Source organism: Neoarius graeffei, chromosome 15 (assembly GCF_027579695.1).
Source record: "Neoarius graeffei isolate fNeoGra1 chromosome 15, fNeoGra1.pri, whole genome shotgun sequence".
Taxonomy (NCBI): Eukaryota; Metazoa; Chordata; class Actinopteri; order Siluriformes; family Ariidae; genus Neoarius; species Neoarius graeffei.
Window position 1 is genome coordinate 71,601,085 of NC_083583.1, and position 138,394 is coordinate 71,739,478.

At 43.1% G+C, this 138,394-nt stretch overlaps 1 protein-coding gene and 1 long non-coding RNA gene across 4 annotated transcripts; one reads left to right on the forward strand and one right to left on the reverse strand.

The window, feature by feature from the left end:
• Nucleotides 1-27,114: 27,114 nt before the first annotated feature.
• On the forward strand, nt 27,115-28,378 carry LOC132898965 (uncharacterized). The gene is made up of 2 exons (XR_009656609.1): nt 27,115-27,295; nt 28,078-28,378. It is a non-coding gene; the product is annotated as an uncharacterized LOC132898965 (long non-coding RNA).
• Nucleotides 28,379-49,013: 20,635 nt separating this feature from the next.
• ccdc50a (coiled-coil domain containing 50a) lies at nt 49,014-121,637 on the reverse strand. 3 transcript variants are annotated; one of them, XM_060941825.1, is made up of 12 exons: nt 121,488-121,637; nt 91,736-91,798; nt 81,796-81,925; nt 80,943-81,033; nt 73,603-73,705; nt 67,183-68,010; nt 66,643-66,767; nt 66,518-66,562; nt 63,919-64,014; nt 57,376-57,455; nt 53,758-53,861; nt 49,014-50,399 (listed from the first exon to the last, which is right to left on the reverse strand). In XM_060941825.1, exons 1-12 carry the CDS (start codon nt 121,534-121,536, stop codon nt 50,380-50,382), a joined length of 1,734 nt encoding a protein of 577 aa, XP_060797808.1. In that variant the 5' UTR covers nt 121,537-121,637; the 3' UTR covers nt 49,014-50,379. The 3 variants fall into 3 exon arrangements, with proteins under 3 accessions (XP_060797808.1, XP_060797810.1, XP_060797809.1); XM_060941827.1 differs by lacking the exon at nt 67,183-68,010; XM_060941826.1 differs by lacking the exon at nt 63,919-64,014.
• Nucleotides 121,638-138,394: the final 16,757 nt, after the last annotated feature.

Sequence of the window (138,394 nt, forward strand, 5' to 3'; positions counted from 1 at the left end):
GCAATAGAATGTTTCTTTTTCATCTTACTTTCATATTTCGTAGTGTTTGCGTATTTTTGGCCAATACTTTGCAACCATGGTCAATTTAGCTCGAACTTTAGATAGAATCTACGGCCAGTCATTTTGCCCTGCCCCCGCTTTACGCTCTGTCCGGTGCGGTAGTGATGTCCCATTGCTTGCGTGCCACAGCAGAGACCCGCGTGACCTTCAGCAGGTAGAATCACTGTTCTTTTACCACTGCCTTTATTCTCATCTTTCGGGTGTGTTCTTGATTTTTCCATTGTGTCCTATTTTGCCATATCAAATAACCAAAATGTATCATATTATTCATATTTAAGTGAATAATCAATTCAGTCATCATAACTTGGCATTTTTAACCCAAACAATCAAAAAGAGGAAATTTATTCAATATTTTCACTCATCTGTGAAAGAGGGGCTTTAATTCTTCATGATGTAGTTATTTTATATGTAAATCAATTTTACAAAAGCATTTGAATTGTAATAAAAAAAAAATTCCACAGTGGAGGCCAGATAAAGCAAGATGCTATCTTTATTCTTATTAAACATGACAAAAGAAACATTGAGTGTTAGGTAAATGCAAAAAAAAGTAAAATTAGAAAATGTATTTTTTGACCATAATGTCCCAAATGAGAGACCAGTTTCTGAGACGGACCCATATATATATATATATATATATATATATATATATATATATATATATATATATATATATATATATATATATACACACACACACACACAGTGGGGCAAAAAAAGTATTTAGTCAGCCACCAATTGTGCAAGTTCTCTGTTAAGACTATGGATTTAGTATTTTAGCCTCTTAGATCCTATTCCTGTATAATTTCCTGTAAAGTTACTCTGTGGCCTTCCTCCAGTGGAGAAGACACACACTTCTTTGCTAGACTAGACATAAACATGTCTTTGTTTAAAATTGTCGTAAAAAACATCTGGCGCTTTGACGTGTGTAAATGCTGAGTTGTTAAAAAACATCCATTAATATGAAATACTGTATATTGCTTATGATTGATCTAAGGTTTCACTCACACACACACATATAAAATCCCTTGTATACTCTCATCTCATGGGGGACTTGTGAATAAAGACTGTGAACTCATGGGGTTCCTGTCTTTCTTTCGCGACTCACCCCCAGACGTCTGGGTGACACGGGGGGACTGATCTCGAGATGGTGAGGGCCAGAGGTGAAGAAAACCTTTCATTCTCCCACTTAAAAAGATGAGAGAGGCCTGTAATTTTCATCATAGGTACACTTCAACTATGAGAGACAGAATGGGGGGAAAGAATCCAGGAAATCACATTGTAGGATTTTTAATGAATTAATTGGTAAATTCCTCTGTAAAGTATTTGGTCACCTACAAACAAGCAAGACTTCTGGCTCTCACAGACCTGTAACAACTTCTTTAAGAGGCTCCTCTGTCCTCCACTCGTTACCTGTATTAATGGCACCTGTTTGAACTCATTATCAGTATAAAAGACACCTGTCCACAACCTCAAACAGTCACACTCCAAACTCCACTATGGCCAAGACCAAAGAGCTGTCAAAGGACACCAGAAACAAAATTGTACTCAGGGTTCGTACGGTCATGAAAAACCTGGAAAAGTTTTGGAATTTTAAAATTAAATTTCCAGGCCCTGGAAAAGTTATGGAAAAAAGTATTTTGTTCAGAAGTTTTGGAAAAGTCATGGAAATCTATCTAGTGTTTCATCGATTATCTTTATAAAATTGATGTGCCGTAATAAAATGTAAATCTCCACAAGTTGTCTTGGAAATGTTGTCTAGCGCAGTCTGCGTAGCCTACTGGCTATGCCTGTTGACTGACACACCCAGTGTTGCCAGATTGGGCAGTTTTCAAATTAGGCAGGTTTTAGTGCCTCCAGGCGGTTTTTGAGCATTTTTTGGGCTGGAAATCATCAGTCACATCTGGCAACCCTGGCAACACCCTCCTCGTAATGTGCGATGTGCTAGTAGTTGTAGCATGCTAGGCGTGGTGCGTTGTGACTATAATGGACGATGTGACAGAATGCCGGGCAAGTGTAACTTCAACAATGCATGGCTTTCAAAAGAAAGCTACCGACAATGGCTGGCAAGGGACGACAACCAAAGGCGTGCCCAGTGCAAGTTTTGTAAGAAAAGTTTTGATGTTTCCAATATGGGCGAAGTGGCACTTGTTAGCCACCTGAAGGGCAAGAAGCATCAGGCTGTAGCCTCAGCTACTAACAGCTTAGCAATAGCGGATTTCATGACAGCAGTCTCTACAGAGAGGCCATCCAGCAGTAACACCTCGGTTTCTTCAGCAACAAAGCAAACAATGATCAGCTCTGATTCAAAAAACAAAGTCCTGAAGGCCGAAATACTGTGGGCCCTAAAAATAATGAATTCGCACTACTCCTTCAAGTCTTCCGAAGACATGAGCAAGCTTTTCGCGGCAATGTTCCTCGATAGCGAGATTGCTAAGAGATTCGCCTGTGGAGAGAGCAAGTGCGCTTATGTGTATACGTTTGGGATCGCTCCTCATTTCAAACGACTTTTACTGTCAGAGGTGTCAAAACAGACGAAATATGTCGTGCTCTTTGATGAAAGTTTAAACCAGCATTTACAGTCAAAACAGATGGATCTACACGTGAGGCTGTGGGACGGAGCAGAGGTGAAGACGAAATATATTGGCTCGGAATTCTTGGGGCATTCCACTGCAATGGATCTCGTCGAAAAGATTAGCAATGCGCTGTCCGAGATGGGAGTTAAAAACCTCATCCAGCTGTCTATGGACGGCCCTCACGTCAACTGGAAAGCGTTTGCACTTCTACAGAAAGAGATGCAAAAGCAAGTGGACAAGTCACTGCTCAACATCGGTTCCTGCGGTTTGCAGATAATGCACAACGCCTTCAGAGAGGGATGCAAGGCTACTGGCTGGGACATCGAGCATACCCTGTCATGTCTCTACTGGCTATTCCATGATTGTCCGGCCCGCCACCAGGATTTCATCACGGCCACTGGATGCAGCACTGCGATGCTGAAATTCTGCAAGCATCGCTGGCTTGAAAATGTCACCGTGACTGACCGAGCTCTGAAGCTTTGGCCCTACGTGCAGATCTACATAGAAAGAGTGATTCGAGGTGATCTTCCAGATCCCAAGACTAAGTCTTTTGAGGCTGTGAAGAACAGTACCAAGGATTTTCTCATCTCATCTCATTATCTCTAGCCGCTTTATCCTTCTACAGGGTCACAGGCAAGCTGGAGCCTATCCCAGCTGACTATGGGCGAAAGGCGAGGTACACCCTGGACAAGTCGCCAGGTCATCACAGGGCTGACCCATAGACACAGACAACCATTCACACTCACACCTACGGTCAATTTAGAGTCACCAGTTAACCTAACCTGCATGTCTTTGGACTGTGGGGGAAACCGGAGCACCCGGAGGAAACCCACGCGGACACGGGGAGAACATGCAAACTCCGCACAGAAAGGCCCTCGCCGGCCCCGGGGCTCGAACCCAGGACCTTCTTGCTGTGAGGCGACAGCGCTAACCACTACACCACCGTGCCGCCCCCAAGGATTTTCTGTTCATCCCAAAAGTGATGATCTTCAACAGCATCGTGAGAGAGATCACCCCCTTCCTTACACTCTACCAGACGGATAAGCCAATGCTCCCCTTCCTCAGCGAGGATTTGCTTCAGCTGATGAAAGGTAGGAATCTTAATTTAATATTATACACGTGTGTGTGTGTGTGTGTGTGTGTATCCTGTCAGAAGATATAGCGATCTATCTGTTTTTGTAGTTTTGATGATGGCTCAAAGTAATTCAGATGGACCAGTGGGTTTACTCGTTAACACTCATGGTTAAGGGTGTGTTTGTAAATTAAACCTGGCGCTCTGAAAATATAATACCCTCGAACGAGCGTTCTGCCATAAGATTCTTCAGCAGCTTCACTCTGAACAAATAAGAGAAACAACAGTGACACCTAGCGGCTATTCTGAATTGAGTTCTGTTTGGTGTGTGGATTTTAATCCAGGCCTTGATCATTGCTATGTTTTAATGTGATTAGGCTATTTACATCAAGTTTGCATGCATTATGTTGCTGCATAGTGTCATACAAACTTGCTGATGGCAATTCCACTTCATAAACAAAGTTTCTAGAAAAAAGTCTGCATCCCAATGGAACAGTAAATATGTAGCTTACTTAATAATTTTGATCAGTGCAAATGTGCATAATCTGTGTTACTGTTTTGACCTTTATGTATAAAGTAAGGTTTGAAATGATCAATAATTTTATTACTCAAGGCAATAGATTATTATTATTATTATTATTATTATTATTATTATTATGGGGCGGCACGGTGGTGTAGTGGTTAGCGCTGTCGCCTCACAGCAAGAAGGTCCGGGTTCGAGCCCCGTGGCCGGCGAGGGCCTTTCTGTGTGGAGTTTGCATGTTCTCCCTGTGTCCGCGTGGGTTTCCTCCGGGTGCTCCGGTTTCCCCCACAGTCCAAAGACATGCAGGTTAGGTTAACTGGTGACTCTAAATTGACCGTAGGTGTGAGTGTGAATGGTTGTCTGTGTCTATGTGTCAGCCCTGTGATGACCTGGCGACTTGTCCAGGGTGTGCCCCGCCTTTCGCCCGTAGTCAGCTGGGATAGGCTCCAGCTTGCCTGCGACCCTGTAAAAGGATAAAGCGGCTAGAGATAATGAGATGAGATTATTATTATTATTATTATTTATTCAGTTCTGTGCATTTTAAGTTTTCTTGATACCAAATGTAATTTGATGTAGCGTAAATAATCGTTCACTGTCTTTGTGTAATATTAGGTATATTTACTTATATGTATATTTATTTATACATTTATTATTCACAGGACTTATGGGGCGATTCTGCAATGAAAAACCTCTGAAGGATGCTACGTCAGTCCTGAAGCTTCTGCATATCCCTCTCCAGGACAGCAGCCTGCATAAGGATGCCAGTAAAACCAACCTGGGATTCTCAGCGGAAACCTGTCTTAACCAGCTGAGATCAGCCAACAAGATATCAGAGAGACAAGCACTGGAGCTGAAGAAAGACTGTAAAACATTCTTGATTACCATACTCTTGAAGCTCCAGAGCAAGGCTCCTGTGAATCACCAGCTGGTGAGGAGCATGCAGTGCCTAGACCCCAGGTGCATGGCGTCATCAAAAGAGGTGTGCCTGGTGCAAATGAAAAGAATGCTCCACCACCTTGTCGAGGCCAACCACATTGAGGAGTTAATGTGTGATGACGTTCTCCGTGAATTTGCAGACTTTTGTGACTTTGCGGCCCTTCAAGCAACTTTCAGAGAATTCGACCCCAAGACAGACAGAGTGGACACTCAGCTGTATGAGACAATGGGAACCGGCAAATCCTTTGCCAGTGTGTGGCATGTGGTCAAGATGCTGCTTGTCCTATCTCACGGGCAGGCCAGCGTTGAGAGAGGCTTCTCAGTCAACAAAGAGCTCATAGCTGAAAACCAGAAGGAGGCCTCTTTGATTGCTCAGAGACTGATCGTTGGCCATGTCCGATCTGTCGGTGGTGTAACAAATGTGGCCATCACCAAAGAGCTTTTGATTTCTGTTTCTGGAGCCAGACAGAGATACCACAGCTACCTGGATGACCAGAAGAGAGTCAATGAGAAGGAAAGGATCGTGCAAAAAAGAAAGGCTCTTGGAGATGAGCTGGATGAACTCAAGAAGAAGAGGAACAGAGTAAAGGAGGACATTGGTGCACTGGAAAAGTCAGCTGATGATTTCGCTGACAAAGCTGAACCCACTGGCAATCTGGCATTTATTGCCAAATCGAACAGTTTGCGGCGCACTGCGAAGGACAAGAAGGCATCCCTTGAAGAAATTGAAAAGAAAATCGACCAAAAGGTTGCTGAGATGAAGGAATAATAGTACTGTGCATTGTATCCTTAAAGAAGTTCTCATTTGATGTTTGATGTTTTTTTTTGCGTGTACAGATGGTAAATAAGATATTGGATTGGATAATATCCTCAGTTTTATGACTCTTGAGAGTTTTGCGTTTTAAAGGATAAAAAGACTTAATTTGTAATAGGTGAAGCCATATTAGCCTAGCCATTTCTTAATCTTGTGTATTCTCTGAATTTGGATGTCGCAATTGATTTTATTTTGCTTAAATTTATAGGAAAGGGATGGAAATAGACATTCCACTTTTTCAGATTTTCACCCTCTATTTTCATTTTTTTATGATGCCATTTAGGCGATGTTTAATATTCAGTGTAGGGCCCTGAGGACCTTGCTGGATTTGGATGTAAATGTTGTTGATTAAACTGATTCAACACAGAAATAAATAGACATTCAATGTTGTCTTCAAATTGTAACTCTTCATTTCCACATTTATGATATCATTTAGGCAATGGTTAAATTACAATATAGGCCTATTGTGAAAGCACCTGTAAATTTCAGTAGTCTGCCTGTGTGTATATGTGTGTATGTGTGTGTGTGTGTGTGGGGGGGGGGTCATAGTGCCAAAATACCAAAATGCTTGTAATGCACAAATTACAAAGTTATGGGGTTGGGCACCAACTTGTCGTGTTTGGAGGAGAAAGAATGCTGACTTGCATCCAAAGAACACCATACCTACTGTGAAGCATGCAGGTGGAAACATCATGCTTTGGGGCTGTTTTTCTGCAAAGGGACCAGGACGACTGATCCGTGTAAAGGAAAGAATGAATGGGGCCATGTATCATGAGATTTTGAGTGAAAACCTCCTTCCATCAGCAAGGGCATTGAAGATGAAATGTGGCTAGGTCTTTCAGCATGACAATGATCCCAAACACACCGCTCAGGCAACGAAGGAGTGGCTTCGTAAGAAGCATTTCAAGGTCCTGGAGTGGCCTAGCCAGTCTCCAGATCTCAACCCCATAGAAAATCTTTGGAGGGAGCTGAAAGTCCGTGTTGCCCAGTGACAGCCCCAAAACATCACTGCTCTAGAGGAGATCTGCATGAAGGAATGGGCCAAAATACCAGCAACAGTGTGTGAAAACCTTGTGAAGACTTACAGAAAATGTTTGACCTCTGTTATTGGCAACAAAGGGTATATAACAAAGTATTGAGGTGAACTTTTGTTATTGACGAAATACTTATTTTCCACCATAATTTGCAAATAAATTCTTTAAAAATCAGACAATGTGATTTTCTGGATTTTTTTTCGCATTTTGTCTCTCATAGTTGAGGTATACCTATGATGAAAATTACAGGCCTCCCTCATCTTTTTAAGTGGGAGAACTTGCACAATTGGTGACTGACTAAATACTTTTTTGCCCCACTGTGTATATATATATATATATATATATATATATACCTCATCTATCTCCTAAATCTCTCACGTGCTGGTTCCAAGCACCACACCATGGTAAACCACTTCAGCTGGCGGGCTAAACCATGTGAGGGGGTGATGCTGACACAGCATCACTGGGCGGAAGAACTTCTTCGGGAAGTCAACGGCCAGGGCGGAAGGACTCCTATGTGAGCTCCAATGGCTATGTGTCCAGGGCCAGGGCGAGCCATCAAGTTAAAAGGGGAACTCGTCTGTGGCTAACGGCTTGGAAAGAAGATGGGCACCACCAAGCCCTCTTGCCCAAGAGACACCATCATGAAGACAACCAAAACGAACCCCATACCGGATTGGTCGTCGCCCAGGTCAACAAGGATCGCACTTTCTGCCACACACCAGGACAGAGGTGTTAAGTGTGCTACTGGTGCATCAAAAACCAAGCTCCGTGGCAGAGACAACATCATTATCAGAACTTGGAATGTCAGGTCACTAAATCAGGTTGGGAAAATTGTAGAGCTAGTTCATGAAATGAATAGGTACCAATGGAACCTCCTGGGCATATGTGAAATGCGATGGAAGAACACAGGAGAAATAACAACAGAAGATGGCCACAATATGTACTATCGTGGGAAATAAGACACACATGAAGGAGGTGTGGGCTTCCTCGTTCAAAAAGATATAAAAAACTTGGTAATGGGATGCCGGCCAGATTCCAGTAGAATCATCACCATCCACTTAAAAGCAGCCCCTTTTAACATCACAGTTATCCAAACTTATGCACCAACAACCACACATAGTGAGGAAAAGGTAGAAGACTTCTACAACCAACTTCAAGGAGTCATGGACGAAACACCTAAGAAAGACCACCATAGTACAATAGTACAAGGTGATTGGAATGCCAAAGTCAGAGTAGATTCTCAGAGACATTGGATAGGCAATTGTGGACCCTACTGTAATCCTCTGACAAATGATAGAGGCCTCTGGCTCCTAGAGTTTGCTGCCACTAACAACATGGTCTTGGCAAACACACTTGGCACCCACAAACCATCAAGAAGATGGACATGGCATACTCCAGATGGTCAGCATTGGAATCAGATTAATTATATTCTAGTTCCAAAATGCTTCCGTTCAGGAGTGAACACTGCATGAACCCACAGCTTTCCCGGGGCAGACATTGGAAGTGATCATAACCTGGTGTTGATGACCATCAAAACACACTTGAAGAAGATCATCAAGCCAAAGTTTACTCAACTGAGATTTAACCTGGGCAAGCTAAAAGACCCCAGAGTGAGGGAGGAGTTCCAAACAAGGATTGGAGGGAGGATCGCTTCACTGACAATTCTTGACGAGAACAACTTGGAGATAGAATCAGCAGTCTTTTATTTTTTTATTTATTTTATTTTTATTTATTTTATTTTTTATTTATTTTATTTATTTCGAGCATGTATAAAAATGTATGTAACTATCTGTACATACAAAAGAAAGAAAACGAGAAATTAAAAAAAATAAATCTCATCTCATTATCTCTAGCCGCTTTATCCTTCTACAGGGTCACAGGCAAGCTGGAGCCTATCCCAGCTGACTATGGGCGAAAGGCGGGGTACACCCTGGACAAGTCGCCAGGTCATCACAGGGCTGACACATAGACACAGACAACCATTCACACTCACACCTACGGTCAATTTAGAGTCACCAGTTAACCTAACCTGCATGTCTTTGGACTGTGGGGGAAACCGGAGCACCCGGAGGAAACCCACGCGGACACGGGGAGAACATGCAAACTCCACACAGAACTCCTCGCCGGCCCCGGGGCTCGAACCCAGGACCTTCTTGCTGTGAGGCGACAGCGCTAACCACTACACCACCGTGCCACCCCACTTCATGAATATCTATATAAATATATAATTACAAAAATAAATATATACTACATACCATATATACACTTCATAAATATCTATATAAATATATAATTACAAAAAATATATATACTACATACCATATATACACTTCATAAATATCTATGTAAATATATAATTACAAAAATAAATATATACTACATACCATATATACACTTCATAAATATCTATATAAATATATAATTAAAAAATAAATATCTACTACATACCTATCCCTGTAAATATAAATATATAAACTATCCCCATAAATAAATATATACCATATACTAAGTTAGTTCTAATATAACAATCAACCCTATTCTATTTATAGATTTATCCCTCATCATCCTCCGTTAACATACTTCCTCTTCCATATACTTGTTTAAAAATATTTTTTGTACCTTTTTTAAACAGATTTATATTTGCACTTTGTTTTATTTCTGTCTCCAGTCTGTTCCATAAAGTCACCCCACAGCTCGATACGCACATGCTTTTCATATTTTTCATATCAGTCAGTGAGATAAACTCAGCAATGGTTGAAGCAGCTGAAGAAATCTTGGGTAGACATCAGCGCCCTAAAAAACCATGGACCACAGCCCAAGCACTAGAGCTATGTGATCAAAGAAGAGAGCTTAAGAAGACCAATTTGCCCCAGGAGAAGTTCAGCTGTCCAGGGAAGCCAGCAACAAAGTGAGGAAAGAGCTAAAGAAAGCCAAAGAAGCCTGGATTGAAAAACAATGCGCTGAAATTGATGTAAACTTGGAGAAGAATAACACCAAAAAAGCCTACCAAGTGGTAAAAGATCTTACCACTAAGAGACAAGAAAGACCAACAAGCATCCTGAACAAGGCAGGGAATTGCTTACATGAAGAGAGAGAAATTCTGGTTAGATGGACAGAGTATTGCTCTGAGCTTTACAATCATCAGTTCAATGTTGAAGTGCTAGACTGCCTAGAAGCAAACTCAGATAATCATTCACATCTCATCCTACGTGATGAAGTCAAAGTGGCAGTAAAGGAACTAAAACGAGGGAAGTCAGCAGGAGTTGATAATATACCTGCTGAATTGGTCCAAGCAGGAAGAGCGACTATGATCACCACTCTTACCACCATTTGCAACAAGATCTGGAGCACCAGGATATGGCCAACCCCCTGGACCCAATCACTCATCATCACACTTCCCAAGAAAGGCAACCAACAACAATGCCAGAACTACCGCACCATCAGCCTGATAAGCCACCTAAGTAAAGTTATGTTGAAAATCATACTAAACAGACTAAAAGCTGCAGCAGAGACCATCATCGCCGAAGAACAAGCAGGTTTCAGAGCCGGATGAAGCACCACTGAACAAATATTTAATTTAAGAATAATATGTGAGAACTATCTCCAACATCAACAAGACCTGTATTATGTTTTTGTGGACTTCAAGAAGGCCTTTGACAGGGTGTGGCAAACAGCCCTATGGACAACTATGAGGAAATATAACATCAATGCCAACCTTGGCAGAGTGATCGAACAACTTTACAACAAGGCTACAAGTGCAGTTCTCATGAATGGCAGCATAGGCAAATGGTTCTAAACTACTGTGGGAGTACGCCAAGGTTGCCTCCTGTCACCCACCCTCTTCAGTATCTTCCTAGAGAGGATCTTGGAAGATGCCCTGGAAGATCATGAAGGCACAGTTTCCATCGGGGGTAGAACCATCACCAACTTAAGGTTCGCGGACAACATAGATGGCCTTGCGGGAACTGAGGATGAATTGGCTAACCTGGTGGAACATCTCAACCAAGCAGCATCTACATATGGCATGGCGATCAATGCTGAAAAGACTAAACTCATGACCAACAACACCCAAGGCATCAATTCAGAAATCAGAGTCAATGGAACAGTCCTAGAAACTGTTGAATCAAAACCTGAGATTCTGGCAAGGATTGCCCAAACATCAGCAGTGATAGCAAGACTCCAAACCATCTGGAGAGATAACAACATCAAACTGCGCTTTAAGGTACAGTTAACGTGCTCTCTTGCTTTATCAGTCTTCCTTTATGCCTGTGAAACATGAACTCTTACAGCAGAGCTACAAAGAAGGATTCAGGCAACAGAAATGAGATGATATAGAAAGATCCTAGGCATCCATTACACAGATCATGTAACAAACCAAGAAGTCTGCAGATTGATACAACAAGCAATAGGACCTCATAATGACCTCCTCACAATCGTTAAGAAGAGGAAGCTGAAATGGTATGGCCATGTCTCCCACTCATCAGGCCTTACAAAAATCATCCTGCAGGAGACAGTGAGGGGCAGCCACAGATGAGGAAGACAACATAAGAGGTGGGAAGACAACATCAAAAAGTGGACGGGAATGAGCTTTGCGGAGTCCCAGGGGGAAGTGGAGGATAGAGACAGATGGAGGAGAGTGGTGGTTACGTCTTCAGTGGTGCCCCAATGACATCAGCAAGATGTCACGGGATAGGTGAAGGTGAAGAAGATATATATATATTCCTTTTCTATATCACCAGAGACACCTACTGCCAGATCCAAATTCCGTGTGTGTGTGTGTGTGTGTGTGTGTGTGAACATACTTGGCCGATAGGCCTTATTATTATTATTATTATAAAAGGGCGGCATGGTGGTGTAGTGGTTAGCGCTGTCGCCTCACAGCAAGAAGGTCCGGGTTCGAGCCCCGTGGCCGGCAAGGGCCTTTCTGTGTGGAGTTTGCATGTTCTCCCTGTGTCCGCGTGGGTTTCCTCCGGGTCCTCCAGTTTCCCCCACAGTCCAAAGACATGCAGGTTAGGTTAACTGGTGACTCTAAATTGACCGTAGGTGTGAATGTGAGTGTGAATGGTTGTCTGTGTCTATGTGTCAGCCCTGTGATGACCTGGCGACTTGTCCAGGGTGTACCCTGCCTCTCGCCCGTAGTCAGCTGGGATAGGCTCCAGCTTGCCTGCGACCCTGTAGAACAGGATAAAGCGGCTACAGATAATGAGATGAGATGAGATGAGAATATTATTATAAACATAAGCGTGCTTGTTTTTAAGTCATTCCATTTGTGAGAGTTTGTCTCCCTCTTGAGGCAACATTGAATGCATGCTCAAATAATATAAATATAACAAAATAAAATATTTTCATGGTTTTGTGTTCTGTCACATTAAATCATACTTGGTAACAGGATAATATTCAACATTTTGTAGTCTGTCCATTTATACAATAAAGTATATATGAATATTAAGTCATGAATAAGAATCCTTCTGATGTTGTAAAGGAGAAATCGGCGTATGTCAGTTTAGCAACGTGAGAGAAGGACAGTAGGTGGTCTATCCAAACAATCTGCCTTGGACACAGATGTGGTGAGAACAGTGATGTGGATCTTATACTGGCAATAAGAACTCGAATCATGCTGGCTAGTGCTGCAGTAGGTCCTTAAGAGTCTCCCAATCTCTTGTTTGACCTGACCATTGGACTAGGGATGGCAACCTGAGGACAGAATAATATTAATGTTCAGTTGCTGAGAAAATGATTTACAAACCCTTGAAATGAACCTGACTCTGTCTGACACAATGTCTTCCAGTAACCTGTAGTGTCTGAAGAATTCACTAAAGATGATCTCAGCTGTTTACAAATATATAGAGAGCTCACATGGAATGGGCAAAGGTTTCATCAAGCCTGTGGGTTGATGTCTCAAAGCATGAAATTGCACAGACCCGAATGGCTTTGACATACTGAGTTACATGTTGAGACAATCAGCCCTGCGATAACTTGGCGACTTGTCCAGGGTATTGAGGTATTTCACCTGACGTCACAGGGTCACGTGACGCCCCGGTGTCCACCATTTTGGACGGCAAGCTAGCTAATGTCAACAACAGTAGCTGGTATGTTACTGTAGCAATGTTTACGTTCAGTCATTTGGATGACTGTTAAAACCTTTCAGTCTCAAGTTTTTCCTTTACTGGATTTACTAGTTTACTGAGCCAGCCGGCCCGGAGCGCTAGCTAGCCGGCCAGCCAGCCAGCCCCGGAGCGCTAGCTAGCCAGCCAGCCAGCCGGCTCTGGAGCGCTAGCCATCCAGCCGGCTCCGGAGCGCTAGCCATCCAGCCGGCTCCGGAGCGCTAGCTAGCCAGCCAGCCGGCCCCGGAGCGCTAGCTAGCCAGCCAGCCCGCCCGCCCCGGAGCGCTAGCCAGCCAGCCAGCCGGCCCCGGAGCACTAGCTAGCTAGCCAGCCAGCCGGCCCTGGAGCGCTAGCTAGCCATCCAGCCGGCCCCGGAGCGCTAGCTAGCCATCCAGCCGGCCCCGGAGCGCTAGCTAGCCATCCAGCCGGCCCCGGAGCGCTAGCCAGCCAGCCAGCCGGCCCCGGAGCGCTAGCCAGCCAGCCAGCCGGCCCCGGAGCGCTAGCTAGCTAGCCATCCAGCCGGCCCCGGAGCGCTAGCTAGCCAGCCAGCCGGCCCCGGAGCGCTAGCTAGCCATCCAGCCGGCCCTGGAGCGCTAGCTAGCTAGCCAGCCAGCCGGCCCCGAAGCGCTAGCTAGCCAGCCAGCCGGCCCCGGAGCGCTAGCTAGCCATCCAGCCGGCCCCGGAGCGCTAGCTAGCTAGCCAGCCAGCCGGCCCCGGAGCGCTAGCTAGCTAGCCATCCAGCCGGCCCCGGAGCGCTAGCTAGCTAGCCATCCAGCCGGCCCCGGAGCGCTAGCTAGCCAGCCAGCCAGCCCCGGAGCGCTAGCTAGCCAGCCAGCCGGCCCCGGAGCGCTAGCTAGCTAGCCATCCAGCCGGCCCCGGAGCGCTAGCTAGCCAGCCAGCCGGCCCCGGAGCGCTAGCTAGCCAGCCAGCCGGCCCCGGAGCGCTAGCTAGCCAGCCAGCCGGCCCCGGATCGCTAGCTAACCAGCCAGCCCGCCCGCCCCGGAGCGCTAGCTAGCTAGCCAGCCAGCCGGCCCCGGAGCGCTAGCTAGCCATCCAGCCGGCCCCGGAGCGCTAGCTAGCCAGCCAGCCGGCCCCGGAGCGCTAGCTAGCTAGCCAGCCAGCCGGCCCCGGAGCGCTAGCTAGCCAGCCAGCCGGCCCCGGAGCGCTAGCTAGCCAGCCAGCCGGCCCCGGAGCGCTAGCTAACCAGCCAGCCCGCCCGCCCCGGAGCGCTAGCTAGCTAGCCAGCCAGCCGGCCCCGGAGCGCTAGCTAGCTAGCCAGCCGGCCCCGGAGCGCTAGCTAGCTAGCCAGCCGGCCCCGGAGCGCTAGCTAGCCAGCCAGCCGGCCCCGGAGCGCTAGCTAGCAGCCATCCAGCCGGCCCCGGAGCGCTAGCTAGCCAGCCAGCCCGCCCGCCCCGGAGCGCTAGCCAGCCAGCCAGCCCGCCCGCCCCGGAGCGCTAGCCAGCCAGCCAGCCCGCCCGCCCCGGAGCGCTAGCCAGCCAGCCAGCCGGCCCCGGAGCGCTAGCTAGCTAGCCAGCCAGCCGGCCGGCCCCGGAGCGCTAGCTAGCTAGCCAGCCAGCCGGCCCCGGAGCGCTAGCTAGCTAGCCAGCCAGCCGGCCCCGGAGCGCTAGCTAGCTAGCCAGCCAGCCGGCCCCGGAGCGCTAGCTAGCTAGCCAGCCAGCCGGCCCCGGAGCGCTAGCTAGCTAGCCAGCCAGCCGGCCCCGGAGCGCTAGCTAGCTAGCCAGCCAGTCGGCCCCGGAGCGCTAGCTAGCCATCCAGCCGGCCCCGGAGCGCTAGCTAGCTAGCCAGCCAGCCGGCCCCGGAGCGCTAGCTAGCCATCCAGCCGGCCCCGGAGCGCTAGCTAGCTAGCCAGCCAGCCGGCCCCGGAGCGCTAGCTAGCCATCCAGCCGGCCCCGGAGCGCTAGCTAGCTAGCCATCCAGCCGGCCCCGGAGCGCTAGCTAGCCAGCCAGCCGGCCCCGGAGCGCTAGCTAGCCAGCCAGCCGGCCCCGGAGCGCTAGCTAGCCAGCCAGCCGGCCCCGGAGCGCTAGCTAGCTAGCCAGCCAGCCGGCCCCGGAGCGCTAGCTAGCCATCCAGCCGGCCCCGGAGCGCTAGCTAGCTAGCCAGCCAGCCGGCCCCGGAGCGCTAGCTAGCCATCCAGCCGGCCCCGGAGCGCTAGCTAGCTAGCCAGCCAGCCGGCCCCGGAGCACTAGCTAGCTAGCCAGCCAGCCGGCCCCGGAGCGCTAGCTAGCCATCCAGCCGGCCCCGGAGCGCTAGCTAGCTAGCCATCCAGCCGGCCCCGGAGCGCTAGCTAGCTAGCCAGCCAGCCGGCCCCGGAGCGCTAGCTAGCCAGCCAGCCCGCCCGCCCCGGAGCGCTAGCCAGCTAGCCAGCTAGCCAGCCGGCCCTGGAGCGCTAGCTAGCTAGCCATCCAGCCGGCCCCGGAGCGCTAGCTAGCTAGCCAGCCAGCCGGCCCCGGAGCGCTAGCTAGCTAGCCAGCCAGCCGGCCCCGGAGCGCTAGCTAGCCAGCCAGCCAGCCGGCCCCGGAGCGCTAGCTAGCTAGCCAGCCAGCCGGCCCCGGAGCGCTAGTTAGCCAGCCAGTCAGCCGGCCCCGGAGCGCTAGCTAGCTAGCCAGCCAGCCGGCCCCGGAGCGCTAGCTAGCCAGCCAGCCCGCCCGCCCCAGAGCGCTAGCCAGCCGGCCCCGGAGCGCTAGCTAGCTAGCCAGCCAGCCGGCCCCGGAGCGCTAGCTAGCCATCCAGCCGGCCCCGGAGCGCTAGCTAGCTAGCCAGCCAGCCGGCCCCGGAGCGCTAGCTAGCCATCCAGCCGGCCCCGGAGCGCTAGCTAGCTAGCCATCCAGCCGGCCCGGAGCGCTAGCTAGCCAGCCAGCCGGCCCCGGAGCGCTAGCTAGCCAGCCAGCCGGCCCCGGAGCGCTAGCTAGCTAGCCAGCCAGCCGGCCCCGGAGCGCTAGCTAGCTAGCCAGCCAGCCGGCCCCGGAGCGCTAGCTAGCTAGCCAGCCAGCCGGCCCCGGAGCGCTAGCTAGCTAGCCAGCCAGCCGGCCCCGGAGCGCTAGCTAGCCTGCCAGCCGGCCCCGGAGCGCTAGCTAGCCAGCCAGCCGGCCCCGGAGCGCTAGCCAGCCAGCCAGCCGGCCCCGGAGCGCTAGCTAGCCAGCCAGCCGGCTCCGAAGCGCTAGCCAGCCGGCCCCGGAGCGCTAGCCAGCCGGCCCTGGAGCCCTAGCTAGCCCCGGAGCGCTAGCTAGCCAGCCAGCCAGCCCACCCCGGAGCGCGCTCAGTAAACTAGTAAATACAGTAAAAGAAAAACTTATAACGGGCCATGTCTCAACAGACTAAGAAGTTATTTCAATGACATTTAATAACATTTTGTTTATCCTGAGGACCGAAAGTAAATGAAAATGTGAACAAATCTTAGCTGTCAGTGAACAATCCTGGTGGAAGCAGGTAAACGTTGTTCTCTAAGCCTGCTAACCTCAATTTTTGCAAATACCTCTCCCTCTGCTCGCCCTGTAAATGCCCTACGTCGCTGGATAGTGAAGGTGTTTTCTGCATCTCGCTCCTTTTTCTTTTATGTTTTTCGTTTGTCGCCTTCCTCGCATTCAAACTGATTCGAGCCGTGCCGTCCAAAATGGCAGTGTCACATGACTTGGTCACGTGAGTGAAATACCTCAATACCCCGCCTCTCACCCATAGTCAACTGGGATAGGCTCCAGCTTGCCTGTAGAACAGGGTAAGTGGCTACAGATAATGGATGGATGGATGGATGGATGTTGAGACAAAAAGGCCACCAGAACATGATATCCACCAGCTTTATGAATCATGGGGTTCCCTGATTGTGTAAACCCACTGCATGAGTCTCATAGTCTGAGGAACAAATATTTTTCCAAAGGGTCATTCTGGTGGTGTGGGTTCCTCCTGTTGTGCTTTGCAGATGTTCTCCATGTTCTCCCATCTCAGTGAAATTACAATACAAGATTGATATACCTGTCAACCCATTTCTGAGTCCAGACTTATAAGCCCTCACAAAAACCCTTACTGAAGACAAAAAATCCTTACAAACTAAAACTGAGATAACTATATGTTGTTTTTGAGGCATAATATGTTGGAAAACAAACAAGGAAAAACTTCAATAGCACTTTTTCCACATCATAATTTGTTATATGAAGTTCATGATCAGGGCGGCACAGTGGTGTAGTGGTTAGCACTGTCACCTCACAGCAAGTAGGTCCTGGGTTTGAGCCCAGCGGCTGGCAAGGGCCTTTCTGTGTGGAGTTTGCATGCTCTCCCTGTGTCCACGTGGGTTTCCTCCGGGTGCTCAGGTTTTCCCCACAGTCCAAAGACATGCAGGTTAGGCGAATTGGTGGCTCTAAATTGACCGTAGGTGTGAATGTGAGCGTGAATGGTTGTCTGTGTCTATGTGTTAGCTCTGCGATGACCTGGCAACTTGTCCAGGGTGCACCCTACCTCTCACCCATAGTCTGCTGGGATAGGCTCCAGCTTGCCTGTGACCCTGTAGGACAGGATAAGCAGCTACAGATGGATGGATGGAAGTTCATGATCATGTCCATCCCATAATTCGCTTCATGAAGTTAAAGTTCAACAATCTGTTCTTTAAATAGATCAACTCATTCAGGAAGAAACCTCCCGCTGTGCCTCATTCTTTTCACCAGGGTTCCCATTGCTTCTCTCTCTTTGTTGAATACTCTTTCAAAACTGCTCAATTTGTAAAAACAGAATGGCTCCGGGCCCTTTTATTCAGCTAACGATGGCACAAAATGTTATTTGGTTTCATGCTGATGCTTGACTTTCAAGTATGATATTGAAGTCTGAGCTTTCAAGCGCCTAGAAAACCTGGTTGCAGGATGATGATAGCTGAGATGTTGTGAATGAGACCCTCTGCCTGTGTTGTAATACAGTGGTTTCCGGTTCAATTGTCTATTGCAGGGGTGTCAAACTCAAATACACAGTGGGCCAAAATTTAAAACTTGAACAAAGTCACGGGCCAACATTGAACAAATGAACCTTTTAATATGGACCCAAACAAGTTTTGCTTTAACATTGAATATGGAACAAGCAACGCTTATTACTATACAATATATAACAATAGCGCAGACATGCTAAATCGAATTTCAAATAAAAAAAACACATGAATGGCATTAATTTATTAAATGAAATTTAAATAAAAATTGTATGCCTCTTTTCTATTTGCAGCCTTCTGATTTAAATATCAAAATAAACTTTTTCCACAGGCTAATAATTTTAAAAATAAAACAACAATAATAAATCAATCAACCATTCAAGCCCATGCCTTGGAGTAGCAAGAAAAAGTGCATAAAAAAAAGGTTAATTATTGCTCAGTTTGTTACACACTGATCTAATCTGATGTGCCCAAGCCAGATACCTGGCATCTCTTCTTGGATGCTAGTTCATCAATGTCTGGGCTCAGGCTCTGAGCTGAGGAAATCCTCAGTATCGAGCGAAGGTATTCTTCCTCCCACCTGTCCAGAAAGCTCCGGTTTTCTGCCTTTCTTTTCGCCATTTTTGGGAAGGGGTAGCACGGTGAAAGTTGTAGCGTGAAGTCGCTATGGCAACTGTCCGTTTGTTGTTGAACGTTTGGACGTCCTACTGCGTTTCTGGGTCCTGTCCTGATTGGCGCGCCAAAACAACAGCAGAGCATTATGGGATTTGTAGTATTAGCGGTGAATGCGCTGTATACACAAATCCGACGAGTAGTCATTTGGGATTGCCTCGCGGGCCAAATATAATTACACTGCGGGCCAAATTTGGCCCACGGGCCAGAGTTTGACACCCATGGTCTATTGCTTGTTTCATGCATAATGCGTACTGTGACCACACAGAAGAAATACATGCAGAATAAAAAATGTTTCGGCAAAAAACTAGGAATCCGTAAGACTATTAGAATATGCCCATAAGCCTGAGAAAAATCGAACAATCTGTAAGATTTCATGGCTATTGCTTATGGGTTGACAGGTATGGACTGAGGAAAAATGGTTTTGTCTGATTTTAGAGCTGTGCTTGTCTTGTGGACTTTCATATAACTTGGATAGAGCTTCTGCTTTCAGTAGATCCTGGTCAGTATGTCAGCATAAACTTGAACCAGGTGAACACCAAGCAATCAAAGGTTTTATCTTTTAGCATATAGAGCTCCTGCTAAGGCGGCACGGTGGTGTAGTGGTTAGCGCTGTTGCCTCACAGCAAGAAGGTCCTGGGTTCCAGGGCCAGCGAGGGCCTTTCTGTGTGGAGTTTGCATGTTCTCCGCGTGGGTTTCCTCCGGGTCCTCCGGTTTCCCCCACAGTCCAAAGACATGCAGGTTAGGTTAACTGGTGGCTCTAAATTGACCGTAGGTGTGAATGTGAGTGTGAATGGTTGTCTGTGTCTATGTGTCAGTCCTGTGATGACCTGGCGACTTGTCCAGGGTGTACCCTGCCTTTCGCCCGTAGTCAGCTGGGATAGGCTCCAGCTTGCCTGCGACCCTGTAGAAGGATAAAGCAGCTAGAGATAATGAGATGAGATGAATGAGCTCCTGCTAATAAATGCTCTCATTCCTTTTGTGTTCAGGTGGGGTTAACATTCTATAGTGGAATGCAGAGTGATTCAGCTTGGGAGGAATTCCTTGACATCAAGAAAGCTCTGCTCCTAATCCACTCTCAAAAGTACCAGGTACCAGGTACGATCCACAACTGTGGCCCAGTGGCAGTGTTGTAGTCGAATCCGAGTCCAGTCTCGAGTCCCCAGTATTCAAGTCTGAGTCAAGTCCAAATCATGAAAGAAAATTTCAAGTCGAGTCCACTACTGATCTGAGTCGAGTCCAAGAACAAGACTCAAACCGCACCATTTGATGGTAGCTGTTGCTGCCTTTATGTGAAACCATTTATTGCATGCATGTGAGAGTCTGTTTGGCGCGCGGGCTGTCCAGAGCATGCCCGAGAGTCTGTCTGATGCATGTGCCAAAGTGCACAGGTGTGATACTCTTGCGTGAAATTTGTACAAAAATTAACGTGGATATAAATATCTTATGCCAAATTATTATGGCACATTACAAAAAATAAAGAAAAAATCAGAGTCTTCATCTCCAATTTACAAGTCCGAATACAGTTAATGTACGAGTCCTGGTCCAAGTTCGAGTCATCAGTGCTCAACTCCAAGTCAAGTCACGAGTCCTTAAAATTAGGGCACGAGTCAGACTCGAGTCTGAGTCTTGGACTTGAGTACTACAAGCCTGCCCAGTGGAAAACCAAAAAAAGGCAAGTCTGTCGACTTGAGTCGAATTGAGCTGGTACCATGCAGTGGAACAGGGCTATCATATACATCTAGTTCCATAATGAAAAGCAATGATGGATCAGGGTGAAAATGACCTTTGAGCATTTTAAAGGCTTTTACTGCTGCTTCATTGCACTGAAGAATGAATTTTACCTTTTAGGAGGAAGGGTAGCAGAATTCCCCCATAAATACACATGGCTGACATGTTCCCCTTATGAGGAAAAGATCAAGATGTCATCTATATACACAATTCCAAATTGAGTAAGGAATTCTCTAAGAACCTCATTAATAAACACTTGGAAAACTGAGGGTGCTTTTTCCTCCCCAAAGAAAACCCCAGCAATGGCAGGTGATGTTAGTGGTACACCAACTTCAGAGCTTCTTTGACATACTTGAAATCAAACTGCAGCTAAGGCCAAGAGTTCTTCAGGTAAGTGAATCACTGAAGGGACTTCTATGCCATATAATTTTAAACACGTGTCTTGCAAAGATTTTCATGCCTCAAAGAAAGTATATTTTATTTCATTTTATTCTATGGCTATGAAAAGAAATAATGTTATGTCAAAGGTAAAAGTTAAAATGTATTTTAAAGAGTTGATGAGAGGAATAAGATTATTTGGCCATTGAATGCAGGCTACTGAAGCATTTCATGAGGGTTTTTGGGGCATTTGACCGCTATCTATCTCAATCCCCCTCCTTAAACATACCTTTAACATTGCCACAGCACCACTACTTAATTGAACCCCCCAGTCCCCAATCTCTTATATGCCATGGGCACCCATCTGCCACCATGACAAAAAAAAAAAATTGTGGTCACCCTTAAGTTTATTGAAATGAGACAAGACTGAGCAGGTTAAACAAGTGGCACTGATGAGAACAGGACAAAACTACATTTTAAACAAACTAGGAAACCTACAAAAAGGATCATCTGATCATCAACACAATGGTTAGAAGGGAAGACAAGGGCAATACACACAGTTATACAAGGAACACCTGTGACTACATTCTAAGTAAATAATGACAAAAGCAGAGGCGGTGCATTAACCAAAACAGGAAGTAACTGTAAATATTTATTCTATCTCATAAGCAGTAACTATTGTACTAACATGAAGAATGAACAAAGCCTACCAGGAGTTGACGTCACACTCATTGAACTAAAATCAACTGAAGGGAGTAGACGTGATTTTTGGAGAGCTGAATGAGCTGAACTGCGATTTGGCCAAATTTTGGTCTAACTTGACGTTTTTGTGTGCCTGTTTGGGTAAGTATAATCTGCAAGAATATATACAAATGGTGACATGAGCTCTATACGAGTCACATTTCATTTTATTCTCCTAGAATGTCCTCGCAAAGACATTCACTGAGAATGAAATGGCGGCAGCCATTTTGAAAGTCCAACTTTTGATTACAGTTCTTTGTTAATTTGACTTTCATTTTATGTATCCTGGTAGGTCATGTCAAAGGCCAGTGACTCAAGTGAGAGCACGTCTGAGCCATAAGGTCTGCCTGAGAGCGGCCTTACGTAATCAACATTACTTGAGCAAAGTTCAGTGAATCAGGCGATTTTAGAAGGTCTTGAATGACTGAACCAGAATTTTGCTAGCTTCAGTGGATATCAACAGCTAGAATATGATGATACACATCAGTAAGTCAATTATTTTGGAGAGGGTGGTGATGGGGAGACTTCTTCAATAAATATCCAACAATATCTGGATAACATTGCCAATCCTGTTAATGACTCAACTGAAACACCTCAGGACAAACTTAAGGGCAATGAATGTGATATTGTGGATTATGGCAGTCAGCTTGAGTTTAATACAGATATTAAGGGATGTAAGATCAATGAAAAACTGGCTAGAGTGGTTACAAATTACAAACTCTACAAGGCATGCAGCCTCAGCAGCTGCTTATCAAGCTGCCATTCCTTTAGATGAGATTCTTCAAAGGGCAGGTTGGAGTAATGCTAATACCGCTAAAAGATTATATTACAAACAGGTGATGGATTAGTAGGTTGTTGTTTTTTGTTCTGTAGGGGCCATGAGAAGTTTGTATTAAAATTATTTATTCAATTTGAGAGTTATTTATTGCTAAATCTCTTGCCCAGTTAATGTAGTTAACTTTGAATTGTTGGAGCTGCGAATAAAATTGTAATTGGGAAGCATCAAAAATTTGCTTTTGTTTATGCTGTTCTTTCATTTGTTGACTGTTGGGGATACTCAAAGTGTCCTCACGTGCTTTGAAGACTTTATGTCAGTATGATGGTTATGCTTTATGAGATAGACTTATTCATTTAAATGAGACTTACCTGTAAGTTGAAGTTTGACTTCAATTCTATCTCATAAAGAGTAGTAATGGAGGACTGACATATCCACCCTCCACCTCCCTGTGTGATCTTCAGTCACCTTGGTTACTAACTTTTCTTTACCTTTATGATATGTCTTTATGCTGCATTTTGTCCACTATGAGTAGGATTTGGAGAAATGGGTGTGATGTCAACTCCTGTTAAGCTTTCCTCATGCTTCATGTCAGTCCTCAATTACTACTCTTTAGGAGATAGAATTGAAGTCAAACTTCAACTTCCACATATGTCTTGTTTAACTAAATAATTCTACACTGATATAGAAAGCTCACACAGTAATATCACACAAATATTTATTCTGTTTTATTTTTATTTTATTTGTATAGTATTTTTAACAATAGATATTGTCACAAAGCAGCTTTACAAAAAAAAAAAGACTATAAAACATATGAACTAATAAATGTATCCCTAATAAATTTATCCTGAATGAGCAAGCCTGAGGCAATGGTGGCAAGGAAAGACTCCTTGAGACAACATGAGGAAGAAACCTAGAGAGGAACCAGACTGAAAAGAGAACCCATCCTCATTAGGGTGATAACAGATAGTGTGATTATAAATAGCTCACTTCTATAAGTTTGTCCTATATGGTCAAAAAGTGCTGCTGTGTAACCAGGAAAATTTATTATAATTTTAACATGAAGTCAATTTTTTTGAAGTTATCCAAAAAAAGTGTTCATTGATGGAGACTTGAGTGCAAAACTGTTCATAACAACTGCAGTCCTAAAGTTATCGTGGCAATTCTAGGCCTAACCCATTGTAGCAGAACTGTAAGTGTCCAGAACCATCTTCTAAATGTATCTTTAGACTGTCCATATGCGGCCGTCCTCTACAGGAGTGAAGCAATGACAGAATACATAATCTACATGCTTTTTAGGAGTAATGATGTGTTCATTCTAGTGAGCAGTAAAGCAAAAGGTGACCGTTCATGCCTTGTTCATTAGCACGTGTTCAGGGCGAGCCACAGACAGTGCTAAGTACAGGTGTAGACTGACTCAATAAATGTGTGTGACACCCTTCCTCCAGCAAAACTTATGCATGATCATAAGACCCATTCAAACTGGAAGGGGTGTTGTGTTTATCAGCTATTCATTTTGGTTGTCCACTTCTGCTCAGATTGGCAGCATAGTGTTGTAGTGGTTAGCACTGTTGCCTCACAGCCAGCATGTTCTGGGTTCGAGCCCCGTGGCCGGCGAGGGCCTTTCTGTGTAGAGTTTGCATGTTCTCCCCGTGTCTGCGTAGGTTTCCTCCGGGTGCTCCGGTTTCCCCCACAGTCCAAAGACATGCAGGTTAGGCTAATTGGTGGCTCTAAATTGACCATGAATGTGAATGCGAATTGTTGTGTGTCTCTATGTGTCAGCCCTGTGATGACCTTGTCCAGGGTGTACCCTAGCCTGGGCCCGCCCATCCTAAGTGTGACGCAACACGAGGGCCTGTTGTGAGCTTAGTCTGGCAAGGCAAGCTATCTCCAGCTCTTCCAAGCTCCCGAAAAATCGGGAGCCAGCCAACTTTGAGCATCTCCAACGGCCCTGGGTAGAGGCGTGTTCAAGGCAGTGACGTAGTAGAACTGCGACCGGAAGCCATAGATTGTTTACAGAATCTATGCCGTAAGCACTTCATTCACTAGAAACATTACGAACATGGAGCAGCGGCAAGCCCTTGACACAGCAGTAGATGCTGTATTGAAAGCATTCAACGGGAAGTTCTCATTGAAAATGGAGCAAAGAGCAGCCCTGGAGGTATTTATCTTCTTCCTGTTACTCAAGCAGTTTCTGTCGTGTCACATATGTCAGAGGAAAGAGTGATGTGATTGGTTTAAGCTTCATCACAGCCTTTACTGGCAAACTGAGGCATTTCAGGGAGGCGGGTCAACCACGCCTTTGGGAAACGGTTGGGCTTAATATCTTTGCCAGACCAAATGCTCGCAGAGCTTTGAAGTCGCATTAGCCAGACTAGGTGTACCCTGCCTCTTGCCCATAGTCAGCTGGGATAGGCTCCAGCTTGCCTGTGACCCTGAACAGGATAAGTGGCTATGGATAATGGGTGGATGGACTTCTGATCAGATCACTTGAGATTTAAGACCAGGTGTGAACAGGACCTCATTTTCTATGAATGTGTGACCTTTCAATCCTTCCTGTTACTCATTTGCATACCTCAAATACCCTTAAAATATACTTCAAACAGGAAGTGAGGTATTGAAGAAAAACTATTTTAGACATTTGACCTTGATGTGACCTTGACAAGCCTACTTTTAAACACTTGTTCTTGATATATTACACTTATAAGTATCTTGGATGGATGTTTAGATGAATGGACGGATGGATCACCTCACACTCAGCTCATCATTTAGTGGCAAAGGCATAAAATGGAAAGAAGCACAACCATGATTCCTAGAGGAGGTCTCATCTCATCTCATTATCTCAAGCCGCTTTATCCTTCTACAGGGTCGCAGGCAAGCTGGAGCCTATCCCAGCTGACTACGGGCGAAAGGCGGGGTACACCCTGGACAAGTCGCCAGGTCATCACAGGGCTGACACATAGACACAGACAGCCATTCACACTCACATTCACACCTACGGTCAATTTAGAGTCACCAGTTAACCTAACCTGCATGTCTTTGGACTGTGGGGGAAACCGGAGCACCCGGAGGAAACCCACGCGGACACGGGGAGAACATGCAAACTCCACACAGAAAGGCCCTCGCCGGCCCCGGGGCTCGAACCCAGGACCTTCTTGCTGTGAGGCGACAGCGCTAACCACTACACCACCGTGCCGCCCCCCTAGAGGAGGTCATCCATCAAAATTCAGTGACTGGGTAAGGAGGACATTACTCAGAAAAGAAACCAAGAGTAACTCTGAAGGACCCAGAGCTCAGCTTAGATTGGAGAAGCTGTTCACAGGACAACCACAGTGCAGGCCTCCACAAGGCTAGGCTTTATTGAAGAGTGCAGAGCCATATTTGGAGTTTGCCAGAAGGCATGTTGGAGACTCAGCAAACATGGGAACAATTCTGGTCTGATGAAACTAAAATGTAACCTTTTTGGCCTACATTTGGTGGAAACCCAACCCTGTTCATTAAAGCATTGTGATAGTAGCATAATGTTGTCAGATTGTTTTTCATCAGTTGAGACTGGTCAGGGTTGAAGGCAAGATGGATGGAGCCAAATACAGGTCCATCCTAGAAGAAATCCCTAAATTTCCCTACTGTTCCAGTCTGCAAGAGATATCAAAAGTTCACCTTCCAACAGGACAGCCATCCTAAGCATGCTGCCAAAGCTACAATGGAGTACCTCAAAACCAAGAACCTGAATGCTCAGTTAAACTACAGACTTCAACCTGATAGAGAATCTGTGTCATGACTTGAAAATTGCTGTTCACTGTCTCAACCCTGTGACAAATCTTGAGAGATTTTGCCTAGAAGAATTGGACAAAAATATCAGGATACCAATGTCCTTGCACTCAAATGTGGTTCTACCAAGCATTGACCCAGGGGGGTGAATGCAACCAACATCAGAGCCGAAGTGGAATTATGTATTTCACACTACATTATTTAATAGTGTATATATTGCACATGCTTCAATTTCATGGTAAGAAAAAGCAGACACTTTAAAAGTTCATATAGAGAAAAGAGCAAAGGAGGTCAATTTAAAGGTCAATACACAGGCCTTGTCCTCATGTGACACAACTAAGTGTTTTAATTTTACACTGTCTGTTGCTGCTTGACTACTAGGCAGGGTTTTACTCTCAGTCCGTGCATGTAAGAATTGTGCCTGTCACTCTCAAACCTGTTTGATATCATTCCTAGTTGAGGAAAAGAGCCTGGGGCCCAACGGCCTGCCTTTTTATTTTTTAAAATTTTTTTTACACTCCTCTATATGGGAGTGCTGTGTGTGTTTAAACAAACTGCCTATGTTCATTAATTTAAGTCTGAAAGTAAGTTTTCTTGATAATAAAAAGTAAAATGCCACCTTATGAGTTATAAATTAATGGACTTTCAGTGGAAATGCAGAGATGGTTATGGAATAGAATGAAAAGAAGGATGAGAAATAATGCATTTTTATGCATGGAGTAGCTACTTTACAGAGCCAAAGAAAAAACTAGTCACATTATTTCATGGGCATTATCTTCAGTAGTGTCAGTAATTGTATATGTTTTGTCAAAGATTGCACTGTAAATTTTAGTTACTTAGTATTTATAATAAGTTTTTTTTTCACACACACACCCACGTCCCAACCTTTTAAGAAGTTTTATGAACTTAGTCGACACACCCTGGTGAGCACCTCTACCGGTTTTTCCTGAAGATGTGCCCAAGGCTGATGTGGGGAAAAAAAGTCAGTCGCTTGAATTAAAGTGAAGTTTAGAGGTTGACTGAACAGAAGGTGTGTTCTGATTCTTCACCACTGCTGTTCTGACACACTTTTCAGTGTTTTTACTTTCTAAAAGTTTGCGAAAATACCAGAATTTTAAATGATTTTCTTGGGATCGCCATGCTTCATCATGAAGTTTATGATCTTCAACACAGCATATAATCTCAGGTAAGCAATGTGGGGGATCTTACAGGCTCACAGTGTAGTCTTGTGTAATTTTTTCCCCCCTGCAGCCTGTTGTTTTTAAAATTATTATTCATGTAGATGCATTGCTGTCTAATAGAGTAGCCAATCAATTAACCTTTTCATGCATAGTGTCCACATTGATGTCTAGCAATGACAAGATGTAAATCCCCTTCAGATCACTTGAAACCATTACTGTAATTTCACATAAAACATTCTGATTTCTGTTGCTCATTTCACTCCAGCATGTGTCTTGTATAGCTGTCCAAACATTCTACACAAAATTCTAAGGATAAAAAAGTAATAATAATAATAATAATAATAATAATGTTGTCGCCTTTTAAACTTAATTTCCAAAATTAGCCACTTGATGTAACAGGTCAGGTCCAAACTTGCATATAATTTTTTTCCTGGTGTCTGTGATGCACTGTATTTCTACACAGGGACAGTCCATTTAATATTTAATTATCTGAAGAAAAAAAATTAAAATTTATGTTACATGCAATTTTGCATAATAAAAATCTGGTGGGTTTTTTTTTTATTATGCATGAAAGGGTTAAGCAAATGTCTCTTAGCTGTTGTGCAGAGCCTCTAGCATTTCAGACGTACTGTGTAAAATGCTCATGTTTCCATTCTTCTTGTCACATTTCTCTAAATCAAAGAATTAAACTGTACAAGACCTGTGACCCAGGCCTGAACACTTCTCTTTATACCTAAAATTAAGATTCAAAACACACTTAAGCCAATATAAAGTGTTGTGCTTTCAGGTGGTGTGACAGCGCCTTTTCCCATCACACTGCTACACACTCCGCTGGGAACCGTGGCTGAAATGAACACAAGAAATTTCAGTCATTGTTTCTAGTCGTGGGTGCAGCAGACATTCGGCTTCAACAGCAATTTCCCTTTGCGGAAATAACGCCACACCATCATCATGTCTTGTTTGTGAAAGGATTAAAAGGCACCATGTGTTGATTATGTATTATTGTTATTGTTATTATGATTATTGTTAAAGTATTATTTTTATTATTCAATTACAGCTACATATATTGAATAAATTTTAAAAGCGAATCATACTGTGTCTCCTTTATAGGAGGTTTATTTCCTGATTTTAATAAAATTCAAAGTGTATATGATACAAAATGTTGCAAATCTTTCAACAAGTTGTAACGGGTTTGTAATCTGAGATTCTTAAATTCAGAAATTGAAAGTTATATTAAATAAATAAGCCTAAATGGCAATTCACTCAGAAACCAGAGAACACTGAGGAAATATCCATCCATCCATCCGTCATCTATACCACTATATCCATCAAGGTCATGCAAGAAGCTGGAGCCAATTTCAGCTGACTTTGGGCAAGAGGCAGGGTACACCCTAGGCAGGTTGACAATATATCACAGGGCTAACACAGTGACAGATAGCCATTCACACTCACTTTCACATTTATGAACAATTCAGAGTAGCCAGTTGGCCCCAGTTGGCCCCGTTCAAACCCAGAACTGCGTTACTGTAAAGTAACAATTCCACTTCACCTCTGTCCTGCCCTGGAAATATACACTGATCAGCCATAACATTATGATCACTGACAGGTGAAGTGAGTAACATTATCTCATTACAGTACTATCTGTCAAGGGGTAGGATATATTAGGCATCAAGAGAACAGTCAGTTCTTGAAGTTGATGTGTTGGAAGCAGGAAAAATGGGCAAGCGTAAGAATCTGAGCGACTTTGACAAGGGCCAAACTGTGATGGCTAGGTGACTGGGTCTGAGCATCTCCAAAATGGCACATCTTGCGGGCTGTTCCTGGTATGCAGTGGTTAGCACCTACCAAAAGTTGTCCAAGGAAGGACAATTGGTGAACCAGTGACAGGGTCATGGGTGTCAAAGGCTCATTGATTCGCATGGGACATGAAAGCTAGTCCATATTGCCCAATTCCACAGAAGAGCTACTGTGGCAAAAACTGCTGAAAAAGTTAATGCAGACACCTTTCTATTTTAGCCAGCATTAACATTTTCAGCAGTTTGTGCTACAGTAATTCTTCTGTGGGATTGGACCATATGGGCTAGCCTTTGTGTCCCATGCGAGTCAATGAGCCTTCAACACCCATGACCCTGTTGCTGGTTCACCGATTATCCTTCCTTGGACCACTTTAGTAGGTTCTAACCACTGCATTGACTATTTTCACATTACCCATAATGCTTTGCTCCTGGGGGGTAACCAAAAATTTTAACAAACGAAAACAACATGGCGTCGCATGCTGACAGTCTCATCTCATCTCATTATCTCTAGCTGCTTTATCCTGTTCTGCAGGGTTGCAGGCAAGCTGGAGCCTATCCCAGCTGACTACGGGTGAAAGGCGGGGTACACCCTGGACAAGTCGCCAGGTCATCACAGGGCTGACACATAGACACAGACAACCATTCACACTCACATTCACACCTACGGTCAATTTAGAGTCACCAGTTAACCTAACCTGCATGTCTTTGGACTGTGGGGGAAACCAGAGCACCTGGAGGAAACCCACACGGACACGGGGAGAACATGCAAACTCCACACAGAAAGGCCCTCGTTGGCCACGGGGCTCAAACCCGGACCTTCTTGCTGTGAGGCGACAGCGCTAACCACTACACCACCGTGCTGCCCCCATACTGATAGTAATCTTTTGAATTTAAATCTCCCTAAAACCTTCAGAAAAGTGTCAAAAATATCTAAACCAAAGCTTAAAGAAATCAATTGGCAAAAAAAGTGCTTGTAAATATTGTATCAAACGCTTTGAACTTTTCTACTTCGGGTGACAGTCAGCAGCCTTCTCCATCTGTCAGCATGGGGATTCCAACAATTACTTACATGCAGAAGGTAAAAGATTGGAAGAAGAGCTGAGAAAGATCAACACTGATCATAGAAGAATCCACAGTGAAATGGTTTTTGCTGGATGCTGGTTACAACAAGAAAGCCGTAAGAAAAAAAATGCTTCATACACTGGAACACAAGCAAGGAATTCACTCAGTCAGGTACGGTAAGTACTGTAAACACAGCAGAACTGTCAGATTTATTTTTTAAGTTGAAGTTGATTTTGATTTCCTTCACTCTGATTTGAGCTCATATGCTATCAGATTACAACAATCTTTGGGCTGTTAGAGGAAGCTGTTAGGACTACAGGGTCAAATACTACATTCAATCTACAGTACCTACAAAAATACTAAAAGGGGAAGTACATGAAAGCTTATTTACACGGCATCGTTTGCACTTTGTTTTGGGAGTTGATCCTTCAATAAAGAGTCCTTTTTGACTCGTCTTTGTTTTTTGGTTTTTGCACTTTTTATGACTAAACACAAAGACAGACGGGTTGTAGGCTTCGTGACTTGGATCATCAGACTTTACTCCACCACTGAAGTGTGCAGAACACAGTCATGTGTTGTCTTGTCGGTGTAAATTTGACGGCAAATTCTGTCTAACCATGCTTTTCAACACTTAGCCTCTTTAGGTATTGTATAACTCTTTAAATCAGGAAAAGTCATTTTTCCTCATGTGAATTCAAAGAAATGGCTGAGGTTATCTGACTTAGTAAACAAATATAGCACCTGGTTACCCCCCAAGGCACAAAGCATTATGGGTATGTGAAAGTAGAGTTAAAGTTAAGTTAAAGTCCTTCCCACGCCCAGTACCTGGTATTCCTAGGCAGTCTCCCACTCAAGTACTAACCAGGCCCAACTCTGATAGTGGCACATCGGGCGGCGCCGATCTCCGTTTCCGTAGCCCTCGGCCTCTCGCCTATTACATAGCTAGGGTTACAGTGGGGGGCTAGTCCTCTGGTAACCACGAGAGTTTAACTCCCCATGCACATCTGTATTGCAGCGTGCCTTGCCAGATGGTAGTGGGTACCATTTTTATGATGGTCTTTGGTATGACCCGACCGTGAATAGAACTCACGATCTCCCGATCGAGAGGCGGAATGTGAAAGTAGAGAATACCAGGAACACCCCACAAGATGTGCCATTTTGGAGATGCTTAGACCCAGTCATCTAGCCATCACAATTTGGCCCAAATTGTCAGTTGCTTAGATCCTTATGCTTGCCTACTTTTTTCCTGCTTCCAACACATTAACTTCAAGAACTGACTGTTCTCTTGTTGCCTAATATATCCCACTCCTTGACAGGTGCCATTGTAATGAGATGAGCAATGTTATTCACTTCACATGTCAGTGATCATAATATGATGGCTAATCTGGCTACATACACAGAAATATACAGTGATATACACAGAGGCAGCTGATATCAAATCAGCTAACGGGGTTACTCCCCTTATCTTTAAAAAAAACAAACAGGTTTCATTTTAAGCCCCCATATAAGACTGTTTGCTGTTAAATAGACTATTGTGGACTTTTGTGGACCTAATCACAAGAGAACCACAAACAGTTATAAGAAAAACACACAGGACAATATAAAGTGACATTGTGGGCTCATTTATTTGTCAGCCAGACTGTAGAGTCACAGAGCCTATTGAGACAGCCATGTCAGGTGATTACACAGAGTGGAATGCCTCCCAGGAGTGCGTGCACATTGGGGTTTATATTTTTTCAGTGACACATCCATAACACGTCACCAGCAATCACGTTAGTGACTCAGTTTTGGGTGTAATGAATATGAACGAGATGGACTATTATGTTGGCTTGATCAAATCAAAGTCCTTCCCATGCTATGTGACGCATAGGGCAGCGCCGATCTCCATTTCCATAGCCCTCGGCCTCTAGGGTTACAGTGGGGGGCTAGTCCTCTGGTAACCGCGAGGGTTTGACTCCCCCCTCGCATCTGTATTGCAGCATGCTTTGCCAGATGGCAGTAGGTACCATTTTTACAATGGTCTTTGGTATGACCTGATCGTGAGTATTGATCTCCCGATTGAGAGGCGGAGACGCTAACCACTAGCCAGTATGTGTGTGCATATATATATATATATATATATATATATATATATATATATGTGTGTGTGTGTGTATGCATGTATGTAGTGGCGCTGCCCTATGCGTCACATGGCATGGGAAGGACTTTGATTTTATATATATATATATACACACACACATACACGAGGGTAAGTCAAAAAGTTCTAAGACAGATGTTATAATTTCAAAAGGTGTGAATGACATCCCCCAGAATTCTACAAAGATGGAATTCTCTGATGGAAACACTGCTTGCAGAAGTGTTTAGACTTAAATGGAGAATATGTAGAGAAATAGCTTTGTTATTTTCATAAATAAAGATTTTTTCAATTTGACTTAGAGCTTTTTGACTTACCCTTTTTTTATCTTTGTGTGGGTGGGGAGCAGGGCATGGCATGGTGGTGTAGTGGTTTGCACTGTTGCCTCACAGCAAGAAGGTCCTGGGTTTGAGCCAAGAGGCTGTCGAGGGCCTTTCTGTGTGGAGTTTGCATGTTCTCCCCGTGTCTGCATGGGTTTCCTCTGGGTGCTCCGGTTTTCCTCACAGTCCAAAGACATGCAAGTTAGGTTAATTGATGGATCTAAATTGATTGTAGGTGTGAGTGTGAATGGTTGTTTGTCCCTGGGTTAGCACTGTGATGACCTGGCGACTTGTCCAGGGTGAACCCTGCCTCTCGCCCATAGTCAGCTGGGATAGGCTCCAGCTTGCGTGCGACCCTGTAGAACAGGATAAGCGGCTATAGATAATGGATGGATATATGCATTTGTCTGTTTTATCTGTAACGGCTTATCCTGTGTGGGGTCACATATATCTTCCTATTATTATTATATTCAAAAAAATTTTAAACATAGAATCACTAAATTCAGTACAATTATAGATCCTATATGGGAGTAGTGTGCTTATACTTTTGAGAAAGATAAAAATTATGGTTTTCATGTAGCAACTCCCCAAATTGTGTTATTTTTTCCATTGGGAACACATAGGCATCCTTTTAGTTTTAATTGGAAGATCCTCTAGACCAGGGGTTTTCAAAGTGTGGGACAGTCAGCCCCCCCCTCAGAGAGCAAATAAATAACAGCGCCCCCCCCCCCCCCCCCCCCCTTACAATTTTTGTTGTCCATTCGTATTTAAAAAAAAACTGGTTGTTGTACACATTTTTATTTTTTTCTTTTACACATTTTAAACATTTGTGCTTTTTGAAAAATCTTTTTTTACACATTTAAAACATATGAGCTTTATTAAAACATCTTTTTTTTTTACACATTTTAAACATTTGTGCTTTTTTAAAACCTATTTTTTACACATTTTAAACATCTGTGCTTTTTAAAACATATTTTTTACATATTTTAAACATCTGTGCTTTTTAAAACATATTTTTTAACACATTTTAAACATCTGTGCTTTTTTAAAACATCTTTTTTTTTTTTTTACACATTTTAAACATCTGTGCTATTTTAAAACTTTTTTTTACACATTTTAAACACCTGTGCTTTTTTTTAAACATCTTGTTTTACACATTTTAAACATCTCATAGCCTCGTTAGCTAGCACCTCTTGGCAGCACACTATGGCAGTGGAGCATCTTCAGATCCAGTCCATCTAAAATCCAAACTTTAAATAATCGTGGTCATACTTCCTTCTTTTGTTGCTTGGCCCAGACTCTGTCTCCTCACTCACTGTAGCTTTAGGTTCTAAAAATTGATCCATTTTGTCTCTGGCAAAGGCTAGCTGAAGTTCGCTAAATGTCCGCAATAGTAACTTATTCTGGTTTATTTTTCCTCATGTTGCACCCCCCCGAAGAACTCTGGCGCCCCCTAGGGGAGGCGCGCCCCACACTTTGAAAAGCCCTGCTCTAGACCAAATCGTCAGGGTGCTACAAACATGAAATCAATCATTAAGTCGTAATCTATCATTCAAAAAAGAGAGATGAGACCAATCAGCCTGGTGGTGGTGGCAAAACTTACTTTTGGGAACTAATCCTACGATTTTTGTCCTTGGCACAATATGGCCGCCACCTGCCAATCAATTCTAATGGGGCGGAGCATAGTCAAGTCAAGTTTATTTTCATAGTGCTTTTAACAATAGACATCGTCGTAAAGCAGCTTTACAGAATTTTAGTGACTTTTAACATGAGCTAATTTTATCCTTAATCTATCCCCAATGAGCAAGCCTGTGGCGACGGTGGCAAGGAAAAACTCCCTCAGATGACATGAAGAAGAAACCTCGAGAGGAACCAGACTCAAAACAGAACCCATCCTCATTTGGGTGATAACAGATAACAGTGTAGCTCACTTCATCAGCTGTAACTCATGATTATTTACATGGACTTGAACGAACCTTGAAATTCCCCTTCAGGACAAGGTTCTGAGGGCATGGGTTGACTTTTGGGTGTCGTCATGGACAGGGGGCAGAATTTTGTATTCTGCATCTTTATACTAATTTGTAAGCATTTTGATAATGTTGTCAAATATTGTGATGCAAAATTACTCACAAGAATTTGTCCTTCAATGAATTAAAAAAAAAATCTTGGGCTTTTTAAAAGAATTTGGCTGTTGCATGCCAATCAGTCAATCATTACAAGGTGGAGCTTAATTTACTCAAACAGCTATAGCACATGAAATATTTGTTGGAATCAAACAATACTTTAAACCTATATTAAGGGCTAGATTCTGAGACTATCTGGTAATATTGGATTGTGGACATCCTTGTGAGCAACCACTACATAATTAATGTTCAAAAACACAGATTTTTAAATGCACATAAATTACATTTTCATACTGTGTGGATTCCTCCCATGAATCCTTCCCACTGCGACTGCCCTTGCCTTACAATTTTAGATTATGACACTGATTCCATTGTAATCAAAATTGGTATTTTTCACTGAACCATATCTATGAAGTCTATATTCAAACCCCAAGTGGCAGTAACACATTAACATGTGTACAGAGCCATAATGATCTAAAGGCATGCAAATGAGCCAGCTTTGACTGAGGCATTGCTGACTTCAAACATTCCTCATTCTTTACAGAATTATGGTTTTGCTCAAAGCAAATCATAGTACAGCCTGCAGCACATTCAGATCTCTTATACAGACCTTCCCTTCATTTGAGTTTCTCTTCCATCTCACTGTTGAATACAGATTTTTTTTTTATTATGTACATTTACACAACTTTCTTGATTACAAACTTTTGTTTCATTACATTCTTCAAGAAGCACCAGTTTAACACATAAGGGAAGATTTAAAGAAATGGCACTTTCAAGGTTCATCTGACATTGTCAAAAATAACAGTTATTGGTTTTCAGTTCAATACAATTCAGTTTGTGTAGGGCTTTTAACAATGGACATTGTCATAAAGCAGCTTTACAGAAATCTATCTATCTATCTATCTATCTATCTATCTATCTATCTATCTATCTATCTATCTATCTATCTATCTATCTATGAGAGAGAGGATATTAAACAGTGGCACGAAGATATGACATTTATCTTTGAGTGGTGAATATATTTCATAAGTGCGCAAAGCACTCATATGTTTGCACCACCGTATAATAGTCTTTTTATAATATAGACATCCACAAAAAAAAGCAAGTTAATCAAAAGAATTTTAATTTTGACCTGGTCCGCCACTTTGACAACACACGTCAAGTCAGCAGGAAAACATTGGGAGTGATGTCATTGGAGTGAAACACTGTGTAAAATGTAAATACAAACAGAATGCAATTATTTGCAAATCTCATAAACCCAGACATTTTTCACCATAGAACATAGACAACATATCAAGGGATAGATTAGGGATAAAATTAGCTCATGTTTTAAGTCGTTCAAATTCTGTAAAGCTGCTTTGTGACAATGTTTATTGTTAAAAGCGCTATACAAATAAACTTGATCTGATCTGATCTGATCAAGCGTTTAAACTGAGAAAATGTACCATTTTAAGAAAAAAATAAGGTAATTTTGAATTTGATGGGAGCAATACGTCTCCAAAAAGCTGGGACAAGGCCATATTTACCACTGTGTAGCATCCCCTCTTCTTTTAACAACAGTCTGTAAACATCTGGGAACTGAGCAGATCAGTTGCTGGAGTGTTGGGAGATGAATGTTCTCCCATTCTTGCCTGATATAGGATTCGAGCTGCTCAACAGTCCTGGGTCTTCTTTGTGATATTTTTCATGTCATGATGCTCCAAATGTTTTCAATTGGTAAAAGGTTGGACTGCAGGCAGGCCAGTTCAGCACCTGTACTCTTCTACTACGAAGCCATGCTGTTGTAATAGATGCGGTATAACATTGTCTTGCTGAAATATGCACGGCCTTCCTGGAAAAAGACATCGTCTGGATGGGAGCATAGGTTGCTCTAAAATTTGTATGTACATTTTAGCATTGATGGTGCCTTTCCAGATGTGCCAGCTGCCCATGCCATGGGCACTAATGCACCCCCATACCATCAGAGATGTAGGCTTTTGAACTGCTGATAACAAGGAAGATAGTCCCTCTCCTCTTTAGTCCGGTGGACATGGCGTCCAAAAAGAATTTCAATTTTTGATTCGTCTGACCACAGAACAGTTTTCCACTTTGCCTCAGTACATTTTAAATGAGCTTTGGCCCAGAGAAGATGGCAGCATTTCTGGATCATGTTCACATATGGCTTCTTCTTTGTGTGATAGAGCTTGAACCCGCATTTGTGCATGGCACGGCAAACTGTGTTCACAGACAATGATTTCTGGAAGTGTTCCTGAGCCCATGCAATGATTTCCATTACAGAATCATGCCTGCTTTTAATGCAGTGCTGCCTGAGGACCTGAAGATCACAGGCAGCCAATATTGATTTTCAGTCTTGTCCCTTGCACACAGAGATTTCTTCAGATTCTCGGAATCTTTTGATTATATTATGCACTGTAGATGATGAGATTCAAAGTCTTTGCAATTTTACATTGGGGAACATTATTCTGAAATTGTTCCGCAATTTGTAGACGCAGCTTTTTCGCAAAGTGGTGAACCTCTGTCCATCTTTACTTTTGAAAGACTCTGCCTCTCTAAGATTCTCTTTTTATACCCAATCATGTGACTAACCTGTTGCCAATGAACCTAATTAGTTGCAAACTGTTCCTCCAGCTGTTTCCTTTGAGTACCACTTTTCCAGCCTTTTGTTGCCCCTGTTCCAACTTTTTTGAGATGTGCTGCTGCCATCAAATTCAAAACGAGCTAATATTTTTCATGAAATCGTAAAATGTCTCAGTTTAAACATTTGATACGTTGTCCATGTTCTGTTGATATGGGTTTATGAGATTTGTAAACGGTGGCATGATGGTGTAGTGGTTAGCACTGTCGCCTCACAGCAAGAAGGTTCTGGGTTTGAGCCCAGTGGCTGACAGGGGCATTTCTGTGTGGAGTTTGCATGTTCTCCCCGTGTCTACGTGGGTTTCCTCCGGTTTCTCCCCACAGTCCTAAGACATGCAGGTTAGGCTAATTAGTGGCTCTAAATTGACTGTAGCTGTGAATGGTTGTTTGTCTCTATGTGTCAGCCCTGCGATGACCTAGCAACTTGTCCAGGGTGTACCCTGCCTCTTGCCCATAGTCAGCTGGGATAGGCTCCAGCTTGCCCACGACCCTGCACAAGATAAGTGGTTACAGATAATGGATGGATGGAGATTTGCAAATCATTGCATTGTTTTTATTTATATTTTACACAGCATCCCAACTTTTTTGGAATTGGGGTTGTAGGTCACTCAGATCCGCAGTGTATTTTATATGAAAAATGCGAATATTTCAACACGAGAAGATAAACTTAATATCTTCAAGCCAACATGTGATTTTCTTTTTATTATATATACACATTCCCAAACAAAAAGTACAAGTTAATCAAAACAATTCATCGATATACTCATGAGTGAGGATATTGTAAAATATGTCAATGTCCCAGATGTAGTTTGTACGAAAAATACGAGTGCCATATTTCCCAGTAAAATACTATCCATATACGCACGCACACACACACACACACACACACAATTATCCCTTATGAGCAAAAGTCTGATGCATTACTGTTTGAGCTGTCCAAGCCCTATAAAGTTGCCCAGACAGCTGATAGCGTGATCATAAATAACTCACTTCTACAATTGTGTGCTATATGGTCAAAAAGTTAAATGTACAGCCATTCAACCAGGAAATTCCACAGGAAACAGGAAATTTTTCCAAGTAATACTTGCTTGTCAATTAACACATTACTTCACACATTGTTTTCACAACAGACTTAATGTCATGTTCTGTGACATTTTAAATATTGCATTTAAATAGAATATTTTTCTGGGAGATTCTGAAAAGTTTGACTATTTAAGCTCTTTGAATGTATCTACTTTCAAATTATAATCCAAATTATAGTTATAGAGTTGATTCAATTTGCCTTTGACAATTCTGTTTTTCCAGTGCAGGAAGATGATGTGAAATGTATTCATAATGTATGAATATACAGTACATGATATACAGTGGTGCTTGAAAGTTTGTGAACCCTTTAGAATTTTCTATACTGTATTTCTGCATAGGGTGGCACGGTGGTGTAGTGGTTAGCGCTGTTGCCTCACAACAAGAAGGTCCTGGATTCGAGCCCAGTAGCTGACGAGGGCCTTTCTGTGTGGAGTTTGCATGTTCTCCCCATGTCTGCATGAGTTTCCTCCGGGTGCTCCGGTTTCCCCCACAGTCCAAAGACATGCAGGTTAGGCTAATTGATGGCTCTACATTGACCGGAGGTGTGAATGTGAGTGTGAATGGTTGTTTGTCTCTGTGTCAGCCCTGCGATAACCTGGTGACTTGTCCAGGGTGAACCCTGCCTCTTGCCCATAGTCAGCTGGGATAGGCTCCAGCTTGCCTGTGACCCTGTAGAACAGGATAAGCGGCTGCAGATAACGGATGGAAGGATATTTCTGCATAAATGACCTAAAACATCATCAGATTTTCACACAAGTCCTAAAAGTAGATAAAGAGAAGCCAGTTAAACAAATGAGACAAAAATATTATACTCGGTCATTTATTTACAGAGGAAAATGATCCAATACTACACATCTGTGATTGGCAAAAGTATGTGAACCTCTAGGAAAAGCAGTTAATTTGAAGATGAAATTAGAGTCTGGTGTTTTCAGTCAGTGGGATGAGACTACGCACTTCCCGGTTTCCGAGTTATTTGCGACGAGTCTTTTTTCCACGAGTGTTGGCGTTAATCACTAATCTTTTTTATTTTTTTCTACAAATAATTTTCCAGTATCCTCTTCATTTTTTATTGTACTTTCGCTTTCCTTTTTGTACTTTCCATTTTTGCTTTCCTTTTTCCATTTTTTTTCGGAAGAATGCCAAGACCGGAAGCTTTCTTTTTTCTCCTCCTGCGTAAAGACCACAAGCGGAGGCCATCCACATCGGATCTGCTTTAATATCAACAGATCTTCGACTAAGGTACATGAATCTTTTCATCATGGCACACCTTCAGCCTGCTCAGTGTGCTGAGTGCAGGATGTTTAGTCATTCTTCCTCTGTTGCTAGTGATAGCTTTATTTGTGATAAGTGCAGATTAGTTAGCTCTCTGACGGACAAGATTGCAGTTCTAGAAGCACGTATCCAGGCTTTAGAGAAGGTTAGTGAGAATGAGAACAGTGTAGTTTCTGTAGGGGAAAGTCTGGATGCCCTAGGTGGAGTTAGTAATCCCCCAAATCTGGCATTAGAGCCCTCACAGCGGGGCGAATGGGTGACGACTCGACTGCATAAGTGTAGAACCAAAGTAGCTTTGGTTCTACACTTATGCAGTCGAGTCGTCACCCATTCGCCCCGCTGTGAGGGCTCTAATGCCAGATTTGGGGGATTACTAACTCCACCTAGGGCATCCAGACTTTGAGACAAAGTCTGAGACAAAGTCATTTATTTACAGAGGAAAATGATCCAATACTACACATCTGTGATTGGCAAAAGTATGTGAACCTCTAGGAAAAGCAGTTAATTTGAAGATGAAATTAGAGTCTGGTGTTTTCAGTCAGTGGGATGACACTACGCACAGTGGGATGACACTGAGGCTCGCCCACGGGAGCACCACTCCTGTCCACTTCACGTGTCGAACAGGTTTGCTCTCCTTAGTGATGCACCCACTGAGAAACCTGAAAGAGCTCTGGTTATAGGGGACTCTATCATACGGCATGTGAAATCAGCTCAGCCTTTAGGGGCACCAGCAGCTTTAGTCAGGTGTATACCGGGAGCCAGGCATAGCAGGTAATCTTAGGGTCCTAGGCAAGCACAGGTTCTCAAAGATAGTTATCCATGTAGGAGCTAATGATATATGCCTTCGTCAGTCTGAGGTTATGAAGAGTAAATTTGTAGAGGTGTTTAAATTAGTGAAGGTGATGTCTGATGCTGTAGTATGCTCTGGCCCCATCCCAATGCGGCGTGGCGATGTAGCTTACAGCAGGTTATGGTCGCTGAACTGCTGGTTGTCCAGGTGGTGCTCTGAAAACAGTGTGGGCTTTATAGATAATTGGGGTAATTTTGAGGGCACTGCTGGCCTGTTAGAGCGGGACGGTATCCATCCCACTTGGGAAGGTGCTGCTCTCATTTCTTGCAGCATAGGTCATAGTGTCAGAACAGGCCTACTTAATTTCTGACAATCCAGAGCCAAGGCCAGGGAGCAGACGAACAGGCTAAACCGACTGTCTGCTATCTGCATAGAGTCGTCACTCAGGGTTCACTACATCGAGACTGTGTCTGTTCCCCGAGCTCAACAAAAAAGCAGAAATACTCAGAGGGTTTGTTCCAGTAACCTAATCCATATAAAATTAGATCATACTGACTGTACAGCTGCTGCCAGCACCTTTGATCTGAAGGTGGGGCTATTAAATATTAGATCTCTTACATCTAAAGCAGTAATGGTTAATGAACTCATTACTGATCAGGAGTTTAATGTACTGTGTTTAACAGAAACATGGATTAAACTAAATGAATATATAGCATTAAATGAAGCTAGTCCTCCTGGATACAGTTACATACACCAGCCTCGTCTAACTGGCAGAGGAGGAGGCGTTGCGATTATTTATAATGATTATCTAGGTGTAACACAAAAACCTGGTTATAAATTTAATAAATTTGATGTTCTTCATACTCATATAATGTATGTAGCCTCGAAAAATAGATCTACCCAGTTAATTCCATTGCTTGTTGTTTACAGGCCCCCGGGGCCATATTCTAAGTTTCTTTCTGAATTTGCAGATTTTATCTCCGACCTGGTTATTTCCTTAGACAAACTTTAGTTGTCCGAGACTTTAATATTCACTTCGATAACCCAGAAGACCCTTTGAAAACAGTGTTTGTGTCCATTTTAGATTCAGTAGGGGTTAATCAGAGTGCCATAGGACCGACCCATAATGGTGGTCACACCCTCGATCTAATACTAACATTTGGGTTAAACGTAGAAAATATAGTCATACTTCCACAGTTTGAAGTCATCTCAGATCATTATCTCATCTCATTCAAAATATGTCTGAGTAATAATATATGCACCTCACCATGCTACTGTATCAAATGTACGTAAACAACTACTGCACAGAGCTTTATAAATGATCTCCCAGAGTTATCAACTTTGATTGGGTCACTGTCAGCCCCTGCAGAACTTGATCAGGCAACTGAATGCTTAGAGTCAACGGTCCGCTATACTTTAGATAATGTAGCTCCTCTTAAAAGGAAAATCAGAGACAAAAAATTAGCACCCTGGTATAATGATGACACTCGCACTTTAAAACAGACCACTTGAAAATTGGAACGTAAATGCCGTCAAACAAAATTGGTAGCATTCAAATTAGCATGGAAGGAGAGCTTCCTGATGTACAGAAAAGCTCTTAGTACTGCGAGATCAACATATCTCTCCTCCCTAATAGAAAATAACAAAAATAATCCAATATTCCTATTTAATACTGTAGCAGAATTAACCAGGAATAAGTCCACTATAGACACATGCACACCTGCAGTATGTAGTAGCAACAACTTGATGAATTTTTTTAATGACAACATTGAAAAAAATTGACAAAAAATTCAAACTACTAATTTAAGGTCAGACAATGTAAGTGACCCTGTAGTTAACAAAATACCTGTATCAGATCAGCAATTAATGTTTTACTCCCCTTAGAGAAATTGAATTACTTTCATTAATCTCCACATCAAAATTGTAGTGTGGTGCTGTGGAAGATGGCTGCCTCTCCAGTAGCTCTGTAGTTTTTAGCTCTTTGAACCTCTTTTTTCCACCTTTTTTACTTTTCTGCTCTTCTTACGAATACATAGTGTGTTTTTCTTCATATCACATGGATATTTTTAACTTATCACGCAACCAGGAGCCAGTTTTCTTGCTTATTCGAGAGAGGAGCTGCTGGCCCTGAAAACAGTGGGACGAGCTGGGATATGACACCCCATCCTGGCGGAGCTGAGGAGGAGACCCAGAGGCTGCAAAGCCGGGGCTAAGCTAAAGGCTAGGCTAGCGGACAACTGGCGGCACTGCAAACCATCCATTCCCTTCGTTAGCATGGGGAATGCGAACTCGCTGCCGAACAAGGTCAACGAGCAGAGGCGATTTTTCTCACCAGGCAAGCCAATCAGCTGCTTGGGGCCCCCACCAGGTGGTGACAGAGAGTCGAAATTTGCACAGCAGTTGATAGAGAAATTTGCGAGTCGAGAGTGAAGAAGAATCGAAATTTGCGTTTTGAAAAGTCATTCGCTGAGTCTGACTCTCACGGGTTTCCCGTTTACAATAAGCTGTTGGGAGGAACAAAATGCTAAGCAGCCAATTGTGTGACCACATTTTTGAGTGACAAAAGTCTTCAAGCAATCAGCGCTTGCAGTCTGCAGAGGGATCCCTTCCTGCGCGTGCAACCACATGTTTGCACAAATCGGAAACCCTGTAGGCTATTAACGTGCACATATTGCGTGTTGGTAGACCTCCATGGCTAAATTATTATGAAGAGAAACTATCCATCCGGGAGTGAAAAAAGAAAGAAGAAAAAAGAAGACGAGGGGAGAAGAAAGCAAGATGGTGGTAAGTCAGTAGCAATAATAATGAACAGAGACAATAGTATTTTTCCCTATCGTTGATAATGAATGATGTAGTGCAAATGGTGCTAGTCTTGTTTCACTCGCGCTAGCATGACCATACTTTATTTATGTTGTTTTTTTTTTTAACGTCAAAAGCTATTGCTATGTTATTAAGTAGCCTAGTCCCTACTTTTAATAAAAAGCCTGTTAAGGTAATACAGGATTACACATAGAATGTTGTGGCTTTACGATTGCCATTTAGAACCAATAATATCTTCGAACCAGAAAATGTAGGCCCTAATTATTGTTTTTAAATGTGGCATATATTAGACACAGTAGTTGTTTGGAAAGGTGAAAGCTGTCATCAGCCAATCTGTGACACTGAGGCCTAGTCTGGGGGTCACTGGTCCATTTTATTTTTTAGTACTAAGCAGAGCATTAGCAGCGGTCAAGGGGGCGTTGGGAGGCTTATGGTGAGGTTCAGGGGGCGTTTGTTTAAAAAAAAAAAAAGGTTGAGAACCGCTGCCTTACACAAAGGTTAAAAGCTAAAAGTTAAAAGGCTTTTCGTTTGTTTATTTGTTTTAATATAATATTGAAATAATACATTTAATATAATATTATATTTAATATTGCACTCTCTGTTAAAATAAACAGAAACTTCACAATGTTCATGTTTGTTTATGTAATATTTCTAACTTGTGAAATAAAACAAAACTATACTTGCTACAATTTGTTGGTTATTTATTAAAATTACAAAGGTCCAGAGTTTGTCCTAGTGAAATTCTGTTGTGTGTGTGCGTGTGTGGTGGTGGTCGGGCGGGCGGTGGTGGGGCCCCCCAATGAATTTCTGATTGGGGCCCCACTAGACCCTAGAATCGCCACTGTCAACGAGCTATCTGCACAGAACAACCAGTGGATTTACTGTGAGAGCAGCTTGTTTATCTTTACGGAGACATGGCTAACACACCTTGTACTGGATGCTAACGTGGACCTGCGGGGATTCACTGCTGTGAGAGCCGACAGAGACACTAAAGCATGCGGGAAAGGCAAAGGTGGGGGACTCATAATCTACGTAAACAACCGCTGGTGTAACCTGGGACATATCTCTGTAAAGACAGTCTTATGTTGCCCGGACTTGGAGCTGTTAGCCTGTGGCCATATTATCTGCCGAGGGAGTTCAGCCACATGATCACCATCTGTGTGTACATCCCTCCGAGGGCAGACGCAGCCGCTGCATGTGAGGATTCACTCTGTCACAGCAAGGCTGCAGACATAGCACCCTGAGGCATTTATGATCATTTCTGGGGACTTTAATCACGCTGCTTTGGACTCTACTTTGGCTGCTTTTTACCAGGTTGTGGACTGTCCAACAAGGAACAACAGGACAATTGTAAAGTATGCTAATGTGAGGGATGCATACAGAGTCACACCCCTCCCCCCACTAGGGAAGTCTGATCACAACCTGGTATACAGTGCAAAATGTATACTGTTCCTACTTATTCAGGTGATATTGGGCATACCAAACAACCTGTTTTCTCTCCCCACCCCCATCTGTCCCTCTGATACCCCTTTTCCACCAAATCAGTTCCAGGGCTGGTTCGGGGCCAGTGCTGGTGCTGGTTCACAACTTGTTCAATTTGCGAGCCAGCTGAGAACCAGTTTGCTTTTCCATAGCTCGCGGTGCTAAGTGGAGCCACGTCATTACACGTCAGGGGCGTTGCACCAAATTCTGGGCCCTATGCACAAGCAGTGGCCATGGGCCCCCCCCCCAAAAAAAGCTCACCAGTTAACAATGCTGAAAGTATCTAACAAGGGCGTACTACCAGTCCAGTCAGTTATGTAGCCACACATTAATCTAACAACTCTTAAATGAATAAAAAACCCTAATCACACAATACGTCACTGAATCTTTGTTTTATTTGCAGAATGATTAAAAGTTATAACAGTAAATGCCACCAAAGGTCACCAAACATAATAGGCCTGCATGAAAATTGAGCACCTTTGCATTGGGCTGAAGAGAACAGATTTTTATCAAGTAGCTTATTTATTACATAAAAGAAATGCCATTTCCAGATTTCTACATTAACAAAATACTTCCTTTAGAATGAAAGGTAAACAAAACTTGACTCTCTTGTCATTTTTCATTTTAAAAAGGGCAAAAAGAAAACAGGCTTCCACAAAGTGCTAAACACTGGAATTTATATCCCAGCTATTAGCCTAATTATGTTATGGCCCAATATAATTTAATTTTCGATTAGTATACTATTGCAATGCAGAGAAAAAAGGCATCATGTTATTTCTAATTTTGTGCTGTGCAGTTTTTAGCACTGACAATCGCAGTGGTATTGAAGCATTTATAACCACAGGGGGTCGTTTAATGTAGGCTATTTGCTTTCACACTTGGGCTCACCTTTCTTGGGAAAGAAGTTTTGAGCAGTTGCTTTCCCTCATTTCTTTTCTTGTCTCTTTCCTGCCTCTCTTTTCATTTCTAAAAACCGGATTTTGTTTTCTTGTGCATCATCTTCCATAGCACAGATAGCCTACAACGCGCAGTGCTGCTTCAGCAGAATGAACGTGTTAAATGCGCTTAGTTAAAAAAGCCCGGTGAAAGCGGACTAAACCACTTCGTGCAAAGGGTGGGCTGGGGGGGCCTGTCCCCGGACACTATATGTAGGCTAGGACACACAATTCAATCCATTAATCAAACAATTTATTTACCCAAAACATTACATTTACATTAGTTAGCAACATATATTGTGATCTTTAAATGGTATTGATATTCAAAAGAAAAGAAAATTACAGACTCCTCAAGGGCCCTCCCCCCACTTGGGGCCCTGGTAACTCAGTCCCCCTTTTCCCCCCACTACGACGCCCCTGTTACACGTCGCTGTATACGTCAGTTACGGCGCTACGTTTACTTAAACCTTGGCGCAAATATCAAAGCAAAAACAACACGGAAGAAGCAGCAGCAGCAACAACAACAATAATAATGGATGACTTCGCGTTTGTACAGCTGCTGCTTCTCGTCGCTTAAAAACGGCGATCTTTCGCGGCCTTGTTATTGTTGTTGGTCTTAACAACTCCGCCCCGCCCCGCTGACGTAAGCGGTTCTTTCCTCTGGCCCAGCAGAGAGTTGGTGCTAGCCTGGAACCGGTTTTTCTGGCCCCAGAGCCAGTTCTTTGTCAGTGGAAAAGAGAAAACCCGGTTCCAAACTAAGCACTGGCCCCGAACCAGCCCTGGAACTGCTTTGGTGGAAAAGGGGCATGAGTTACATGTCAATCCTGACCTCTTCTGCTACTCGGACCTGCCTGATCCATCCTGATGCCCTATGCCTGGTTGGAGTCTCATCACATCGCTCCTGTGGAGTACAGCCCCATATGGACAGTTGAAAGTCATACTTGGAAGACGCTCTGGACACTTACAGTAATGCTGAGGACTACAGTTGACTTGCTAACTTTAGGACTGCAGTTGTCAAACAGTTTTGCACTCAAGTTTCCATCAATGAAGAGATATAACATCAACGAAACTGACTTCATGTTAAAACTATTAATGTTATAGTCATGTTGTCTGTTGTTGCCCAAATGAGGATGCATTTCCTTTTGAGTCTGGTTCCTCTCGAAGTTTCTTCCTCATGTCGTCTGAGGGAGTTTTTCCTTGCCACCGTCACCACAGGCTTGCTCATTGAGGGCAGATTAGGGATAAAATTAGCTCGTGTTTTAAGTCATTCAAATTCTGTAAAAGCTGCTTTGCAACAATGTTTATTATTGTTAAAAGCGCTATACAAATAAACTTGACAATCAGGTATGAGTGGGCACACTGTTTTATTTAAAGAACAGGGATCTATCAAGGATCTTCACAACACGTTTGTGGAAGTGCATCATGGCATGGACAAAAGAGATTTCTGAGGACCTCAGAAAAAGTGTTGTTGATGCACATCAGGCTGAAAAAGGTTACAAAACCATCTCTAAAGAGTTTTGACTCCACCAATCCACAGTCAGACAGATTGTGTACAAATGGAGGAAATTCAAGACCATTGTTACCCTCCCCAAGAGTGGTCGACCAACAAAGATCACTCCAAGAGCAAGGCGTGTAATAGTCAGCAAGGTCACAAAGGACCCCAGGGTAACTTTTAAGAAACTGAAGGTCTCTCTCACATTGGCTAATGTTAATGTTCATGAGCCCACCATCAGGAGAACACTGAACAACAATGGTGTGCATGGCAGAGTTGCAAGGAGAAAGCCACTGCTCTCCAAAAAGAACATTGCTGCTCGTCTGCAGTCTGCTAAAGATCATGTGGACAAGCCAGAAGGAAAAATGTTTTGTGGATGGATGAGACCAAAATAGAACTTTTTGGTTTAAATGAGAAGCGTTATGTTTGGAGAAAGAAAAACACTGCATTCCAGCATAAGAACCTTATCCCATCTGTGAAACATGGTTTGGGCCTGTTTTGCTGCATCTGGGCCAGCACGGCTTGCCATCATTGAAGGAACAATGAATTCTGAATTATACCAGCGAATTCTAAAGGAAAATGTCAGGAAACCTGTCCATGAACCGAATCTCAAGAGAAGGTGGGTCATGCAGCAAGACAACGACCCTAAGCCCACAAGTTGTTCTACCAAAGAATGGTTAAAGAAGAATAAAGTTAATGTTTTGGAATGGCCAAGTCAAAGTCCTGACCTTAAGCCAATCAAAATGTTGTGGAAGGACCTGAAGCGAGCAGTTCATGTGAGAAAACCCACCAACATCCCAGAGTTGAAGCTGTTCTGTATGGAGGAACGGGCTAAAATTCCTCCAAGCTGGTGTGCAGGACTGAGCAACAGTTGCCGGAAACGTTTAGTTGCAGTTATTGCTGCACAAGGGGGTCACACCAGATACTGAAAGCAAAGGTTCACATACTTTTGCCACTCACAGATATGTAATATTGGATCATTTTCCTCAATAGGTAAACGACCAAGTATAATATTTTTGTCTCATTTGTTTAACTGGGCTCTCTCTATCTACTTTTAGGACTTGTGTGAAAATCTGATGTTGTTTTAGGTCATATTTATGCAGAAATATAGAAAATTCTAAAGGGTTCTCAAACTTTCAAGCACCACTGTATTTATGTAGGATTTATGGAGAGATGCATAATATTTTATTTTACTTTTAAAAATACAGATGATGAGATAGAAAGGCGTAATATTTTTAGAATTAATCAAACATTTTCTCAACAGATGCTTTTTACTGACCATGAAAGGACTGATTTGCAACATATTACAATGAACATTCTTGCTGCTGAAATCCTCTGAGAAGAAAGATTCCTCTCAAATTTTCTCCACAATTTGACCAATTCTAACCCATCAGCCAGCTTTCCCCTGTAATATTATCGCTAATCACCGGGCTTACACGTGCTTCCTCCAGGACAGATGAAGCCAGACAACTGCTGCTCATGCTGTTTCACAGATCAGCATAACACATTCAGAGGAAAGCACTATCTGTCCTCTTCTGCTTACATGAGATCAGACAATTGCAAGTGTCTCCGTGATTGATGGGGGAAGAGAGAGTATGCCCCTCCCACCCAGATAGCACTCGCAATCTCTGATCATCTGACAGTAAAGCGAGCACTTTTTGGCATCCAAAAATGGGATGTTTTTAAATCAGTTGAGAGCTTTACCAATAATACACACAAGAACACATCTTAAAAGTTAACTAAATTTTAGATTAACAAACAAACCAACCCTCAAAAAATCTTATGTAAAATCCATTTATTCCTTATTTAAATCATACTTGGCCAGTGTTACTTATGAAATAAATGTGCAAGATACAAACATTCATGGTAGATCACAAGACATACAGCATTTGATTTTAGAATAGTTCTACTCGTGGCCTTTTTTGAGCATGAATTTCATCACTGAATAACAAATGGATGATTTTTTTTTTATTGCCTCTTAAAATATTGATATATAAATCTGATTCCTTGCTCTTCAAAATATGAGCTGATGACAGTAGTTAAAGCAAAGTCACTTTACAGTAAGCACTTCATTATATTCCAGAAATGATCATCTACAAACAAACAGCTAATCATTTTCAACATTCAGTGCAAAACATGAATGCAAGACTGTTTATTTCTGGCAGATAAAGAGCAAGCGAGGCATCTCCACTAGTCCTTGGACTACTTTATGTATGTATGTAATAGAATCATCACGAAAATATACATACTGGTAATTAAAACCGCTGAACAAGGAAAAACGGTTGAATAATACTTTACTTCAGCATAGTAACTTGTTCAATTCTTCAATGACAGATAAATGATGACTTCATGTTTATGAATACAAGATATAGTACTGGCAACTGAACACTAGTATAAGTAGAGGCACTAATACTGTACCAAAGGAATTTAACTTTTGTTTGGCTTTCATTTCTATACAGGGAGATATAATTATGTCGAACATTTCCCTGAACAAATGCAGATGTATAACGGAGATCATTTTAGACTGAAAACAATCCGACATGGCATGATGAGCAGTAAATACTCACTCCTGTTCTGCATTTATTGTTACAGTTGTCTTTGCAGACATAACTGCCATGCCCAATTGAAGGCAAAATTGTGAACAAACAAACAAACAAACAAACAAAAACAAACAAACAAACAAACCAACCCAACACGCAGGACACACCTGCTGATATGAAAAGGAAGTATACATCAGTTCTCAGTGTACTGGCATGGCTAATGTGTGCATGTGGCAGTAAATACATTTACTCATTACAACACTGATATCACAATAATGTAATATCTAGAAAAGTAAGTTATAGGATTTTCATATCACTTTTTTTTTTTTTTACAAAACATAAATTAAAAATAAATAAAAATCTGTCATTGTTGTCAGAAAATTTTCAAACATGCACAAGAAATGGGTGCTTAATCATCGTGCAGAGCTATGACAATACATGTGTGTATTCAAAAGTCTGGACTTGGTGGTTTATATTCGATCAGCGCAAAAACAGACCCCACACCCTCCTGCTAGTAGTATACAGCAATCTTCAAAAAGTGAAGAAAAGAAAAAAAAAAAAACAGCAGTACAGCACAAATCATGACATGAGAGCAAGGGCCTCAAGTCACTGTCTGTAGTAGGCACCTGTTGGACAAAGACATATGCAAGACATGAATATACTATATTATATACATTTTAAAATATGTTCTTCCCTTTAAAACACTGGAACGTTTTTCATTTTAACATTCTGATTTTTTAAATCCATCTATAATAATTAATAACTATTTAAATACAAGAAAATATTTCTTCAAAATATTAATATGCAGCACTGCAATCAAGTAATATTCGTACTACTACTACTATAGAACTCTTAACTAGGCTTAATTCAATAATAATTGCAACACAACACTACTGACATTAAATCAGATGATAATATTAACATGTTTATTTCAAACAAATGAGATGCCCAAACTATCACAAGGTCACAGTGTTCTGTACATTTTTTACTGGTTCTTCACTCTTTTTTTTTTCCTTTTGACTATATATCTTATCTGCATTTCAAACCCCGATTTCTTCAATTCTGACCAGACAAATTCAAAATAAAGGCAGAATAAATATCCTCTGGTTGTCTCACGAACAAAAACACTCTGATGCTAAATTCACTTGACTTGCTGCATGTGTGCGCGAAGTGAATCATTCCCCCCCCAAAAGCTTAGGGATTAACTCTTCGTTTGAAACGCCTAGAATCTGTGAATCAACACTTGGTTCTTGACACGAGTCTAATGATTCATTCAAGACAATGTTCAATTTGAACTCATTATCATACAACATACCAACCTTCTGACCAAAGTACAACCCCGATTCCAAAAAAGTTGGAACAAAGTACAAATTGTAAATAAAAACAGAATGCAATAATTTACAAATCTCAAAAACTGATATTGTATTCACAATAGAACATAGACAACATATCAAATGTCGAAAGTGAGACATTTTGAAATTTCATGCCAAATATTGGCTCATTTGAAATATCATGACAGCAACACATCTCAAAAAAGTTGGGACAGGGGCAATAAGAGGCTGGAAAAGTTAAAGGTACAAAAAAGGAACAGCTGGAGGACCAAATTGCAACTCATTAGGTCAATTGGCAATAGGTCATTAACATGACTGGGTATAAAAAGAGCATCTTGGAGTGGCAGCGGCTCTCAGAAGTAAAGATGGGAAGAGGATCACCAATCCCCTTAATTCTGCACCGACAAATAGTGGAGCAATATCAGAAAGGAGTTCGGCAGTGTAAAATTGCAAAGAGTTTGAACATATCATCATCTACAGTGCATAATATCATCAAAAGATTCAGAGAATCTGGAAGAATCTCTGTGCGTAAGGGTCACGGATGGAAAACCATACTGGGTGCCCATGATCTTCGGGCCCTTAAGGCCTCTGCATGCTTGTGCGACAAGGCTTTCGCAGATAGCTTTTCGCAGACAGTTGTAATTTATTGTTGAGCGGGGGAATAGGCGTGCGCGATGTTATTCACCGGCACAACGCAAGGGGGCGAGAAGTCGCTAGGAGTAGTTGGTGGGTGTGGTTAATGGAGTGTTTATCCTCCGGTTACTTATAATGACTAGAACTTTTTTATAATGACTAGAACTGGAGTCGTATAGATGTCCGTACTACTTCACTTCCTCAATCAACTGCTCTTCATGCTGCTCCATCTTCGCTCGTGTTTTTAAAAATGCCGGTCGTGAAAACAAAACAAACCGGGAAAGTAGGGAAGCGGAAGTGCGTGTACAGCGGATGTAGAGTGGACCAATCAGAGCCCTCTTGTCTGCGAGGCTTCTGCGGTGGTCACAATTTTTGGGAGGTGCGCGCAGAGCGTCTGCGAAGGTGGGGGGGCTACGCAGACACTGTCTGCGACACCGTCTGCGAGGACTGGGTTGTCAGCATAAATTGGCCTTTAGACGGCACTGCATCACATACAGGCATGCTTCTGTATTGGAAATCACAAAATGGGCTCAGGAATATTTCCAGAGAACATTATCTGTGAACACAATTCACCATGACATCCGCCGTTGCCAGCTAAAACTCTATAGTTCAAAGAAGAAGCCGTATCTAAACATGATCCAGAAGCGCAGACGTCTTCTCTGGGCCAAGGCTCATTTAAAATGGACTGTGGCAAAGTGGAAAACTCTTCTGTGGTCAGACGAATCAAAATTTGAAGTTCTTTATGGAAATCAGGGACGCCGTGTCATTCGGACTAAAGAGGAGAAGGACGACCCAAGTTATCATCAGCGCTCAGTTCAGAAGCCTGCATCTCTGATGGTATGGGGTTGCATTAGTGTGTGTGGCATGGGCAGCTTACACATCTGGAAAGACACCATCAATGCTGAAAGGTATATCCAGGTTCTAGAGCAACATATGCTCCCATCCAGACGACGACTCTTTCAGGGAAGACCTTGCATTTTCCAACATGACAATGCCAAACCACATACTGCATCAATTACAGCATCATGGCTGTGTAGAAGAAGGGTCCGGGTACTGAACTGGCCAGCCTGCAGTCCAGATCTTTCACCCATAGAAAACATTTGGCGCATCATAAAATGGAAGATATGACAAAAAAAGAGACCTAAGACAGTTGAGTAACTAGAATCCTACATTAGACAAGAATGGGTTAACATTCCTATCCCTAAACTTGAGCAACTTGTCTCCTCAGTCCCCAGACGTTTACAGACTGTTGTAAAGAGAAAAGGGGATGTCTCACAGTGGTAAACATGGCCTTGTCCCAACTTTTTTGAGATGTGTTGTTGTCATGAAATTTAAAAATCACCTAATTTTTCTCTTTAAATGATACATTTTCTCAGTTTAAACATTTGGTATGTCATCTATGTTCTATTCTGAATAAAATATGGAATTTTGAAACTTCCACATCATTGCATTCCGTTTTGATTTACAATTTGTACTTTGTCCCAACTTTTGGAATCGGGGTTGTAGCGCAAGAGAATGCTTTCTAATTGGGCAGGAACAATAGATTAAAAAAAATTACCATAAATGTGTGATAAAGATAGAAAAATAGATAAGCTTGGACATCTCAATACAAAATAGTTAATAAGCAGAATTTAACAGGGGCAATGCACATCCACTGTTCCTCATCATATTCTTAGAAACTAATGAAAAATGAAAAAAAAAAAAAACCAACAACTTTAAAATCACATCAAAATATTGTATTATAGTTTCACATGTGTGTGCATTTAAACAAAGATCTTAAAATTATGTGTTATTTTTCCAGAAGGTCATTATTCCAATTGACCAATTATTCACTGCAGCCCTACCATCAACTTAAGTTTTGTTCACAGACCACACCTGAATCTTCCTCCCAACTAAAACAAAGAGATAGGACCCAACACTGCCCTAGTACTCCTGGTCAGTCCTTCCACAATTACTTCATACTACTTCCACCCAAAAGGGGGGAGTCTACATGCAAAAGAGCCAAAGTATACATACAAACCTTTGTAAGCAGCCTCAGGTCTGGAAGGTGGGCGAGGGGAGTAGTTATCTGAATAAGTGTAACTGGAGTCAACATTCACGTAGTTATGGATATGTGGTGGAGGTCTGAAAATGAGGACAGACAAAGAAAGACATGAATAAAGAGAATGAAAAGATGAACAAGAGTGCTCTGAGAGCACAATATCCCCCGCTAGCAACTAGGCTGTAACTCTGGTAAAATGTGACTGAACTGAACGAAATTGCAATACGCGCATTACCGACATATAACAAAGAATCCTGTCAAGTTTCGTGAAATTCCTCCAAATATTGTGAGAGGAGTTGATTTCAGAAGGCGAGTACCCTTCCCGGGACGGACACTGCCACAACACAATCCCCCTTCGGGCCTTTCGGCCAGCGGGGGATAATAATTCAGATTCCTCCTCCATATACTGTATATTGACTATTTAAAAAACACAAAGACTAACCAAGAATCAACTGAAGATCCATATGTACACCAGGTCCAGCCTGGTCTACTATAAAGTTCTAAAAGCCTAAGAGCACTAACATTTTAGGGATGGTAAAAATTGTGAGGGAAGTTGATTTCAGAAAGCAAGCACACCTTGATGAAATTGCCAAGGTACAAGTTTGTTAATAATCAAGGGCATAACTCTGGTAAAATCTGCCCAAATTAAACAAAATTTCAATATGTGCATTACTGACATATAACAAAGAATCCTGCCAAGTTTCGTGAACTTCCTCCACAAATTGTGAGAGGAGTTGATTTCAGAAGAACCATATAAATAAATTTTTATATATATATATATATATATATATATATATATATATATATATATATATATACACACACACACACACACACAGTGGGGCAAAAAAGTATTTAGTCAGCCACCAATTGTGCAATTTCTCCCACTTAAAAAGATGAGAGAGGCCTGTAATTTTCATCATAGGTACACTTCAACTATGAGAGACAGAATGGGGGGAAAGAATCCAGGAAATCACATTGTAGGATTTTTAATGAATTAATTGGTAAATTCCTCAGTAAAATAAGTATTTGGTCATCTACAAACAAGCAAGATTTCTGGCTCTCACAGACCTGTAACTTCTTTAAGAGGCTTCTCGGTCCTCCACTCGTTACCTGTATTAATGGCACCTGTTTGAACTCATTATCAGTCTAAAAGACACCTGTCCAAAACCTCAAATAGTCACACTCCAAACTCCACTATGGCCAAGACCAAAGAGCTGTCAAAGGACACCAGAAACAAAATTGTAGACCTGCACCAGGCTGGGAAGACTGAATCTGCAATAGGTAAGCAGCTTGGTGTGAAGAAATCAACTGTGGGAGCAATTATTAGAAAATGGAAGACATACAAGACCACTGATAATCTCCCTCGATCTGGGGCTCCACACAAGATCTCACCCCGTGGGGTCAAAATGATCACAAGAACGGTGAGCAAAAATCCCAGAACCACACGGGGGACCTAGTGAATGACCTGCAGAGAGCTGGGACCAAAGTAACAAAGACTACCATCAGTAACACACTACGCCGCCAGGGACTCAAATCCTGCAGTGCCAGACGTGTCCCCCACTTAAGGCAGTACATATCCAGGCCCGTCTGAAGTTTGCTAGAGAGCATTTGGATGTTCCAGAAGAGGATTGGGAGAATGTCGTATGGTCAGATGAAACCAAAATAGAACTTTTTGGTAAAAACTCAACTTGTTGTATTTGGAGGAGAAAGAATGCTGAGTTGCATCCAAAGAACACCATACCTACTGTGAAGCATGGGGGTGGAAACATCATGCTTTGGGGTTGTTTTTCTGCAAAGGGACCAGGACGACTGATCCGTGTAAAGGAAAGAATGAATGGGGCCATGTATCATGAGATTTTGAGTGAAAACCTCCTTCCATCAGCAAGGGCATGGAAGATGAAACGTGGCTGGGTCTTTCAGCATGACAATGATCCCAAACACACTGCCCGGGCAACGAAGGAGTGGCTTCGTAAGAAGCATTTCAAGGTCCTGGACTGGCCTAGCCAGTCTCCAGATCTCAACCCCATAGAAAATCTCTGGAGAGAGTTGAAAGTCCGTGTTGCCCAGCGACAGCCCCAAAACATCACTGCTCTAGAGGAGATCTGCATGGAGGAATGGGCCAAAATACTAGCAACAGTGTGTGAAAACCTTGTGAAGACTTACAGAAAACGTTTGACCTCTGTCATTGCCAACAAAGGGTATATAACAAAGTACTGAGATGAACTTTTGCTACTGACTTATTTTCCATCATAATTTGCAAATAAATTCTTTAAAAATCAGACAATGTGATTTTCTGGATTTTTCTCATTTTGTCTCTCATAGTTGAGGTATACCTATGATGAAAATTACAGGCCTCTCTCATCTTTTTAAGTGGGAGAACTTGCACAATTGGTGACTGACTTAATACTTTTTTGCCCCACTGTGTGTGTGTGTGTATATAATATATATGTATATGTGTGTGTATATTTTTATATATATATATATATATATTACACACAGTGTGTGTGTGTGTATGTGTGTGTGTGTGTGTGTGTATATATATATATATATATATAAAAAAAAAAAAGAAAAACCACACATTTCTGTCTCCATATCTCGTGAAATTCTCAAAGTACAAGTTATTTAATCGAGGGTCAAAAACTCTGGTAAAATTTTCACAAACGAAATGAAATCGCAATATGAGTATTACTGTTATATAACAAAGAATCCTGCCAAGTTTTGTGAAATTCCTCCACAAATTTTGAGAGGAGCCAATTTCAGAATGTGAGCAACCTCAGGGATGAGAATGAAAAATAGTAAAGTCTGAAAAAATACGGGGGTTCAGGGGCCGCAGGCACCCAGCGGGCGAAACTGTCATTATTTTTTACCCTTATTAGACAGGGATATCCTTTTGTGTAATCTGAGGTGAAGTGGGTTTTGTATTTTCGTTTTTTGGGGCGCGCGCTCTCTCTCTGCCATGACGATCCTGTAAGCTGCACTGACTCAACTGAAAACTTCGGTCCTCGAGAAAAGAGATAAAAGCCCGCCCACACTGAAAGCTGATTGGGTTACTCAGCAAAATAGGCCAATCAGGATGCTCTTTGTCTAGCATGCGCTACATGAACAGGCACACATGCAGTCTCTCTCACTCTCCCTCGCTCACGCAGTCATATGCGCACATTCTAAGATGCGCGATGCAGACATTAATGTTTCGTGTGCACGCTCTTGCTCGCTTGCGCTACATTCCGGGAGATATTCTCCAATTTGCGGGCATCAGGGAGCCACTATCAATATGCGGGAGACTCCTGGAACTTCTGGGAGACTTGGGATGTCTGCGTTATAAGGTGACCACAGATTGTTAACCATACACCCCCCGAAAATTTCTCAACGGATTTACATCGATCTCAAAAACAATCATTTTGGTCTGAAAAAGTCGGAAATCTGCCGATCGGCGGAAAATTCTCATCCCTGCAACCTTCTCAGGACGGACGGATGGAAATTGCCACGACATAATCCCCCTTCGGGCCTTTCAGCCAGTGGGGGATAAAAACTGGAGTGCAACAGTGTGGGTTTCAACACTAACATTATTATGAATTCCATACACATGTCTACTACCTGGATGATTTTGGATTCCGAGCTTTTTGGTGGTCATACTCCTCTCGTGTTCGTGGTCGGGCCATTTCCTCCTCTGTGAGCTATAGAAAACAAAATAGGCGGTGACGTGGCAAAACCTCAATTATACATCTACAGGCCACTTTAACAGGAACAGCTATATACCTGTATCATTCATGCAGTTACCTAGTCAGCCAATCATGTAGAATTATCCAAATACAGTTCATGCAATTATGCATGAATGTGCAGGTGTGCAGACATTTCTATTAGAATGGCCAATGAAAATACGAACAGTGCCACCCACAATTATTGGCACCCCAACCTTTAATTGAAATAAATTCATTCAGAGAAAAACAAATCCCTCATCAAGAAATAATAATAAGCCACAAGTATTAGTATCCTTGGAAATTATAGTCAACACAATGTAACTGAGGCATGTTTCCCATTTAAATTGTACAGTATTTCAGAGTTGATTGGAGTGTGTAGGAACTTTCAAGCTGTAACCCATGACTTCCTGATTAACCAGGGAACAAAAATGAGGGTGACAGAGGCCAAATTCCCTTAGGCATCCATCAACATGAGAAAGATAAGAGGCACACAAACCAAATGAGGGAGAAGTGTATTGACCTTCATAAGTCAGGGAATGGTTATTAAAAATAGCTACTCACCTGAAAATGTCCATTTCTACTGTTAGTAAAAATAAAAAAAGGGGACAACAACTGGAACTGTTACAAACTTGTCTGGAAGAGGACCCAGGTTTATTTTGCCCCATGTACAGTGAGGAGGATGATAAGAGATGTGCTAACTAAATAAATAAATAATAAATATTCCCCAAGGAGGGCGGCACGGTGGTGTAGTGGTTAGCGCTGTCGCCTCACAGCAAGAAGGTCCGGGTTCGATCCCTGTGGCCGGCGAGGGCCTTTCTGTGCGGAGTTTGCATGTTCTCCCCGTGTCCGCGTGGGTTTCCTCCGGGTGCTCTGGTTTCCCCCACAGTCCAAAGACATGCAGGTTAGGTTAACCGGTGACTCTAAATTAACCGTAGGTGTGAATGTGAGTGTGAATGGTTGTCTGTGTCTATGTGTCAGCCCTGTGATGACCTGGCGACTTGTCCAGGGTGTACCCCGCCTTTCGCCCGTAGTCAGCTGGGATAGGCTCCAGCTTGCCTGCGACCCTGTAGAACAGGATAAAGCGGCTAGAGATAATGAGATGAGATGAGAGATATTCCCCAAGGAATATTTCTGTTGGTGAATTACAAGAAAAAGTAAAATCCTGGGGTTCCCACGTCTCCAAAACCACCATCAGACTCCACCTCCATGTCAACAGATTATTTGGAAGGCACTCCAAAAAAAAAAAAAAGCCTTTGTCAGTTAACCACAATTGTACAGCTTTGACTGGAACTGTGTTTTATGCTCTGATGTAACAAATGGAGCTTTTTGGTAATAAACACTCAAAGTGGGTTTGGTGTAAAAAGAAGAATGGCTATAATGAAAAGAACCCGATCCCAACTGTAAAATATGGTGAAAGTTCTGTGATGTTTTGGGGCTGTTTTTTTCCTCCAAAGGCCCTGGAAACCTTGTTAGGGTACATGGCATCATGGACTCCAGGAAATATCAGGACAAAATCTGGCTGCCTCTGTCAGGAAACTAAAACTGGGCTGTCACTGGATCCTCCAGCAGGACAGTGATCCGAAGCATATGTCCAAATCAACACAAGACTCGCAGACTACAGAATCAAGCTTCTGTCGTGGCCATCTCAGTCCCCTGAGCTGAACCCTACTGAAAACCTGTGAGGTGAGCTGAAGAGGAGAGAGCACAAGAGAGGCCCGAGGACCCTGGATGATCTGGAGAGATTGTGTAAAGAGGAATGGTCTCAGATGCCATACTCTGTATCTCCAACCTTATAAAATGTTATAGAAGACACTGTGCTGTTTTACTGGCAAAAGGAGGTTATAGAAAAGTATTAAATGCAGGGGTGCCAATGATTGTAGTGTGTGTGTGTGTGTGTGTGTGTGTGTGTGTGTGTGTGTGAGAGAGAGAGAGAGAGAGAGAGAGAGAGAGAGAGTGAGAGACTGGGAGAGTGTGAGTGTATGACGCTGAAAAGCAGAAAATAAAGAGCGAGTGTGAACACTGATTCCCGCCTGCCGTGCTTCTGTATTCCACCCTCATCAAGGAACTGAAAGTGGTGCTGAAACCCAGGATGTACAGAAGGGACCCACCATATGAAGTCCTCCCCATTCCAAGAGCTCATCCTTGCCCTCACTACCTCCCAGCAGAACCAGCATCAAGTGTTGATCGCCCTCGGGAAGGAGCAGGAGCAACGCTTCGAAGCTTTGATGCTGGCCCAGCAGAAAGATCGCCAGACATTCCGGCATCTGCTCGCGTCAGCAGGGGCTTTGACCAACACCACAGCGGACCCTCATGAAGATGGGCCTGCAGGATGATCCGGAAACTTTCCTCGCTCTTTTCGAGCAAGCAGCCGAAACAGGAGGGTGGCTGTTTGAGCAGCGTGCAGCGAGCCTCCTCCCGCTTCTGACTGGCAAGGCGCAGCTCACGGCACTGCAGCTCCCTGCTGACAGCCAGCTTAGGTGTGCTGACCTGAAGAGAGCCATTCTGCAGCGTGTCGGCTGCTCCCCGGAACAACACCGCCAGTGCTTCCGGACGCTGAAGGAGGTCGGCTGGCCGTTCGTTTGCACTCGGCCAGCAACTCTGGGATGCCTGCCAGCGGTGGCGGAAGACCGCGATGCCGAACCATCTGGAGGCGGTTTGGACGGCAGCCAGATGAGGAGCCTCTCCTTATGTTCTTTCTCTCTCTCCTTCTCCCCCCCTCTCTCTCTCCCTCCCTCTCACCCTGTTCCCCTACTGCGTAAGTGGCGGCCGGCTCCTCCCTAGCCGGCCCATCACACCCGTGGAGTCCTCCCATCTCCCTCTTCCGTGTCTGTGTCTTCTCCCCCTCAGGTGAGTGACGCCCATAATGCCAGTGCAGATGGAAAGCCTGGGCAGGTGTGCCAGCATGGTGGGGAGCCGGAGCATCTCTCAAACCCGGGCTCCACAACAGAGATGGGAGCTGTGATCCGCATCCCTGACACCAGAGCCTGCCCCCGATCGGGCGGGAACGTATCTCATACTGGTAAGCGTTCAAGGGGATACATATCACGCATTGGTGGATTCTGGTTGTAATCAGACCTCAATCCACCAGAGCCTGGTGCAAGGTGAGGCATTGGGGAGAGCACAAGCGGTGAAGGTGTTGTGTGTGCACGAGGATGTTCACAACTACCCTCTAGTGTCTGTCCATATTCTATTTTGGGGCCAAAAGCATATAGAGTTAAGGTGGCAGTTAATCCCCGTCTCGCCCACTCACTGATTTTGGGAACAGATTGGCCAGGGTTTCGAACGTTATTGGAACACATAGTAGGGAGTGGGTCCTGCCATAAAATGCCGGGGGGGGGGGGGGGGGGGGGGGGATCACGGTTTGGCATTGACTGGAGAAGCTGTCACAGAGATGTCCACGTCATCACTGCATCAGGACGATACGAGAGTGAGGAGCAGCCCTCCCCTCCTCGGGGATTCCCTCGAGGATTTCCCTTTAGAGCAGTCATGTGATGAGACTCTGCGGCATGCGTTTGACCAAGTAAGAGTAATTGATGATCAAACTCTCCAGCCAAATGCGGTACCTGTCTTCCAGTACTTCGCAATTATTAAAGATAGACTGTATCGAGTGATGCTGGACACTCAAATCGGTGAACAAATAACCCAGTTGTTAATCCCTAAGAGCCGCAGGGAACTCGTCTTCCATGCAGCTCACTTTATTCCCATGGCTGGACACTTAGGGCAGGATAAAACACTAGCCCAAATAATGTCCCGATTCTATTGGCCAGGGATTCACGAAGACGTTCGTTGGTGGTGTGCGGTGTGCCGTGAATGCCAATTAATAAATCCCGCAGCCACTCCAAAAGCATCTTTGCGCCCTCTCCCTCTAATCAAGACCCCCTTTGAAAGAGTTGGTATGGATCTCGTCGGGCCATTAGATCAGTCAGCATGAGGATATCGCTTTATTTTAGTTCTGGTGGACTATGCAACGCGATATCCGAAAGCGGTGCCTCTCTGCAATATCTCAGCATACAGTATTGCGGAAGCGCTCTTCCATGTTATCACCCAGGTCGGGATTCCGAAAGAAATCCTGACAGACCAAGGCACTTTGTTTATGTCACGCACACTGCGCGAGCTGTATGGGTTATTGGGGATTAAATCCATCCGCACCAGCGTTTATTACCCACAAATGGATGGTTTAGTAGAGAGGTCTCGCAAGCCTCCATGGGATTTTCTCCGTTTTAATTGTTATATGGGTGAAAGCCATGTGGCATCTTGGATATGCTACAGGAAAATTGGGAGGAGGGACCTTCACCAATTAAAAATGAAATTCAATATGTTCTCAACCTGTATGCCGAACTCCACACTCTCACGCACTTAACCCAGGAGAATTTGCAGCAGGCACAAGAACGTCAAGCCTAGCTGCATGACAGGGGCACGTGCCTTAGAGAGTTCACTCCAGGAATGAAAGTACTCATATTATTGCCCACGTCGAGTTCCAAATTAGTCGCCAAGTGGCAAGGGCCCTTCGAGGTCACACGGCGAGTTGGGGATGTTGACTACAAGGTGAGGCGAATGAATAGGGACGGGGCTCTATAAATATACCACCTCAACCTATTAAAGCATTGGAATGAGGGGGTCCCTGTGGCGTTGGCGTCGGTAGTTCCGGAGAAGGTGGAGCTAGGGCCGGAGGTAAAAATAACCAAAACCACAAATCCCTTGTGGAGACCACGTCTCACTGACCCAACTCACAGAGGTAGCCCAGTTGCAGGAGGAATTTTCTGACGCTCCCAGGGGTGGTGGTGCATAGCCGCCCGTACCGCTTACCTGAGCACAAAAAAAGGTGGTTCGGGACAAACTCAAGGCCATGCTCGATATGGGCACATAATCGAGGAGTCACACAGTGAATGGAGCAGCCCGGTGGTCCTGGTACCCAAGGCCGACGGGTTGATCTGGTTCTGTGTGGACTATCAAAGTCAACGCGGTGTCTAAATTCGACGCATACCCAATGCCTCACATTGATGAGTTGCTTGATCGCTCGGCTCACTTTTATTCGACACTGGATATTGGCAGATTCCCTTGACTCCTCTATCCTGAGAGAAAATGACTTTTTCCACACCATTTGGATTTACACCGGTTTGTCACACTTCCTTTTGGGTTGTTTGGGGCTCCTGCTATGTTCCAGTGGCTCATGGACAAGATCCTCCACCCCCATGCCACCTATGCAGCAGCCTATTTAAATGACAATTATATACAGCAGTGACTGGCCACAGCACATAGAACACCTTAGGGCCATCCTAGAGTCTCTGAGGCAGGCAGGTCTCACAGCCAACCCAAAAAAGTGTGCAATTGGGCGGGTGGAAGTACGGTATCTGGGTTTCCACTTGGGTCATGGGCAGGTGCGTCCCCAAATTGACAAGACAGCAGTGATTGCGGCCTGCCCAAGGCCAAAGACCAAAAAGGGGGTGAGACAGTTCCTGGGGCTGGCTGGCTACTATTGTAGGTGCGTACCTAATTATTCGGATGTCACCAGCCCGCTGACTGATCTCACTAAAAAGGGAACACCAGATCTGGTCCAGTGGAAGGAGCAGTGTCAACAGGCTTTCACCAGGGAAAAGGCTGCACTGTGTGTGGGGCCACTCTTACACTCCCCTGACTTCTCTCTCCCCTTTATTTTGCAGACGGACGCATCGGACAGAGGGCTGGGGGCCGTTTTGTCCCAGGAGGTGGAGGGCGAGGAGCACCCCGTGCTGTACATCAGCCGCAAACTCTCGATGCGCGAGAGTAAGTACAGCACCATCGAGAAAGAGTGCTTGGCCATCAAGTGGGCAGTCCTCACCCTCCGATACTACCTGCTGGGGTGCCCTTTCACCCTCTGTTCGGACTACGCGCCCCTCCAGTGGTTCCACCACATGAAATACGCCAATGTGCGGATCGCCTGTTGGGATTTAGCCCTCCAGCCATTTAAATTCGAGGTGGTCCACAGGCCGGGGGCGCAGATGGAAGTGGTGGACTTCCTGTCCCATCGGGGGGGGGGGGGGGGGGGGTCCACGGTTCCCCGGCCTGAGTTGGGCAGTGGGGGTATGTGGCAGTGTGCGCGCGCGCGTGTGTGTGTGTGTGTGTGTGAGTGAGTGAGTGAGAGAGAGACACTGGGAGAATGCGAGTGTGTGACGCTGAAAAGCAGAAAATAAAGAAAATGGAGTGTGAGTGAACATCAATTCCCGCCTGCCGTGCTTCTGTACTCCACCCTCATCAAGGAACTGTTACAATGCGTATTTGTTGAAAATAATTATTTCTTGATGAGGGATTGATTTATTGTTCTCATTTGTTTTCTATTTTTCTCAGTGTGAAATGAAGCTACTTCACCAAAAGTTTCTTTGGATTTTTTTCCCCTAATCTTTATAAAGGGTGCCAATAATTGTGGAGGGCACAGTATCTAGTACTGTGCCACAGGGATTACCCTGGAATCTCGCTCGGCTCGTCTCTGCTGTCTCTCTTTCTCTCTAGACTTCTTGTACTCCCTTTCCTCTTCCTCCATGAATCGTCGTGCTAGTTCCTTTTAGAGAAATCAGTGTATTATTTACACAAGGCGTGACACTTAAAGGAGAACTGAAGGAAATTTTTTTTTATCATCAAAATTCTATTTCTCACATTTTAGTAAATACAGGAATGCATTTATGATAGCTATTTTGTCACTGCTATGGCAAGTTATGAGTGTTTTGAAATATGCCATGTAATATATACAGTGGGGCAAAAAAAGTATTTAGTCAGCCACCAATTGTGCAAGTTCTCCCACTTAAAAAGATGAGAGAGGCCTGTAATTTTCATCATAGGTACACTTCAACTATGAGAGACAGAATGGGGGGAAGAATCCAGGAAATCACATTGTAGGATTTTTAATGAATTAATTGATAAATTCCTTGGTAAAATAAGTATTTGGTCACCTACAAACAAGCAAGATTTCTGGCTCTCACAGACCTGTAACAACTTCTTTAAGAGGCTCCTCTGTCCTCCACTCGTTACCTGTATTAATGGCACCTGTTTGAACTCATTATCAGTATAAAAGACACCTGTCCACAACCTCAAACAGTCACACTCCAAACTCCACTATGGCCAAGACCAAAGAGCTGTCAAAGGACACCAGAAACAAAATTGTAGACCTGCACCAGGCTGGGAAGACTGAATCTGCAATAGGTAAGCAGCTTGGTGTGAAGAAATCAACTGTGGGAGCAATTATTAAAAAATGGAAGACATACAAGACCACTGATAATCTCCCTCGATCTGGGGCTCCACACAAGATCTCACCCCGTGGGGTCAAAATGATCACAAGAACGGTGAGCAAAAATCCCAGAACCACATGGGGGGACCTAGTGAATGACCTGCAGACAGCTGGGACCAAAGTAACAAAGGCTACCATCAGTAACACACTACGCTGCCAGGGACTCAAATCCTGCAGTGCCAGACTTGTCCCCCTGCTTAAGCCAGTACATGTCCAGGCCCATCTGAAGTTTGCTAGAGAGCATTTGGATGATCCAGAAGAGGATTGGGAGAATGTCATATGGTCAGATGAAACCAAAATAGAACTTTTTGGTAAAAACTCAACTTGTCGTGTTTGGAGGAGAAAGAATGCTGAATTGCATCCAAAGAACACCATACCTACTGTGAAGCATGGGGGTGGAAACATCATGCTTTGTGGCTGGTTTTCTGCAAAGGGACCAGGACGACTGATCCGTGTAAAGGAAAGAATGAATGGGGCTATGTATCGTGAGATTTTGAGTGAAAACCTCCTTCCATCAGCAAGGGCATTGAAGATGAAACGTGGCTGGGTCTTTCAGCATGACAATGATCCCAAACACACCACCCGGGCAACGAAGGAGTAGCTTCGTAAGAAGCATTTCAAGGTCCTGGAGTGGCCTAGCCAGTCTCCAGATCTCAACCCCATAGAAAATCTTTGGAGGGAGTTGAAAGTCCGTGTTGCCCAGCGACAGCCCCAAAACATCACTGCTCTAGAGGAGATCTGCATGGAGGAATGGGCCAAAATACCAGCAACAGTGTGTGAAAACCTTGTGAAGACTTACAGAAAACATTTGACCTCTGTCATTGCCAACAAAGGGTATATAACAAAGTATTGAGATGAACTTTTGTTATTGACCAAATACTTATTTTCCACCATAATTTGCAAATAAATTCTTTAAAAATCAGACAATGTGATTTTCTGGATTTTTTTTTTCTCATTTTGTCTCTCATAGTTGAGGTATACCTATGATGAAAATTACAGGCCTCTCTCATCTTTTTAAGTGGGAGAACTTGCACAATTGGTGACTGACTAAATACTTTTTTGCCCCACTGTGTGTGTGTGTGTATATATATATATATATATATATATATATATATATATATATATATATATATATCAGTCTATATGTCAAAGAAATGGCTGTAAACAAGATTCGTCGAGACCTGTGCGAAACATCGTAGGACAGAAGTAAAACGTACAGCGGAAATGAAAGTGACCAACATCTGCCAAAGTTGTCAAACGACACGCGCCCTCTTTCGAATGCTGATGTAATCAAGCCGGAAGTTTTATTTGTTTTGATAGCAATCAGGAAAGTTTGAAAAAAGTAGGCAGTAATCATCATTTAAACTCATTTTTGTGCAATATTTTGTTTGGAAAGCAGTTTTCAAAATGGCAGCACTGACACTTCACGTTTCAAAGTCTCGCACAGGTCTTGTGAAGATCATGCAGATAAGTGACGCATGCCGTGGACCAAACGAACTAAATTCAACATGGCTAAAAAACAAATAGGCCAATAAGTATAATATTTAATTGCAATCAGCTGCCAATATGAGTCACGATATAAGGTTACTAAAACCGAAAACATAATTGAATAACATGTTAATTAAGAAATAAAGCAAGTTTAAAAATGACTTCAGTTCCCCTTTAAAATGAACTAGGGTTAGTCAAATCATCTTTCGGTGGTAAATGTTCAATTTGATTCATGCAAGTCTTAATATATTCAAACAGATGGCTTTAAGAACAAGTGCTAACACCTACTAACCTCATCTTGTGCAACTTGAGCAGCTCGTTTGTCAAGTTTATTCGCCTACATAATAAAGAAATACATTAATGAATGAGAATAGTGGAAATCAAATTTTTCCATTGATATAAAAGTGGTGTGGGTACCATGAGCTCCTCTTCCTGTAGTCTGCGTGCCACCTCCATGTCTTGGAACTCCTGGGCTCGCAGATCTATCTGAGACAAACTGTGTATTGCTTCCCCCATCCCATACTCCTCCTGCACACTTTGTCCTACAGGGAGCACCAAAGAGCCAAGTTCATATAATTCTAACATGTTAGAAACATTGGTTTATACATCAAGGCTTGTATAAGCACTGATGATCAATCACAAGAAAGAAACTTGATTTGTATGATCACAAATCCATTTGACAAAAATATGGTTCCAGGAAGAAAAAAAAAACTGGAAGAATCTGGACAAGCTTAGCTACCATTCTGGTTGCAATATGGATTTGTGCCATGTACTGAAAGAGAAGAAATCATATGTACAATTACATATTGGTCAGAGGATTCACCCAAGAAGCCACAAGGAAGTGAGTTTGGAAACAGTCTCAGATTATAGATTGGTTAAAGCCCTTCCACCAGTTCACCCAACCAAGGGCCAGGGAAAAAGCACAACAGAATGGAACACAAGGGCCCTTTTGCATACCTTTATACCTGGGGATTTGCCCTTTAGAGTGACTTCTAGAGCTGGGCTCTTCAAACACCTCATCATTGCTGTAGAGCCTCTGCCTGTTGCTGTAGTCTGCATTCTCCTCGCTTTCTTCTGAACAATGCTTACTGGAAGATGGACCATCCAACTCTCGGCCTCTGCTTCTATCCCTATGCCAATGTCTTTCCCCATCCCTTATTCTTTCCTTATGTCCACGTTTCTCTATTTCCAAGTCCAAATCTCCATCTCTGCTTCTGTGTCTATAGCCATTTTGTCCCATGTCCACTTCTTTGTGCCGGAGTCTGTCTCTACTGGGGTCTGTATTCAGCTTATCTTGACTTTTGTCTCTATATTGTGCCTTCTCTCCTTTTCTCCTTCTTCCTTTCTCTTCACCTCGATCTTTCCTCCTTGTCCTGTCCCTGTCTGATGTGTCATCTCGATACACTCGCTCCTTCATGGTCATCTCCTGTTCTTGGCTGTAACGTGGTTCTTCTTCTGCATATCTGTTTCTTCTAGCTAAGTATTCCTCTGGGTATTTAGTCCTTACCTCTGAGAGGTGATGCTCAGGCGCTTGCCTTCTTGCCTTGCCTTCATTTTTCCCTCGGTTCTGTTCAGATTTATGATGCTCTGAGACTCTTGAGGGCTCTCTTTCAACAGGGTATCGGTTTTGATTACCATGACTGTCCATTCGTCTATTTTGGTCCAATTTTTGAGTGCAATGATCTGGAGATCCACTACGACTGAACTCTCGGTGTCTTTCCCTGCCAGACACTGGCAAATCAGAGCCTGGGTATTCCACACAAGGGTCTGAAGGGTGTCGATACGCTGGTTTGAAGCATATGTAGGGAAGACAGAATTGACATAAAAGTACTGGTCATCATTCTAATGTGCAGAGTAGCAATAGTATGCTTATGTAGAGTCATGTTTTAAATAAATAAATAAAATAATCTTGTGCATGATCTCTGCATTTCTGTTTATTTGTGAAGAAATTCAGGAATAAACACTCTGTATCTGCAATAAATATCCAGAATAATATTTTACACATTTGAATAAATCAGCCTAATATCTGAATAGTTGAATTATGCTCATACTATAAGTATGCACTGAGAGGGCCGGTGGAATTCATTTTACAGTAAAGAGATGTCTGCAAAAGTTTGAGAACCTCTAAGCTAGAAACAAAAAGAAATTTGGACAAACCTACTCAGTCATAGGTATTTTGTATTTTAATTGTTCTAAACACTGAAGACATCAAAACTATGAAATAACACATGAAACATGTTGGAAATGTGTTAAACAAAAAAAGTTTCATATTTTAGATTCCTTAAAAGTAGCCAGTGTTTTACCTTGATGATGCTTTGCACACTATAGATGACTTGCAGCCACGTGATCAAAACGTGCTACGTCATGAGCGTCCACTATGATGGTGGATATACAAAGCAACTAGGACGGCAGCTGCTGAAAGCGTGTCTGTAAACAATGCTGAATTTTCTCAGTATTACCACAATTTGAACAGTCAAGCAAAAGATAGATGTGTGTGGTTTTGTCCCATATTATTTAAAAACGTCAGACTTCTCTGAAGACAGGATGCTTCTACCGACCATAGAGTATGAATACAGGTCATTTCGTCCAATAGTTAAGACATATGCACCATCAATTATTTTATCTCATCTCATTATCTGTAGCCGCTTTATCCTGTGCTACAGGGTTGCAGGCAAACTGGAGCCTATCCCAGCTGACTACGGGCGAAAGGCGGGGTACACCCTGGACAAGTCGCCAGGTCATCACAGGGCTGACACAGATAACCATTCACACTCACATTCACACCTACGGTCAATTTAGAGTCACCAGTTAACCTAACCTGCATGTCTTTGGACCGTGGGGGAAACCGGAGCACCCGGAGGAAACCTACGCGGACACGGGGAGAACATGCAAACTCCGCACAGAAAGGCCCTCGCCAGCCACAGGGATCGAACCCGGACCTTCTTGCTGTGAGGCGACAGCGCTAACCACTACACCACTACAATTATTTTATATTTCAGGTATTTGTTTATTTGTTCGAAAAAAAGGAGGAATTCTCAATAGAATTTGACCGAAGCAAAACACATTTTTGTAAAGCAATTGAGTGCCATAGTGCATGCGCTTCGACACTAAAGAGCGTACTAAGGGGGTAACCATGTTGGCCCGTGCCACTTGCAGACCCTGGGATGAGTTCACTCCCTTGTCATTGCAGGCTGCTCGCTTGCATGTCTATGTTTCCGGTTGGATCATATTAAATCTTTAGGTGCGGAGCAGCACTCTCACAGGGAATTAATTTGTGAATCCTGGGCCAAGGAGCGGTCCTACCAACCAGAGACCGTGCTCTTTCAAAGGAGGAGGCTTAGAGGGAGGTGCCTGTAAAATTTGGCTTTGCTGTGAGCTCCGTTGGCCGAGTTATTCATTTTTAAAGCCGGCTGGATCATGTTAAATCTTTAGGCGCAGAGCAGTGCTCATGTGGAGCTTTCGTTTGTGAACACAGGAATACCGGAAATATAAAATAATTGATAGTGCATATGAAAAAGGCTTTGGACGAAATGTCTTAACTACTGGACGAAATGGTCACTGAATTAAGTGTCCTGATCCCCTTGTCTCCTCTCCGTACTAAGTCTCAGAGTTTCCTCGCCCTCCTTCCGAATCACAGACGGAATTCTAAAAAATCGGAACGTGCCACGGTCACGAGTACTGCTGTGACCACAACCATATACAGCACAAAGATATGGCATAGCTAAAAGAACGCTTAAAACAGTGGAAAAACAAAGAGTTGTGCACGCATGACTATGTTTTGTATGGAATGTCACTTGACCCTGCATTTGCATCTCCACCAACATGGCCGACATCCGGGTTTCTATTTTGCTTTGATGTCACTTGCAAGTCAGGGAGTGGTATTATCTCAACCAGCTTCATGAGGTAGTCACCTGGAATGCTTTTCAATTAACAGGTGTGCCTTGTCAAAAGTTAATTAGTGAAATTTCTTGCCTTCTTAATGCGTTTGACATCAAACAGTAAATAGCCCTATTCCACAACTGTAGTAATCTATATTATGCCAAGAACTGCTCAACTAAGGTAAAAGAAATGACATTCATCATTACTTTAATACATGACGTGTCTTAATTAGAGATGAAAGTAGAGCAAAGAAAAAAAAACCCTGAACTTTTGAAAGTCAAACTAAGATGGGGGGGGCAACGTCCCCCGAAAATATTTTAATAACACGCAAAACCCTGCACTCTAGTGCATTTTAGTACTTATTTTCACTAAAACAAGTTATAACTTTTAAGCCTTTTTCTTTCATGTACATTAATGATTAACATGTCAAAAATATCACATTTAATTCCCCTAGTTAATGAGTAATTTTCAGGAGTGCATTTAGAAAACGCAGTGATTTTCCTGCTACACAGTTCATTACTTTGAAAAAATATCAGACAGTTGAAGGTAAACTCAGCAAAATCCCTAAACAGTCCTGTTAAAAAGTAAAAGGTCTGTTAGAGTTTCTAAAGCTTTCAGGTTTCAGTGTTGGGGACATTGAGCCTCGTTTATCAATCTTTTAGTAGAGTTGTGCGTTTGCAGAAGCTAAAGTGAACTAAAAATTTCCAATTCATATTTATGCAAGTTGAAGCCAATTGTTTACATTAGCTCGTATTGTCTGTAAATTTAAACACACCAATGAATACCAAATTTCTCATATAAATCAGGGGCGTGGGGTGTGTGTGTGTGTGTGTGTGTGTGTGTGTGTGTTGTGTCACACACTGACTGGCAGCCTGAGTACATTATGTAACAAAAAATAATTACCATTGCTAGTTTTAGGCAGCTTAGAAACTGGCTCTTCCATTGTTTGCTGTTTCTTCCACGTTTTCTTGATGATGTGTTCTAGAAACGGCACTAAAACTTAGCTTCGAAGCCACAAAATGCAACTTTGATGGGAAAAAATATATATATAATAAATTGCTTACCTCTCTTCACGTCAAAAGAAGGAGGAAAGTTTTGCTTGTTTTGACATGGCGAATCATCAACACAAGACGAAATACTCGTAATTCGCAACTAAAAAGACTGCAGCTACACTGGCAGCTTGAACATGCTTTCTAGTGCAATTGTTTTGCACTTGCGCAGAACGGTGTCAGTCCTGCGCGCCTTAGCATGTGCACCTTGGGCGCGCGCGCCTCACGAGCTCCGGCACGCGCGCCGTTAACAAAGAACACCTGTTTTTAATCAATGAACTGTGTTTGGGCTATTTAAGGACCGCGCCCATACAAAGACGATGCGAAGTATTACGCCACGTCTAGGAACACGAAAAATAAGAAAAATAAATTTCTCCATTCGGAAAACCGGAGATTTTCAAGAGTTTTGTCAAATATCCGGATTTCCGGGTATTTCGTCATTAGCGGAAAAAATCCGGAGGAATTTTCATGAAAATCTAAAAATCCGGAATTCCGGGAAAATCCGGAACACTTTCATGACTACTTAATTAAATAAAAATAAAGAAAAAACATTGAATTAGAAGGTGGTGTGTCCAACCTTTTGACTGGTACTGTATGTGCCTTTACCATTTTTTTTTTAATGAACACTTCCCAAAAGCCCTTCACTCCACCCCATTTTGGTCTGCTTGAAAAGAGAAAACATGGCTAGAGCTGGTAAGAACTCCATGCAACCTAATAATTCTCTGTGAGCATAAACCAGACTATGTGTTGGAAATAAAAGCCCCAAAAGAAACAATGTCAAGAAAAACAGTAAAACCAAAATAAACCCTGTTATCTCTTTTCCATGGTGGAGAAATGTATTGGTGGAAGGGGAAGAAGCTGGACAAAGAATCTGAGACATTGCTCCTGGACACAATCTGAATAAAACTTTGAATGTCTGGGTTTTTTTTTTACATATCAAATCAATACGTTAATAATCAATTGAGAGAGCCAGGTAAGGTAACACTTTGGCTGAATTGCCTTCTTAGAAATGTATATCATCAGCAGCTATGATCAGCCCACTGCAGGGTGAAGGCCCCCCTCAGTTGGTGCCAAAGGTCCATGTATGAAATGTATGTAATGGCAGCTAACAGGGCTCATCACAAAGAAAAAGCAAGTCAGAGAAGGCACTTATATATATATATAAATAAAATATAAAATATATATATTTTTAGGGGGTGATGTATAAATTAGAACTAAACGCCTTATCTTATGGAATGATCACAAACATTAAACATTTCAGCCATTTATCTATTTTCAGAGGTAAAGAAGCTGCAAACGTTCTCACGGAAAAAAAAAAAATCAATTCTCAAAACCAAATTATGCATGTCTTTTAAATGTCTCGTAAATTTGATGATGTTCCACAGTGCTGCTACTCATCCATTTTGCTTATCTACACTACATTTAAGTGTATATGGGTGCAGCCTTCGCTTTAAGCCTTCAAATTCAATTACACACAAACACATATCAATATTGGTGCACAAGGGCAGGCCAGAAAAGATAGTGGCATCAGGTGAGTAATGGAGGAAATCTTGTTTTTCCAGTTTTGTGTTGTTTACCACAGAGAGTAGTCATTCTCCAAGGCTGAGACAGAACAGTAGTGAGTCCAGTGGCTGTTCACAAGAGTCTTTATGAAGAAACTAAGTCTTCATGACCAGCTACTGCTCACCTAAACTGCAGCTCTTAACATTTTTACACCAAATCAGCTGTTTTTTAGCAGTTGAGTTTTTAGCAGTTGAGTCTTGTTGCAACAGTGTGTGGATGGCATATTTTCAGTGTCGTCTTTTCACAAAACACTTGTCGACGGTAGAAAATGGAGTGTGCATATATACAGAGTTATACAGTAACCACCAAGCGCTTGGGGGGGAAAAGAGTTGTTAAACTCGTCTTACTTAAATGTACGCACGGGAAGAGTTTACATGCAGGAATGTAGAAAAGGTTACAGTAGAAAATTTCACTCTTTTTCATTCCTATTTTGGGGGGAAAAATATTACATAAAATCAATTAATAGGAAAGCGTGCATTTCCAGTTACAACTCTTTCTCAAATGCCTGGTGGTTACCGTAAAACCTTGTACATTGCCACACTCCAGTTTCCACCACTCCAGTTTCTTTTATTTAATACTGACAAGTTGCTAAAGAAACCAGCACCTATGAGAACAACTCATCCAACGTATCTTTATATTGTGCCTGAAATTTTTGAATAAATCAAACCTATAAAAGACACAAACATCTTCACCAACTTCCAAATGTCTCTTACAAGACCACAAGAGGGAAAAAAAAATCAACATTTGTGTATTTATGACATGGTTTGACCCAGAAATCTACAAGATATCATGGTGCACTCATTTTCAATGCAGTAAAACCCTGGACAGATCACAACTATGCATGCATGAATACACACACACACAATTACTATTTACTCATACATACCTCCTTTGTCTTCATAATACTGCTCTTCCAGTTTGGCCTCCAGCTGCTTCTGCCTCCTCCGTTCCTCTTTCATCTCTCGCTCCTGCAGCTTACGAGCAATAGCCTACATTAAAACACAAACACAATGTTTATTTGGAGTTAAGTAGTTTTCAGCTTTTTTTTTTTTGACTCCAGGCCGTTTCAGTCCAGAGTTCAGTATAACTGTTAAAGTGTGAATGCTGTTTTCGAACCCAAGAGATGTCCCGAGATATCAATCCCTGGCTCTCTGAGAGTCTGGGGATCACTATAACTTGATTCAATTGGTCCCATTATGTCATGTTTTTACTGTTGTGATGCTTGTTCTGATTACTTATATCTAAAACCAGACCTTCACTGGACTGAAGCACTGTAATTAGGACCATGTTTTAATGGATACCAAGTGTCCAAGTTGTACTTTGTTGGCAAAACTTGTAGACGTGCATTAATAGTGAAGATAGGAATGAGAAATATCTTCGTCAAGTGTAGTGATTAGGCAGGAACTTTAGCTTTCTTGTAATTGAAGACTTGCATGTTGTGATGATATCAGGTTTAGATTTGGCTGACTCTCAAAGATTTTATCCATAATTCATGTTTTTGTCAACTTTTTACATGTTGCTTGGGGTTGATATTTTATTATTGAGCACAACTGTTGCACTTCTGGAGCGCTCAAGCCATAATTATAAACCACACTGGAGTTTCTATGGGGTTCCTAAACTTTTTGGACAAATGACCCCAAATGGATATTTTAGACTTTCTGTTATCTCCAGCACTGACCACCCTGCATTTTTTTTTAAAATTCTGGATAGATGATTTAAGACATGTAAATACATACATACAAAAACAATAGATGTTTTGGGATACATGTGTTTATTTTCTTGACTTCCACTGAATCATGATCACACAATATTATCCTTGACTTGTAAGTGACGTCAAAGCAAAATAGACACCCAGATGTCAGCCATGTTGGTGGACATACAAACGCGGAGTCAAGTGATATTCCATACAAAACAGTCACGCCTGCGCAACTCTCTTTGTTTTTCCACCGCTTTAAGTGCTCTTTTAGCTATGCCATATCTTTGTGTTGTACAGTATATGGTCACAGCAGTACTCGTGACCATGGCATGTTCTGATTTTTTAGAATTCCGTCCGTGATTCGAAAAGAGGGCGAGGAAACTCTGAGGCTTAGTACGGAGAGGAGACGAGCACAGCTGAACAACACTGGCAGGGCTGATCTAACCAAAACAGCTCATGGTCGCATTAATCATTTTATCTCAGGTGAGATTCAAAAGCTTTCTCGATATTATAACCCCGATTCCAAAAAAGTTGGGACAAAGTACAAATTGTAAATAAAAACGGAATGCAATAATTTACAAATCTCAAAAACTGATATTGCATTCACAATAGAACATAGACAACATATCAAATGTCAAAAGTGAGACATTTTGAAATTTCATGCCAAATATTGGCTTATTTGAAATTTCATGACAGCAACACATCTCAAAAAAGTTGGGACAGGGGCAATAATGCCGCTTTTCCACTACCAACGCGGCTGAGTTGGGCTGAGCCATGCTGTGCTGAGTTGGGCTGTCGAGCTGAGTGGGGCTGTTGGAGTTGCATTTCGACTACAACCGCGCTGAACCGTGCTGGCTGGAAGTGGGTGGACACATTGGGTGGAGTTAGCGAAAGTGGGTGGACATCACGTGATGTCGTTAGGCGGCGCAAACAGTGACATCAGTGACCTTTTAAGCGGTAGTCTCACGACCCGGATAGTAAACAATAAACATGGAGGACATGGAGTCGTTAGTGTTGCTGGTCTTGGGGTTGTGGCTTGTTGTCACCGACAACGCCAACAGATACTGGCAAGAGCGTATAGATGAGGCGAGGCGAATAAGGCTTCAGAAATTCTCGTAATTCGTAATTCTTCTTCTTCCGGGTTTACGGTGTTTACAGATCCCAGCGTGCTTGCGGGGCGTGTGTGGGCATGTGAGGACACTCCTCCTCACCAATCAGTGCACAGGGGAGTGTCTCCTCACGCCCCTAGCCCCACTCAGCTTGGTTTGGCTCGCTTCAGCCCTACTCCAAAACCGTGCGAGTTTTGGGTGCTGAGTAGGGCTGAAGTGAGCTGAGTCGTGCTGCTCTGAGGTAGTCGAAACGCAAGCCGTGTCGGGCTGAAGTGAGCTGAAGTGAGCTGAAAAAGGGTAGTGGAAAAGGGCCATAAGAGGCTGGAAAAGTTAAAGGTACAAAAAAGGAACAGCTGGAGGACCAAATTGCAACTCATTAGGTCAATTGGCAATAGGTCATTATAGGGCTGAACGATCTATCGTTTTCGACCGAAAATCGCGATCTCAGACAACACGATTTTGGGATCGTCAAAGCCGCGGTTTTTCTCAGTGCTCCTAAACTGACCCATGTTTTGTTTCATCAATAAATTGTCCTCATTTTTTACACTACAGACAAAAAAAATTACGTTCAGGAAAGCCTTGTGGCACTCAGTGTGAAAATTTCGTGAATATCTCCTTCCGTTTTCGTGTAAATCCCCGTTATTTGGAGTGAGCACTGTGAGGAAAAAGTGCGCTTTCTCTGTCTCTGAGTGCGCGGGTGGGGGAGGGGCTGCTCGCTCGCTCTCTCTCACACACACAGGAGGGAGGGGCCCTGCAATAGCGACTGCTACAGCAACTGCATCACTCTTATTTCCCACAGGGGAATTGTTGGCTCTAGTTATAATTTATAATGCTTATGTACATTATTTTACAAAAGTGCAATATTTTGATGCTGCTGAGCCATTGATCAACCTTTTTTTATGTCTGATATGTTGTAGATGGGAAAAGTAAAAGAAGCAAAAGTTTACTTAAAGATGGCTCTCTTTTTATTATTTTAAGTTATTATAACTTGTTCCTCAGGCACTCAATGTTAATAAACAGGCCTACATTTGAAATCTGTTGAGCTCAGTTTTCATTCTTGCATTAGCTTTATGGAATTCATTGTATTAATTAATTTGCACTGAAACTTGATTTAAAGAAAAAAAATCGTGGTTGAAATCGAAATCGCAATATCTGCCAGAAAAATCGCAATTCAATTTTTTCTTAAAATCGTTCAGCCCTAGGTCATTAACATGACTGGGTATAAAAAGGGCATCTTGGAGTGGCAGCGGCTCTCAGAAGTAAAGATGGGAAGAGGATCACCAATCCCCCTAATTCTGCGCCGACAAATAGTGGAGCAATATCAGAAAGGAGTTCGACAGTGTAAAATTGCAAAGAGTTGGAACATTTCATCATCTACAGTGCATAATATCATCAAAAGATTCAGAGAATCTGGAAGAATCTCTGTGCGTAAGGGTCAAGGCCAGAAAACCATACTGGGTGCCTGTGATCTTCGGGCCCTTAGACGCCACTGCATTACATACAGGCATGCTTCTGTATTGGAAATCACAAAATGGGCTCAGGAATATTTCCAGAGAACATTATCTGTGAACACAATTCACCGTGCCATCCGCCGTTGCCAGCTAAAACTCTATAGTTCAAAGAAGAAGCCGTATCTAAACATGATCCAGAAGCGCAGACGTCTTCTCTGGGCCAAGGCTCATTTAAAATGGACTGTGGCAAAGTGGAAAACTCTTCTGTGGTCAGACGAATCAAAATTTGAAGTTCTTTATGGAAATCAGGGACGCCGTGTCATTCGGACTAAAGAGGAGAAGAATGACCCAAGTTGTTATCAGCGCTCAGTTCAGAAGCCTGCATCTCTGATGGTATAGGGTTGCATTAGTGCGTGTGGCATGGGCAGCTTACACATCTGGAAAGACACCATCAATGCTGAAAGGTATATCCAGGTTCTAGAGCAACATATGCTCCCATCCAGACGACGTCTCTTTCAGGGAAGACCTTGCATTTTCCAACATGACAATGCCAAACCACATACTGCATCAATTACAGCATCATGGCTGCGTAGAAGAAGGGTCCGGGTACTGAACTGGCCAGCCTGCAGTCCAGATCTTTCACCCATAGAAAACATTTGGCGCATCATAAAACGGAAGATATGACAAAAAAGACCTAAGACGGTTGAGCAACTAGAATCCTACATTAGACAAGAATGGGTTAACATTCCTATCCCTAAACTTGAGCAACTTGTCTCCTCAGTCCCCAGATGTTTACAGACTGTTGTAAAGAGAAAAGGGGATGTCTCACAGTGGTAAACATGGCCTTGTCCCAACTTTTTTGAGATGTGTTGTTGTCATGAAATTTAAAATCACCTAATTTTTCTCTTTAAATGATACATTTTCTCAGTTTAAACATTTGATATGTCATCTATGTTCTATTCTGAATAAAATATGGACTTTTGAAACTTCCACATCATTGCATTCTGTTTTTATTTACAATTTGTACTTTGTCCCAACTTTTTTGGAATCGGGGTTATATCATGGAAGAATTTTATTTTGTGTTGCTAGAATTTTGCTATAAAATGAACATTCTCTTGTCGCGGTTCACTCGGTCATTGTTATAATTTTAACATGTATTACCATTTTGCTTCTAGGAGCACCAGCAAAATTATATGATACAAACAATCCAGACTGGGCACCCACTCAGAAAATGGGCTGCGTTTCGTCCAAGGTCCAACTTGATTCTTCGACAGCTAAACCAGATAGAACGCAATATCTGGGTACTTGACGGTCGGTAGAAGTGTCTTATCTTCAGAAAAGTCTGACTTTTTTTTTAATAATATGGGTCAAAACCACACATATCCATCTTCTCTTTGTATCAAAACTTCACTCAACCGTTAAAATCATGGTAATACTGAGAAAATTCAGCATTGTTTGCAGACATGCTTTCAGCGGCTGCCATCCTAGTTGCTTTGTTTATCCACCATCATGGCGGGCGCTCATGACGTAGCACGTTTTGATCACGTGGTTGCAAGTCATCTATTGAGAAGCTAACAGAGGTGGCTGGACTGAGAAACTTGTCCATTTTTAATCCTGAATTCTTAGGCAAATGCAGTATCAAGACAGTAAAATAGACTAAAATAGTATGTACACTTAATTTCCTTGTGGTTTGTTTGAATTTGACTCACATTTCAGAATCATCTTTCGGCTGCTCCTGTCAGGGGTCACCACAGCAGATCTGTTCCGCATATTTGATTTAGCATAGGTTTTACACCGGATGGCCTTCCTGATGCAACCCTTCCAACCCAACCCTCCCCCAATCTATCCGGGCTTGGGACCATGCAACCCTCTAAGGCCAAGTTTACATTAGACCGTATCTGTCTCGTTTTCTTCGCGGATGCACTGTCCATTTACATTAAAACGCCTGGAAACGCCGGGAAACGGGAATCCGCCAGGGTCCACGTATTCAATCCAGATCATGTCTGGTCCGGTGCTGTGTAAACATTGAGAATACGCGGATACGCTGTGCTGAGCTCTAGCTGGCGTCGTCATTGGACGACGTCACTGTGACATCCACCTTCCTGATTCGCTGGCGTTGGTCATGTGACGCGACTGCTGAAAAACGGCGCGGACTTCCGCCTTGTATCACCTTTCATTAAAGAGTATAAAAGTATGAAAATACTGCAAATACTGATGCAAATACTGCCCATTGTGTAGTTATGATTGTCTTTAGGCTTGCCATCCTTCCACTTGCAAGTGGTAAGTGACGCGCATTCCCAACATGCACTGAGATCACACACACAGCGGCTCAGTCCCAAATCACTGCTCGTGCGCTTCACTCGCGCGCTCTGTGAGCTGCGCAGGGCCGGAGTGCGCACCCTCCAGAGGGCACTCGCTGTTCAGGGCGGAGTGATTTGGAGCGCAGGATGCCTGCGGAGCCGAGCGTATCCGTGTATTGGCGTTGCTGTGTGCACGCGAATCGTGCATTGGCGTTGCTGTGTGCACGCTAATCGTTTTAAAAACGTTAATCTGATGATCCGCTGATATGGTCTAATGTAAACCCCACCTAAGTATGCACTGGCTTGTGCAACTCCAGTGGCTGGGGATTGTACCTAATCTGCGTGTCTTTGAACTGTGGGGGGAACCGGAGCACCCAGAGGAAACCCACATAGACGCGAGGAGAACATGCAAACTCCACACAGAAAGACCCTCATCGGGCGTGAGTTTCAAACCCTGAACCTTCTTGCTGTGAGGCGACAGTGCTAACCACTACACATCACGTGCCACCACTCATTACATTTCAGAATAACAGCACACAAAATGTGTCATCTCTCACAACCCCATTTGAAGTCAAACGACCCCACATGGGGTCATAACTCCTTGTCTAAGGCTACATCCACACGACAACGAGATTTTTTTTAAAAAATATCGCGGCCACATGGGCAACGGATCAGTAAAATATCAGGTTCATATGGCAACGCAACGCTTGCTGAAAACGATGCAATACACATGCCACACCACTACGTGCGCTGTAAGACGGTCCCATCGGAGACACCAGAACAATAGAAGTAGACGCATGCGCATAAACCCCTTCTTCTGTAGCATCAACCACAAAGTTTTGATTATTAGTCAGTAGCGTAAAATAGTATCTATTGTCTAAGACACTTATTTATATTTCATATTAAAACGTCTATGTACATTAATACATAGAAAGCCTGGCCAGGTGCTGAACGTGCTTCTGCCTTCACTTTAAGAGAAATTCAGGGCGAGCATGAGCCTAGGTTCTTCCGTGTCACTGTCACACGCACACACCTTCTCACTCCCTGTCCTATGGCTATAGTCCCTTTAAATCACGTGCTCGTTTTTTTTGAATGGAGACGCGGAAAGAGGAATGAACGGGGGTAGATAGAGAGAGAGGAATGAACGGGGGTAGAAGGAAGCCAGTACGCCAACATTCTGAGATCCTCCAGAATTCTTTAATGGTCCGGAATAAATTGAATGCTACACGTTGATGGATTACTTTGTTCTTCTACACCCTTTTTGAGGAATGTATTGTCGGACTTAAACCAACATCTGAAGAGGTGAGATCGCTCCTTTTTTTTCCCCTATTTTTGCTGGCGGGATTGTCATGTGGTTGTGACGTCATCGTAAACAAATCCGTTCTACTCATCCAGATGACTTCGCAACGGCGCCGTTGCCAGATTTTTCCACTCTGGAACCCGTTCTCAAAAGATTTCGTTTTGGGGCACCCAAAACGCCGGTGCCGTGTGGATGCCAGGCCGAAACGATAAACAATTTTATCAGATTCACCTGAATCCGTTGCCGTGTGGACAGGGCCTAAGTTTACAGGCCTTAAAAGAGCAAGTTTTTCCTGTGGGGGAGGGGGGGAAACAAACAGAAAAACTCTGACATGTCCCTGGTAATCAGTAAAAGTTCCTTTGATTCTAACCTCATCCTTAGCCTCCTGCTGCTTCTGTTTCTCAGCCTGCCGGACCAGCTGCTCCTGAATCTCTTGAGCAATTTCGTTGTCAATGCGTTCACTAAAGACAAAAATAAATTAATTAATTCAAATACGAAGTGCCATTAAGCATAGAACAGTTCTTGGAGAACAGTTAACAGTGCAGTTAGCGCTGATTGCAGGTCTGCTACCCCTGAAGAGGAATAATTCAAAATGAGCATATATTTTTTTCAAAAAGCAATAAAATTTCTTAGTTTCACCATTTGATACGTAGTCTCTGTACTATTTTCAATGAAATACAGGGTTTCCAAGATTTGCAAATTATATTCTGTTTTTTTAATTTGTTTTACACAGCGTCCCAAATTTATGGAATTGGGGTTGTACCTGTTATAGGTGCCAGACTCGATGCAATGCAGATGTGCAGTAGCAGTTATCAAAAACAATGGTTATGCAACTAAATACTAGTTCAGTTTGAAGCGAAAAATGTAGACACTGCTTTTTTTTTTTTAAACAGATTAATATTCCTTTTCTTTGCTTCCTGTAAAAGCATAACGCAGACTTGATAAAATTTGCTAAAGCTTTGATTTGGAATTGAATGTGTAATATTTCCACTATATTTGAAATATGGACACAACAGCCATTTAAAAAATTTCACTTTATTCACTTTTTTTTTAAAGCACTGTTATTTACTTGAACACAACTGTAATTTGTTGTTTTTATTAGTGACAACTCTAATGCTGAATTCCCATGCAAAATGCATCAAGGCTGTGTGTTCACTGAAGAAAAAAAAAAAAAGTGTAATTACAGTTCTGTCCCTCTATTTATGTATTTCTGGGCTGCTCACATGTCTTGGTGCTGTTTCTGGCTTTGGGCTTTAGCCCACTGGTCCTCTTCTTCTTGGAGCTGCTTGGCCACCCGAAGATCCTGCTGCACCAGACGATTCTTGTGGATGTTGGAGGCCAGATGGCTCTCAACTACACAAGTAAGCAAGAACAGGGAAAAGGTAAACAAGAGTGCTCTGAGAGCACAATATCCCCACCCCCCCATTGGCAACTCAGCCATAACTCTGGTAAAATGTGACTGAATTGAACGAAATTGCAATATGCGTATTACCTACATATAACAAAGAATGCTGCCAAGTTTCGTGAAATTCCTCCAAAAATTGTGAGAGGAGTTGATTTCAGAAGGTGAGTACGCTTCCCGGGACAGACGGACGGACAGACATCGCCACGAAACAATCTCCTTTTGGGCCTTTTGGCCAGTGGGGGATAAAAATGGCCACGCTTAACAAATCATTCTACACTCAGTAGTTGTTTCTACACTTTAACACACAGAGGCCTGGTTTATTTGGAGTTTTTTTCCCCCCACTAATTTTTATTTCTAACTGCATACAGTACACTACCAGTCAAAAGTTTCAGGAGTGAGCTTCACTCAGGAGTTCCCAAATAGGACGTGCACTTACTGGCTGTATCTCCGAAGGTCTAAATAAGAATGAGTTTGTGGAAGAGCAATTCCAGCGTTATGGACGCGACACTTGAACTCAAAATGGCAACAAATGACCCAGTGCATGTTTTATTGTCTCCCAGTATTTAAACAGGTGTTGCATATTTTAAGGCTGCACCATACTGGAGAAGTGATAGAACAAGAACAATTCCCATAGTACACCTAGGGCATGCCAGAAAATGCCAATAAAAGATGCGTTATGGATGTGACAGAAAAAGTATCACTTTTCTTGGGTGACTGTGCATTTTTATCAAACTCTGTGAAATTGTAAACCTAATGTCGAAATGGAGATATCCATTTGATAGAGGGGTCCAAGGTGAATATTAAAAAATCTTTGTTTAAAATATTTTGTATTTCATGCAGAGTTTCGGAAGGATATGGATATGGATGTGACGAAATTCCGTTACGGATGTGACGCGTCTGAAATAGACATGGCATATGTTTAAAAAATCAGCAATTTAACCACCATAACCCTTTGAAAAACTCTCTAAATATCAGCTAAAACTATCAAAGTTCTTAAATAATATTTAGGATGGCTATTGTTTTGCTGTTTTGTGGATTTTAGCATACATTTCTGTGGCTTGTGGCAATAATATAGAATTGTACATGATCAAAGTTGATTTTAGCTTGGGGTTTACATTATAAGAAAGAAAGACTGACAGTGACATATTAGGTTGGTGACAAATTGGTTCAACTTATTCACATCTGTAAAATACAGGCCTAGGTGATATCTCTGGGAGTGGTTTTGATGTATTACATGTTGCTTTATTTTTGCATGGTGAGGTTGACATTTACATGGAATTGCCCGGAAACAGTTTAATTATAAGTAAAAACTACTAGATTTTGATTCCAAAATACATTTAGTACATGAGCATTTTTGGATGTTGTTTTATGGTGAAATATAGTATGGCTTAATACTAACAATATACATTTATCAAACAATTTTTTTCCATGTCTATTACCGATTTTTTTTTGATATCCAGGAAACCACACATGTTGGTTTTGTTCACAGCCAACTGGATATGAGGATTTACGATTCAAGTTTTTATGAAATTTGGCACAGTGATTGAGGACAGTGTCAGTTACCTACACAGCAATTTGTGTGTATATAACTCAAGTGCTCTAGCGCCACCAACAGGGCATAGATGGACATATGTTTGCAATAATAATTCCGCAATGCTACATCGTAAAAATGCAAGTCCGCTTTTCTCTGATTCATTGGATTATGAGTGTAACCTGAATAAAACTTGTTTCTCTATTTTTTTTTTAAATTCAAGACAGTTGGTCTATAAAGTTATTTGATGGAGTCACCAAACAAGAACAATGGTTTGATGTATCACCATCAAATTTAGTGCATCCCATTCAAAACAAGTGCTGATGGTCCCAGTGGCTTCTGATGTCCCTCCACCGCAAAAGGTAGGGGCCACAAAAGTGCTTAAAATCACTGCTTGCAGCTGTATTTGTCAACTTGAATTTAACTAAGATATTAAAACTAACAAGTACTGTTAATATGGGTTTGGTTTTATGGATCAGGAATTTAAAAAATTAATAAAGAAACATAATGAGACATTTGCATATAAAAAAAAAAAAAACCCACACACATGAAATGTGTCCATATATTTACTGCTTTGGCCCATTTTGACTGACTTTAAATGGAGTCCAGAAAAATATTGAATACTGTGCCAGAAATCAGGATAAAGCTGGGACTGGCGCTTAACAGCACGATGTGTTTGGAAAAATCACATCTGTAATATTGCAAAAGGGTGTTTTTTCAAGCTTCATAACATGTTCAAAGTCAGGAAATGCATAAAGGAAGAAGCTGTGAAGACAATGGTTCACTCCATGATTATATCAATGCTGGACTACAGCAACTGTATTTTCTATGGACTACCAGATTCTACATTAAACAGCTTATTTTCTGTTCAAAAGACTGCTGGAAAGTTGGTAACAGGGCCCAAGAAGTATGACCATATAACACCGGTCCTGCATGAGCTGCATTGGTTCTCTATCAGAAGATGAACTGAATACAAGATTTTACTTCTACTTTGTTTTGGTTAAAGTTTCAGTTTTGCATCTGGCTTCTTTTGGAACAAGCTACCAGATGATCTCTGATGTGAAACTAGAAAAATTTAAAAACATAACTATTTAAATCTTCAGATTACTATTTTATATATATATATATATATATATATATATATATATATATATATATATATATACACACACACACACACTAGTGCATCTCAAAAAATTAGAATTACATGAAAAAGTTCCTTTTTTTCATAATTTAATTCAAAAAGGTAAACTTTCATATAGTCTATATTCATTACATGTAAAGTGAAATATTTAAAGCCTTTTTTGTTTTAATTTTGATGATTATGGCTTATAGCTCATGAAAATCAGAAATCCAGTATCTCAAATTATTAGAATATTCCCTAAGATCAATAAAAAAAAAGGATTTACAATACAGAAATGTCCAACTTCTGAAAAGTATATTCATTTATACACTCAATACTTGGTTGGGGCTCCTTTACCATGAATTACTGTATCAATGCGGTGTGGCATGGAGGTGATCAGTCTGTGGCACTGCTGAGGTGTTATTGAAGCCCAGGTTGCTTTGATAGTGGCCTTCAGCGTATCTGTATTTTTGGGTCGGGTGTTTCTCATCTTCCTCTTGACAATACCCCATAGATTCTCTATGGGGTTCAGGTCAGGCAAGTTGGCTGGCCAATCAAACACAGTAATATCATGGTCAGCAAACCATTTGGTAGTAGCCCTGGCACTGTGGGTAGGTGCTAAGTCCTGCTGGAAAAGGAAATCAGCATCTCCAAAAAGCTCGTCAGCAGATGAAAGCATGAAGTGCTCTAAAATCTTCTGGTAGATGGCGGTGTTGACTTTGGACTTGATAAAATACAGTGGACCAACACCAGCAGATGACATGGCACCCCAAATCATCACAGACTGTGGAAACTTCACACTGGGCTTCAAACACCTTGGATTCTGTGCCTCTCCACTCTTCTTCCAGACTCTAGAACCGTGATTTCCAAATTAAATGCAAAATGTACTTTCATCTGAAAAAAGGACTTTGGACCACTGAGCAACAGTCCATTTCTTTCTCTCCTTAGCCCAGATAAGACACTTCTTGACAATCCTCTCAAGACTGCGGCCATCTCTGTTGCTTGTGCACCTTTTCCAGCCACCCTTTTCAGCAATGACCTTTTGTGGCTTACCCTTCTTGTGGAGGGCATCAGTGATCATCTTCTGGACAACAGTCAAGTCAGCAGTCTTCCCCATGATTATGGTTGTGTGTACTGAACTAGACTGAGAGATACACTGTGTTCATACTGTTTTACTCAAACTCGAAATGAAATATTCTAATATTTTGAGATGGGGTTTTTTTAATGTTTTTGTACTGTGTGCCATACTGATTAAAATTAAAATAGAAAAATGCTTGAAACATTTTAGTTTATGTGTAATGAGTCTATAATATATAACATTTTCACTTTCTTAAATAACTGATGGAAAATATTGAACTTTTTCACAATATTCATATATATATATATATATATATATATATATATATATATATATATATATATATATAGGGTTTTTCATTTTTATAATTAAGTATTTAGAGTACTATATATAATAATGTTTATTATTATTATTATTATTATTAATAATATTATTAAAAGTCAGAGAAGTTTAAAATAGTAAAAGATATGCAGAGTGATCGCAGACTCACTGGAGCTACAGAGAGGAGAAAAAGAAATGAATCAGATTTAGTGACCCAGAAAATTTACACGATTGTTAGAGAACTTTTTGTTCCTTAAGGTTATGGACACCAATACAAACATACAGTGCCCCCCCACACACACACACACACACAATTATTGGCACCCCTTGTTACGATTAGCAGAAAGGGTTAGAGGAAAGAAGAACAAAATCCACTTTGGTGAAATAGCTTCATCTCACACTGAGAAAAAAAAATTGAAAATTCGAAAACAAATGAGAAAAACAAAATCAATCCCTCATCAAGAAGTAATTATTTTCAACAAAAATACATGTGGCACGATTATTGTCATCCCTACATTTAATACTTCTGTACAGCCTTCCTTTGCCAGTTTAAAACAAACAAACAAACAAACAAACAAACAAACAAACAAACAAACAAACAAACAAACAAACACTTCTCCTATAACATTTTATAAAGTTGGTGATACAGAGTAGGGCATCTGAGACTGTCCCTCTTTATACAGTCTCTCCAGTCCAGATCATCCAGGGTCCTTGGCCCACTCTTGTGCTCTGTTCTCTTCAGCTCACCCCACAGGCTTTCAATGGGGTTCAGCTCAGGGGACTGAGATGGCCATGGCAGAAGTTTGATTCTGTGCTCAGTGAACCATTTTTGTGTTGATTTGGACACATGCTTCGGATCACTGTCCTGCTGGAGGATCCAATGATGAACCAGTTTTATTTTCCTGGCAGAGGAGCCAGATTCTGATTTAAAATGTCCTGGTATTTCCTGGAGTCAATGACGTCATGTACACTAACAAGGTTTCCAGGGCCTTTGGAGGAAAAACAGCCCCAAAAGGTCACAGAACTTCCACCATATTTTACAGTTGGGATCGGGTTCTTTTCATTATAGCCATCCTTCTTTTTCCACCAAACCCCACCTTGGAGTGTTTATTACCAAAAAACTCCATTTTTATTTCATCAGAGCATAGAACATGGTTCCAGTCAAAGTCGTAGTAGTGTTTCACAAACTTCAGGCGCTTATTATAAACTTGGGTCCTCTTTCATGCAAGTTTTTAACAGTTCCAGTTGGTGTCCACTTTTTATTCTTGCCCTAACAATAAAAATGGACATTTTCAGGTGAGTAGCTATTTTTTATTACTATTCCCTGATTTACGAAGGTCAACACACTTCTCCCTCATTTGGTTTGTGTATTCTCTTCTCTTTCCCTTCCTATGCTGATGGATGACTAAGGGAATTTGGCCTCTGTGTCACCTCATTTGTTCCCCAGTTAATCAAAGTTGTGGATTCCAGCTTGAAAGTTCCTACACACTCTAATCAACTCAAAAATACTGTACAATTTAAATATGAAAACATGCTTCAGTTACATTGTGTTGACTATAATTTCCAAGGGTGCCGATAATTCTGGCCCTTTTTTCATAATTTCTTGATGAGGGATTTGTTTTTCTCTTAATAAATCTTTCAATTAAAGGTGGGATTTTTCTCCTCATTTTTGTGGCTACTGCCTCATAGACGCGAAGCAATGCAGTAGCCACTTTGTCATCGTGTTGTAAGAATGAGTGTAACAATAGTGAAACTTCGTAACCAATCAGCACTTATCCTGATCAAGTTTGATTACCCGTCCTACTTCTTGATAAACTTCGGAACCAATCAGAACCAGAAACGAAATAAGAGAAACCTCGTTATAACTTCGTAGTATTGGAAGATAATTGGCAGATAAAAAGATAAATGAAATTCACCTCGTGGTTCACCAAGGCTACTGATTCGATATCAAGTAAGTGGTGTTTATTTTAAGAAAATGTACCTTTTGATTATTACAGCATTTGGTTGGTCCTTCTGAAAGGTCAAATGAAAGGTTTTGTAAGTTTTTTTGAGCTTTCTGGCAGATATTTACGCCAAGAATTCCAGCCATTCAACAAAAATTTGAGAAGGCAGTGAAGACAAAGTTGGAATCTTTTGAGCGATCCGCTCGGTTTGCGATTACAAAAGTCCCATGTGGGAATAAATCAGCTCCTTCGTAAAAACTAAAAGTATAATTGGTCAAACTTCTGCTGTTCACTTTCATTTTTTAATTTTATGTTTTTTGAGTCTTTACACTACACTTGTGAAACAAAATGTGCTCATTAGTACTAAATAATGCTTCTAAGACCATTCATGAACAAGTGCTTTCTTACTATTTTGAAAAGAGATCTAGTTCACAGCACTGTATTTTGAACAAAACACAGTCAACAAAATTGGTAACCAAAATACTCCAAGCTCTGATGCTGCTTACAGCTTGGTGATGCTTGCAAGAGGTGAGGCGAGTATAATTGAGAACATATATATATGTGATATTTGCTGTATGGACATGGGATCAGAAAACTATTTTATTTATAAGCAGTAGCCATATGTACCCAGAGGGTACCTACTTTTTCCCCCTAAAGTGAGACTTCACCAAAAGCTGGATTTTTTATGCCTCCACCACCGTAAGGTGCAGGAGGCATTATGTTTTCGGGTTGTCCGTCTGTCCGTGCGTCCCGCAACCCTGTGAACGAGATATCTCATAGGCTAACAAAAGGCATTTCACCAAACGTTCACCATTTGTGCGCTTCGGGACAAACATGAACTCATTAGATTTTGAGATCAAAAGGTCTAAGGTCAAGGTCACTGTGAGGTCAACTGTCTGTCCGAAAACCTTGTGAACACAATATCTCCAAGGCAAATGAACGGAATTTCACCAAACTTTCACCATTTGTGCATTTGGGGACAAAGATAAACTCATTAGATTTTCAGATCAAAAGGTCTAAGGTCAAGGTCACTGTGAGGTCAAATGTCTGTCCAAAAACCTTGTGAACACAATATCTCCAAGGCTAATACAAGTAATTTCACCAGGTTAAGATTACTGTGAGGTCAAATGTCCATCCCCAAATCACAACTTAATAAGGCGTGCAGTCTACCGGGCGGAGGCATCCCCATTGACGCCGTTGGCGTCGAGTTCTATCTAGTTTCTAACCCATTTTACTGATTTTTTTTTTTTTTTGGGGGGGAGGAAACCAACGACAATAATTGTGGAGGAAAATGTATTGGGGGGCATTATATCTAACACACACACTTTTTGTAGTTTTGGTATATATACAGTGGTGCTTGAAAGTTTGTGAACCCTTTAGAATTTTCTATATTTCTGCATAAATATGACCAAAAACATCATCAGATTTTCACACAAGTCCTAAAAGTAGATAAAGAGAACCCAGCTAAACAAATGAGACAAAAATATTATACTTGGTCATTTATTTATTGAGAGAAATGATCCAATATTACATATCTGTGAGTGGCAAAAGTATGTGAACATTTGCTTTCAGTATCTGGTGTGACTCCCTTGTGCAGCAATAACTGTAACTAAACGTTTCCGGCAACTGTTGATCAGTCCTGCACACCGGCTTGGAGGAATTTTAGCCCGTTCCTCCATACAGAACAGCTTCAACTCTGGGATGTTGGTGGGTTTCCTCACATGAACCGCTCGCTTCAGGCCCTTCCACAACATTTTGATTGGATTAAGGTCAGGACTTTGACTTGGCCATTCCAAAACATTAACTTTATTCTTCTTTAACCATTCTTTGGTCGAAGGACTTGTGCGCTTAGGGTCGTTGTCTTGCTGCATGACCCACCTTCTCTTGAGATTCAGTTCATGGACAGATGTCCTGACATTTTCCTTTAGAATTCGCTGGTATAATTCAGAATTCATTGTTCCATCAATGATGGCAAGCCATCCTGGCCCAGATGCATCAAAACAGGCCCAAACCATGATACTACCACCACCATGTTTCACAGATGGGATAAGGTTCTTATGCTGGAATGCAGTGTTTTCCTTTCTCCAAACATAACGCTTCTCATTTAAACCAAAAAGTTCAATTTTGGTCTCATCTGTCCACAAAACATTTTTCCAATAGCCTTCTGGCTTGTCCACATGTTCTTTAGCAAACTGCAGACGAGCAGCAATGTTCTTTTTGGAGAGCAGTGGCTTTCTCCTTGCAACCCTGCCATGCACAACATTGTTGTTCAGTGTTCTCCTGATGGTGGACTCATGAACATTAACATTAGCCAATGTAAGAGAGGCCTTAAGTTGCTTAGAAGTTACCCTGGGGTCCTTTGTGACCTCACTGACGATTACACACCTTGCTCTTGGAGTGATCTTTGTTGGTCGACCACTCCTGGGGAGGGTAACAATGGTCTTGAATTTCCTCCATTTGTACACAATCTGTCTGACTGTGGATTGGTGGAGTCCAAACTCTTTAGAGATGGTTTTGTAACCTTTTCCAGCCTGATAAGCATCAACATTGCTTTTTCTGAGGTCCTCAGAAATCTCCTTTGTTGGTGCCATGATATAGTTCCACAAACATGTGTTGTGAAGATCAGACTTTGATAGATCCCTGTTCTTTAAATAAAACAGGGTGCCCACTCACACCTGATTGTCATCCCATTGATTGAAAACACCTGACTCTAATTTCACCTTCAAATTAACTGCTAATCCTAGAGGTTCACATACTTTTGCCACTCAAAGATATGTAATATTGGATCATTTTCCTCAATAACTAAATGACCAACTATAATATTTTTGTCTCATTTGTTTAACTGGGTTCTCTTTATCTACTTTTAGGACTTGTGTGAAAATCTGATGATGTTTTAGGTCATATTTATGCAGAAATATAGAAAATTCTAAAGGGTTCACAAACTTTCAAGCACCACTGTCGTTTTGGAGACAGTCATGTTTTAATTTTATAATTCATCTCTTTTGGGAAAATGATCAAACTAATTGATGATTTATCTATCATTTATTTATAATTTCATCATTCACAAATTCATTCTATAATTATCAATTTTCTGTCCCTGGAGATGGGTCTTGCTCTACAGTACTAGCTTGCTAGCAGTTAACATGGTTTTACTAGTTGAGAGAAAAACTTGTTTTGAAGGTGGCAGTTATGCGTAACGCGCATTTCAGAGGTCCTTTATGAACTCGGGACTCTTCAGTTTTGGAATATGTTGCTTCCTCAAATTGAGCTAGAATGTGACATGGTCTTCATACACTATCAGGGTTTCTCAATCAGTAAGAGCAAGTAAAAGGCTCTTGTTAATCTCTTTGCTATGCTCCATATTTAGCTAGCTCACAAAGGTTTATTTAAATTGGGTGGGGGTGTGGCACATTTGAACACACCTTGAGCACTGTTGGCTGTCGTGTCAATCAGACAAGCAGTTCGACTCAATGTCACGCTGACTTCCTGTTTCAGAAGGATTGTGTCAATATGTGGAATCAAATAACAGCTTGAGGAAATTTCATGGGGACTTTAAGGCTCTTTTACAAAAGGTCATAATGTCCTTCTGAGAACAATGTAATGGAGTACTAATTTAGTAACACACATTTATAAAAATGTGAACCCTACTGAACTGGCTTGGCTACATTCAGACTCTTTAGTCACATGACTATACCACAGCTGCAAGTTATTCTTTATCGAATATTTTGATAACATTTCAATGTGAAATACCAGCATACTTACTTTCTTGTTCTTGAAGGTTGTGGGCCAGACAGTGATCCTCCAGCACAGCAAAATCACGACACACTATGTAAAAGTACACAACACACAAAAGGCTTGTTAAGGTGTGCCCAGATTTACTCTGCTTTAATGAGTCATGCTGCAGTAATTACACAATCACATTTTGGCCGACAGATCCATTTTAGGGCTTTAAAAAAAAAAAATCAAAAGTTTTATCAAGCTTCAGCAGGTTTGAAATTAATTACGTGCAAATCTGATTTGATGGATTGATGATTTAAAAAAAAATGCAGTGTGTAAAAAACAAGACAGAAAATTAATGGTGTATAAAATACCAGACGTGCATTCGTCTTTATTGTATGTTGAAGTGAACTGGTACAAGTAAGAGAATGGTTACTGGAGCTTTGTGCTTTTTCTGGCACTTTCCCCCCTACAGTAAAATCATCGAACAAGTGCAACAAGTAAAGTTAGACCATTTACTCCACCCTCCCAATTGAGCCCTGACAATCGCCAATCCTGTTATGCTAACCACTGCAACAATGAGACCTACAGCCATACTGAATCTGCTGCTCTACAAAAGCTTTATATTTTAATAGTTTAAGATGCTTTCAGATATGCAGCATGTTACCCATTTGATCTCTCTCACACACACACACACACACCAGGCATAGGGCAACCTGATGCCCTTTGTCTGGTTGGAGTCTCATCACATCGCTCCTGTGGAGGACGGCCCCATATGGACAGTTGAAAGTCACACCTGGAGGACGTTCTGGACACTTCCAGTAATGCTTTTATGGCTGAGGACTACAGTTGACTTGCTAACTTTAGGACTGCAGTTGTATGCAGTCCTAAAGTCTGTCACCACAGACTTGCTCATTGGAGATAGATTAGGGATAAAATTAGCTCATGTTTAAAGTCATTAAAATTCTGTAAAGCTGTTTTGCGACAATGTCTATTGTTAAAAGGGCTATACAAATAGACTTGACATGCACACACCTGCACTAGACAGTGAAACATTGCACAATGCACACAACACACATACAGTGGTCACAGGTACAAGGCAACGAAATGCAGATTGCATCTAACCAGAAGTGCAAGTAAATAACAGTGTAATATGCAAATATAAATGTACAGAAATTACAGGGTATGGAATGATATAATATAGATATTTGCAGTATATACAAAATGCGGTATGAATAAACAGTAGTGCAAATTGTAATCGTGCAGTGAAGGTCAGTTCAAGTCAATTCAGTTTGATCGGGGGGGGGGGGGGGGGGGGGGTTCAGCAGTGAGACAGCTGAAGGAAATGAAAAAAAAAAAAAAAAAACTGTTTCTGAACCTGGTGGTTTTGGCCAGAAGGCTCCTGTAGCGCCTCCCTGAGGGCAGGAGAGTGAACACTGTGTGCTGGGTGGCAGGAGTCTTTGTTGGTGTTTATGACTCTCCTGAGACATCGCTTCCTGTAGATGTCCTCAATAGCAGGAAGTGAGGCTCCCAAGACATGCTGGGCGATTTTCACCACCTTCTGCAGTGCCTTCCGATCCGAAACAGAGCAGTTCTCATATCAGACTGTAATACAGCTGGTTAGAATGCTCTTGATGGTACAGTGGTAGAAGTTCACCAGGATGTCTGAAGAGAAATGGTTTTCTTCAGAGTCCTCAAGAAAAAAAAGACGCTGGTGAGCCTTCTTGACTAGGTTGGAGCAGTTTGTTGTCCAGGTGAGGTCCTGCGAGATGTGGATCCCCAAGAATTTGAAGCTGGTTACACGCTCCACTACTGCACTGTTGATATATGTGTGTGTGTGTGTGTGTGTGTGTGTGTGTGTGTGAGCGTGTGTGTGTGTGTGTGTGTGAGCATTCCTCCTGAAGTCCATGATGAGCTCCTTGGTCTTATTGGTATTGAGCAGCAGGTTGTTCTCACTGCACCACACAGCCAGGCGGTCCACCTCCTCCCTGTAAGCTGAATCATTGTTGTCCTTGATGAGGTCTATCACTGTGGTGTCATCCGCAAACTTGATGATGTTAGTGTAATGTACAGGTCTGCAGTCATGAGTAAAGGGGGAGTAGAGGAACGGGCTCATCACACAGCCTTGTGGTACGCCAGTGTTTAGGATGAGGGTGGAGGAGCAGTGATGGTCTAAACCAGGGGTGTCAAACCTGATCCATAAAGGGCCTTGTGGCTGCAGGTTTTCATTCCAGCCATGAAGCAGCACACCTGACTTGGCTCATTCAATCAACTGAACTGTCTTCACACAGTCAAATACTTGCAGCCACACCCACCCTTGATTAAAGGGTGGGTGTGTCAGTTGATTGAATAAGCCAAATCAGGGTGCTGCTGCATGGCTGGAATGAAAACCTGCAGCCACAAGGCCCTTTATGGATCAGGTTTGACACCCCTGGTCTAAACAAACATGTTTGGGCCTGTTGGTTAGAAAATCCAACAACCAGTTGCAGGTGGGAGCACTGATGCCCAGATCTGAGAGTTTGGTGATGAGCTTAGAGGGGATGACCGTGTTAAATGCTGAACTGAAGTCTATGAACAGCATTCTGGCATATGTGTTGCCATTGTCCAGGTGCGAGAGGACCGAGCGCAGTGCTATGGAGACTGCATTTTCTGTGCTCCTGTTCTTGCGGTGGGCAAATTGGTGGGGGTCCAGGGTGGGGGGAAGACAGGATTTGAGATGTGCTAGGACCAACTGCTCTAAACACTTTGTAATGATAGGGGTGAGTGCTACTGGGCGGTAGTCGTTGAGACACGCTGGAGTGGAATGTTTTGGTACTGGCACAATGGTCTTGAAGCAGGTCGGAACAACAGCATGGGCCAAAGACATGTTGGATAAGTCCATCAGGATCCCCGCCAGCTCCCCAGCACATGCTCTGAGCACACATCCAGGGATGCCATCAGGGCCCGCAGCTTTGTGTGGATTGATCCTGCTCAGCAGTGCTTTGACATGAGTGGGGCAGAGTGTTAGGGGTTGGTGGTCTATAGTCAGCCTTGCCCTGGATGCAGGCTCCTGGTTGTCCTTCTCAAACCAAGCACAGAAATTGTTGAGCTCGTTGAGAAAGGAGATATCAGAGGATGGGAGGGAAGGGTTGTTGGACTTGTAGGTTACTGATGACCTGAATGCCTTGCCACATACATCGGGGGTTGTAGTTGGAGAAGTGCTCCTCAACCTTCTGTCTGTAGCAGTGCTTGTCCTTCTTGACGCCATGCTTCAGGTCAGCTCTGGTTGTACTGTAGGCTTGTACATCTCCTGATCTGAACGCAGTGTTGCGGGCTTTCAGCAGTAGATGGACATCTCTGTTCATCCAGGGTTTCTGATTTGGGTACAAGGTGATCAATTTCTGGGTGGTGACGCTGTCTATGGTGGTAGAGATGTAGTCCAGTACAGAGGAAGCATAACTCTCGATGTCTGTGTGGGAGTGACAGGTTGCTTGAATGGCAAACATGTAGTGTCACTCCCAATTCTTGTTGTTTGTTGCTGTCTTTTGTGACCAAATTTTCCTTATTTAGCTCTGTCCTTATTCTATTTTCTTCTTTTTTTTTTTTTAAACTTGGTCTACATTTATCTATATTTTACTCTGTACTTGAGCTGCTGCAACGCATGAATTTCCCTTCATACGGATCAATAAAGGAATATGTCTTCTTAAAATTAGACTTATGTTTTTATATTTTTGTGCTTGTTTTTTCCCCCCATTTTAAAAATCCTCATAAATGATCATTCATAACCAACAGGTAAATGAGCATTTCCACCATGTCCCCAGATGTATACTCGGGAACTGCAGCAATTTAAAAAAAAAAAACAGCCACCCTTTGGGGATTCTGTAGTAATGTGCCGTAAACAGTACTTATAGAGGAAAAAAACCCACCCCACAATTTACAGTAATAATTCATTTACAAAGCAGTTGTCTAATGGCCACGTGGCCAAATTTTCACTGGTAATCTGTTGCGCATGGCTTTTAAATGCATCTGAAATGTTGTGCAGTACAGGTGGGCACCTTGGGGGGGGGGGGGGGACGACAAAACACCAAACAGTGCATTTGATCACATTTTCATTATCAGCGCCATTAACATTATTTATAACATGTTAGATTTGACACGTCAGTGTTGGACTGTTTTTGGCACTGTTCTGGTGACAACTGGATGGAAAAAATTCCAGATTCATATGTTGATTGGCTCATCTCCCTTTTTTTTTTTGAGGAAAGAAAAGACTGCACATGTAGCATACAGTGTCTTGCAAAAGTATTCATCCCCCTTGGTGTTTGTCCTGTTTTGTTGCATTACAAACTAGAATTAAAATGGATTTTTGGTGGGTTAGCACCATTTGATTTACACAACATGCCTACCACTTTAAAAGGTGCAAATTGTTTTATTGTGACACAAAATAATTAAGATGAAAAAAAAACAGAAATCTGGAGTGTGGATAGGTATTCACCCCCTTTCGTATGAAACCCCTAAATAAGAGCTGGTCCAACCAATTCACTTCATAAGTCACATAATTAGTTAAGAGACACCTGCGTACAAAGTGTCACATGATCTGTCACATGATGTCCTGTCTCTCTCAGTTGTGCAGAATCAGCCACTTCCTGAACGTGCTTCTCTGGCTGATCAGCTCCTCATGTAGAGGGTGGGAAGGACAGTCTAAGATTGTTTGTTTTTATTTTGGACAGTGTCCTCTTCTCCAACACCACTGTCAGAGTCTCCAGTTCCACGCCTACAACATAGCCGGCCTTCCTGATGATCTTATTGAGGCTGTTAGTGTCCTTCACCCTCAAGCCACTGCCCCAGCAGAAGACAGCGTACAGGATGGCACTGGCCACCACAGACTCACAGAACATCCACAGCATTGTTCGGCAGATGTTGAAGGACCTCAGCCGTCTCAGAAAATAAAGACGGATCTGGCCCTTTTTGTATACCATGTCCACGTTTTTGGACCAGTCCAGTTTATTATCCAAGTACACCCCCAGGTACTTGTATTCCTCCACCATGTCCACACTGACCCCTTGGATGTTAACAGGGTTCACTGGAGCCCTGATTCTCTTCAGATCAACCACCAGTTCTCTCGTCTTCATCACGTTGAGCTGTAGGTGGTTCTTCCTGCTCCACATGACAAAGTTGTCCACCACTGTCCTGTACTTGCTCTCATCACCACCAGTAATACATCCAACCACTGCAGAGTCATCAGAAAATTTCTGGAGGTGGCAGGTCTCCGTGCAGTAGTTGAAATCAGTGGTGTAGAGTGTGAAAAGGAAAGAAGAAAGGACAGTCCCTTGTGGAGCCCCGGTGTTGCTGATCACTCTTAAACCACTCCAGTGTAGCTTTAGCAGTATGTTTAGGGTCGTTGTCCTGCTGGAACATGAATCTTCATCCCAAATCAACTTGTTCTGGAAGGACCCTGACTCTGCAACACCACTAAGCAAGCAACATGAAAACCAAGGAGCCTCCAAACAGGTCAGAGACAAAAAGTTGTGAAGAATTATAGATCAGGGTTAGGTCATAAAAAAATAGCCCAAACTTTGAATATCCCACGGAGCTCCATTAAATCCATTATAGCAAAATGGAAAGAATATGGCACCACTGCAAACCTGACAAAAGAAGGCCGCTCACCAAAACTCACAGACCAGGCAAGGAGGGCATTAATCAGAGATGCAACAAAGACACCAAAAATAACACTGAGGGAGCTGCAAAGATCCACAGTGGAGATGGGAGTATCTGTTCACAGGACCACTTTAAGCCATACACTCCACAGAGCAGGCCTTTATGGAAGAGTGGCCAGGAAGAAGAAGAAAAAAAAAACCTCATTGCTTTAGAAAACACGTTTGGAGTTTGCACAACATGTGACAGACTCCCCAAACACATGGAAGAAGATTCCATGTCAAATGAGACTAAAATTGATCTTTTTGGCCATCATGGGGAAGCGCCATGTGTGATGCAAACCCAATACCCTGAGAACACCATTCCTACAGTGAAGCATGGTGGTGGCAGCATCATGGTGTGGGAATGTTTTTCATCTGCAGGGACAGGAAAGCTGAATTGGATTGAATGAAAGATGGATGGCACTAAATACAGGGCAATTCTGGAGGAAAACCTGTTTAACTCAGCCAGAGGTTTGAGACTGGGATGAAGATTCATGTTCCAGCAGGACAACGACCCTAAACATACTGCTAAAGCTACACTGGAGTGGTTTAAGAGTGATCAGCAACACCGGGGCTCCACAAGGGACCGTCCTTTCTCCTTTCCTTTTCACTCTCTTCACCACTGATTTCAACTACTGCACGGAGACCTGCCACCTCCAGAAATTTTCTGATGACTCTGCAGTGGTTGGATGTATTACTGGTGGTGATGAGAGCAAGTACAGGACAGTGGTGGACAACTTTGTCATGTGGAGCAGGAAGAACCACCTACAGCTAACCGTGACGAAGACGAGAGAACTGGTGGTTGACCTGAAGAGAATCAGGGCTCCGGTGAACCCTGTTAACATCCAAGGGGTCAGTGTGGACATGGTGGAGGAATACAAGTACCTGGGGGTGTACTTGGATAATAAACTGGACTGGTCCAAAAACGTGGACATGGTATACAAAAAGGGCCAGATCCGTCTTTATTTTCTGAGACGGCTGAGGTCCTTCAACATCTGCCGAACAATGCTGTGGATGTTCTGTGAGTCTGTGGTGGCCAGTGCCATCCTGTACGCTGTCGTCCGCTGGGGCAGCGGCTTGAGGGTGAAGGACACTAACAGCCTCAATAAGATCATCAGGAAGGCCGGCTATGTTGTAGGCGTGGAACTGGAGACTCTGACAGTGGTGTTGGAGAAGAGGACACTGTCCAAAATAAAAACAAACAAACAATCTTAGACTGTCCTTCCCACCCTCTACATGAGGAGCTGATCAGCCAGAGAAGCACGTTCAGTAAGTGGCTGATTCTGCACAACTGAGAGACACAGGACATCATTCCTACCTGTTGCAGTCAAGCTGTACAATGCCACTGTATAACTGTGGTACACTGTCTTACCATGTATCCTTAACTCAGGTGCAATATATGTATATAGGAATCATTGTATATAAAATCACTTCATTTTGCTTTTACTTAAGTTATTGAACTTATTTAAATTGATTTTATTTATTCTTTTTTCAGACGATTTTATCTTCTATTTTTAAATGTTTACTTCTTCTCTGATTCAAGAGCTTGGTAGCAAATTTGAATTTCCCTCCAGGGATTAATAAAGTAACTCTGATTCATAGGGAAACATTTAAATGTCTTGGAATGGCCTAATCAAAGCCCAGACCTCAATCCAATTGAGAATCTGTGGTATAACTTGAAGATTGCTGTGCACCAATACAACCCATCTAACTTGAAGGAGTTGGAGCAGTTTTGCCTCGAGGAATGGGCAAAAATCCCAGTGGCTAGATGTGCTAAGCTAATAGAGACATACCCCAAGAGACTTGCAGCTGTAATTGCAGCAAAAGGTGGCTCTACAAAGTATTGACTTGGGGAGGGGTTGAATAACTATGCACGCTCCAGATTTCTGTTTTTTCATCTTAAATTATTGTTTGTGTCACAATAAAACAACAATTTGCACCTTTAAAGTGGTAGGGATGTGTAAATCAAAATGGTGCTAACCCTCCAAAAATCCATTTTAATTCCAGCTTGTAATGCAACGAAACAGGACAAACACCAAGGGGGATGAATACTTTTGCAAGACACTGTATTTCTGAATGATAACTCATACTAGCATGTTCTGGTGCTACATTGTGGAGTTCTGCAAAATTATTTTAAAAATTATGAAAAAGATTGGCAGGTTTGGTAATGTAATATAATAGGAGTGTCACAGGATATTGCTGCAGTGTAATATTGTGCAGCAGCAATGAATTACATTTTTATATAATAATAATAATAATAATAATAATAATAATGTTAAATTTATATAGCGCCTTTCAAGAAACCCAAGGACGCTTTACAATTATAGACAAAGGAAAAAATAAATAAATAAAAATAATAATAAATAATAATAATAAAAAAAAATAATAAAAAAAAATAACTACATAAATAAAAAGTCCACCGAGTAGGGGTCAGGATGTAATTCCCGTGGTGTAGCAGCCACAGTCCCACCAAAAGGCGCACGAAAACGAGTCCCACATCTCCAGCACCGCCGCAGTGATGCCGTCAACAACATCGCTCGAACACCACGCCATGGATCCACAAAGCGAGCAGAGAAGCTCCGCCACGCAGAGCGCTGGTGTGTCCCAAACCGACTGCACAGCCGCTGCGACGCCACTGAGCAACATCGCTTGGAACATCACGCCAAGCGTTAAAGCACAGAGCGTTGGACAACCATGATGTAAAATGAGCAACGAGCTCACTGCAGTCCATAGCTGAGAGCACAGGCATCACCCACGGCGAACCAAGGCCTGGAGGGAACGGATGCCCAAAACTGGGTCTGGAGCTACACCACAACCGGCGGACAAAACACTCAAACAAACATCAAACTACACACACAGAAAAAAATAAATTAAAAAATGAAAATAGAAAAAGAAAGAAAATAAAAATAAAATAAAAAAAGCTCTGGTGAGAAGCGGCAGCCAGAACGCGCACGACATTCTCTCAACCGGAAACGGAAAAAAAAATTTTGACAAGCCTAAACAGAATCCTGATGCATTTACCTCCTCAGTGTGTTTCTTCATGCAGGTGAGAACATAGCAAATGGTGCTCAAGTGTGGACCAAAACAATACAGAGAGAAAGCAGTTCAACCCTGAACTGACTTGACTCCAGAAAGTGAACTAAATGTGTGGTGTAGGGGGGGATTTATTTGTAGATGTGAGCTGCTAAATTAAGCCACAGGACAGCGGTAGCTCTGCAGAATTACAACATGCTCTAGATATCTGGATCACAGAAAATCTAAAGACTGAATAAACAAAATACAAAAAACATATTAAACAAGATCAACTGTGAGCTACTGCTCACTTAAGTATCTCCCCGCTTTCGCTGATATCAGAATGCAAGCAATCGCAGGAATAGGACACTTATTATGAATGTTGACTTCAACAAATAATTAACCCTGAAACAAGTAAGTAAAGAGCAGTGTTCTCTCCAGGGATTTCAAATAGCATCCTGGTAAACTGTCATTTTGAAACAGCATTTTGCTTCTTGAAACAGTGTCAAAATACATTCAGTCGGTAAACAGGAAGTCGGTGTGGGACATACCTAAAAACGGTATAGACAGTATATCAAGCAGTTGTGATTTATAGTTGCTAAGATAAAAGTGTTAGGAAAATTTTGTAAAATACATTCAGTTGGTAAACAGGAAGATGATGTGCGACAGACCTGAAAATGGTATACACAGTATAGAATCCCAAGCTGAAGTTTGGTACCAAGTGGCTATGTGGTTGCTGAGAAAAAGGGCATTTCGGATAGACGGAGATACAGATGGACAGAGGTAAATCACTATACACCCCCTCCTTCGGAGCGGGTGTATAACTATCATTTTTTAATGCTTGCTCTCCATGCACAGCTCATTTTTGTGATTTCTACTTGCTGCACTTTCCATTGCAGCATCTTGACCAATGAACAAAAGGGTTTTATAAAGAAGGTTTCAGCCTTACAGGCCTCTCAACCATTTGCTTGTTTTTTCGTTAGTTCAGTTTGAAACCAAAGCAGATCCAATAATATACAAACCAAACATAAAGCCTGGTGGACTCCTCACATCACCCCGAGACTCCAACATTTCAATTTTGTGTACTAGGTTTGAATTGGGTCTTAGTTTCAATAAATAAAACTCAATACCAGTGATGTTGATGGTGATGCTTCCATCACCAACAGGCCTATTCCTTCTGGTTACTTGTTAATTTGGACACATCAAATACCATGAAATATACTTTAAACAGGACGGCAGCTATGAAAGAAAAATAATTTCATACAAATGGCCCTACTCTGAACTTGGCCCTGTTTGGACCAATTTGAAAATCTACAGTGGTGCTTGAAAGTTTGTGAACCCTTTAGAATTTTCTACATTTCTGCATAAATATGACCTAAAACATCATCAGATTTTCACACAAGTCCTAAAAGTAGATAAAGAGAACCCAGTTAAACAAATGAGACAAAAATATTATACTTGGTCATTTATTTATTGAGGAAAATGATCCAATATTACATATCTGTGAATGGCAAAAGTATGTGAACCTCTAGGATTAGCAGTTAATTTGAAGGTGAAATTAGAGTCCAGTGTTTTCAATCAATGGGATGACAATCAGGTGTGAGTGGGCACCCTGTTTTATTTAAAGAACAGGGATCTATCAAAGTCTGATCTTCACAACACATGTTTGTGGAAGTGCATCATGGCACGGACAAAAGAGATTTCTGAGGACCTCAGAAAAAGCGTTGCTGATGCTCATCAGGCTGGAAAAGGTTACAAAACCATCTCTAAAGAGTTTGAACTCCACCAATCCACAGTCAGACAGATTGTGTACAAATGGAGGAAATTCAAGACCATTGTTACCCTCCGTAGTAGTGGTCGACCAACAAAGATCAATCCAAGGGCAAGGCGTGTAATAATCGGCAAGGTCACAAAGGACCCCAGGGTAACTTTTAAGAAACTGAAGGCCTCTCTCACATTGGCTAATGTTAATTAGCATGAGTCCACCATCAGGAGAACACTGAACAACAATGTTGTGCATGGCAGGGTTGCAAGGAGAAAGCCACTGCTCTCCAAAAAGAACATTGCTGCTCATCTGCAGTTTGCTAAAGATCACGTGGACAAGCCAGAAGGCTATTGGAAAAATGTTTTGTGGACGGATGAGAACAAAATAGAACTTTTTGGTTTAAATGAGAAGCGTTATGTTTGGAGAAAGGAAAACACTGCATTCCAGCATAAGAACCTTTTCCCATCTGTGAAATATGGTGGTGGTAGTATCATGGTTTGGGTCTGTTTTGCTGTATCTGGGCCAGGACGGCTTGTCATCATTGAGGGAACAATGAACTCTGAATTATACCAGCGAATTCTAAAGGAAAATGTCAGGACATCTGTCCATGAACTGAATCTCAAGAGAAGGTGGGTCATGCAGCAAGACAACAACCCTAAGCACACAAGTCGTTCTACCAAAAAATGGTTAAAGAAGAATAAAGTTAATGTTTTGGAATGGCCAAGTCAAAGTCCTAACCTTAATCCAATCGAAATGTTGTGGAAGGACCTGAAGTGAACAGTTCATGTGAGGAAACCCACCAACATCCCAGAGTTGAAGCTGTTCTGTACAGAGGAATGGGCTAAAATTCCTCCAAGCCGGTGTGCAGGACTGATCAACAGTTACCGCAAACGTTTAGTTGCAGTTATTGCTGCACAAGGGGGTCACACCAGATACTGAAAGCAAAGGTTCACATACTTTTGCTGCTTACAGATATGTAATATTGGATAATTTTCCTCAATAAATAAATGACCAAGTATAATATTTTCGTCTCATTTGTTTAACTGGGTTCTCTTTATCTACTTTTAGGACTTGTGTGAAAATCTGATGTTTTAGGTCATATTTATGCAGAAATATAGAAAATTCTAAAGGGTTCACAAACTTTCAAGCACCACTGTAGCACATCAAAAGCTATTTTTCACTTTGCAGAGTCTTCTAAAAAGGAGAATGTCCAATCATAAAAAGTATCACATTAAAAAAGGTTAACACAGTTTGTTCCTCTGGGAAAACCCTGAAAGGTTTTGTGTAGAACCATAAATTATGAGATGTCCTTTTCAACAAGAACTACTCTTTTAGAAAACTAGAACCCCTGACAAATATGATCCCAAGCTACTCTATTTTCAAAGATGCCATTTAGCTAAGCATTATGTCTGAATCATGATTTAATGCTACCAATGTTTTTAGGCACAGGAAGCTACAGCTGGGTGGAAGGTTCACTTGCTAAAGATAAAACTAAAAGCACAATATCAAACAGGAACTGAAATGGGACAGAGAAAAAAAAAGGGCAAAGCATTACCAGGGGAAAATATGCAGTGTGATTTTTTTTTTTTATCAGTACACACATCAGGCAGTTACTGATTGCAAAAGATATATAACGAAGTACCAAACATGACAAAGAGGACGGTATGAAAAGCCACACTTCCTGTACAAATAAATATCACCAAATTAAGGCATTGCATTTGAATTTTGTACTTCAACTTCATGCACTTTCAGACTACACTTCATGGATTAATGCAGAGGTTCACATACTAGAGGTCGCCTGATTTGCAAACGGGGTTGTCAGAGAAAATTTCCTCTTTTGTATCATTCAATTATTTTACAAATTATTGTTAGAAATAGCAAAGATTTTGTGCGCTAATATTTTGAAATATGTTACTGGGAGTCACATTCAGACAAGCCACTTTTAAATTAATACATTTTAGTTTAGTCTTTTTGACATTGGACTAACATAGTCCAGCAAGAAAAATGGACAAAATTTCCCTATCTACCTCTGCTCAACAACATGGCATGAGGTCTCAAATCATATACAGTAAAGTGTTTTCTTGTTACAGTTAGTGACTGAATTTTGAAAACCTCCCATGTTGCCTTCAAACCTACTGAAAGGTCTGTCGAGTACCAGTCTTGTGGATTTTCCAGATGAGTAAATACTTCTGAATGTAAGGTTTGAGTTTACAATTTACTCATTACAACAATCTCGACGACAGCAAAAAGTTTTAACAGATGAAGCTCGTCAGCGTGTTGAACATCGCTGTGCGTGAAACATTTTATACTTTGACTTAGAAGCCTGACAGGCTGCTGCTTCTGTATAAGCACACAAACTCCTGTGTCATGTATAAACCAGGCTGTTTCGTGTTGTTCCTAGTATCCTTAGGAATCCGTAGTATCCAGTACTGTCAGGAGTATCCGTATTGATATAATAAAATATTCAAAATGCTACAGTTGTCCTATTATAAATCTGGTAATTAAAAAAAACGCACGGACCAACCTTAAGCTGGTAAATAATTTTGTTTCTTTACCAAATTCTAACAGAAAACGAGAGCGCCCGAAAGGGAAAACCGAGGCGAGCCGCCATTTAGAATCCTCATTCGTGGCTGTAATGCAAATTGCTTCTATGGAAGTGTAATGCAAGTGCACTTCCATAGCAGGAAAAAAAAACCCCACTACATTTTGCCGCCTATGTAGTCCCCTATTTATACAAAATTGAGTCATTCAGGATTCAGCCAGGCCCTCGCCAGCCACGGGGCTCGAACCTGGACCTTCTTGCTGTGAGGCGACAGCACTAACCACTACACCACCGTGCGGAGTTTGCATGTTCTCCCTGTGTCCACGTGGGTTTCCTCCGGGTGCTCTGGTTTCCCCCACAGTCCAAAGACATGCAGGTTAGGTTAACTGGTGACTCTAAATTGACCGTAGGTGTGAATGTGAGTGTGAATGGTTGTCTGTGTCTATGTGTCAGCCCTGTGATGACCTGGCGACTTGTCCAGGGTGTACCCCGCCTTTCGCCCGTAGTCAGCTGGGATAGGCTCCAGCTTTCCTGCAACCCTGTAGAAGGATAAAGCGGCTAGAGATAATGAGAATGAATGAGAGGATTCAGCCATGTTTTTGCTCAGCGTTAGCAAGTTACAGGTTTTTAGCTTTCTCCTGAAATGTTTTCTTTTATTTTGTCTTCCACAGGGTAGTAAAATTCACTTTCGCTGTGAACACTGTCGTTATCGCTAGCTAGAGCTGGGCGATAAATCGATTTTATCGATTAATTCGAATTTCCAGTTAAGGACGATGTGTTTTTATGAAAATCGGTTTTCTCTCAGTTTTAACTTCCACCACCGACGCTCCCCTCTGCGCATGTGCACAACGGATTGGGCAGCAGGGACGGATCGGGCACTGACACTATAGCCCTCCTCCCACGCGCTTGCCATACACAGACACACACAAACAACATGGCAGCGATTGGGGGAAAGCCGCAACTTGTGCCCAAGAAAGGAGTAACTTCCTCCGTGATCTGGAATTGGTTCGGTTTTGCGGAGTCGGACGCAGATCAAACAAGTCCTCGTTGTAAGGCGTGTTTGAAAACAGTTGCTTCCAAAGGAAGCAGCACGACGAATTTATTCCAACACCTTAAACAGAAGCATGCAGCGGAATGGGAGAAGGCTGCTCCCAGCGGAATGAAAACAGCCACAGCACTAGCACACCATCCAAAGTAAAGCAAGCAACTATCCCTGACACATTTTCGAACTGTGTGCCTTATGATAAGAATGGGGCATGGTGAAAGGCAATCACAGATGCTATTGCGATGTTTATTGCAAAAGACATGGTGCCCATACATACGGTGGAAAAGTTGGGATTTTTTTTCCCCTATTTTGTCAGTTTTATCGAAAAGGACACAATTTTATTTATTATTTATTTATTTAAGTTTGAGGGTGCATTGTGCCAGTTTGAAACTAAGCTATGTTGGAGAAAGCTTTCTAAAAGTTACTGTATGTTCTCACTGTTTACAATGGCATGGTCTGCCATCTCATCTACTAGCTTGTTTTTTGGATTCTTTTTGGTTTCTGGTTGCACTTTAACCCCAAAGGGGAAATTTAAGTGAAAACAAAATAAAAGGTAAAACTTGTTTTGAACCATTTCTTTGTCATCTGTAGTTTGATTTTTCGTAGGGGGGAAAAATCAATTAAAATAAAAAATCTGATTTTTTGGGAAAAAAAATCGAATATTTTTTTAGGCCATATCGCCCAGCTCTATCGCTATCCATGATGTAAAATTAATGCTATTTTGAATCCTCATTCACGGCTATAATGCAAATGGCTTCCTCCTCGGTATGCAAGTGCACTTCCATGACAGGGAAAAAAAAAAAAACTACATTTTGCCAGCTATGTAGTCCCCTATTATACAAATAGGAGTCATTCAGGATTCAGCCATGTTTTTGCTCGGCATTAGCAAGTTACAGGTTTTTAGCTTTTTCCTGAAATGTTTTATTTTATTTCTTCTTCCTCAGGGTAGTAAAACTCGCTTTCGCTGTGAAGACCATCGTTCTCACTATCCATGATGTAAAATTAATGCTATTCTCCCGAGAAATGCGAAAATAAATGTTGACAAAAAATGCTTCTATGTTTGTTGTTGTTGTTGTGAATGAGCGAGTTGCCAGAGGTCCGTAACTGGGGTCCGTACCGTAGGATACGGACCTGCTCGCCAGCCAATCAGAGCATAGGATTTGATGGAAACCGGACCACGAAAAAAATAAAACATCATTTAATTCTATCCAAATGTCCTGTGTGTGTGTGCCACCACCGATGTCATTTCAAATGAGGTCATTGGCCCAAGTTTTTAAATTCACCGTCACGGCGCAAGACGGTTATGGAAAAACTCAACAACTTCACTGAAGTTAGCATTTTGTATTGGAAGACCAACTAGAAATTCATCTTGTTCAAAATCTATGGCTGTTACTCTTTCATGAGAATAGTTATTTGTTTACTGATCTCTCCACATTTGGGCACCTTTCTCGCCAAACTTGGAAAGAACCTGGACAAGGTTGGCTAGTCCTGTCGTCTTTTCATTTTGAACTGTAGCGAATTGGAAGCGAGCTTTCTGGCACCCCAACATTGCCGCAACGAGCAGCCAATCAGCATCAAGCATCATACAGTGTAGCTGATGTGATTGAAGGTCAAGGCCATAAAGCTGCCGCGAGTACACAAAACACAGTAAAAAGTATGAAAAAAGAGTGCAAAAATAACTACTGATAACCCTAGGAAAGAAAAGGCCTTGAAAAATAAAATCTACTAGCATTGTTGGTTGAGGAACTTTGAAAGGTAACCGGTACTAGGCTGATCATAGACGGATTTTGCACCGGCCCTTAATGAAACCCGTGTACACATCTCTGATTTGCATCAAATGCGGCAGAGAGGTGTTAATTTATTCAGATTTATATCAGTCTTAACAAGATCAACTGTGAGCTACTGCTCACTTACATATACCCTGCCCTTGCTTATATCAGAATGCAAGCAATCAAAGGAATAGGACACTTCTTATGAATGTTGACGTCAACAAATAAGTGTTGCCAGGCAAAACAAACCTCACCCGGTAGCACTTATGGTTATCTGATGCTATGTCTATACCGTAAATACTCTATGAGGCAGTTGACACAAAAATCAAGCGCAATCCAAAAATGAACAATTTAAAAATCACAGAAGTAAAATATAGTAAGTGTCCGTACTTTATATTATTCTACTTTTACCTCTTACAGTTTTCAAAACTGAAACTTCCAAACCGAGGCTGATGTACACACACTGTCGCCATGACTGAAACACGTATTTCCTGGAAATGGCCCGGCGCTAGAGCTCAGTGGAACGCACTTTCCCTCTGTAATAAGCATAAACATGTCTGAAAGCGATTTCTTTAGTCTAGTCCATTTATTTCAAATGGTGAACCAAATTGTATACACTCACTGGCCATTTTAATCAGAACACATGTATGCGCATGTGCAGTGCGCAATCGTTACACTCTTACATTCTTACAGCATGAGGGCATAGTGGCTAGCGCCTCTATATGAGGCAGTAGCCGCAACACAAACGATTTTGACCTTTTTGGTGACTTTGATCGGATGACTCTCAAAAGGTTCTATTTGAGACCAATGCCCATCTATCCTGAAAGTTTCATGAAGATTGATACAGCTGTTTTCCCGTAACATTGTTAACAAAAAAACCTGCCCGAAAACAAAACCTCACCCCGCTTACTCCATAGCAGGCGAGGAATTAACCCTGAAACAAGTAAGTAAAGAGCAGTGCTCTCCCCAGGGATTTCAAATAGCATCCTGGTAAACTGTCATTTTGAAATAGCATTTTGCTTCTTGAAATCGCATAAAAATCCACCGTATGTGTTTCATAAATACATTCAGTCGGTAAACAGGAAGTCGATGTGGGAGAGACCTGAAAACAGCATACATGGCAAAGAACCCCAAGCTGAAGCTTGGTACCAAGTAGCTATGATTTGTGGTTGCTGAGAAAAAGGGTTTTTCCGAACGGACGGACATACGGACAGAAGTAAATAAACCAGTATACCCGCCCCCTCCTTCGGAGCGGGGCTATAATAATAATAATAATAATAATAATAATAATAATAATAATAATGTGTCAATGCTGGTTTCTACAGCCCAACACTTCAAACCTCACTTGCACTATACAAATATATAAGAAGAGTAGAGAAGGTGTTAAGGTTTAAGGAGGGTCGAGGAGGCATGTTAATCAGTTATGCTGACATTTTCTCTGTTCTTGTTGCTTCATGTTGAGCAGGAGAGTGTCGGTCAAACAGGAAATTTAAAAAAAAAATGGTAAAATATTTTAAAATAAAAAAAACAGTAAATAGAAATCACTTTCTGCTGATCATCGTCATTAATGTTATTTGTAAAGTGGAATATTTAACGATCCGTTGTAGACCTATTTAATCTTTATGGGTCAAAATTATCCTTTTTTTTTTTTGCTTGTAGTGTTGTCTAGTAATCAAATAAAATTTGTAATCAAGTCAATTAATGATAAAGACTGTCCAGTCCATAAATAGCTGGACATTGTCGAAGTTATTGTTCCTGTGTCTGTGTGTGGAAGTAAAACTGACTCATCACTGTGAAGGGAATTTAGGAATTACCCCAAAGTGACAGAAAGTTCAGTGCAATCTGGCCCTGGAGCTTTCCCAGAACAGAGGAACTTTCTGACCACGGTCTGGAAGCAGAAATCAGGAAAGGAAACACAAGTCATTGTTTAAAAATATACCAAAAGAGCAGACTTTTTTTTCTCTCAAATAAAATGGAAGATGAGCAAATTGACATGTGAATCTGTAAACTGTTTTGAACGGACACTTTGTCTAAGCCCCGCCCCCTTTCCCCCAATGTTCAGTTAATAGAGAATGTTGTCAGTCAGTGTGTACTTGGTTTGCTAACATTCGATGAGTATTAATATTATTTATATGATATAACATTTATCAATTTAACACACTATATACATTTATTACTGATGAAACATTTCAGCAAAAAGTGGCTGCGTTTTCATGACTGCCACAGTTCTCGACCGCACAGCTGATATTATTCAAACACACTCCTCGACGGTCCTTAAAAAGGAAATGGTGAAAATCTCCCTGTCTTTTTAGGCTTGTGATTCTTGACGATCAAATCATTTATCACGATGTTTTAAAACAGAATATTGTGACAAGAGTCAACGTCGCAAGCAAGTCTACTAGCCATGTTTAATTCTGTTGCATTCTAAAACACAGCTTTTGCTTTGTTATATGAATCTTTTTTTTCTTTAAATAAATAGTGTTGAATGCTTTTATCAAGTGAAATTTGAAACTTAAGGCACATATCCATATTCAGGCCACACTTATTTCTGCTGTATCAAAATCAAGTCAAATTTGTTTTTTGTCTAATCGCTACACCTCTAGTATTTATATTGAACGTGTACCTCATGCAGTCACTCTGTGACTATGTTGATCTCTAAATTGAGTCTCACTGCCCCCTTCGACAGCAAATATCACATTCCATAAACATTAAAATAGAGGATAATTATTTCTAATTGCAGGACTCGAAATGACCAGAAGCCCTTGTCAAAATCTGTTTTATGTAAATGTTCCATTATTCAACTAGCACAGAAATTATATTATAACTTTTACCCCATAAATGTATGGGATTCCACAGTCTGGTAGCCTGACAGGCACTTCAGCATGTCTCCTGAGCAAAAAGGAATGAAGAACCCAGAACAGACTGTGCAGTTATACAAAAACAATCCAGACAATCTGTCTCTCTTTCTCTCTCTCTCTCTCTCTCCTTGTCTCTATCTCTCTCTCCCCCAAGTCTCTGACTCTCCCATCTCTTTCTCTCGCTTCCTCTCCCTGCCTCTCTCTCTCTCCCCCGTGTGTCTCTCTCCCTCCCTCCATCTCTCTCTCTCCCTCCCCGTGTGTGTCTCTCTCTTTCTCTCTCTCTCCCTCCCCGTGTGTGTCTCTCTCTTTCTCTCTCTCTCCCTCCCCGTGTGTGTCTCTCTCTTTCTCTCTCTCTCCCTCCCCGTGTGTCTCTCTCTCTCCCCCTTTCCTCACGTCTCTCTCTCCCTCCCTCTTCCCCTCTCTCCGTGTGTGTCTCCCTCCCTTCCTCTCCCCCCTCTCTCCCTCCCTCTCCCCATCTCTCCGTGTCTCTCTCTCCCTCCCTCTCCCCAACTCTGTGTCTCTCCCTCCGTGTCTCTCTCTCTCCCTCCCTCCCTCTCCCCCCTCTCTCAGTGCATCTCACTCTCCCTGCCTATCCCCCTCTCTCTATGTGTCTCTCTCCCTCCATCTCCCCCTCTCTCCATGTGTGTCTCCCTCCCTCCCCCTCTCCTCGTGTCGCTCTCTCCCTCCCTCTTCCCCTCTCTCCATGTGTGTCTCCCTCCCTTCCTCTCCCCCCTCTCTCCCTCCCTCTCCCCATCTCTCCGTGTCTCTCTCTCCCTCCCTCTCCCCAACTCTCCGTGTCTCTCCCTCCGTGTCTCTCCCTCCGTGTCTCTCTCTCTCCCTCTCCCCCCTCTCTCCGTGCATCTCACTCTCCCTGCCTATCCCCCTCTCTCTATGTGTCTCTCTCCCTCCATCTCCCCCTCTCTCTATGTGTGTGTCTCCCTCCCTCCCCCTCTCCTCGTGTCTCTCTCTCTCCCTCCCTCTTCCCCTCTCTCCATGTGTGTGTCTCCCTCCCTTCCTCTCCCCCCTCTCTCCATGTGTGTGTCTCCCTCCCTTCCTCTCCCCCCTCTCTTTGTGTGTCTCCCTCTCTCCCTCCCTCTCTCTCCCCAACTCTCCGGGTCTCTCTTTCCCTCCGTGTCTCCCTCTCCGGGTCTCTCTTTCCCTCCGTGTCTCTCTTTCCCTCCGTGTCTCCCTCTCCGTGTCTCTCTTTCCCTCCGTGTCTCCCTCTCCGGGTCTCTCTTTCCCTCCGTGTCTCCCTCTCCGGGTCTCTCTTTCCCTCCGTGTCTCTCTCTCTCTCCCTCCCTCCTCTCTCCGTGCATCTCACTCTCCCTGCCTATCCCCCTCTCTCCATGTGTCTCTCTCCCTCCATCTCCCCCTCTCTCCATGTGTCTCTCTCCCTCCATCTCCCCCTCTCTCCATGTGTGTCTCCCTCCCTTCCTCTCCCCCTCTCTGTGTGTCTGTCTCTCTCTCTCCCTCCCTCTCCCCATCTCTCCCTCCCTCTCCCCAACTCTCCGTGTCTCTCTCCCTGTGTGTATCTCTCTCTCCCTCTCCCCATCTCTCAGTGTCTCTCTCTCTCTCCCTCCCTCTCCCCAACTCTTGGTGTCTCTCTCCCTGTGTGTGTCTCTCTCTCTCCCTCTCCCCATCTCTCAGTGTCTCTCTCTCCCTCCCTCTCCATGTCTCTCTCCCTGTGTGTCTCTCTCTCTCCCTCCCCCCTCTCTCCGTGCATCTCACTCTCCCTGCCTCCCCCCCCCGTGCATCTCACTCTCCCTGCCTCTCCCCCCCTCCGTGTCTCCCCCCCCCTCCGTGCATCTCACTCTCCCTGCCTCTCCCCCCCGTGTGTCCCCCCTCCGTGTGTCCCTCTCCCCCCCGTGTGTCCCTCTCCCCCCCGTGCATCCCCCCCTCCGTGTGTCCCTCTCCCCCCGTGCATCTCACTCTCCCTGCCTATCCCCCTCTCTCCATGTGTCTCTCTCCCTCCATCTCCCCCTCTCTCCATGTGTGTCTCCCTCCCTTCCTCTCCCCCCTGTGTGTCTGTCTCTCTCCCTCCCTCTCCCCAACTCTCCCTCCCTCTCCCCAACTCTCCGTGTCTCTCTCCCTGTGTCTCTCCCTCCCTCTCCCCAACTCTCCGTGTCTCTCTCCCTGTGTGTGTGTCTCTCTCCCTCTCCCCATCTCTGTCTCTCTCTCTCCCTCCCTCTCCCCAACTCTCCATGTCTCTCTCCCTGTGTGTCTCTCCCTCTCCCTCCCCCCTCTCTCCGTGCATCTCACTCTCCCTGCCTATCCCTCTCTCTCCGTGTGTCCCTCTCCCCCCCGTGCATCTCACTCTCCCTGCCTATCCCCCTCTCTCCATGTGTCTCTCTCCCTCCATCTCCCCCTCTCTCCATGTGTGTGTCTCCCTCCCTTCCTCTCCCCCCTCTGTGTGTCTGTCTCTCTCTCCCTCCCTCTCCCCAACTCTCCATGTCTCTCTCCCTGTGTGTGTCTCTCTCTCTCCCTATCTCTGTGTCTCTCTCCCTGTGTGTCTCTCTCTCCCTCCGTGTGTCTCGCCCCCCTCCGTGCATCTCACTCTCCCTGCCTATCCCCCTCTCCCCCATGCATCTCACTCTCCCTGCCTATCCCCCTCTCTCCGTGTGTGTCTCTCTCCCTGTGTGTCTCTCTCTCCCTCCGTGTGTCTCGCCCCCCTCCGTGCATCTCACTCTCCCTGCCTATCCCCCTCTCCCCCGTGCATCTCACTCTCCCTGCCTATCCCCCTCTCTCCGTGTGTGTCTCTCTCCCTCCCTCTCCCCTCCGTGAATCTCACTCTCCCTGCCTATCCCCCTCTCCCTCCCTCTCCCCATGTCTCTCCCTCCCTCTCCCTCCCCATGTGTCCCCCCCTCCCTCCCTCTCCCCATGTGTCTCTCTCTCTCCCTCCCTCTCCCCATGTGTCTCTCTCTCCCTCTGTGTGTCCCTCTCTCCCTCCCTCCCTCTCTCCCCTCTCTCCATGTGTCTCTCCCTCTGTGTCCCTCTCTCCCTCCCTCCATGTGTCTCTCCCTCCCTCCATGTGTGTCTCTCCCTCTCTCTCCATGTGTCTCTCCCTCTCTCTCTCCATGTGTCCCTCCCTCCCTCTCTCCATGTGTCCCTCCCTACCTCTCTCCCACTCTCTCCATGTGTCCCTCTCCATGCGTGTGCCTCTCTCCCCCCCTCCCCTCCGTGTGTGCCCCTCCCCCCTCTGTGTGTGCCCCTCCCTCCTCTCCGTGCGCCCCCCGTATGTGCCTCCCCCGTGTGTGTCTCCCCCCTCTCCTTGTGTGTCTCTCCCCTCTCCTTGTGTGTCTCTCTCCCCCTCTCCCTTGTGCCTCTCTCTCCCCCTCCTCTCCTTGTGTCTCTCTCTCTCCCCCCCTCCTTGTGTCTCTCTCTCCCCTCCCTCTCTCCATGTGTCTCTCTCTCCCCCTCCCTCTCTCCGTGTGTGTCTCACTCTCCCTGCCTATCCCCCTCTCTCCGTGTGTCTCTCTCTCTCTCCCTCCCTCTCCCCATGTCTCTCTCCCTCCGTCCCTCCCTCTCCCCCCTCTCTCGTGTGTGTGTCTCTCCCTCCCTCTCTCCATGTGTCTCTCTCTCTCTCTCCATGTGTCCCCCTCTCTCCCCCCTCCGTGTGTCTCTCTCCCCCCCTTCTCCGTATGTCTCTCTCTCTCTCCCTCTTCTTCGTGTGTGTCTCTCTCTCCCCCTCTTCTCCGTGTGTGTCTCTCTCTCCCCCTCTTCTCCGTGTGTATGTCTCTCTCTCCCCCCCTTCTCCGTGTGTATGTCTCTCTCTCCCCCCCTCCATGTGTCTCTCTCCCCCCTCCATGTGTGTCTCTCTCTGAGAGATGAGTTGTCTTCTTTTTTTAATAAAATCCTGTGTAAATTCAAATAGTAGCCTATTATTTGATTCTGTCTGACATTGAGCAAGCCAACAATTTTGTAGCATTGCCTATAGCTCCGTCAGTTTAGATTACACTTTCATATCAACGTCACTTCTGAATGTGGAATGCAGAGAAACTACAAGTAACCAAGTTAGATTTGACATCAAACTGTCAAAAAGATAATGGATCAGTGGCTGAAGACCGGGTCAGTTAAAAGAAAAGCACAAGGAAAATCTGACACAAACAAGGACAAAGTGCAAAGACATGATGATTCTTTGTTTGAGAAAATAAAGCAGCGCAACCGGATCAGTGTGGCCCCCAATATGACATTAAAACTATCCAGTTTGGAGCCAGACATTACTTCAGTGATGTATCAGAATAAGCAGCACCATTCTTCCCATTAAGAGAAGGACAACAATGAGTGAGTTGGCAATACTATTTGTAAAACTGTCATTTCATTAGTGTGCACTTTAGGCTCATTGTTTTTTTGTTCAGGATATTTAGGGAGTTAGGTGGTCCACGAAAATTTTTTATTTTTTTTTAACAGATAAAGTGGTCCTTGGTCTGAAAAAGTTTGAGAAACAGTGGTATCGTTACGGCTAGCTAGCATTATTAAAAACAAAATCTCGCAATGGCTAATTAAAACTGCAAAACAACAGCTGAAAAACAAACACCACAGGGCGATAATATTGCAGGTTTGCAGTTATTTAGCACAAAAGTCTTTTAGCACAAGATCCAAGAACACTTATTTCCACACTATGCTGGATATCATAGTATATATACACATCCATTTCTGTTCACAGAATGCTCAATTAAAAGAGAACAATAAGATGAGAAAAGTGAAATTTTTTGCCATCTATCCCATTGATATTTCAACGACAGGTTTAAAGAATGATGTAAAAACACAATAGACTTTTTTATTATTATTATTATTATTATTATTATTATTATTCAAATAAAGTGCAAGCTGTTCTTGATCTGATGAACTTGCGCGAACTTGCTAATCTGTGCACTGCGTTTTTTTTTTTTGCACAATCTACAAATGAGTGTTTGTGGTATACTGATTTGATAATTTTAGTGTTAAATAACGTTTCTTTAGCAGTTGATGGCATTGAACAAAACTATTTAAATCAAATATAAACATGCTGCAACAAAGTGAATTTCCCTGTAAACTCTCCACAGCTTTGAGACTTGTCTTGATCAAACAACCAGTGCATCTTAGCATCATCTCTTCTTGCTTCACGATTGCCGTATTATAAACATTTGATATATTAATTTTGGTTGTTTTATCATTCCTGAACATTTATATTGCACTTTAATTGCCATTCATTCTAAAATCCTTGAGTGGAAGTTTCTTTCATTTGCTTACACATCACAACTGTTGGTTACTAAGGAGACATGATTCACTTCTCATTGAAATTGGTCTTTTTTCAGTGAAAGACTTTGTGGCTTTATTAAATCAAATACATATGAAAACAGTAATACGTGATATCAAATGGACTTAATAATTTGAATAAATCTTTAGGAACAGATTCCGCTCTTAGTCGGCAAAACATGTCAAGCAGGGAAAGAGACATAATTAACTCCGGTTTAATTAATTCGGCAAATGTGTAATTATTGACAGTCCGTTGAATTTGTAATATGATCAGAAGTGACTGAAGTTATCTGTGAAGGTGCCCACAATTCAAGGTTTGTTATGGCTTAACTACAAATATCCAAAGACTCCAAAGAATTGGTGTGGCAGCAGGGGCGTGGCCGAGCGTCGGTCTGTGAATGGAGGACTGAGTCAGGGAAGGCGAGTGGTCGTGTCACTACACCTATTGTCAAGTAACATGTGTTTGTGTGTCTCCTTCAGTGACCGCGCCCAATAAAAGGAGGTCGGCACCGAGGGCTCGTTAACAGCCTGTGTGTGTGCGTGCGTGCGTACGAGTGTGTTTCTTGAGCCCTATGTTGAAAAGCTATAAAATAAAAAACCCACTTCAATGCAAACAGCCGTCTGCCGTGCTTCTGTGCTCCACCCACACCAGGGTCTCGCTACAGTGGTGCTGAAACCTGGGACGAGTGCAGAAGGGAACAGCCCCATGGAGTCCTCCTCACTGTTCTAGGACCTCATCCATGCCCTCGCCACAGCCCAGCAGAACCAGCACCAAGCGCTGGTCGCCCTCCAGAAGGAGCAAGAACAACGGTTCGAAGCCTTGATGCTGGCCCAACAGGAAGACCGCCAGGCGTTCCGGCACCTGCTCGCATCGTCGGGGCCCACGACCGCCACTGGAGAGGACCCTCCCCACCTCACCCTATTGAAGATGGGCCCGCACGACGACCCGGAAACCTTCCTCGCGCTCTTTGAGCAGGCAGCGGAGACGTGAGGTTGGCCGGTGGACCAGCGCATGGCACGCCTCCTCCCCCTGCTGATGGGCAAGGCGCAGCTGGCCGCGCTGCAGCTCCCCGCCGACAGCCGGCTCGTATACACGGACCTTCGGAGAGCCATCCTCCAATGTGTCAGCCGCTCCCCAGAGCAACAACGGCAGCGCTTCCACTCACTGCGCTTGGTGAAGGTTGGCCGGCCGTTCACTCGCGTTCGGGCAGCAACTCCGGGACGCCTGCCAGCGGTGGCTGAGGGCAGACGACCACGACGCAGAGGGAGTGATCAACCTGGTGACACTGGAACAGCTCGTCACACGACTTCTGGAAGGACCGGAGGAGTGGGTCCAGTGTCATCGCCCAGCATCTCTGGACCAGGCGATCGAGCTGGCAGAGGACCACATGGCGGCGGTTCCGATGGCAGGAAGGCGTGCCTCCTCTTCTCCTCTCTCTCTCCCTCTGCTTCCCGTCCTCGCTCCATTCCCCCACCACGGGGGGTGGCTCCCCCCCAGCCAGCCTGGTGCACCCGTGGTGTCCTCCCGTTTCCCCCTTCCCTTGTCTGTGTCTCCTCCCCCTCAGGTGAGTGATGTCCGTAACACCGGTGCAGAGGGACAGCCTGGGCCGGTGTGCTGGCGCTACGGGGAGCCGGGACATCTCCAACATCAGTGCTCCGCGATGGAGGTGGGCGCGGTGGTCCTGGTCCCCCACGCGCCAGAAACCGCCCTCGATCGGGCTGAAGCATATCGAATACCGGTAAGTTTCCAAGGGGATACGTATCAGGCTTTGGTGGATTCTGGCTGTAATCAGACCTCAATCCACCAAAGCCTGGCGCAAGGTGAGGCATTGGGGAGAGCACGAATGGTGAAGATGCTGTGTGTGCATGGAGATGTTCACAACTACCCTTTAGTGTCGGTCCACATTCTATTTCGAGGGGAAAAACATAGTGTAAAGGCAGCAGTTAACCCTCGTCTCACCCACTCGCTAATTTTGGGGACTGACTGGCCAGGGTTTAAGGAGTTAATGACGCACATAGTGAAGAGTGGGTCCTGCAGTAATTCATCTGGGGAAAGCCCCGGAGTAGCATTGGCGGGAGAAGCTGTCACAGAGCCGTCTACGTCAGCACTGCGTCCAGGCGATACTCGGAGTGAGGAGCGCCCCGCCCCTCCTCCCTCTCTCAGGGATTCCCTTGGGGATTTCTCTTGGGGATTTCCCATTAGAGCAGTCGCGAGACGGGACTCTGCGGCATGCATTTGACCAAGTGAGAGTAATCGATGGTCAAGTTCTCCAGCCAAATGCGATGCCGGCCTTCCCCTACTTTGCTATTATTAAGGATAGGCCATACCGAGTAATGCAGGACACTCAAACTGAAAAGACAATGCAGTTATTAATTCCAAAGAGCCGCCGGGGACTCGTATTCCAGGCGGCTCACTTTAATCCCATGGCCAGACACTAAGGGCAGGATAAGACACTAGCCCGAATAATGGCCCGGTTCTATTGGCCAGGGATTCGCGGGGATGTCCGTCGGTGGTGTGTGGCGTGCCGCAAATGCCAATTAGTAAATCCCGCGGCCACTTCAAAAGCACCTTTGCGCCCTCTCCCTTTAATCGAGACCCCTTTTGAAAGAATTGGGATGGATCTCGTCGGGCCATTAGATCGGTCACCACGGGGATATCACTTTATTTTAGTTCTGGTGGACTATGCAACGCGGTATCCAGAAGCAGTGCCTCTCCGCAGTATCTCAGCACGCAGTATTGCAGAGGCGCTCTTCCACTTTACTCCCGGGTCGGGATTCCAAAAGAAATTCTGACAGACCAGGGCACTACGTTCATGTCACACACACTGCGCGAGCTGTATAGGCTATTGGGGATTAAGCCTATCCGCACCAGCGTCTATCACCCACAAACAGATGGCTTAGTAGAACGGTTTAATCGAACTCTCAAAAATATAATTCGGAAGTTCGTAAGCGAAGATGCACGTAATTGGGATAAGTGGCTCGAGCCCCTGTTATTTGCAGTATGAGAGGTCCCGCAAGCCTCCACAGGGTTTTCACCGTTTGAATTGTTATATGGGCGTAAGCCGCGTGGCATTTTGGACATGCTACATGAAAATTGGGACCTTCACCCAGTAAGAACGAAATTCAATACGTTCTCGACCTGCGTGCCAAGCTCCACACTCTCACGCACTTAGCCCAGGAGAATTTGCGGCAGGTGCAAGAACGTCAAGTCCGACTGTACGACAGGGGCACGCGCCTTAGGGAGTTCACACCAGGAGACAAAGTACTTGTGTTTTTGCCCACGTCGAGCTCCAAATTGGTCGCTAAGTGGCAAGGACCCTTCGAGGTCACACGGCGAGTTGGGGATGTCGACTATGAGGTGAGGCGAACGGACAGGGGTGGGGCATTACAGATCTACCACCTCAATCTATTAAAACATTGGAATGAGGAAGTCACTGTGGTGTTGGTGTCAGTAATTCCGGAGAAGGCGGAGTTGGGGCCAGAGGTTCAAAAAAGAAAGTTGACCTCGCCTACTACTCCGGTCCCCTGTGGAGACCACCTCTCCCCGACCCAGCTCACAGAGGTAGCCCAGTTTCTGACGTGTTTTTGCCCCTGCCCAGCCACACCCACCTCAGGCTCCCCGGCCTGAGTCGGGCGGTGGGGGTATGTGGCAGCAGGGGCATGTGGCAGCAGGGGCGTGGCCGAGCGTCGGTCTGTGAATGGAGGGTGGAGTCAGGGAAGGTGAGTGGTCATGTCACTACACCTGTTGTCAATTAACGTGCGTTTGTGTGTCTCCTTCAGTGACCGCGCCCGATAAAAGGAGAGTGAGAAGGGGAGGTCGGCACCGAGGGCTCGTTAACAGCCTGTGTGTGTGCGTGCGTGTGTGAGAGAGTGAGAGTTTCTTGAGCCCTATGCTGAAAAGCTATAAAGAACCCACTTCAACGCAAACAGCCGCCTGCCATGCTTCTGTGCTCCACCCACACCAGGGTCTCACTACAATTGGATTTTCAGTCCACGTTTCATGGATCAACAACTGATCCTTAACACGCACAGCAGCAGAAATTCTGGCTTCCAGTCCATAAGCAATCATAATAAACCCCTTCTTATATCAAGATGAGTATTTTTTCCCCCAATTACTGTGACCATATTCCAGAGTTGTGCTAAAAGATTTTTGTGCTAAATAACCGGATACCATATTGCAGATGTACCTATAATATTGCAGATATCACCAACATGGTCTGTATTTTTGGCAGTTTTAGCTAGATAGGTAGCAGGCGGCACGGTGGTAGGTAGCAGGCGGCACGGTGGTAGGTAGCAGGCGGCATGGTGATGCAGTGGTTAGTCAACTGGGGACTTTCTCTGTGGAGTTTCCATGTTCTCTGCGTGCCTTTAAATTGCCACTAGGGGACAAAGTGTTTTGAATTTGAATACATGGGTTTCCTCCAGGTGCTCCGGTTTCCTCCCACAACCCCAAGACATGAAAATTAGATCAACTGCCTACTATAAATTGCCCATTGGTGCAAATGTGAGAATGAATGGTTGTTTGTGTCTGTGATAGAACCCATTTTCCCTCCAAAATCAGCTGCATCATGCAACAAACCTCAACCGAATACATTTCATTTACACATGTCAAGAAATGTATATTATTCAGAAATGGTATTTTCTGTAATCTTGGACATCAGTATTACATTTGATATTTTAGACAACATTTTTGTCTCCTTTTTTTTTTAAAAATTGTTCGGGTATAATTTCAGGTGTTATATGTTGTGTGTTATAGTATTCACATAGACACTCCATTTCCTTGTAAATGTGATATTTACAAAAAAAAAAAAAATCCATCCATTATCCGTAACCACTTATCCTGTGCAGGGTCGCAGGCAAGCTGAACCCTATCCCAGCTGACTATGGGTGAGAGGCAGGGTACACCCTGGACAAGCTGCCAGATCACAGCAGGGCCGACACATAAAGAAAGACAACTATTCACACCTACAGTCAATTTGGAGACACCAGTTAACCTAACCTGTATGTCTTTGGACTGTGGGGGAAACCGGAGCACCCGGAGGAAACCCACGCAGACACGGGGAGAACATGCAAACTCCGCACAGAAAGGCCCGGGTCAGCTGCTGGACTCAAACCCAGAACCTTCTTGCTGTGAGGCGACAGTGCTAACCACTACACCACCGTGGCAACATTTACAAAAAAATGTAATTTTAAATTAAAATAAATCCAGATATGCATGAAAGGGTTAATAACCATTTTATCGACTCTAATACGGGCCAAAACAATGGGATCTTGAACAACCCTTTGATTTTATTATAAGGTTTGAGATCAATATACACAACAGATTACTAATACAAAATTAATATACAGAGATTTAGAAAGAAAAAGTGGCAGTGTAAAGTCTGCTGACATAAGACACAGCTCTCAGAGGTCACCTGCCAGATATCTTATTTGTGTTGATCCCTAACGCTTTGTTTATTTAGATAAAATTGGAGCTGTGAGGAAAATAATACACAATAAACAACAGCATGTTGTGTACCAGCGACTGAACCAATGCGACACCATGCCATCTACATCATCAATAAAAGACTGTGCTCGTGTATACACCAGGACAACCACAGTAATGCTGGTGTGTATGGTGCATGAACACGTAGACTACTCCTGAGTTAGAAAGCAAGCTTTAATTATTCCTGTATTATGGCAGGAAGTCAAAGCTCTAATCCCTGCAGCTGCGTGGCAGCATAGATTATGGTGCTGCAGCAGATTTTTTTTTTCGCGCAATGACACCACTAAACTGTGTGTAGAAAATCCGAGAAGGTAAATGGAAGCGTATAGGCTGTTTAATTTTACAGCATATGTCACAAACATGTCAAAGAAGTCATCAATAACTCGAGCGCAGCCGCATCACTCTTCTACTCACCCTCTCTGACGCCAGGGAGCCTTTTCTGATCGATACTTCTATCCTCCATGTTATTACAGATAAGAGCGGTTTCGGCTTCAAGGAAGAATGATTTTAAGGCAGGTTTCTGTTTTTGGTTTCAATACCCTCCGTCCCTCTCGCTCTCTCGCCCCTCCTTCTACATTACAACAGGGCCGTATTTCAGTCACATTTTACGGCAACGGATTTGCGACAGTCGCTGCGGTACGGCTCTGTCACGCGGCAATGAGAACCCTTTCCTTCAGAGGTGTAAGAATTGGCTCGTACAGTTTCACAAAATGTTCCTTTCGAGGGACAACAGCTTGTCAGTGGGACAGTACCCACTAAGGTACTTATTTGTGTCCTTGTTTGGGAACATGTATGTGCCTTTTTGTCCCTAAAAACGTAAACATAGTTACCTTAGGGTGACCAGATTTCCCTAGTCCAGGGGTGGGCAATTATTTTTTCCATGGGGCCACATGAGAAACAGAAAATTTTGTGGAGGGCCGGACCAAAAGGCTGAACTAAATTCTGCATAATATTAATTGTATTTCTTTATATAAAGCAGTAAATAACATTGTTTTTACCAACTGGTAAGAGTATGGAAAAAAAAGAGGTTGCCTTACAAAAAATGTAATTTATTCAATCAAATTTCCCAAAACAATGGTTAACAAAACGTGAACGTTTGTACCATTTTTTTTTCAGTCACATTCACCCCAAAACACAATAAAGACATCACAATATTGTTTTTCTACTCCAAATATTAAGCAAGATACATCATATTATAATAATGATGCCCACATTTGTAGTCTAATCACCTCATTTGGTGTTTTTCAGTTTTTTATTTGTTCGGTAAGAGAAATCTAGTCTCTGTTGGTCTTTAACAAGTGCATCAGAGTCAGGTTGAATGTCTGAGGTGGAGATGCGAAGCACAGCTGACAGATGATTATCGGTGAGAGAGGATCTATACCTGGATTTGTTAAACTTCATCACTGAAAACATCGATTCGGTGTAGGTATCAGATCTACAGATCGGCTCGGGCTCCGGCGCCTGCTGGTGACGTCACACTATGTGATTGGCTGGATCATTTGAAGGATGACATACAAGTTTGTGGTTGGTCTGGACAAATTACAGAAGTAGTTATCGCGGGATTAGGTTTTCGTGGAATTTCATGTCACGCGCATTGCGTTTTTGTTGAACACAACTTCAAGATAAAAGCAATGCACATTCAGTCCATACATGAGGTAAAATTAGAAAATATGTTTATTTTGTAATTTCTAATTAACCTTACGCGGGCCGGTCAGAATGAACCAAAGGGCCGGATGCGGCCCGCGGGCCGTAAAATGCCCAGGTCTGCCCTAGTCTGAAACCGGGACACTTTTGCGCGCGACCATGCTCGTGCACGCACACCTTTTTTTACGTAAACATGACACTCAGAGAGGTGCTCTTATTTTGTTGAAGCTCACATTTATCAACATCTCACATGAAATAAAACAAACAGACATTTTGTTATCTAGTAGCATAGTGGTATACAGATCAGTTAAATTATGGTCAGACAGCAGATTTTGTAATGGCTGAGAATAGGCCAGGCTATGTCCATAGGCCAAATTTAAACTGATTTATTTCACCTGTTTGTGAGAACACCAAGAAGAATGCATATGCACATGTAGGCTATATCTCTAAAATTGTATGCACTATAGCATGAACTTAAAAAGTAGATATGTGACCTCAACATAGCCTAGGTCACCCTTACGAAAATTAACCATGGTTTTACTATGAAAACTAACCATGGTTTTACCATGGTTTATAGTTATTCATGGTTTTCATGGTTTTTTGGGTAACCATGAAAACCATGGTTCATGACTATGGTTTAACCATGATTTAACCATGGTTTCACTATGGTAAATGTTAATGTATCTGGGCTGTTAATCAAGATCCTTCTCTACAGCATTGACTGTTGGACGAAAGCATGGTAATACTACAGTTAGTGCATCCTTTTAAAAACCATACTATCCCTTTTTAAACTAATTTCATAGTTACTATGACCTATTACACATACAACTATGATGCTACCACAGCTACTGCAGTACTATGTATAAACCACAGTAATGCTATGGTTGGTTCATAGTACTTAGAATAACCATGAGATACCATGGTAGAATCATGGTTACTACATAAAAACCATAGTATAACCATGGTTACTACATAAAACCATGGTAAAACCATAGTAAACCATGGTAGATTTTCATAAGGGCAGAATCAACCTTACTAACCATTCCCCACAACTGAATGAATAAAGCAAGAAGATGTGTACAAAAGTGAACGCTTTAATGGAAGGTGCAACAAGCTGTTCAACACAGCAATATGGCCAAACTGTCAGAATGGTATGTTAAACAGAAACAAAAAAGAGACAAGTGATTTGAGAATATACACTCAAACAAAACAGCAGTAAAGGAGGAGAGGGGCGACAGCCCGAGGAAAGCCCCCACAGGAGCGCACATCATTTGCAACATAGGCTACCCAACTCAGTACAAGAACAAAGCACAGGAACAAAGCTAAGGCGACTGTCAATCCGCCCACCCTAAACAAAATGCATTAGCCTACGTATATTTACAAGAAGAGTTTTAATGTGATCCTGTATATCGGCGTTACCACCGTGGGCTACGGAGAAGGAACACTTACAGTGTGTGCAGTAGGCTTCGTGCGCATTGTTCTGCACCTCTCAGAGGAAGGGGTAGGTGCCCTGTAAATCTTTAGAAAAGGTACATTTTCTTTTCAGCATAATTGCTGCGGCATTACTGCTGCTAGCTGCTAGACAAAGAACATTCGCGCCAGTTAATGTTTATTTTATTGTTGCATGGCAACACATTCTGTTGTCTGGAATAATGTGGCTAAGTAAACACCCATGCCACAGGGCCAGGGGGCGGTAACCAGGAAAGTTTGCGATTCCTGTCAATTCATCAAAATAGTAAATGCAGACATTTCTCCGCTAATGATTCCCACGCTGCTCAGTCGCAAACGTCGCGAGTGGCGAAAACCGGGACATATCCGTGTCCCGACAGACTTTTGTCGGGACTCAGGACACACAACCCCAAATCGGGACTGTCCTGGTAAAACTGGGACGTCTGGTCACCCTAAGTTACCCTAAGGACCAATAATGAGCCCTAGGGAATACATTAGTGCATATTATACCTTGGGGGACAGAAATTGGCTCCTACTGTACCCCCTATTTACAGCAGTATAGGAAAATACAGTCACAGGCCACTTTTTTTTCTTTAGAAACACAGACACCTGTGTATTCATAGAGTTATCCAATTAGAGAATCATAATATGTCATAGAAACTCTCAAAACTTCAACTCTCCCAAGCAAAAAATGATTCAAAGTCCAAGAGCTTGCGGAAAAGTTTTTGATTTTGAGTTAATAAAAGCCGAGTTCGGTCTGCAGAGTGAACTGACTCAAAATCACAAAGTTCTCATCTTATACTGTTTCAAAATGAATACAGTGTATACAAATACTCTCATTGGTCATACCACTTCAACATGTTCTGTTGGGCAGTACATCTCACACTTCTCATATTTTGTATCAGCTGAGCCAAATTTTCCAGTATGAACAGTCCATTCAAAAAGAATCAAAACATATGTGTAGTGGTTAGCATTGTCGCCTCACAACAAGAAGGTTCTGGGTTCGAGCCCAGCGGCCGACGGGGGCCTTTCTGTGTGGAGTTTGCATGTTCTCCCTGTGTCAGCATGGGTTTCCTCCGGGTGCTCCGGTTTCCCCTAAAGACATGCAGTTAGGTTAACGTGGGGTGGCCTTGGGCTGAAGTGCCCTTGAGCAAGGTACTTAACCCCTGACTGCTCACCGAGCACTGTAGTGTGGCTGCCCACTGCTCTAGGTGTGTGTGTGTGTGTGTGTGTGTGTGTGTGTGTGTGTGTGTGTGTGTGTGTTCACTGCTTCAGATGGGTTAAATGCAGAGGATGACTCTCACTGTGCTTGAAGTGTGCATGTGACAAATAAAGGTTTCTTTCTTTCTAAAAATATGATCAGAAGTGATACATCATGAACAACACAGCATTCAGAGCATACAATACATGATTCAGAATGACTGGAGTCAAATCAGTACAAGATAAAGATTGATACAGGCTGCAGGTGCAAACGAGCACAACACTCGATAGGGTACAACTTGGCCAGTCTAACATAGGATAAAAAATGATGCACATCGCAGCTGTGGAACTTGTGATGTAACAATACCTCATCTCATCTCATTATCTCTAGCCACTTTTATCCTGTTCTACATGGTCGCAGGCAAGCTGGAGCCTATCCCAGCTGACTACGGGCGAAAGGCGGGGTACACCCTGGACAAGTCGCCAGGTCATCACAGGGCTGACACATAGACACAGACAACCATTCACACTCACATTCACACCTACGGTCAATTTAGAGTCACCAGTTAACCTAACCTGCATGTCTTTGGACTGTGGGGGAAACCGAAGCACCCGGAGGAAACCCACGCGGACACGGGGAGAACATGCAAACCCCACACAGAAAGGCCCTCGCCGGCCACGGGTCTCGAACCCGGACCTTCTTGCTGTGAGGCAACAGCGCTAACCACTACACCACCGTGCCTGTAACAATACCTGATTCAGAATAACTTGATAAAATGTATTACATTAGCATGTAATATATACATTTTCTTCAACACTCCAGAATGAACAATTGCTTAATTCAACATGGCCTTGGCTCACTCATTACAATATATGATAACGCTGCAGGCACTGGAATTAGGATAATACACTTTTTGAATAGGCCTGTGATTTAGCAGAAAACAACCTTTCAGTATAAGCAATCTCAGTGTTTTTACTGTATTTTACTGTAATTATGATCATTCATAAATCAATTTATTATTCCTTTTGATCAAACCAACTTCATTTACTCTTTACTGAAAAGCAACATGACTGGCTTTAAATCAATACATAATCAACATGAGATGAAATCAGTGTATGTGTGTGATTACATATTAATCAAAATACAATCATCATAAACCAAATTACTGTTTATATGATGACATCAAGGCATGTGTGCATGGTTACATTAAGGATATAAAATCGCCATGGTTGCAGCAGAAGAATGTATAAAATCATGCAGGTCAAGAGCTTCAGTTAATGTTCACTTAATGGGGGAAAATGTGTGATCTCAGTGACTTATTGGTGCCACATGGGCTGGTTTACGTATTTTAGAAACTGCTGGTTATCACACAAAACAGTCAAAACAGAAGAGTTTATACAGAATGGTGGGGAAAAAAGCAAACAAAATAAAATTTAAAAAAACATTCAGTGAGAAGCTGTTTTGTGTACAGAAACACCTTGTTGATGAACGAGCTCGAAGGAGAATAATCAAACTGGTTTGCACCAACAGGAAACTACAGTAACTCAAATAACCACTCTTTCCAACTGTGGTGCGCAGAAAAGCATTTCCGAACACAACACATGACAAACCTTGAGGAGGACAGGTTACAGGAGCAGATGATGAAATTAGATCCCACAGCCTGTGCCCACTCATTTCAGCATTTTCTAAAACTGAAATTATGGAAAAAGTGAAAACACTATTGGCTCAACCTGTCCTCACTGATCCACAAAGAAGTGGGAAAAAGATGTATGAAGACAACAGTGGCCAATTAGTTTTATTAATGATCAATTACTAAATAAAATGATCATTGCAAAATTAAAATATGTATTTCCTTCTACTCAGTTGCCCTTTGTGAAATTCTGAACCTATTGAAGTTACCCTGTAGCTTGAGTTAAAAAAAAAAAATCTATTGTTTATCTGGTCCATTCACACTGAAAATATGAATGTGCCATTCAAAAATGATTTCTGATGATGAATGTAAATGTATAGTCACAGCTCTTGAATCTGAAACTTCAATTTGTCCTACTGAAAAAAAATTGTCAATTATTGAATATCATCCATCCATGAGATTTATGATATGGTGAAGGAGGACATGAGGACGGTTGGTGTGACAAAAGAAGATACGGAGGACAGGAGGAGATGGAGGGACATTATCCGCTGTGACGACCCCTAATGGGAACAGCTGAAAGAAGAAGATCAATCCATCCATTTATACCACTTATCCATCAGGGCCACAGGGGAAGCTGGAGCCAATCCCAGCTGACTTTGAGTGAGAGGCAGGGTACACCCAGGGCAGGTCTCAATCTATCATTGGGCTATTGCATATTATATTTTACATGAGCATTTTCAGTACTGGAACTTTTTTTTTTTGATGCTCTGCACACAGTTAGCACCTTATTCATGAACTGAACTTTAAAATACAAAGTTAACTGACTTATTTTTGTGATTTGTGATCAGTTGTTATGAATATAGTATTTGTGCAGAAATATATAAATACACACACACACAGGTTTCAGGTCAGGAGACTGACATGGCCATGGCAGAAGCTTGACATTGTGCTCAGCTAACCATTTTTGTGTTGATTTGGACACATGCTTTGGATCACTGTCCTGCTGGAAGATCCAGTGATGACCCAGTTTTATTTTCCTGGCAGATGCAGTTAGATTTTGATTTAAAATGTCCTGGTATTTCCTGAAGTCCATGATGTCATGTACCCTAATAAGGTTTCCAGGGCCTTTGGAGGAAAAACAGCCCCAAAACATCACAGAACATCCACCATATTTTACAGTTGGGATAGGGTTCTTTTTATTAATATCAATCATTTAATATCAATGCAACATAAATCGTTTATGTCCGTCTCTTACACCTCATAGCACTGCTATTCTTATACATGCCTTAGTTACATTTTGCTTTGATTATTGCAACTTTATCCTCTTTGGTTTTCCTTACAAACCTTCATAAACTTCAGCTGCCTGTATGATTAGTAGAACTCCTTCAGTACAACACTGCAAAAAACTGAAAACTGAATTTGAGGAGAAAATTCCTTAATACTAGTGAAATTATCTTGCTGCATGGACAGATAATTTTACTTGACAAGACATCTTGGAATGAGTTGGTTACAATCTAGAACTAGTTTTAATAATCTCAGAGTTGGTGTCTTGTATTCTTCTAATTGGAAATGCGAGATCATTTCTACTATATTCAAGATATTCTAACTTGTTAAGATATCATTTTTGCAGTGTAGAAGAATACAAGACACCAACTCTGAGATTATTAAAACTAGTTCTAGATTGTAACCAACTCATTCCAAGATGTCTTGTCAAGTAAAATTATCTGTCCATGCAGCAAGATAATTTGACTAGTATTAAAGAATTTTCTCCTCAAATTCAGTTTTCAGTTTTTTGTAGTGAACATATTACTCCTGTCCTCCAGCAGCTTCGCTGGCTTCCTGTTAAATACCATATGGACTACAAGATTCTACTTCTCACTTTTAAGGCACTTCTTCACTTTAAAGACATCTCTGTATCTCTCTGATTTACTTCACATCTGCACACCTTCTCGTACTCTTAGATCTTCTTCTTCTTCCATCAATCTCGTTACACCTCCAGTTTGTTTGAAAATCACGGGGTTTGGAGCCTTCAGTCATGTTGCCCCTCACCTCTGGAACTCATGATATTCGTAATACTGATTCTCTTCCAACTTTTAAATCTCACCTTAAGACACCTTTTCAAACTTGCCTATTCAGTCTGACTTCAGCATTGAGTGACTTTTACAATTTTATTTTTGTATTTTAGGCTTTGTATGCTGATTTTTATTGTGTATTGTAAGGTGTCCTTGAGTGCCTTGAAAGACGCCTATAAACAAAATAAAAATGTATTATTATAGCCATCTTTCTTTTTACTCCAAATCCACCTTGAATGTTTAGTGCCATTTTTGTTACCTCAGACCATAGAACACCGTTCCTGTCAAAGTTGTAGTAGTGTTTCACAAACCTTAGGTGCTTATGTTTGTAGTTAACAGACAGAAAAGTTTTTTTTCTGGCAAACCTTCCAAATAATTTTTTGGCATGTTGGTGGCATCTGATGGTAGTTTTGGAGACATGGAAACCCCAAGATTTTACTTTTTCTTGCAATTCTTTTTTGCCTCTCTTACCCTCCTCCTTACTATATGTGGGGGCAAAATAAACTTGGGTCCTCTTCCAGGAAATTTTTAATAGTTCCAGTTGGTGTCCCTATTTTATTATTACCCTACTAGTAGAAATCAGCATTTTCAGGCAAGCAGCTATTTTCTTTATAACCATTCCATAACTTATGAAGGTCAACACACTTCTTCTCCCTCATTTGGTTTGCTTGTTCTCTTATCTTTCTCATGTTGATGGATGACTAAGGAAATTTGGCCTCTGTGTCACCTCATATTTGTGCCTCAGTTAATTAGGAAGTCATGGATTGCAGCTTGAAAGTTTCTACACACTCCAATCAACTCAGAACTGTATAATTTAAATGGGGAAACGTGCTTCAGTTAAATTGTGTTCACTATAATTTCCAGGGCTGTCAATAATTTATTTCAATTAAAGGTTGGATTTTTCTCATTTTTTCAGTGTGAGATGAAACTACTTCAGCAACAGGTGGATTTTCTCTAACCCTTTTTACTAATCTTTACATGAGGTGGCAATAATCATGGAGGACACTGAATATATATTCACCTGAGTGAACAGATGAGAAATGACAGCACCAAAACATCTTAGTTCACCAAAACACCTGATGGTATACCTGTGAACCCTTGAGATCTGTGCCTTTACCACATGAAAAGCCTTTTTAAAAAGCCTTCAAAAAATTATTCATATTTATAAAAAAATTTTATCTGGAAATTATTTTTGTAAAACTGCTTTTTAACAATGTGTCATGCTCCGCCCCGGACATCCACTCCGGAGATTACGGATCTCTCATGCCAGCGCCAATCTGGATCTGGGACAGGAATTCCATCTCACCTGTATTCACTTCCTGGTTTTCACCACTGCTTATAAATACGCCATTCTCAGACTCTGACTTTGTTAGAATGCCTCGTTAGCTACTCTAGCTGTTTCTGGGCTTTTTTTTTGGGCGTGGCTCATGGTTTTTGCTCGAGCTATTTTTCTGGTTCATGGTCTTTTTGCACTAAGGGTTTTTTTTTTTCATGGTTTGTTGCACTAGCATTTATTCTTGTTCATGGATTTTTGCACTAACTTTTTTGGCCTTGCCTGTCTCGTGTTTTTGTCAAGGTTTTGTCTCTTCTTTCCTGGACTATTTTTGCCATTTGTTTCTTATCCTGTTTGTTTACCTTTTTGCCATGCCCTTTTTCTCTGGATTAAATTACCTTGTTTATTGGATACTGTCTGTGTTCTGCTTTTGGATCCTATCTCACCACCCTTAACAGTACATTCTGGCCAACATAGATCCAGTGGAACTCACCTGTCTGAGAACAGCCATCCAGCAGCAAGGGACTCTCCTTGGGACCCATCAACAAGACCTCCAGCAGATCACCCAGAACCTCACCACCCTGTCCAACTCACTCAACCTCCTCACTACACAGATGCAGCGCTATCAAACCGTGCCTACCCCTGCCCAGCTGTCTCCTACTTCAGCTCCTGCCACTGCTTTTCTCCGTGAGCTGAGACTCCCAGCGCCTCAGCCCTATGATGGAGAGCCAGGTACTTGCAGACCATTCTTATCTCAATGTTCATTGATCATGGAGCTGCAACCTCTGACCTTCCCCACAGAATGCTCCTGGGTGGCATATATCATCACGCTCCTCATTGGCAAGGCCAGGGAGTGGGGAACAGTGGTCTGGGATGCTGATGCTCCCTGTTGCTCCAGTTTCAAAGATTTCTCTGAGGAGATGGGGTAAACTTTCAACTGCTCTCTTGGGAGGTGGCTAGGGAACTCCTGGAGCTGCGGCAGGGGACCTAATACCTCAGACTACGTCATTGAGTTCCAGATGTTGGCGGCACCGTGCGGTTGGAATGAGAGCGCCCAGGTCAACGCATTCCTCCATGGCTTGTCTGACGCCATTAAGGATGAACTGGTATAGCGGGAACTGCCATTGGACCTCTCCAGTCTTATGGACCTCGCCAACCGTATCGATGCCCAGTTCCAGCAACGGAGGAGAGAGAGAAGACCTGCCCCAGCTTCACCTCCTCCCACCTCGTCCGTCAAACCCATGCAGGTAGACCAGGTATGGGTGTCAGCAGAGGAACGACAGTGCCGGTGGAGCACAGGGGCCTATTTCTACTGTGGTCAGCAAGGACATATCTGCTGAGGCTTCCCACTAAAGGGGAAAAAAACCACCAATGAATCGAGGGGCCCTGGTGGGCAACGCTCAGAACCAGCCCCCTGCTGATAGACCATTACTCCCTATCATGGTCATCCACAACAACCAAAGACATGCAGATTGTACAATGGGACCATTGTAATTGGTGCAAGCTGTAGTGGTTTCCAAGCCATAATGTATGTATAAGCCATTTTTATAATCTTGCTATGGCAAAAAGCTAATAAATTAACCAGCATCACCATCTCTAGGCCCTCGTTGACTCAGGGGCAGACAGGAACCTGATCTGCTCTGTTACCGCCAAGTGTCTGGGAATCCTGTTACTTGCCCTCAACATCCCTCTCACAGTTCTGACACTCAATGGCACTGGCTTGACCACCATCACCCACCTTACCGCCCCGCTCACCCTGAGGACTTCCAGCAACCACTCTGAAACCATCCAACTCCACATCATGAACAACCCCCACGTACCCATCATCCTAGGATTATCCTGATTTAATGCAGCACAACCCCCACCTTAACTGATAACACCATCCTAGGCTGGAACCATTCCTGCCTAGCTTCCTGCCTGAACTCCACTTTGCCTCCTGCCAAACCACCACAGCCTTCAGCCAGTGAGTTTCCTGACCTTTCTCATGTGCCTCCAGAATGCCTGGACTTAAGACTCGTCTTCAGCAAGACCCAAGCAGTGTCCCTCCCTCCTCACAGACCCTATGACTGCGGAATCGACCTCCTGCCCAGGACGGTGCCACCCAAAGGGCGACTCTACACATTCTCTCTCTCTCTCTCTCTCTCTCTCTCTCTCTCCTGTCAAAAAGGCAAGCTATGGAGAAGTACATCTCCAAGTCTCTGGCAGCTGGGATCATCCGCCCTTCCTCCTCCCCAGCAGGGGCGGGATTCTTCATGGAGAAGGACAAGTTGCTCTGCCCCTGCATTGACTATCAAGGTCTCAGTGCCCTCATGGTCAAGAACCACTACCCACTACTGCTCATGGCCACGGCCTTTGAACTACTCCAGGGAGCCAAGATATTTACCAAGTTGGACTTATGCAATGCCTACCATCTTGTCAGGATCAGGGAGGGGGACAAGTGGAAGATGGCCTTTAACACCACCACTGGCCACTACGAGTACCTCGTGGTCCCTTTCGGCCTGACCAACACACCCACAGTCTTCCAGGCATTCGTCAACAACGTCCTAAGGGACTTAACATCTTCGTTTTCGTGTACCTGGATGACATCCTGATCTTCTCTCACTCCCTGGAGGAACATCGGGGCCACATCTGGCAGGTCCTCCAGTGCCTGCTAGAAAATGAGCTGTTTGTCAAGGCAGAAAAGGGCGAATTCCACCAGAGCTCTGTCATGTTTCTGGGGTTCATCATCTCCCAAGCTAGGATCCAGATGGACCCCCTCAAGCTTGAGGTAGTCGCTGACTGGCCCACCCCATCCTTGTGATGAGAGCTCCAGCATTTCCTGGGATTTGCCAATTTCTACAGAAGCTTCATCTGCGACTTCAGCACGGTGGCCAGACCTCTCACTGCCTTGACCTCGATTAAGACCTTGTTCAAGTGGGGGGAGGAAGCAGAGAGAGCCTTCTCCATGCTCAAGCACAAGTTCACCACAGCACCCATTCTCACCATACCCAATCCAACCAAACAGTTCATCATGGAGGTTGACACTTCAGAGTCTGGGGTTGGAGCCATTCTCTCCCAGAGGGCCAACGATAACAAGGTCCACCCCTGCTCCTTCTCTCACCGGCTGTCTCCTGCTGAATGAAATTACGGTACAACATCGGCGACAGAGCTGTTGGCTGTCAAGCTAGCCCTGGAGGAGTGGAGGCACTGGCTCGAGGGGTCAGATCTCCCCTTCCTTGTCTGGACCGACCACAAAAACCTAGAATACCTCAAGTCCGCCAAACACCTTAACTCACGACAAGCCAGATGGTGTCTCTTCTCCTGGTTCCGATTCACACTCTCCTACCACCCAGGCTCCAAGAATGGCAAACCTGACACCCTGTCCAGGATATTCTCTGCCTGCCAGGAGGAGTCTAGTATGCCCGAAACCATCCTCCCTCCGTGCTGTCTCGTGGAGGCAGCCCTACTTGAGGTAGAGACATTGGTGCAGAAGGCCTTGGAGCAGGACCCTGGAGAAGGTAATTCAAGCAACATACCACCTAACCATCTGTTTGTTCCATTTTGTGCAAACCCAGGTGCTGCAGTGGGGTCATGGCTCCAAGTTGGCTTGTCATCCGGGAGCTGCTTGAACCCTGGCATTCATCCAGCAGTGTTTTTGGTGGCCATCCATCAAGGAGGACATCCAGGAGTTTGTGGCAGCCTGCAACACATGCTCCTGGAACAAGACAGCCAATTGACCCCCTGCCAGCTTGCTAAGACAGCTCCCGACTCCTCACCGACCCTGGTTTCACATCGCCCTAGACTTCGTCACGGGACTCCCCACCTCAGGTGGCAACACATGCATCCTCAGTTATCGACCATTTCTCCAAGACAGTCCATTTCATTCCTCTACCCAAGCTTCCCACAGCTAAAGAAACAGCCAAATTATTCATCCTTCATGTTTTCCACCTACACAGACTCCCCACTGACATCATCTCTGACCGGGGTCCTCAGTTCACTGAACAGTTCTGGAGGGCCTTCTGCAAACTCATTGGGGCCACCTGTAGTCTCTCCTCAGGTTTTCATCCTCAAACCAACGGCCAGGTGGAATGGGCCAATCAGGATTTGGAGGTGGCACTCAGGTGCATGGTGTCCAGGGATGCCGGTTCTTGGAATGAGTACTTGCACTACATTACATTAGTGGTTAGTATGGTCACCTCACAGCAAGAAGGTTCTGGGTTCGAACCCAGCGGCCAGCGAGGGCCTTTCTGTGTGGTTTGCATGTTCTCCCCATGTCTGCATGGATTTCCTCCAAGTGCTCCGGTTTCCCCTACAGTCCAAAGACATGTTAATATGGGACGGCCTTGGGCTGAGGTGCCCTTGAGCAAGGCACCTAACTCCCAACTGCTCCCCGGGCGCTGTTAGCATGGTTGCCCACTGCTCTGGGTATGTGTGTGTGTGCATGTGTGTTCACTGCTTCAGATGGGTTAAATGCAGAGAGGAAATTTCACAAGTGTGTGGTGAATAAAGTTGTCTTTTTTTCTTTCTTTCTTACCTTGGGTCGAGTACACTCACAACACTCTCCCTTCATCTGCCACAGGTCTCTCACCCTTACAGTGCTCCCTAGTTTGCCAACCACCACTCTTCCCCAACCAAGAGGGAGGTCGCCGTACCCTCAGCCCAGACCTTCATACGCCGCTGCAGGAGGACGTGGGCATTGGCCCGGAGAAGACTCATTCACTCCGCCCTAGCATCCAAGAGGCAGGCCGACAAATGCTGCTCTAAGGCACCAACCTACCGAGTGGGGCAGCAAGTCATGTTTCCCACGTGCCATCTGCCACTCAGAACCATCTCCCACAAGCTGGTACCCAGATACCTAGGACCCTTCCTCATCAGCAAGGTACTCAATCCATGTTCCATCAGGCTGGCATTACCACTCACCATGCAATGTATTCACCCCACTTTCCAGGTGTCACAGCTTGAACCTCTGATCTCTAGTTCTTTGTTGAAGGGGGGGTACAGTCATGCTCCGCCCTGGACATCCACTCCAGAGATTACGGATCTCTCACACCAACGCCGATCTGGATCCGGGATGGGAATTCCATCTCCCCTGTACACTTCCTGGTTTTCACCGCTGCTTATAAATACACTGTACTCTGACTTCGCCAGAACATCTCATTTGTTACGCTAGCCGTTTCTGTGCCTTTTTGCGTCTCATGGATTTTTGCTTTAGCTATTTTTCTGGTTCATGGTTTTTTTGCACTAAGGATTTTTTTTTTCTCCTTGTTCATGGTTTGTTGCACTAGCATTTTTGCCCTTGCTTGTCATGTCTGTCAAGGTTTTTTATCTCCCCCCCCCCCCCCCCCCCAACTATTTTTGCCATTTGTTTCTTGTCCTGTTTACCATTTTGGCACGCCCTCTTTCCCTGGATTAAATCACCTTATTTATTGGATACTGTCTGTGTTCTGCTTTTGGATCCTATCTCACCACACCTCCACCACCCCTAACACAATGTCCATTGTTAAAAGCACTATACAAATAAAATCGAATAGAATTGAATTTAGTTGAGCTGAAACTACTAACAAGAGTTGACTAAAATGTTTTCAGCCTGGACTTAAACACTGAGTCTGATTCTGAGTCCTGAACACAAATTGGAAGGCTGTTCCATAACTGTGGGGCTGTGTAAGAGAAGGCTCTACCCCTGCTGTAGCATTCACTATCAAGTTTCCAATAAATAGTCTGAACCTTTTGATCCAAGTAGGCAAGGTGCAGAATAAAAGACCAGAATTTCGCTCAGGTACTGAGACACAAGACCATTCAGTGCTTTGGAGGTCAAAAGTAGTATTTTATAATGAATGCAAAACTTGATTGGAAGCCAATGCGGGGTGGATAAAATAGGGGTGGTGTGGTCATATCTTCTGTTTCTAGTAAGGACTCTAGCTGCTGCATTCTGGACAAGCTTGTTTATGCACCTACTGGGACATCCAGACAGGAAGTTATTCCAATAATCCAACCTAGAGGAAACAAAAGCATGAACCAATCTTTCTGCATTGTGTAATGACATATTTCTTAAAGGTGTAATTGCATCGTTTTTTTCATTAATTGTTCAATGGTCTCTAGTATGAATGAATGCCCTGTGAGCTGGTTTTGGTGAGAAAAAAATGCTGTGGTTCTCCTGTTTCAGGCTGTTCTAGTTTGGTGGAGGAGTGTATGGGGAGAGAACGACAGGATTTCAGCTCTTATGAATATTCATGACATATAAACATATCGCTTCTGATTGGCTAACAGCACTGTGACGCTCCCTCCAGTGGGTTATGGGTGAGGCCATGACTACTAATTTTCGAAGTGACGCAAGTTCATGGGGCTTTTTCTGATTTGCTCATTTTTCCATCTATTTTCTTTCATAGGCTAATATAGGGAATGGGGGTAGAAGAATATTTTCACTTGCAGCATGCATATGCAACTTGGAGTGACCTATGGTATTTCAAAAAGAGCAAGTATTAAACGGTTTGTTGTGGAATGACACCTTTAACTTAGCAATATTTTTGAGATGAAAGAAGGCCATCCTAGTATGTACAATAAAATTGATGTTAACTTGTTTCCTTTTTAAATTCATTTTCATGTGACTGACATCCAGTTTATTTTCATTTATTTTCTGTTGTGTCCTTTCCTTGCTTCACTGAGAACAATTTCCAAAATTCTTTCAAGCACTTCTTACTCAGTGTGAGTCTTAAGCAAGTGTTTTTTTTTTGTAAATCACAAACTGCAAATGCTTGCATACACAATTACAAGATAATTACGCTTAACTCTTTAACCTAAAGGGAAAGTAAATTGATATACTGTAAGTCACAAATACAATACTTACTACAGTTGGATAATGTTTTCTTTTATCTTTACTTTGTTTATGGGTGGCACAGTGGTTATTACTGTTGCCTCACAGCAAGAAGGTTCTAGATTTGAACCTTGACACTGACTGGGGTCATTTGATGTGGAGCTTGCCTCTGTGGGTTTCCTCCCACAGTCCAAAGACACACAGATTAGGTCAACTGGCTACTCTAAATAGCCCCCAAGCATAACTACATCACTTATTTATCGCAATGCATTATGGGGGATAGCTGGGGTCGGTAGTTGTGCAATATAGCGGATTTTGGATTAATTTTACGTGAGAGCGATGCGAGAGGAGCAATTTTGCCATGCTTTGTCATGGAAGTCAATGAAATTAGTGATTTAAAGAGGTGGATAACGTGTCAAGCAGGAAAATCAGAATCCAAATCAAGCTTGGTGAGAAGGTACAGTAAAACATAAGTGACAAGAATTCATACAACCTAGAGATTGACAGTCTACTACACTGTACAACTACATCAAATCTCAGAATGTCTTAAAACATTTATAAATGAGTGATTAGTTAAATAAAACTTGAGATCAAGAAACATTACAAAAAAAAAAAACCTTTGGAAACCCGCTGATCTGCCATGTCATGTTCAGTATAAATGCATTTTCTTCATTACATACCCAAAAGAGAACCCTTCGTGGTTTGGGAGTTTTATCGGGCCGACAGGCTTGTTGGGCTGCTGAGTGCTTTGGCACATTGTGAGGCAAAGGCTGAAGAATGCTTTTGTTTTACAGGCTTTGGAATATCGCTAGTTTCAGATGATGAACAGTGTTGATTGTTGTAATCTTCTATAACCAAAGCCCATTCTGCAGACCATGGAAATATTTCTGGGTCACAGTTTAAGTACGTCTTTTTCCCACCAGAGAAATGTAAGCTACAAACATTTTGTCCATTTTGATTCAGTTCGAAGGTTTTCGTTGCAGATTAAACTTATAAATTTCTTTCTTCTCAACTGGCAGCTGATAAAAGCTCAAATTAGATGTTCTCTTTGTTGTGGAGACACAGTAAGGCACACAGCAGTTCACTTTAGGCATGGTTAAAACCAGTTAGACAGAACAATGCCGTGTTTAACAAAGGCGAAAGTAAACAATATAGTGGAGATGACTCCGGGTATCGCCCATAATACATTGCGGTAAACAAGCGATGACGTAGTCCGAGGTTAGAGTTATTGCCCATCGGTGTGAATGGGTGCTCATCTCTGT

Coding starts and splice junctions, on each gene's coding strand:
- ccdc50a (XM_060941825.1), bottom strand. CDS start 121,536: ATGGAGGATAGAAGTATCGATCAGAAAAGGCTCCCTGGCGTCAGAGAG. Junction 91,799..121,487: donor GCTCCCTGGCGTCAGAGAGG/GTGAGTAGAAGA, acceptor ACTTTTACATAG/TGTGTCGTGATTTTGCTGTG. Junction 64,015..66,517: donor CTCAAGTTGCACAAGATGAG/GTTAGTAGGTGT, acceptor TTTCTCTAAAAG/GAACTAGCACGACGATTCAT.